The sequence below is a fragment of the Bubalus kerabau genome, chromosome 2 (assembly GCF_029407905.1).
Source record: "Bubalus kerabau isolate K-KA32 ecotype Philippines breed swamp buffalo chromosome 2, PCC_UOA_SB_1v2, whole genome shotgun sequence".
NCBI lineage: Eukaryota > Metazoa > Chordata > Mammalia > Artiodactyla > Bovidae > Bubalus > Bubalus kerabau.
The window spans coordinates 140,962,926-141,074,352 of record NC_073625.1 but is presented as its reverse complement, the minus strand read 5'-3'; the positions used below and the strand labels follow the sequence as shown (position 1 = coordinate 141,074,352).

Below are 111,427 nucleotides of genomic sequence, written 5' to 3'. Positions count from 1 at the left end.
ATGATAACAATAAAAATCCACTGACTTCTACAGCCAGATTTGCAATGGAATGTAAAGCCTATCTGATATGTGGTGAGAGAAGATAACAAATTCTTATAGCTCAAGCGAATGATAAGCCAGTAGTATAATACATCAAGCACACAAATCTGGGTTTCCAGATCTCATTCTCCAATAAAAAGAACCATGACTCTGCCATGGCTCCTTGGAGAAAAGACTGATTGTAGGGCTGAGGCAGGTAAAGAACAGGATGAACCTGATCTAGAAGATGAGGAAGTGCTAAAAAATGATGAGAACTTGGTCAAAAGGACACAGTTGGCAGCTTTAAGGGTCTTCCAATGTCAAAAACTGGGATAATTTTAGCATCAAAATAAATAATACTAATGGATTATAAACCATTAAATAAAATAAATATCTAGGAGTCTATACTAATAGAAATAAATGGGAAACACTATGTGAAAAAAATTCTTTCAGTGGGTCAGTGGTAACAGAAAAAGTATTTGAATCCAGATTTCCTATTAAAGATAGGGGGAGGGGAGTGAATATAAAATGAGAGAGAGAGAGAGAGAGAACTTCAGCAGAATTACAACCAAAGATCCAGAAGGAAAAATTTGGAAGAACTGTTTTAAGGAGGTGGTTAGAGAATAACTCCAAAGCTATTGATCAAGGCCTTAAAACATCTGGCACATATAATTTTGCAACTTAATATAGTAATTTAAATTTAACCTAACCCAAAGTAATAAAATAATCATAAATTGGGGGCTGAAAATGAGATTATTGGGAGAAAGTTGGCTTCTTATTCAAAGTTTGGAAGAAAATACTTATGTGAAGGGTACACTTCAATGATGTTTCAAGCATTCAAGTTTGAGATCATCATTTTATATCTTTTTGTAGTTACTCGTTAAACATATAACTCTGAACAGAAAGAGATATATATTTGTGGGTGTGTGTATGTACATAAAGTTAGAAGCTAGTCTCTGTGGGTGATTACAGATAATCCCAGAGCTATCAATCGAGTTGACAACTGCATTGATTAACATTTTAATTAATGTTAACATTAATGATGACATTAACTTGCTTTCAGGTAATCAAGGCTATGGTTTTTCCAGTGGTTATGTATGGATGTGAGAGTTGGACTGTGAAGAAAGCTGAGCACCGAAGAATTGATGCTTTTGAACTGTGGTGTTGGAGAAGACTCTTGAGAGTCCCTTGGACTGCAAGGAGATCCAACCAGTCCATTCTGAAGGAGATCAGCCCTGGGTGTTCTTTGGAAGGAATGATGCTAAAGCTGAAACTCCATTACTTTGGCCACCTCATGCGAAGAGCTGACTCACTGGAAAAGACTCTGATGCTGGGAGGAATTGGGGGCAGGAGGAGAAGGGGACGACAGAGGATGAGATGGCTGGATGGCATCACTGACTCGATGGACATGAGTCTGAGTGAACTTTGGGAGATGGTGATGGACAGGGAGGCCTGGCGTGCTGCGATTCATGGGGTTGCAAAGAGTCAGACATGACTGAGTGACTGAACTGAATTGAATCTGTAATATAATTCAGAGTTTTACCTTATAGACTTTAATATTTTTCTCCTGAATTTTGATTGTATTCATAAAATCATAGATCTTAGAGCTGATGACTAAACAAATAACAAACCACCCACACCTGACCCATCCTTCTATCTTCAGCCAGTAGTAATAAGCTTGATATATAGATGAGCCTTCTGAGACCCAGAGAAGCCTCAAGAAGCCTCTTCTAGTTTGTAAGTGATATGACCAATATTTATTTTTTCTGGACTTCCCTAGTGGTTCAGTGGTTAAGAATCCTCCTGCCAGGATTCTTGTGCAGGGGACATGGGGTTGACCCTGGCTCAGAAAGAGTCCACATACTGAAGGGCAACTAGAGCTCTAGAATCTGTGGTCTGCAACAAGAGCATTGAAGGCAGGTTCTTTACTGTCTGAGCTACCAGGGAAGCCCATCTGGAACAGGAGAAGCCACCACAATGAGAAGCCTGAGCACTGCAACTAGAGAAAGCCCATGCATGCAACAAAGACCTAATGCAGCCAAAAATAAATGAGGTAATAAAATTTTTAAATACTGTTGGTTGGAATTGAAAATATAAAAACAGAAACATTTTTAGAAAAATATTTATTTCTCCTGCCTCCCAATGCTGTCCAACTTCTCTTCAGCAGTACACTAAGAGATAGAAACTAAGAAGAAGAAAAAAAGAGAAACCACTATCTTAATAATCTTCAGTGCTTCTTCTGTAGATCTGAGATTCCTTTAAAAAAAGAAACCAATCTGAGATAAATTTAAACACCTTTATCTTTTTTTCTAATACTTCATTCATTCAACAAATATGATCCACACTAGGAACAACAAATAATAGTCCACACTAGGAAATAAAGGAGTTGGGGGCAAGGCAGTAAGATCTCGGCTCTTTCTGATTTTTACGTGTTTGGTGGTGATGGTGGTTGTGAAGTGAGAGTAAGGAAGGTACAGAAAGGAAAGGCAAACAACAGATAAACAATATAACTACAAACCAGGTTCTGTGGTTAACATCCTGAATGTATGAACTCATTTAGTCTTTACAACAGTTCTCATGAAGTATGTACTTTTATTATTCCAAAAACAGAGGCACTGAAAGATGAAGTGCTTGTCCCCAAGTCACCCAAGTAGTAGAGGTGTACCGGGGAGTTGAGCCCATTGAGTCTGGCCCTTGTGCTCGTGTGCTTTACCACTCAACTCTGCTGCCAAGAGGTTAGGACTGGGAAGAAAACAGAACAGTGTGGTGTGACACCTTGTGGCTGGTTGCTGCTTTAAACTGGGTGATGGAGGGGACTTCTTTAAGGAGTGTGCGTGCTTCTTTAAGTCGCTTCAGTTCTTTAAGTTGCTTCAGTACTTTAAGTTGCTTCAGTCGTGTCTGACTCTGTGACCCTTTGGACTGTAGCCCACCAGGCTCCTCTGTCCATGGGATTCTCCAGGCAAGAATACTGGAGTGAGTTGCCATGCCCTCCTCCAGGGGATCTTCCAGGCCCGCATCTCCTGGGTCTCCTGCATTGCAGGAGGATTCTTTACTGCTGAGCCATCAGGGAAGCCCTCTTTAAGGAGATGTCATTTGAACTCAGACCTGAGTGTCTAAAGAGGTAGCCATGCAGGAATCTAGAGCGTAGGGAATAAGTGCAGTGGCCTTGAAATGTCACCAGGTCAAGGAACAGACAGCTGGTGAGAGAGATTTCTCTGCAAGGGGTGTGGTGGAGCAGGTCCAGTCAAGAGGTAGCATGGGTGCAAAAGGGTGGGTTACCTAGGACATGATAATGAGGTGCCATGGAGAGCCACTGGAGACCTTGCAGCAGGGGAGCAACAGAACCTGATCTGTATTTGAGAAGAACCACTACAGCTGCACTGTAGAGAACAGTTATCCAGATCAGAGAGGGATGGTGACTCGGAGGGGCCACCGTGGTGGAACAGAGGGAAGGGGCAGATTTAGAACACATTTTAGAGATGGGAGAGATATGACATACTCATAGATTGTGAAGGGTGATAAAAAATCTAACTCAAAACTATGCTGTTCAGATTTCAGGCTGATTGGAGAAGAGTATATGTGGGAAGGATCATGGCCGGTATCAGTGGCTGTTTACTTTGCAGAAAAATGACCATGGCACTGCTCAAAGAATCTATTGTGTGCACAGGCCTGTGCATCCACACATGCGTGTGCACACACACACACACACACACACACACACCCCTACCTTCTGAAATAATACAGAAATTTTAAAATCTGAAGGTAAATCAGGTCAGTAGAAAACATGAGAGACCATTTTTTTAAACCGGCATCTGGTCAGCATTAGCTCAGGTACTATCAAAGGAGAAAGATACTCTGCAGTAAGACACAAGCTGATATCTTTGACCAAAGGTGTGTGTGCATGCTCAGTCGTGTCTGACTCTTTGAGACACCAAGGACTGTAGCCCACCAGGCTCCTCCGTCTATGGAATTTTCCAGGCAAGAATACTGGAATGAGTTGCCATTATCTCCTCCAGGGTATCTTCCCCACCCAGAGATATATCCCACATCTCTTGTCTCCTGCATAGGCAGGCAGATTCTTTACCACTAGCGCCACCTGGGAAGCCCAAAGTTATTACTCCTTTAAAGGTTAGGTACCTTTGCATTTCATGCAAAGATGGGCTCGATAAAGGACAGAAATGATATGGACCTAACAGAAGCATAAGATATTAAGAAGAGGTGGCAAGAATACAAAGAAAAACTGTACAAAAAAGCTCTTCACGATCCAGACAATCATGATGGCGTGATCACTCACATAGAGCCAGACATCCTGGAATGTGAAGTCAAGTGGGCCTTAGAAAGCATCACTATGAACAAAGCTAGTGGAGGTAATGGAATTCCAGTTGAGTTATTTCAAATCCTAAAAGATGATGCTGTGAAACTGCTGCACTCAATATGCCAGCAAATTTGGAAAACTTAGCAGTGGCCACAGGACTGGAAAAGGTCAGTTTTCATTCCAATCCCAAAGAAAGGCAATGCCAAAGAATGTTCAAACTACTGCACAATTGCACTCATCTGACACGCTAGTAAAGTAATGCTCAAAATTCTCCAAGCCAGGCTTCAGCAATACATGAACCATGAACTTCCAGATGTTCAAGCCGGATTTAGAAAAGGCAGAGGAACCAGAGATCAAATTGCCAACATTCGTTGGATCATCAAAAAAGCAAGAGAGTTCCAGAAAAACATCTACTTCTGCTTTATTGACTATGCCAAAGCCTTTGACTGTGTGGATCACAATAAACTGTGGAAAATTCTGAAAGAGATAGGAATACCAGACCACCTGACCTGCCTCTTGAGAAACCTGTATGCAGGTCAGGAAGCAACAGTTAGAACTGGACATGGAACAACAGACTGGTTCCAAATAGGAAAAGGAGTACGTCAAGGCTGTATATTGTCACCCTGCTTATTAAACTTATATGCAGAGTACATCATGAGAAACACTGGACTGGAAGAAGCACAAGCTGGAATCAAGATTGCTGGGAGAAATATCAATAACCTCAGATTTGCAGATGACACCACCCTTATGGCAGAAAGTGACGAAGAACTAAAGAGCCTCTTGATGAAAGTGAAAGAGGAGAGTAAAGAAGTTGTCTTAAAACTCAACATTCAGAAAACTAAGATCATGGCATCTGGTCCCATCACTTCATGGGAAATAGATGGGGAAACAATGGAAACAATGGCTGACTTTATTTTTGGGGGCTCCAAAATCACTGCAGATGGTGATTGCAGCCATGAAATTAAAAGACGCTTACTCCTTGGAAGGAAAGTTATGACCAACCTAGACAGCATATTAAAAAGCAGAGACATTACTTTGCCAACAAAGGTCCATCTAGTCAAGGCTATGGTTTCTCCAGTGGTCATGTATGGATGTGAGAGTTGGACTGTGAAGAAAGCTGAGCACTGAAGAATTGATGCTTTTGAACTGTGGTGTTGGAGAAGACTCTTGAGAGTCCCTTGGACTGCAAGGAGATCCAACCAGTCCATCCTAAAGGAAATCAGTTCTGAATATTCATTGGAAGGACTGATGTTGATGCTGAAGCTCCAATATTTTGGCCACCTGATGCGAAGAGCTGACTCATTTGAAAAGACCCTGATGCTGGGAAAGATTGAAGGCAGGAGGAGAAGGGGATGACAGAGGATGAGATGGTTGGACGGCATCACTGACTCAATGGACATGAGTTTGGGTAAACTCTGGGGGTTGGTGATGGACAGGGAGGCCTGCCATGCTGCCGTCCATGGGGTCGCAAAGAGTTGGACACGGCTGAGCGACTGAACTGAACTGAACTGAAACTTATCTTTGGACATAGATGTCATTTATTTTCTAAATCTGCAAACATTTACCATTGACCCGTTAAGTGTTGCACACTGTATTATGCTTGGGAATGGGACATTATCCCTGCAAGGAAAGAGTTCTCAGTCTATTAGAAAAGGAAATAAATAATACACAGGAAAAGGGACTTCCCTGGTGGTTCAATGGTTAAGAATCTGCCTGCCAATGCTGGGGACACAGGTTCGACCCCTGGTCCAGGAGGATTCCACATGGTGCAGGACAGCTGAGCCCTTGCTGCAACTACTGAGCTCACGTGCCCTGGAGCCCATGGTCTACAACAGGATGAGCCACCACAATGAGAAGCCTGAGCACTGCAACTAAAGAAAGCCTGTGAGCAGCAATGAAGACCCATCACAGCCAAAAATTAAATAAGTAAAGTTAAAATAATAATAAACAGGAAAATGAATGGAAGAAAACTTGCTAAGTTTTATAGTAGAGGTGCAGAAAGAATGTCTGCATAGAAGTACACAGACAAGGGCAGAAATGCATATGCAAGAATATCGTGTCAAAGGTTTGGTGGAAGAGCATGACACTTTCCAGTACCAATTTCTGTTGATTTGTGAATGATGTAAACAAATCTGTTCTTAACCGAACTACTGGTAGAACCAGAGTCAGCGATTTACAATCAGAATTCATTTCACTGATTTAGTTGCATTGATGTAAACCAATGACAGGATAATCAGTGTATACTTCTCAAGAATAAGTGATTTAGGGACTTCCTGGTGGTCAAGTGGTTAAGAATAAGCCTGCCAATGCAGAGGACATGCATTCAATCTCTGGTCCAGGAGCTAAGATCCTACATCCTGTAGGGCAGCTAAGCCCACGTGCCACAAATACTGAGCCTGCTGGCCTAGAGCCCGTGCTCCACAACGACAGAAGCCACAGCAAGGAGAAGCCCGCTTACTGCAACTAGAGAAAACCCATGTGACACAAGGAAGACCCAGTTCAACCATAAATAAATTTAAATAAATAAAGAATACAGAGATGGAAATGGCAACCCACTCCAGTATTCTTGCCCAGAAAATCCCATGGACAGAGGAGTCTGGCAGGCTATAGTCTATGGGGTCATAAAGAGTTGGAGACAAATTAGTGACTAACACTTCCACTCTTTTCTTCACTTGCAAAAATGTCTACTGGGCTAAGTTCTTGGGTAAAATAGTCAAGATGACATTTTAATATTAGCAACTAAATATGTTAAAAATAAATCAAGTGAGTTATGTATTCAGTTAGGTTTCTCTACTGCCTCTTAGTTTTTAAATACTCATCTTAGAAAAATAAACCATTGGTTAGTTCTATTGGCATTTACTTTTGTTAGTTCACTAGCATATTCCGAGAAAGTATTCTCTTTAAAAATTTCAACCACAAATTAAAGTTATTAGCTACTCCAGTGCTTGCTCTAAGCCCTATGAACAGGTCTCTTCTCAGTTCTAAGCACATAGCTGAAGTTCAATAGATGTTTATAGCTGGTAAAGTCTAATATTTATATCTGAGGGACTTCCCTGGCAGTCCAGCAGGGGTTCGATCTCTGGTCAGGGAACTAAGATCCCACATACAGCACAGCACAGCCCAAAATAAGTATAATAATAATAATAATGATAATAATAATAATATTTAGATCTGAAAGGCTGACAGTGTGAAAAAGAGATCATTAATAGGTAAGAACTTTTATATGCCATCTTATCAACTGTTTCCTGGTTGTTTTGTAGTTGCTATGTTCCTTTCTTCTGCTCTTGCTGCCTTCCTTTGTAAATGAATGGTTTTCTGTATTGGTATGCTTTGATTGTCTTCTTCTTATCTTTTGTGAATCCACTTTAGGTTTCTGCTGCATGGTTACCATGAAGCTTACATAAAATATAAATGTTACAGTCTATCTTATGCTGGTAACAGCTTAACTTTGATTGCATACAAAACACTATCCTTTACTCCCCTTTTATGTTTTTGATGTTACAGTTTATCTTTTTTAATATTGTGTATTTATTTAAGAATTGTCTTTTACACTTTATATAGAGTTAAGTATTTAACACTCTACCATGTTACAATATTATTCTGAATTTGACTACATATTTACTTTAGCAATCTGTTGAAAATATATGCTCATATGTTTTCATGTTACTAATTATCATCCTTTCAGCGTGAAGACCTCCTTTCAGCATTTCTTGTAAGGAAGGTCTGCTTCTGCTGCTGCTGCTAAGTCGCTTCAGTCGTGTCTGACTCTGTGTGACCCCATAGACGGCCGCCCACCAGGCTCCCCCGTCCCTGGGATTCTCCAGGCAAGAACACTGGAGTGGGTTGCCATTTCCTCCTCCAATGCATGAAAGTGAAAAGTGAAAGTGAAGTCACTCAGTCATGTCACCTCCTAGCGACCCCATGGACTACAGCCTACCAGGCTCCTCCGTCCATGGGATTTTTCAGGCAAGAGTACTGGAGTGGGGTGCCATTGCCTTCTCCGAAGGAAGATCTAGTAGTGATAAATTCCCTCAGCTTTTGTTTGTCTAGGAAAGTATTCATCTCTCCTTACTTTCTTAAGGACAGCTTTGCCAGGTAAAGTACTCTTGGCAGTAGTTTTTTTTCTTTTTTTTCTTTCCGCACTTTGAATATAGCATTTTACTCTCTTCTGGCTAGTAAGTTTTCTGCTGAAAAGTCTTCTAATAGCCTTTTGAGAGTTCCCCCTTTTCCTTTCTGCTTTTAAGATTTTTCTTTGTCTTTGATTTTTGACATTTTTATTCTAATGTGTCTTGGAGAGGGTTTCTTTTTTTTTTTTTTCAACTTTTTATTTTGCATTGGGAAAAATTCTTCAAGAGATGGGAATATCAGACCACCTGACCTGCCTTTTGAGAAACCTATATGCAGGTCAGGAAGCAACAGTTAGAACTGGACATGGAACAACAGACTGGTTCCAAATAGGAAAAGGAGTATGTCAAGGCTGTATATTGTCACCCTGCTTATTTAACTTATATGCAGAGTACATCATGAGAAAGGCTGGGCTGGAAGAAGCACAAGCTGGAATCAAGATTGCCGGGAGAAACAGCAATAACCTCAGATATGCAGATGACACCACCCTTATGGCAGAAAGTGAAGAGGAACTCAAAAGCCTCTTGATGAATGTGAAAGAGGAGAGTGAAAAAGTTGGCTTAAAGCTCAACATTCAGAAAACAAAGATCATGGCATCTGGTCCCATCACTTCATGGGAGATAGATGGGGAAACAGAAACAGTGTCAGACTTTATTTTTTGGGGCTCCAAAATCACTGCAGATGGTGATTGCAGCCATGAAATTAAAAGACGATTACTCCTTGGAAGGAAAGTTATGACCAACCTAGATAGCATATTGAAAAACAGAGACATTACTTTGCCAACAAAGATTCGTCTAGTCTAGACTATAGTTTTTCCAGTAGTCATGTATGGATGCAAGAGTTGGACTATGAAGAAAGCTGAGCACTGAAGAATTGATGCTTTTGAACTGTGGTGTTGGAGAAGACTCTTGAGAGTCCCTTGGACTGCAAGGAGATCCAACCAGTCCATTCTGAAGGAGATCAGCCCTGGGATTTCTTTGGAAGGAATGATGCTAAAGCTGAAACTCCAGTACTTTGGCCACCTCATGCAATGAGTTTACTCATTAGAAAAGACTCTGATGCTGGGAGGGATTGGGGGCAGGAGGAAAAGGGGACAACAGAGGATGAGATGGCTGGATGGCATCACCAACTCAATGGACATTAGTCTGAGTGAACTCCGGGAGATGGTGATGGACAGGGAGACCTGGTGTGCTGCGATTCATGGGGTCGCAAAGAGTTGGACATGACTAAGCGACTGAACTGAACTGAACTGATAGCCAGGTAACAATGTTGTGATATTTTCAGGTGAACAGTGAAGGTATTCAGCCATACATATACATATATCCATTCTCCCCTCCCATCCAGGCTGCCACATAACATTGAGCAGAGTTCCACATGCTATACAAGAGGTCCTTGTTAGTTACCCATTTTAAATATAGCAGTGTGTACATGTCCAGCTCAAAAGTCCCTAACTATCCCTTCCCCCAGCCTTCCCCCTGGCAACCATAAGTTCCTTCTTTAAGTCTGTGAGTCTCTTTCTGTTTTGTAAGTTCATTTGTTTCATTTCCCTTTAGATCCCACATATAAGGGATATCATATGATATTTCGAGAGGGTTTCTTTGACTTTGTGTAGCGACCTATGAGCTTCATGAACTTGGATATTCAAGAAAAAAAGGGAGTGTTAGTCTCTCAGTCATGTCTGACTTTGTGACCTGATGGATTGTAGCCTGCCAGGCTCCTCTGCCTCAGGAATTCTTCAGGCAAGAATACTGGAGTGAGTAGCCATTCCCTTCTCCAGGGGATTCTCCCGACCCAGAGATCAAACCCAGGTCTCCTGCATTGCAGGCAGTTTTTTTTTTTACCATCTGAGACACCAAGAAAGCCCCATAACATTGTTTCCATGCCTGCATCCTTAGTCATGTTTCCATGTGTGCATACTCAGTTGTGCCCTAGTTCTGGTGATCCCATGGACTATAGCCTACCAGGCTCACCACTGAGCTACCATTGGTTGGATGTCCAATTCTCTCCTCAAATTTGGGAAGTTGTCAGCCATTACTTCTCTAAATAAGTTTTCTACCCCTTTCTCCTTCTCTTCTCCTAATCACAAATCAATCCTTTTGATAGTATCCTATAACTCACATAGGCCTTCTTTCTTCTTTCTTTTATCTCTCCTGACTGGATAATTTCAGAGTTCTTGTCTTCAATATCATTGATTTTTCTGTTTGGTCAAGTCTGCTCTTATGTTCTCTATTACACATTTAATTTCATCCATTTTATTCTTCAGCTCTAGAATTTCTGTTGGTTCTTTCTTACAATTTCTTTTTGTTAAATTCATTTTGTTCATGTTTCTGGATTTTGCTGCATTGTCTCTGTGTTTTCTTGTAGCTCATTGAGTTTCCTTAAAACAGTTATTTTGCATTCTTTACACGTTAAGCCAGAGATCTCCATGTCTTTGTGTTCAGTATCAGATCATCATTGGTGGTGTCATGTCCTTAATTCATCACGTTCTTTTGAATTTTTGTGTTGCTGTCTTCACATTTGAAGTAGCAATCATTTCCTCTAGTCTTTACTAAATGCTCTCTTCAATGCATCTTTTTTTTTTTTTTTTTTTTTTTGCTCCAATGGAGTATGGGCATTTCTCCTCCACAAACATGGACTTCCACAAAGGCTCTTTGTTTTGTGAGTGATTGTCTAAGTCACTGTTCTCTAAGGACTACCAGATCTTGATCAAGAAAAACTGAAAATGGTTTATGGGTCACTGCAAGGACCACAGTTAGAATCAAGGTTTGTCTGCCTGTCACCTGACACAGGATAAGACTCCTCCTGGGTCCCTGGACATATGATGCTAGAATCCACAGCTCCCTCAAAGGCACTCCTGTCCATGAATATATGCTGACTTTTTTGTTGTTGAGGTGAGAGGGAAGACAAAAATGAGGGATGTCTATGGAACTATAATATTAACATCACTGCCTCCGCCCTTAAACAAACAAACAAACAACTCCTGAAACCAAGAATTAAAAGGTAAGGGGGAAGGTTGTTTAAAAGTGTCAGATTTTAGTTTTTGCTTGTGCGTGTGTGCATTAAAAGGGGAGTTTTACAATTAATTCAGCAAGTTATAACTTCAAGACTCCCGAAAAGTGATTCAACTATTGCAGCATTATATCATGTCATTGTGTTATAGGATTTTTTCCTTCTAGAGTTTGTAACTCAGTAATAATTTGTTACACATAGGAAAAATATGGTAGACTTCTGATGCATTTGTTTAAACACTTAAAATTTCTGTTATTTTAAAATTTTTATCAATATAAAACTCCACTGATAAAGATAAATACATTTGAACAATGTTTATACTCTTGCCTGGAAAATCCCATGGATGGAGGAGCCTGGTAAGCTGCAGTCCATGGGGTCACTGAGGGTTGTACACAACTGAGCGACTTCACTTTCACTTTTCACTTTCATGCATTGGAGAAGGAAATGGCAACCCACTCCAGTGTTATTGCCTGGAGAATCCTAGGGACAGGGGAGCCTGGTGGGCTGCCGTCTATGGGGTCGCACAGAGTCAGACACGACTGAAGTAACTTAGCAGTAGCAGCAGCAGTAGAAAAACACAGCTAGTAAAGAAACATAAGAGACATATAAAAAAATGTTAACCTTCCAAGAGTCAGGGAATGTAAAATAATCATCAGGGTCCTATTTTTCCTCCAAAAAATTATAAAGTTAGAATTGATCATACAAATGTTAAGAAAGGTAGATAAATAAACAATATCCAATTTTATTTTATAAATGATGCTACAATATGAATCTTTATGTAGAAAACATTCTTTGGTAAAGATTAGTTATTTAATTTTTTTTAAACACCTTGGAAACAATGTAAATGGTTTCTTATAGAAAAATATTTGTATATAAATAAGTTTCTTCTACATATTAAAATATGTAAATATTATATTTAAATGTAAATAGAATACCTTGTTCTTAAAGTAATTTTAAAAACAGGGCACCAGGACTTCCCAGGTAGTCCAGTGATTAAGAATCTGCCTGCAAATTCAGGGGACATGGGTTTGATCCCAGGTCCAAGAAGATCCCACATGCCATGGAGTAACTAAACCTGTGGGCCACAACTACCAAGCCTGTGCTCTAGAGCCCACAAGCCATAACAAGAGAAGTTACCGCAGTGAGAAGCCTACATATGATAACCAGATAGTATCCCCCACTCTTGACAACTAGAGAAAGCTTGCAAGCAGCAACAAACACCCAATACCACCAAAATAAATGAATAAATAAAAATAAAAACAGGGTACCACCACACAAAAAAAAAACAACTCCTGTTGTAAGTGAATGAATACATATTAATATTATGGCAACAATTATGTTTGCTGCTACTACTGCTAAGTCGTTTCAGTCGTGTCCGACTCTGTGCGACCCTATAGACGACAGCCAACTAGGCTCCTCCGTCCCTGGGATTCTCCAGGCAAGAACACTGGAGTGGGTTGCCATTTCCCTCTCCAAACAATTATGTTTAAACAACACAAATACAATAACTGGAGATAAATATACCCACACCTCAAATATGTTTGTGTTTGTATAACAGAACTTTGAATAATTTTTACTTTCTTTTTAACTTTGAAATCTTTGATTTTCTTCATTCATTACTCTATAATGTAACTTAAAAACAAGAAGTCACTAAAAATTCTAAAAAAAAATGTGCCATCTTATACCACATAAGCCTGGACTTTCATTCAAAGTTGCATCTATTTACATCTGCTTATCCAATTTTAAACTTATACTTATAAAACAATCCTTCATAATTTATTTGCTCAAATAGCCTATCCTAATAGAAAGAACGCTCGCTGGGAGTTAGTGATTTGGCTCTATCACAGGCTATCTATATGAACTAGGGAAAATGACTTATCATTCTTGAGTCTTAGCATCTTCATCCATAAAATAATAGTTTGGATCTAGTATCTCTAAGATTTCTTCTAGCTCCTAGAGCTACAAGTCATATGAGAATGCAAATACAGGCTAATTATATGCCAAAAGGTACTTTACAGTTTAAAATGTACTTTTTAAAGAAAAATACAATAATTATCACACAGAAAAAGTAATCTATGTGGGAAAAAATAAGGGATCATTAAAATATATTGTCAGTTCAATAGGTGATCATAAATTACAGAAATGTTTATTTGGCAAGAAATTCTACCATTGGAAAAAAACATGAACCATAATAAAGCTCTTCTAGACTTATTGGCCTAAAGTTATTTTTCCTTTCCTTAGGTAAAAATGAATCATTCAGCTTTTACAATACTCATAACTAACTCATTACATGTTACTTTATACAGCTTTAATGAATATAGAATTACAAGATCAAGTCTATAATCAGTAGTAGAGATCTCAGCATCCAACAAAGGAAGTTGTGTTCTTACTACTCCTAGTAAAGAAGTAAGAAGAGATTTACTTCCCTAGCTATTCTGAAAAACATACATATAATGAGCTTTTTATTGTATAATTGGCTTATTTCTAGTAAATGAAGGTCTCATTAACTTTAGAAATTCTTTGATCACCTACTTAATAACTGCATCTCTCTAGTTTTTAAATTATCTTTTATGCTAAATCTTTTACTTTTGTTGTTTTAAAATGTTATTCTTTCTACTCTTTCCAAGTCCATGTAGACTTTCTAAGTCCATCCAGCCCAGGCCTGTTCCACAGCTGACAAGTCAGGGTAGCAGGTTTTTAATTAGACACATTTATCATTAGTAGGGATAGGAAGGAGTCCGAACTCCACCTCTTTGGGATTAGAGACCAAACGTTCCTCTACTTCCTGCAGAGATGCTGGGCCCCTGAACTTGTCTAGGCTGGGCCTCAGGGAGGGGAGGAAGATGGGCATTGCAAGCACCTACCTCTATTACCACCCCTTTCACTGACACTGCAGTGGTGGACTATGGGAAATGGAAGGAGAATCTGCACAAATGGGCACCTTCCCCTTCTGAAGTAAGTGGGGCCTGTTCCCCTGTGGGAGTCCAGGAAGATGTGAATGACTCTTGTCTCTTCAACCAGAGACCAGAGGAGGCATACAAGCTCTGTCAAGCTATTCAAAGACAGTCAGATACTCTGGCATCATTTTATTCTGAAAGGAATGGAGGTACTGGGCACTAGCCTAGAGTCAGAAGACAGGAAGCTCCCTGCTAACTTGTGACCTTGACTGAATATGGTCTGTTTCAGGTTCCCCAGTTGCAAAGGTGTAAACTGCTAAAGTTCCATCTTAGCCCAGCGTTATTGTGGAGATCAAACAAGATAGCACATATGAAATTCCTTGTCAACCAGATATTCTGTGCAGATGTGAGGGCACCCAGTCAGTGACCTCATCTCTCTCAAAGCCTTTTTTACATACTCTCTTCCATGCAAAGCCTTCCTTGATAGAATTAATTTCTATTCTGAATTCTCTGACTCATTTCCACCTTTACATATGGCCCTCCACTCTTCAATGTCAGGAACCAGATCATATCTGTGACACTCAACATACAACATAACCACAGACACACTAAAGGCAGCAATAGTAGAAGATTCTGCCCATCCTTCCCTGCCCACCCTCCCATCCATCACCCATGACAATTCCCTGAGGTATGCTTTTAGCAGTCTCAATTTCACAACAGGAATTGGGCTGAGAATGAAATGGTCACTTGCCCAGGGTCACCCAGCTAATACATGACTGAGCTGGGATTTGAACCTGGTCCGACTGCACAGTCATGCTTGTTTTACACCATTGCATTGACTGCTGAATCACTAAACCAGATTATTTCAACAAATAGAGTCTGGTTGGCACCAGCTTTGGCAATGGGGAGGCTCTGACTGAGGTGGTTGCCGTGGAGCAGTTAAGAACCTGGACTCTTCCAGTGGTTCAGACTTGGCACTTTCATTGCAGAAGGTGGAAATACAATCCCTTGTTGGGGAACTAAGATCTCACAAGTCGTGTGGCACAGCCGGAAAAAAAAAAAAAAAGAACACGGACTCTTAATTTAATTCACAGCTATGTCAATAACTTGGCTGTGAGATAATCTCTCTAAGCCTCGGTCTCCACATTGAACACTGGGGAGTATAATAATGCCCACAACACAGGATGGTTGAGAGAACAATCTGAGAGAATGCAAATGCAAGTATCCTATAGGGACTTCCCTGGTGGTTATAAGACTCTGTGCTGCCAATGGAGGGAGTGCAAGTTTGATATCTGGTTGGGGAACTAAGATCCCACACGCCATGTGGTGTGGGCAAAAATTAAAAAAAAAAAAAGTATGCTGTAATTGTAAAGAGTAATATACATTAGAAGATACTAACCAAATGATAACAATTATTACGACTAAAAAAATAAACAGAAACCTTACAAAATTGAGTTGGGAAGCTAACTGTGAGTTGCTCTCACACCTTGCAATGTTAGAAGAAATGACAGAAGGAAGAATACTTTCCTGTCAAGTACTTTCCAGCCAATGAAAAGCTATAAACTCTTTGTTCACTATACCCCTCCCAACTTTCTTCACCCCTTTGTCAAAGAATTCTTCCCTTGCCCTGCAAGGACTTGCCTGTGTCTCATTGTGGTTGTAGAAACCAAATTGCAATTCTCTGCTGATCCTAAATAGACTTACTTCTTTTCTGCTGGAGAAATAAGTGAAGTGAAATGAAAGTCGCTCAGTCATGTCCGAATCTTTGCAACCCCATGGACTGACTATACAGACTATACAGAATGCACTGACTATACAGTCCATGGAATTCTCCAGGCCAGAATACTGGAGTGGGTAGCCTTTCCCTTCTCCAGGGGATCTTCCCAACCCAGGGATCAAACACAGGTCTCCCACATTGCAGGTCGATTCTTTACCAGTTGAGCCACAAGGGAAGCCCAGCTGGAGAAATAACTGGGAGTCTATTTGTTTTAGGTCAATAAGAATGACCATTTAAGCTGTTTTTTGACAGTGACCTCAGTGCTAAGGTAACTTAACCCTTCCCCAGGGAATAGCGAATACCCTGTAAACACCCATATTGAGTACTGACACAAACTCTTAGGTAAGTTTCTGCTGGAGCTTGGCTCTGAAATCGGTGTTTCTCTTGCCTGATCTGGGCCCTTTTTGCAGCCCAGCACTCAGGGGCAGAGGAAGGAGCTATCATGTATCACTTTGCCTCTGTCTTCTGCAGCAAGTTAAGCCCCTCCAAAGAGGCATTGCCTGAAACTGTGTTGCTCTTTATTTATTTTAGCATGGTTAATTTGTACTGATTATTTGAACAAAGAGTATTGTTTTAAAATAGAAATCATAACCAGAGATTGGAGGGAGGGGTTGCTGCAGAGGGCCATTTGGCTTTGAACTCACACCCACAAACAACCTCAAAAATGAACTTTGTATTATTTCCAAATGAGGTTAGTACATGAATACAGACTTGCTCCAGCAGGACTTGGCAGGGGAGGGCGGGGTGTTCTCCATAAAACATTAAGCTTGTATTCTTATCTCTTTAGTGGACCATGGTTTCTTGTGATATGATGTAATATTTTTGTATATATTAAATCCATTATTTCATTAATAAAACATTTTGTTAAAAAAATTATTTCCTACAACTGCATGCCTCTAATGCATACAACTAATGTCTAATTACTCAAAATAAGATTTTGATTTTAAATACTTCTAGAGATTTGACAACTTGCTTTCAGGATGAATCAATCTAATAAGAAAACTCTTACCTCTCTTAAGACTAACCATAATCTCTGCTTATTAAACTTAATCTCATTAGTAAAAATGTTCAATCTTGTATGGTCTCAAATACGAGACAAATATTTATTGCTCATTTTCTAAATGTAGGCCTTCACAAATCTGAGAAATGTAACTTGACATGTTTCAAAGGTATCCTTGGTCCAAAATGTGCATATATGCCTTCCTATCCTGCCCCTGGTAGACTATCCTGCCCCAGTTGGACTTGTAGGCTCCAATATACAAGTCAGGGCAAGCCCTACCCCTTGGCAAGAAAAAGGAACAGTAAATACATTGTAAAGGACTTTGATTGTCAAGGTGTAGCTTAGGCTTTATACTAACCTGAAGGATAAGGAAGTTGTTTGAAATAGCCTACGGGAAGGTAGGTTAATGGAAGGCTGCACTCAATATGCCAGCAAATTTGGAAAACTCAGCAGTGGCCACAGGACTGGAAAAGATCTGTTTTCATTCCAATCCCTAAGAAAGGCAATGCCAAGAATGCTCAAACTACTGCACAATTGCACTCATCTCACATGCTAGCAAAATAATGCTCAAAATTCTCCAAGCCAGGCTTCAACAGTACATGAACCATGAACTTCCAGATATTCAAGCTGGATTTAGAAAAGGCAGAGGAACCACAGATCAAATTGCCACCATCCATTGGCTCATCAAAAAATCAAGAAAGTTCCAGAAAAACATCTATTTTTCCTTTATTGACTATGCCAAAGCCTTTGACTGTTTGGATCACAACAAACTATGGAAAATTCTGAAAGAGATGGGAATACCAGACCACCTGACCTGCCTCCTGACAAATCTGTACGCAGGTCAGGAAGCAACAGTTAGAACTGGACATGAAACAACAGACTGGTTCCAAATCAGGAAAGGAGTATGTCAAGGATGTATATTGTCACCCTGCTTATTTAACTTATAGGCAGAGTATATCATGAGAAATGCTGGGCTGGATGAAGCACAAGCCAGAATCAAGATTGCTGGGAGAAATACCAGTAACCTCAGATATGCAGATGACATCACCCTTATGGCAGAAAGTGAAGAAGAACTAAAGAGCCTCTTGATGAAAGTGAAAGTGGAGAGTGAAAATGTCTTAAAACTCAGCATTCAGAAAACTAAGATCATGGCATCTGGTCCCAGCACTTCATGGCAAATAGATGGGGAAACAATGGAAACAGTGACAGACTTTATTTTGGGGGGCTCCAAAATCACTGCAGATGGTGACTGCAGCCATGAAATCAGAAGACACTTGCTCCTTGGAAGAAAAGTTATGACCAACCTGCTGCTGCTAAGTTGCTTCAGTCGTGTCCGACTCTGTGCGACCCCACTAGGCTCCCCCGTCCCTGGGATTCTCCAGGCAAGAACACTGGAGTGGGTTGCCATTTCCTTCTCCAATGCATGAAAGCGAAAAGTGAAAATGAAGTCGCTCAGTCCTGCCCGACTCTTAGCGACCCCATGGACTGCAGCCTGCCAGGCTCCTCCATCCATGGGATTTTCCAGGCAAGAGTACTGGAGTGGGGTGCCATTGCCTTCTCCGTATGACCAAGCTAGGAGCATATTAAAAAGCTGAGACATTCCTTTGCCAACAAAGGTCCATCTAGTCAAAGCTATGGTTTTTCCTGTGGTCATGTATGGATGTGAGAGTTGGACTGTGAAGAAAGCTGAGCGCCAAAGAATTGATGCTTTTGGACTATGGTGTTGGAGAAGACTCTTGAGATTCCCTTGGACTGCAAGGAGATCCAACTAGTCCATCCTAAAGGAAATCAGTCCTGAATATTCATTGGAAGGACTGATGCTGAAGCTGAAACTCCAATACTTTGGCCACCTGATACGAAGAACTGACTTCTTGGAAAAGACCCTGTGCTGGGAAAGATTGAAGGTGGGAGGAGAAGGGGATGACAGAGGATGAGATGGTTGGATGGCATCACTAACTCGATGGACATGAGTTTGAGTAAACTCTGGGAGTTGGTGATGGTGGACAGGGAAGCCTGGCGTAGTGCAGTCCATGGGGTCACCAAGAGTTGGACACCACTGAGCAACTGAACTGAACTGAATGGAAGGTAATTAACATTATCAGATCAACATTAAAAAAACAAGATCATTCTGATAACATATGGCTGTAGTGGGTAGGGTAAGGTGAAAAACAGGATGTTAGCCTGGAAGTATTACTTCCAAGGTCTGTGTGAAAAGAGCTGAGACCTGAAAAAGATAGTAGCAGGAGGGGTGGGAATAACTGGATGGATTTTAGAGGGGCATAATACACAGGACTGCTGGACTTTTCCAACTTCGCAAAAGGGAGGAGTGAAAGATGACTCCAGAGTTTTTTAAGTCATGGGCGATTGGGTAGGTTGCACATTCACTTAGAACACATAGCAGAAGGAGGTTTGTGTAATACTGAGTTCAGTTTGGGGATTACTAAAGATTGAGTAATTGTGAGACTTCCAAAGTGAGATTCTGGTAGGCAGTTCAATGCAGTTGTCACTTATACAGATTATTGAAAAATATTTAGAGAAATCATGTACGTGTGCATGCATGCTCAGTTGCTCAGTCATGTCCGATTCTTTGCAACCCCATAGACTGTAGCCTACCAGGCTTCTCTGTCCATGGAATTTTCCAGGCAAGAATACTGGAGCAGGTTGCCACTTCTTACTCCAGGGGATCTTCCTGATCCAGGGATTGAACCCACGTCTCCTGCATCTCCTACATTGTCAGGCAGATTCTTTACCACTGAGTCACCTAGGAAACCCCTGTAGAGAAATCATAGATTTAAAAAAAAAAAGGATAAGGGAAAAGGAGGAAGAGTAGGCTGGAAAGTAAGGGATAAAGAGGAAGTGTTGGAGGGAAAGAAAACAAAATGTTTTACTTATCTCCTTGAAAATACTCATTTTATTCCATGTTAAAGAGTGAATCATCTGACTCTTCATATACCTTATATTGAATATGTTTGGGGGCATGTGAATGAGACATTATTCCAAAGAAAACTTGCATGAGAACCATAGTGGGCACCTTGGAAGTCTGTGGCCTCTCAGAATCTTTTGAGCATTCTAAATGTTCACAATTTCCCACACTGTGAATCTCAGGTTTGCAAGCTAGAAACTATGCTTGTGACCTCTCCAATCTCTCTCTCATCTCAGACACCCAGCATATGTTCTAGGTTCTGCCGTCAGTGGCACTCATGGAATGTCTTTGACTCATAAGAGCATTATGAAGAGTCTGGCTGAGGCACAGAGCTCTCAGTGGTGTCAGAGGTGAAGGCTGGTGATAGTATCTGTGCTCATTGTTCCCAGAGGCACTGTGGACAGTTTCATGGCTTTGGTTACAGCTCCAAGAAGCTTTGGACTTCCCTGGTGGTTCAGTAGTAAAGAATCCACCTGCAATGCAGGAGGTGTAGGAGCTGTGGGTTGAATTCCTGGGTTGAGAAGATCCCCTGGAGGAGGAAATGGCAACCCACTCCAGTATTCTTGCCTGGAAAATCCCATGGCTAGAGGAGCCTGGTGGGCTACAGTCCCTGGGGTCACAAAGAGAAGACACAACTGAAGAGACTTAGCATGTATGCACCAAGAAGCTTTAACCTCTGAAAATGATTGGCCCTTCTCTGTTAAAACTAGCTAGACTGAGTTGGTTCTGTTGTTTAGAAGAGAAAGAAAGCCCAGATATAACCATTTATAGAGTAAATTCACAATGACAATGATTTTTATTATTTTCTAAACACAGCTCATTAATATATGAGAATTCCTGAAGGCAGACACTAGCCAGTGGTGGCACATACATAGGAAATAGAGGAAATACAACTTAGTTGCATTTATCCTCTTTCCTCCTTTCTATCCATCTACAGGTCTGTGCTACGTGCATGCTAAGTCGCTTCAGTCCTGTCCCACTCTTCGCAACCCTATGGATGGTAGCCCACCAGGCTCCTCTGTCCAAGGGTTTTTCCAGGCGAAAATACTGGAGTGAGTTGTCATGTCCTCCTCTAGGGGATCTTCCCCACCCAGGGATCGAATCTGTGTCTCCTGTGACTCCTGCATTGCAGGCAGATTCTTTACTGCTAAGCCACCAGGGAAGCCCATCTACAGGTCTATACCACCGCATTTCTGGAATTAATGAATGCACATGATAAAAACATATGCTGACCCTGATATACATATACATTTGCCTATTTTTTCCAAGACACAAATAAACACAATGCTGAGGCATCTCTGAGAATTTATAGAATTTCAGAATAGAGTTATAAAAGGCAGTGAGGGGTATGAGGAAGAGCACTGACATCTAGTTCTAGGTAATTATTAACCAATCATGTGATCTTGGGCTTCTTTGATCTAGGTTCCCCCCTCTGTAAATGTAGGGTTGTGTTCATAACAATAGCTATTATTTCTTGACCACATACTTTTGCTAGTCACTGCTGAAGGAGTGATAAGCAAAATTACTACCTCAGGCTAGGAGAGAAGATAAGAGAGGTTAAGTAAATTGCTTAGAGTTTCATGTATTATGGACTTTGATACATAGTTACCAAAGTTTTACTCCTTAACCTTCATTAGGTGATCTCTTATGTTCTTTCAGCTATACCCCTCTAAATAAATATGTATTCTTTTTTAAATCAAGAACTGAAAGGAAGATGTAAGTTGACTTTCACAAGCAACACTATGCATTTTTAAACAGCCTAAGGTATTTTTAGGTTCTTGTTAGGCTTAACATCCTGTTAACTCCTGTTGAAACTGACTAAGAAAAAGAGTCAAGAGACTTAGCTGCCAAGGGAAGAATCTGTGATTAGTGGTGAACATGTTTAGAACAGCATAGTGCTAAGGCAGAGACCCTGGGGTAGGGTCTGCACCAGCAGTGAGGAAACACTAAGCACATGGTGGCAGGAGCTGAGCTATGGAATAGAATTAAAATTCCTGTGGTTATAGAACAGCAGGAACAGGACTGGCAACTGCAGAGAGGTCCCAGCAGCATCAGCAGCAGCATCAGAAACAACTGTGGAGTATTTTTATGTACCAGACCATGTTCTAACTATTTTATGTACATTATTTTATTTAATCTTTTTTGGTTAATATAGTTCTACTTTTACTATGGATAAATGAATATATTTATAAAAATAGTCTCATACAATATTAAATTTTTGTCACCTGCTTTTATAATTTCACATACTTGAATACCTTCCCCTGTCTTTGAAAACAGAGTTTTTCAAATTGTCTGTGAAGGACCAGGGTCTTTCCCAATCCTTTCAGACCAATATGTTGTTAAGTGACTCTGCTCATGCTCTTGAACATCACAGCAATGTTAACCTGGTATTAAAGTTTATAAATGCTTACTCATAATTCCTGTATTTATCTCACTGTGAATTGATAACAGTTTATTGACTGGTTCTAATATACAGATCACACTTTAGGTAGCACTGTTTTGAAGCCCCTAAAATTATTGCATAGTATGAGGGAAAACCAATTTGATAACCAATCCTGTTGGGTGGGGATATAAGAAAGCACTGTTCCTCAGCAATCACTCCACTGAGTGGCTCTACTAATTTTATTGCTTTGAGAAACAAGGCCTTTGTTGTGAATATACTACACCTTTGTAATAAAATCAACTCCCTATAGCATGATACCAATTACAAAAACTTGTATTTCAACTTAATCAGTTAGCAGTTAAGTCTTCAGTTTGGTTTACCCTACCTCTGACATTTGCCTTCGTTTTTACTGCCATCATCCTGTTGGAGACCATAGAATCCTGATTCCTGGACTATTTTAAAGGCCGTCTTAATTGTCTCCTTGCCACCAGCATCTTTTCTCTTTTTCTTCATTTGAAAAATGAAGTGAGCACAGACTGATTTTAAGGTGTTCTCTAGTTTTAATAGGCCATCATTTATCCCCTGCAGTTCTTTACCAACACTGGCTTTGTTTCTGCCCAAAATAGCATATCCTAAATTTTCCATTAGAGTTTTTGCTACAAACATAATTTTGAAAGGAAGTACAACCTGGAGATCAGCAACTGAGATTTGAAACCAGGCTGAATATACTGACAATTGAGAAACTGTACCTTGGCTACTCTGCATTGATGTTTTCTGCTCTTTAATTTGGCACTACAGTACTCAAGGTAATTAATATTTCTGTAGTTCTAGGAAGGTAACCTCTAAGGGTAATGAAAAATAATAAGAATCATATAGAAATAATGAAAAACATAAACTTAAATCCAGAGTATTAGTACTTTTTAATTGCTTGAAATATAAAAGTAGTAATAAGTTTTATAATCAATATAATCTGTTTTTTAGTTTGATAAATGTATATATAATATTTAAGAAGATCTGATATTTGGAATGTGAGGTCAAGTGGGTCTTAGGAAGCATCACTATGAACAAAGCTAGTGGAGGTGATAGAATTCCAGTTGATCTATTTCAAATCCTAAAAGATGATGCTGTGAAAGTGCTGCACTCAATATGTCAGCAAATTTGGAAAACTCAGCAGTGGCTACAGGACTAGAAAAGATCAGTTTTCACTCCAATCCCAAAGAAAGGCAATGCCAAAGAATGCTCAAACTACCACACAATTGCACTCATCTCACATGCTAGTAAAGTAATGCTCAAAATTCTCCAAGCCAGGCTTCAGCAATACATGAACTATGAACTTCCAGATGTTCAAGCTGGATTTAGAAAAGGCAGAGGAACCACAGATCAAATTGCCAACATCCGCTGGATCATGGAAAAAGTAGAGAGTTCCAGAGAAACACCTACTTCTGCTTTATTGACTATGCCAAAGCCTTTGACTGTGTGGATCACAATAAACTGTGGAAAATTCTGAAGGAGATGGGAATACCAGACCACCTGACCTGCCTCTTGAGAAACCTGTATGCAGGTCAGGAAGCAACAGTTAGAACTGGACATGGAACATCAGACTGGTTCCAAATAGGAAAAGGAGTACGTCAAAGCTGTATATTGTCGCCCTGCTTACTTAACTTATATGCCGAGTACATCATGAGAAATGCTGGGCTGGATGAAGCACAAGCTGGAATCAAGAATGCCGGGAGAAATATCAGCAACCTCAGATATGCAGATGACACCACCCTTATAGCAGAAAGTGAAGAAGAACTAAAGAGCCTCTTGATGAAAGTCAAAGAGGAGAGTGAAAAAGTTGGCTTAAAGCTCAACATTCAGAAAACTAAGATCATGGCATCCAGTCCCATCACTTCATGGCAAATAGATGGGGAAACAGTGGAAACAGTGGCTAACTTTATTTTTGGGGGCTCCAAAATCACTGCAGATGGTGATTGCAGCCGTGAAATTAAAAGACGTTTACTCCTCTTAAGGAAAGTTATGACCCCCTAGATAGCATATTCAAAAGCAGAGACATTACTTTGCCAACAAAGGTCCGTCTAGTCAAGGCTATGGTTTTTCCAGTGGTCATGTATGGATGTGAGAGTTGGGCTGTGAAGAAAACTGAGTGTCAAAGAATTGATGCTTTTGAACTGTGGTGTTGGAAAAGACTCTTGAGAGTCCCTTCGACTGCAAGGAGATCCAACAAGTCCATCCTGAAGGAGATCAGTCCTGGGTGTTCATTGGAAGGACTGATGTTGAAGCTGAAACTCTAATACTTTGGCCGCCTGATGTGGAGAGCTGACTCATTGGAAAAGACCCTGATGCTGGGAGGGATTGGGGGCAGAAGGAGAAGGGGATGACAGAGGATGAGATGGTTGGATGGTATTACCGACTCAATGGATATGGGTCCGGGGGTTGGTGACGGACAGGGAGGCCTGGCGTGCTGCGGTTCATGGGGTCACCAAGAGTCGGACACAACTGAGCAACTGAATGGAACTGAACTGATATATCAGATATGATTTTTAACTAATATATATGAAAGTTCAATTATATGCTTCAATGTTTAAGTAATAATTAATGTTTAAATTTAATTTGTTTTGATTTAGTATATCATAATGATTCATGTTTAAATAATTAGTGCAGTAAGTTAGCATTGAACAAAGTACCTATAGGAGTGAGAGTTCCTTTCTATAAAAAGCTCCATAATGTTGAAGATCCCATCAGCACTCCCACCATTGCCCTTAAGGAAGTAGGCCATTTTGTGTTTCAAAAGATTGGAAGGAAGAAGGAGAAGACAGAGATCAGTTCCCTGAGGTGAAGATGTATTCAAGTCTGGCTTTGGTGGCATTTTTCCTGAAATATGATGGAGGCAGTCCTGAGAGTGAGGAAGATCTCAGACCCATGCAGCTCCCCAGGAGACTGAAGAAATGGGGCAGCTGCTGAATAGGAGCAGTTTGGAGAGGACTGGGGATTGAAACCAGGTGTCTTGATTTGTAGAATAGATGATACTCTTTTTCAAGCATGGTATTAAAAGAGTAGGTGTACTTCCCTGGTGGCTCAGTGGTAAAGAATCCGCCTGCCAATGCAGAAGACTTAAGAGATGCAAGATATATCCCTGGGTGGGGAAGAGCCCCTACAAGAAGGAAATGGCAACCCACTCCAGTATTCTTGCCTGGAAAATTCCATGGACAGGGGAGCCTGGCAGGCTAACATCCATTGCGTTGCAAAGAGTCAGACATGTTTTAGCAATTAAACAACCACATGAAAAAGGTAGAAGTGACTGCCTGTAAATAATTTATGCAGGCATCAATAATTAACATCCCAGAGGTGATCAAAGGATTTGGACTGAAGACCCAAGTCCTTTCCCCCAAATTTTCTGATGTTGTATATGATGACCCAGATTGTTTATGATCCTAGAGAGAGGTGAAGCCTGTCTGCCTTACATGAATTCTCCTATATAATCAGCTAAACTTCCCACCAATTCTGTTGAGTAGAAAGCTTAGGCAGGCGTCCCTAATTAAGAACAATAAAGAAAATGATGTTTTTTTTTGAACCCAGGATTGTGAAGCAGATTTACATCTTTTACAAATATAGTGGAGCCCAGTGTACTCTGACTCAGCCTGAACTGTTAATATTTAAGACCTACTGAAAAGGAAGACCACTGTGGGATTACTGGTTCCTGACAGAGTGTGTCCACATTTTGAGAGGAGATACAGAAAAAGACCACCAAGTGAAACAGGTAGAGGTAAAGACCAATAATGTGATGTGAGCCAAAGATGATAAACTAGAACCTAGTCCTTTATTCCTATGGTCTAGGAAACAAAGCCTATCCTTAAATCAACTTCTTTTGGTTCAAGAAAAGGAACTGTGCCACAGTAAGAGAACTTTTTTGTGTTTTGAGGTCTAAAGTACAGTCTGGAAATCAAGTCAGACCTTGCTTAAGACAGTAACAAAGTCTGTTTTACTAGAAATTCTTTTCCCTATAATAATCTTTTGATAATCAAACATAATTTGGTTTTTCTTTAGAAAACTAAGATAGTAAATATATTCATTACAGTTCTAACAAGATAATGTAGTAGACTAACAGACTGAAAACTCATCTATATTTGTTTTGAGATTTATACTATTACTTGTAAAGTTTATGGATAAATGAGTTAATATATAATTAAATATTATTAAAACTTAAGTTCATAAATATATAAATTGTGATTTCTACCTTAAGGTATTTCCAGAGTCTCCAGGAAATGGGCCTTTTAACTTATGTTCCTTATTTTTAAAGCATGAGAAGATATTTGTACTTGTTATTTGGGATAGAGTTGGTAAAAGACCCTGAATATTCATGGGAAAGGGCCAGGATGTATACTATTGGTAGCAGGAAGTCAAAGGTTTGGTAAGGAAAATGGCACAATTAGGACTGTTTTGTTTTCCCAAGTTTTAAATTATAAAAGTAATCCAGGTTTACAATTTTAAAAAATCAAACAGTACAGGAGTGCTGTCTAAAAATATTTACTATATGATAAGATATCGGCTTTTAATTTCACATTGGTGTTCCCAAGAGCAGTGATTTAATATACACCAATTCTGTGGTCAGTCACATTCATGCAAAAAAAGAAAAGAAAATAGAGAAAGGATTCTAATTAGGAAAATGAAACAATGTAATTTGAAAATACTGATAAACATTTCAAGTCTATGATATTATACATAATAGCTCCATTTAATCTTCAAAAAGAGAAACATGCAAAATGTTAATAAAAAATTAAAGGAAATTATGCTTAATGAAGGAGAAAATAGCCTAATATTTTAATAGGCTCTATAAAATAAGTTCAACCGTGTGTGAAAGAGTAGGCAAAAATAATGAGAGACAAAACATTAGTGTTTGATTTTTTTTTCATGTCTGTGACTGTATCAAGCATCATAACTTTCATGCTAGTATGCATTAGGAAAACATTTTTTATTTATATATATTAATGTAAAATTACCTATTATGGATGGTGAGCATGCAATTTTGCCTTGTGAACTCCAGCTGTAAGTAAAGGAAAGCACTGTGATCAAATGGAGGTTGTCAAAACAGAGCTCACTAAACTCTGAGCTCAGTGGTAGCAAAGGCCACACCACCAAGTTGTTTGACAGTTTTATCCTCAGTGCCTAGCACAGTGTCCAGTGTATAATAAGTACCTAAAAAAATTGTCAAATACATAGTAATAGTAATGTCTAACATTGATTGCTTTCTATGTGTTATTACTCTAAGCACTGACATCATTTTATACAAATCTTGAAAAAAAAAACTCACAGACTACTTCATGAATTAGTTTATTCACTATAGGGCAAAGGTTAAGAACTTCCGGAATTACCCAAATGCCTGAATTTTAGGTTTCCTGTGATTTACCTTTGTTGTCCAAAATATGGAATTTCTTTTCCTGTGAGTGGCTCTCTGGTCTTTAGCATCTTGAAAGTGAAAGTGAAGTCGGTCAGTTGTGTCCAACTCTTTTCGACCCATGGACTGTAGCCCGCCAAGCTCCTCTGTCCATGGGATTCTCTAGGCAAGAATACTGGAGTGGGTTGCCATTTCCTTCTCCCGGGGATCTTCCTGACCCAGGGATTGAACCCAGGTCTCCCACATTGCAGGCAGACGCTTTAACCTCTGCGCCACCAGGGAAGCCCTTAAATACAAGAATACAGTCTCTCAGAAAACCTCCTATAGAGACACAGAACTTCAGATCCAAGTATTAACATCAAAGATTTCAAAGGGAGGAAAGGAAGCCAGGTTGAAAGAAGAAGGGGGAGGAGGCGGGAAAGTGGGGGAAAGGGGTGGCCTTACAGACATCTCCTGCCACCTACAGATACCTAGGTGTTATGGGACTTTTCCCTGGGCCTCCAGAGAAGGGAGGACTGGAACTTGGCCCTACCAGAAATCAGAGCAGACCAGAACCAGAATTCGAGTTCCCTGCCAAGAGGAGGTGATCAGTCTCCAATTCTCAGCTCAGGCTGAGGGTCCTTCGACCAGATTCCTGCGTCCAGGACCGGGGGACTAGAAAAATGGGGAAGGATAGGAAGGGTTAAGGAGAGGAAAGAGAGAGGGAAGGGGAGAGAGGTCAATAAAGTCTCTTGTTCCTTACCTGTCAGGGCACTCTGGCCAGTTGTCTGCGTCAGGAGGAGACCAGGGACAAAAGGGTCCCAGTTGCGGCCACTGGGTCTGTCCATTGGCAGGCAAGCTGGCCCCTGAGTACCCCAAATGGTCAGGATGTCAGTCTCAGTGAAGAAGAGTCCCCACCACAGTCACCATTTGTTGCAGGAAGGAGGACCCCTTCCAGGGCCCGAAACTGGGCTCTTGTCTAACACTCGGAAATGAATTGTCCAAGGAGACACATGTGCTGACAAAGCAAGAGATTTTATTGGGAAAGGGCACCTGAGTGGAGAGCAGTAGGGTAAGGGTAATGCTTGCTAGAATTTCAGGAGCAAAGTCATTGTCTGTTTAAAACTTCTTGAGTCCCAGTGCCTTTGAGTTCATATCCCATAAATTGTGAATTCCTGCACTGGGTGATTCTTTTGTTCTGTTTCTGCTCCAGAACTTATATATCACAACCATAGGAAAAAAGAGAACTGGCAAATTCATAAGGGCAATTTACATGGATAAAAAAAATATAAATTTGAGGAACAAACAAAGAAAAACTTGCAAGGATCTAAAAAATCTGATTTTCTTATTTTGGAATGCCTCTTTAAAAGATAAGATATTTTAAAAGACTATAACCATAATACCATTATCACACACATGAAAATAATTCCCTAATATTATCAAATATCTAATCTGCATTCATATTTCATTGCTATCCCTTTATTTTAAATACATTTTTATTGAATCTTTTCCTCAAAATTTTATTGTGAACATTTTCATACAGCCAAGTCGAAATAATTTTACAGTGAACACCTATTTTCAGACCATCTAGATGATACCATTAATGCTTTACTATTTCTGGTTTTATCATATATCTATATATATACATTAGTTCATCTGTTTTTTTTTTTTTGTTTACACATTTTAACGTAAACTACAGGACTATTCTGGTGGTGCAGAGGTTAAGATACCTTCCAATGCAGGGGACATGTGTTTGATCCCTGGTCATGGAACTAGGATCCCACATGCCTTTGGGCAACTGGGCCCTCACAGCCACTTGAGAGCCCAAGCTACAATAAAGATCCCATGTGCCACAACTAAAACATGCTGCGGTCAAATAAATAAGTTCAGTTCAGTTGCTCAGTTGTGTCCGACTCTTTGTGACCCCATGAACTGCAGCACACCAGGCCTCCCTGTCCATCAATTCCCGGAGTCTACCTAAACCCATGTCCATCGAGTCAGTGATGCCATCCAACCATCTCATCCTCTGTCATCCCCTTCTCCCCCTGCCCTCAATCTTTCCCAGCATCAGGGTCTTTTCCAATGAGTCAGCTCTTCGCATCAGGTGGCCAAAGTATTGGAGTTTCAGCTTCAACATCAGTCCTTCCAATGAACACGCAGGACTGATCTCCTTTAGCATGGACTAGTTGGATCTCCTTGCAGTCCATGGGACTCTCAAGAGTCTTCTCCAACACCACAGTTCAAAAGCATCAATTCTTTAGTGCTCAGCTTTCTTTATAGTCCAACTCGCACATCCATACATGACCACTGGAAAAACCGTAGCCTTGACTAGACAGACCTTTGTTGGGAAAGTAATGTCTCTGCTTTTGAATATGCTATCTAGGTTGGTCATAACTTTCCTTCCAAGGAGTAAGCATATTTTAATTTCATGGCTGCAGTGACCATTTGCAGTGATTTTGGAGCCCAGAAAAACAAAGTCAGCCACTGTTTCCACTGTTTTCCCATCTATTTGCCATGAAGTGATGGGACCAGATGCCATGATCTTAGTTTTCTGAATGTTAAGCTTTAAGCCAACTTTTTCACTATAAATAAGTACATTAAAAAAAAAAGTGAATTATTGACATCAGTACAAATGAACAAATCTCAAGTATATATTGAGTTTAACAAACATATCTGAAACTCAAACTGCTATCAAGATACAGAATATTGTCACTGCCATCATGCCCCTCCCCAATTATTCCCTATCTCCATACCCTAATGGAGAAGGCAATGGCATCCCACTCCAGTACTCTTGCCTGGAAAATCCCATGGATGGAGGAGCCTGGTGGGCTGCAGTCCATGGGGTTGTGAAGAGTCGGACACGACTGAGTGACTTCACTTTCATTTTTCACTTTCATGCATTGGAGTAGGAAATGGCAACCCATTCCAGTGTTCTTGCCTGGAGAACCCCAGGGACTGGGGAGTCTGGTGGGGTGCTGTCTATGGGGTCACATGGAGTCGGACATGACTGAAGTGACTTAGCAGCAGCAGCAGCAGCCATTCCCTAAGAGATAACCACTGTTCTGATTTTTTTTCCCAGAACATATTAGATTTTACTGTTCTTAAACCTTATATAAAGAGCCTTCTTCTGTGTGAGGCTTTTTTACACTCATCATAATGATTTTGAGTGTCAGATATCCATATTGTTGTGGGATTCAGCAAGTCATTCCTTTTTACCTACTGAATAATATTACCTTGTATGAATATACCACAGTTTGTTTATACAGTCTCTGATGGACACCTGGGTTGTTTCCAGTTTGGGGACATTATGAATAAAGCTATGAAAAATCTTATACAAATCTTTTATTGTGTTCAGATGTACTGATTTTTCCTAAGTATTAATGTCATAGGGTAGGCACATACTTAATTTGGTAGAAAACTGTCAGATCTTTTTCCAAAGAGCTTGGAGCTTTTTATATCCACCAATAATGGTTGGTGTGATTTTCTCACATCATCACCAAAATTTGGTATTATCAGTCTTTTTTATTTCAGTTCAGTTCAGTCACTCAGTCATGTCCAACTCTTTGCGACCACATGTACTGCAGCACGCCAGGCTTCCCTGGCCACCACCAACTCCTGGAGCTTGCTCAAACTCATGTCCATTGAGTTGGTGATGCCATCCAACAATCCATCTCTCAGATCTAATCCCTTAAATCTATTTCTTTCTTCCACTGTATAATCGTAAGGGATTTGATTTAGTTTAAACCTGAATGGTCTAGTGGTTTTCTCTACTTTCTTCAATTTAAGTCTGAATTTAGCAATAAGGAGTTCATCATCTGAGCCACAGTCAGCTCCTGGTCTTGATTTTGCTAACTGTATAGAGCTTCTTCATCTTTGTCTACGAAGAATATAATCAACCTGATTTTAGTACTGACCATCTGGTGATGTCCATGTCTAGAATCTTGTGTTGTTGGAAGATGTTTGCTATGACTAATGTGTTCCCTTGGCAAAATTCTGTTAGCCTTTGCCCTGCTTCATTTTGTACTCCAAGGCCAAACTTGCTTGTTACTCCAGGTAACTTTTGACTTCCTACTTTTGCATCCCAGTCCCCTATGATGAAAAGGACATCTTTTTTTGGTGTTAGTTCTAGAAGGTCTTGTAGGTCATCACAGAACCATTCAACTTCAGCTTCTTCGGCATTAGTGGTTGTGGCATAGTCTTGGATTACTGTTATACTGAATGGTCTGCTTTGTAAATGAACAGAGATCATTCTGTTGTTTTTGAGATTGCACCCAAGTACTGTATTTTGGACTCTTGTTGACTATGAGGGCTACTCCATTTTTCTAAGGGATTCTTGACCACAGTAGTAGATATAATAATGGTCATCTGAATTAAATTTGCCCATTCTGATCCATTTTAGTTCACTGATCCCTAAAATGTCGATGTTCACTTTCACCATCTCCTGTTTGACCACTTCTAATTTACCTTGATTCATGGACCTAACATTCCAGGTTTCTATGCAAATATTGTTCTTTACAGCATTGGACTTTACTTCCATAACTAGTCACATCTACAACTGGGTATTGTTTTTGCTTTGGCTCCATCTCTTTATTCTTTCTGGAGTTATTTCTCCACTCTTCTCCAGTAGCATATTGGGCACCTACCGACCTGGGGAGTTCATCTTTCAGTGTCATATCTTTTTGCCTATTTTAATACTTTCCATGGGGTTCTCAAGGCAAGAATACTAAGTGGTTTGCCATTCCCTTCTCCAGTGGACCATGTTTTGTCAGAACTCTCCACCATGACCTGTCTGTCTTGGGTGGCTCTACACAGTGTGGCTCATAATTTCATTGAGTTAGCCAAGGCTGTGATCCTTGGTTAGTATGGTTAGTTTTCTGTGACTGTGGTTTTCATTCTGTCTGACCTCTGATGGATAAGGATAAGAGGCTTGTGGAAGTTTCCTGATGGGAGAGAGAGACTGTGGGGGAATCTGGGTCTTTTTTATTTATCAGTCTTTTTACATTCTAATAAGTGTATAGTGTTATTTCATTTTGATGTTTATTTGCATATCTCTGATGACTAATGACATGGAGCACTTTTTTTTTATGTGCATCTTGGTCATTACCATTAGTTTGCATCCTTTTGTGAAGTGTCTGTTTAAGTCTTCCAGATTTAGATCTATCATTTATTACTTTTTTTTTTTGATTGTCAGTTTTTTGTTCTTTCTTTCCCCTTTTCCTGCCTCCTTCTGGTTTAAATGTTTTTGAATTTTGTTGTTTTAGTTGCTCAGTCGTGTCTGACTTACTGTGCAACCCCATGGACTGTAGCCCACGAGGCTGCTCTGTCCATGGGATTTCCCAATTTTTCTTTACCTCTTTGCATTTATGCCTCTTTGAATTCTTAATTTAGTGTTTTTTCTAGGGATTACATTATATAGTCAACTTTCATACTCTACTTCACATAACATGTGCTATGGTCTCAATGTTTGCATCCTTGCAAAATTCATATGTAAAAATCTCAATGCCCAATGTAATAGTGTTAGAATGTAGGGCCTCTGGAAGGTGCTTATGTCATGGGGGTGAAGCCCTCATGAATGGGATTGTTTTTCTTAAAAAAGAGACTGCAGAGAGATCTCTTACCCCTTCTACCATGTGAGGATACAGTCAGAAATCAGAGGTCTGCAACCTGGAAGAAGGTCTTCACCAGAACCTCACCATGCTGTAACCCAGATTTTGGACTTTCAGCCTACAGAGCTGTGAGCAATAAATTACTGCCATTTATATACCACCCAGTCTCTGTTATTTTTGTTCTAACAGCCTAAACAGATTAAAACAACATGTGCAAACTTTGCAACCATATGAGTTCATTTACCATCTCCTGTCTTTCTTTTTTAAAATATAATTTATTTTTAGTTGTACTGGGTCTTCATTGCTGTGTGTATTTTTGTTGTTTGGTGTCTCAGTCGTGTCCAACACTTTGTGACCCCATGGACTGCAGCACACAAGGCCTCCCTGTCCATCACCATCTCCCAGAGCTTGCTCAAACTCATGTCCATTGAGTTGGTGATACCATCCAACCATCTCACTCTCTGTCATCCCCTTCTCCTCCTGACTTCTATCTTTCCCAGCATCATGGTCTTTTCAAATGAGTCAGCTCTTAGCATCAGTTAGCCAAAGTATTGGAGTTTCAGCTTCGGCATCAGTTCTTCCAAAGAATATTCAGGACTGATTTCCTTTAGGATGGACTGGTTTATCTCTTTGCAGTCCAAGGAACTCTCAAGAGTCTTCTCCACCACCACAGTTCAAAAGCATCAATTCTTTGGCATTCAGCCTTCTTTATGGTCCAAATCTCACATATATACATACATGATTACTGGTAAAACCATAGCTTTGACTAAACACACCTTGTCGGCAGAGTAATCATCTCTGCTTTTTAATACGCCGTGCGTGAGCTTTCTCTAGTTGTGGACAGTGGGGGCTACCCTTTATTGTGGTGTGCAGGCTTCTCATTGGTCTTCTCTTGTTGAGGAGCATAAGCTCTAGGTGCATCAGCTTCAGCAGTTGTGGTGCGCAGGCTTAGTTGTTCTGTGCCATGTGGAATCTTCCCAGACCATGAATCAAATCTGAGTCCTCTGCTTTGGCAGGAAGATCATTATCTACCCTACCACCAAGAAAGTCCACTATCTCCTGCCTTAACTTATGCTGTAGTTGTTATATGTATATTTCATTTCTATTTCACCCCCATAGAAAAGGCTATAATTTTTGTTTTATGCAGTTATATGTGTTTTAAAGAAATCAATAGATTTCAATTACATTTACTCAATTATCTACCATTTCTTAAAGTTCTTCATTTCCTCCTGAGGATTAAAGTTTCCAGGTAGAATCATCAGCCTGAAAAACTTTCTTTAGCATTTCTTGTAATGTCAGTGTGCTAGCAATTAATTCTTAGTTTTCCTTTATTTGAAAATGTCTTTATTTTGCCTTCATTCTGGGAGGATATTTTCACTGGATATAGAATTTGGGTACTAACTAAAAAAACTAAAACTAAAAACTACTAAGTCTTTTCTTTCAGTATTTGTTTAATGTTGTACCACTGGTCTCCTGGTCTCCACAGTTTCTAATGAGAAGTCAGTATTATTTGCAAATTGTTGTCCTCTTATTTGTAATGTGTCTTTTTTCCCCCATGGCTGCTTTTAAGATGTTGCCTTTTCTTTGGATTTCAACAATTTGACCATGATTTGCAAGCATTCTTTGTATTTATCTTAATTCGTCTTGAAATAGAAACTTTTTCTTCTGGCAAAAGCTATGTCTTTTGCCAAATTTGAGAACATTTTGGTCATTGTTTCTTAAAATTATTTTCCCCCTTTTTCTCTATTCTTCTGGGATTTCAATTATATATTATACTTTCCCACAGGTTCCAAAAGCTCTCATTGTTTATCCAAAAATTTTCTCTTTGTTCTTACAACTGGATACTTTTTATTGATTTATTTTCAAGTTGACTGACTCCATTATATTATTAAGCTCATCCTTCTCCTTAGTGCAGTAGGGGTAATCTACTATTTAGCCCATTATTATTATTATTAATCATAATCTACTATTTAGCCCACCCCATTAATTTTTTAGTTTAGGTATTTTATTTTCCTTGCCAAAATTTTCATTTGGTTCTTTTTAAAAGTCATGTTTATTAAAATATTACTCAGTACAGTAAAATTCATGACTTTTGGCAAAGATGTACATTTGTGTAACTACTACCAAATCAAGACATGAGTACTTCCATCCATCATCCCAGAGTTCTCATGTGCCGTTTTGCAGTAGACCAACTCCTACCCCTTCGCCCTGTCAACCATTGATATATTTTTTGTCCCTTTATCGTTGTCTTTTTCAGAATGCCACATCAATGGAGTCATACAACATATTTTTTTGTTTCTGTTTGTTTTTTTTTTCCACTTAATATCATGCTTGTAAAAGTCATCCATTTTGTTGCATATAAACTGCTGATTATTTTCCCAGGTTTTGTATTTCCTTTTTATGCATTCACTAATGATATACACTTGGGTTTTTTCCAGTTTTTAGCGATTTTGAATAAAATTTCCTCAAAGTCTCCTCCCATGCACATCTTTTGGATTACTTCAGGTTGAGTTTTTCCATATGTGTGTGTATATGTAGCATTCTGCCTGCAATTCAGACAGAAGTCACCAAAAGGTCTTTAACTCACCAAAGGTAAATATCTGTATCTGTTAGGATATTTTATATATAGCGCTCAGTTGAGATATATATTTAGCAAAATTATTTTTAAGTTGAAACAACACAGTAAATAATATAAGGTTGCTTGGATGTTGCCTCCTATATAAATCTATTGTATTCTTACACTTGTTATAATTTTAACTATTAAATCATAAAGGTCTAATTGTTTCACAGCCAGTTTGGGATGAGGTTCATTTATTCCAGTTATGCTGTATATGAAAGTGAAAGTCACTCACTTGTGTCTGATTCTTTGTGACCCCATGGACTGTAGTCTGCCAGGCTCCTCTTCCCATGGAATTCTCTGGGCAAGAATGCTAGAATGGGTAGCCGTTCCCTTCTCCAGGGGATCTTCCCAACCCAGGGATCAAACCCAGGCCTCCCACATTGCAAGTGAATTCTTTACCGTCTGAGCCACCAGGAAGCCCTATGGTGTATATAGTTTGAATGATATATAAATTGTTCCTCCTCTTGACCACTCCTTCCCATCTCAGTATTTTGCAAGATTTAATTAGTTGCACATCTGGTGCCACTTACTTGCTACAGTTGTTATAATTTGATGGCAAACCCACTCCTTATCATTGAAGGAGAGAGAAAAGATGTGTGTCTGATTAGTCCCAAGATTTTTTTGAGCTGTGCCATGCATGATTCTCTCTGCTTAGGCAACTCCATCTTGGGATTTTTTTGGTCTTACAATTTTTATCACTCTATAGAGAAGAGGCTAGTGATGAGTACTAGTCTTTTTTTAAGATTATTTAAAAAATCTATTATTATTTGACTGGGCTGGGTCTTAGTTGTGATATGCGGGACCTTTAATTTCAGCATTTGGGCTCTTAGTTGTGCCAGCATGCAGGATCTAGTTCCCTGACCAGGGATTGAAACTGGGTCCCCTGCATTGTGAGTGCAGAGTTTTATATGCTGGACCACCAGGAAAGTCCCCAATACTAATCTTAAATACAGTTTTATTTTTTTCTGTCCACAAGTAAATTAATGTCTGCTCTTAAATATCTACTCACACTTTCTTGGGGGAAAAAATCAAGTATCAGTACTAACAGATGTTGCATGCAAATTGTTAGCAAGTCATGACTACAACTCAGATGATTAAGAATTTTGTAACAGAAAGTTCTGTTATGTTTTAATTTTTACATGCAATTATGATAATTAGCACATTGTAAGAATATAAATCTTTGCTTTTTAAAGTTTATTTTTTACTATTTCTTTATCACCATTGGCTTCATTATGTAAATACTAAATATTGAATAAATTAAATGTCAATTTTTTAATTACCATAGTTCATGTTTCTAGTGGGACCTTCAGGTGTTTAGAGATTTTTTGGGGGGTTAACATTCAATGCAAAAGTACTAGACAGTGTATAACTCCAGAGTTGAATTTTAAGATTCCCTAATATGCATACTATCTTTTTATCTGAAGTAATAAATAAGCTATAATCTTGAGAGTGGGAAGAAAAAAAAAAGACTCTCAAGACTCTCATACATAAGAATGGTATTACTGGGTCTTTTGGCAATTGTGTTCAACTTTGTAAGAAACATCCATACCAGCAATGTATAAGAGGTCGTATTACTGCACATCCTCACTGGAACTTGGTACCAAATCTATCTTTAAGTAAAAAAGGATTTAATTTACTTTGCAAATTCACAGAATCAGAATAATGGTTAGCCTTGAGAAATGGGCAGAAGCTAGAGAGCTCCAGAGATATAGGCAGTGGAAACATAAGCCAAGATTACTGTACCCAAAGAATCTGCTCTGCACACTGTTGAAGCTATTAGAATATATGATCCTTAACCCTTTCCACATGTTTGTATGTGTGTGTTAGTCTCTCAGTTGTGTCCAACTCTTTGCGACCCCACAGACTGTAGCTCACCCATTTCTCTGTTCATGGAATTCTCTAGGCAAGAATACTGGAGTGGGTAGCCATTTCCTTCTCCAGCAGATCTTCCCGATTCAGGGATCTAACCCAAGTCTTCTGCATTGCAGGCAGATTCTTTACCATCTGAGCCACAAGGGAAGCCCTTCCATATCTTTAGCACATGCTAAAAATTCAAAGTCCTCTGAGAAAGCATAAGATTGACTGAGCTCTAATCATGGGAAGAGGATGGCTCCATTCAACTTTATGGTAACAGACAAACATTACCTCCCATTAAAACCATATTCCATGAGGAATTCCTTGAAAGAGAAATCACTGTTTTTAGGAAGGAAGGGTTTAACAGCCAGGAAAACAACTGTCCACTAAAACACTCATGATAGAAAAATTGAAAAGTACAAAAAAAAAAAAAAAAAAAGGAAAGGAGAGAAATAAATAATCTCCCTAAATGCAACAGTCAAGATACAAATACTAACAACATTTTGTATATTTCATTTATGTTAATTTTTTTCTAGGCATGGGATTTATATATAGTTGCATTATGCACTTGAATATCACAACACTATCTCATCTTTAAAATATTTTCCAATGCATTTCTATTATTTCTTACATGTAATTTTCCCTCTATTATTAAGCCCACAGGGCTGCTTATGCTAAATGTTTATGCCAACTGAGGCCAAATATCCACAATTTTTTGATGGCATAGGTTCCATTTTTATTTCAACTGAATTGCAATTACATTTTTTACATTCATTTAAATATCAGCAACAAAAGATTTCTAAGTATAATCAAAGTATTCAAATTGTTGTCGTAGTAAATACTACCCTACAGAGATGGAGTTACTGTCAAAACTAAAATGAAGACAGAATCACTTTGGGATAACTTGGATGTTTACAAGTCAGTTGATAGTATGGAAGAGGCAATTTATAAGTATTAGTGTATAATGTATGAAAGTGTAGATTGCAGGAAAATTGAATTTTTGACATGGATAATTGCCTATGTTAATAAACAATGGCACATTTTATCTGATCAGTTTCATACAATTAATATTAACTCTCATCCATTCATAGCTGGACTAAATATGGTATAAAAATTATTCTATTCTTTGGTAATTTACTCAACTGTCAATTAAAAAAATAAATTATTTTATCCTTTTGTAAATTTATTAATTGTGGAAATATGCTGCTTAATTTTTCCTGAAAAATTGTCACAAATATGAATTAAAGTAAAAATAATATAAACCTCTTTTAGGGGAGTGGTCACTCACCTATGATCATTCACCTAGAGCCAGATGTCCTGGAATGTGAAGTCAAGTGGGCCTTAGGAAGCATCACTATGAACGAAGCTAGTGGAGGTGATGAAATTCCAGTTGAGCTATTTCAAGATGATGTTGTGAAAGTGCTAAACTCAATATGCCAGCAAATTTGGAAAACTCAGCAGTGGCCACAGGACTGGAAAAGATCAGTTTTCACTCCAATCCCAAAGAAAGGCAATGCCAAAGAATGCTCAAACTACCACACAATTGCACTCAATGGCAACCCACTCCAGTACTCTTGCTTGGAAAATCCCATGGACTGAGGAGCCTGGTAGGCTGCAGTCCATGGGGTCGCTAAGAGTCAGACACGACTGAGAGATTTCACTTTCACTTTTCACTGTCATGCATTGCAGAAGGAAATGGCAACCCACTCCAGTGTTCTTGCCTGGAGAATCCCAGGGACGGGGGAGCCTGGTGGGCTGCCATCTATGGGGTTGCACAGAGTCGGATACGACTGAAGCGACTTAGCAGCAGCAGCAGCACATGCTAGTAAAGTAATGCTCAAAATTCTTTAAGCCAGGCTTCAACAGTACATGAACCATGAACTTCCAGATGTTCAAGCTGGATTTAGAAAAGGCAGAGAAACCAGAGATCAAATTGCCAATATCTGTTGGATCGCTGAAAAAGCAAGAGAGTTCCAGAAAAACATCTGCTTTATTGACTGTGCCAAAGCCTTTGACTGTGTGGATCACAATAAACTCTGGAAAATTCTGAAAGAGATGGGAATACCAGACCACCTGACCTGCCTCTTGAGAAACCTGTATGCAGGTCAGGAAGCAACAGTTAGAACTGGACATGGAACAACAGACTGGCTCCAAAAAGGAAAAGGAGTACGTCAAGGCTGTATATTGTCACCCTGCTTATTTAACTTACATGCAGAGTACATCATGAGAAATGCTGGGCTGGATGAAGCACAAGCTGGAATCAAGATTGCCTGGAGAAATATCAGTAACCTCAGATATGCAGATGACACCACCCTTATGGCAGAAAGTGAAGAACTAAAGAGCCTCTTGATGAAAGTGAAAGAGGAGAGTGAAAAAGTTGGCTTAAAACTCAACATTCAGAAAACTAAGATCATGGCATCCAGTCCCATCACTTCATGGCAAACAGGTGGGGAAACAGTGGAAATAGGGACAGACTTTATTTTTTGGGCTCCAAAATCACTGCAGATGGTGATTGCAGCCATGAAATTAAGACTCTTGCTCCTTAGAAGAAAAGCTATGACCAACCTAGACAGCATATTAAAAAGCAGAGACATTACTTAGCCAACAAAGGTTCGTCTAGTCAAAGCTATGGTTTTTCCAGTAGTCGTGTGGATGTGAGAGTTGGAATATAAAGAAAGCTGAGCGCAGAAGAATTGCTGCTTTTGAACTGTGGTGTTGGAGGAGACTCTTGAGAGTCCCTTGGACTGAAAGATCCAACCAGTCTATCCTAAAGGAAATCAGTCCTGAATATTCATTGGAAGGATTGATGCTGAAGCTGAAACTCCAATACTTTGGCCACCTGATGCGAGAACTGACTCATTTGAAAAGACCCTGATGCTGGGAAAGATTGAAGGTGGGAGGAGAAGGGGATGACAGAGGATGAGATTGTTGGATGGCATCACTGACTTAATGGTCATGAGTTTGAGTAAACTCTGGGAGTTGGTCAGAAAGGCCTGGTGTGCTGTAGTTCATGGGGTTGCAAAGAACTGGACACGACTGAGTGACTGAACTGAACTGAACTGGAATAAAATTAATAGAAAGCTTTTTTAGGGGAGTGGTCTAGTGGTTAGGATTTTGAGCTTTCACTGCTGTGGCTTGGGTTCAATCCCTCATCAGGGAACTGAGATCCTTCAAGTTGCATGGCCAAAATAAAGAAAAGAAACCCTTTTTGTTAGTTTTAGAAAAGGTATCACTGATCTTATAATAAAAATAATTCAATCATTAATTCATTTACTTGTTATTTCAACAAATATTTAATTGAGTGTCTTCTATGTGCTAAGCACATGGATAAAATGTTGAACAAAAAGACATTTTCCCTTTGGAGTAGGTTAGATCCTAGAGGAGACAGACATAAATCCAATAATCACATCTTTGGTAAGTATCACAAAAGAGACAGTCATGGTGCTGGGTGCTGTATAATGGGGCTTCTGATGGTGTGGGTAGTGAGAAAAGACCTTCCAGGGAATAGTAAGTGAACAAATGCTAAAAGGGTGAGTAGAAGTCACCTACTCTAAATTAAAAGAATGAGGATTAAAGGAATTGGTAGAGAGTAGAGTAGATGCAAAAATCCTTGAGAAGAAAGGTGGGAATAGAACTCAAGAGGAAGAAAGTGATCATGGAAATAAGTAGAGGTCAGGTCAGTAGTAGTAGTAGCCCTAGTAGGATTGAAGGGTTTTAAGGAGATAGTGATCTGATAAGTTTAGATTTGCATAATGTCACTCTGAATGCAGACTGGATAATTAATTAGAGGAAGGCAGTATGGATTCTTGGAGATCAATTACAATGCTATTCATGCAATAACTTTTGAGAACATCCTATGTGCCAGGAACCGTTGCTAGGTGCTACAGATCAATACATTGGTGAACATGACTAACAAGGCTCTTATGGGACTGAAAGCATCTTAATGTATTCAAAAATAAAATATATAAGCAGTATGAATAAAGATATTGGTACTTTTAAGTTTGGGCTAGCCAGGTGGCTCAGTGGTAAAGAATCCACCTGCCAGTGCTGGAGACGCAGATTTGATCCATGGGTGGGGAAGATCCCCTGGAGTAGGAAATGGCAACCCACTCCAGTACTCTTGCTTGGGAAATCCCATGGACAGAGGAGTGTGGTGAGCTATAATCCATAGGGTCACAAAAGAGTTAGACACAACTTAGCGACTAAACAACAACTTTTAAGTTTAATGTGAAATATAAATTAGTATTATTAGTATCTTTAATTTAATAAAAGACAAAATAGCTTAATAGAAATAAAATTTCTGATATTGGTTTTGGCATTAACTAGTTACCTGACCTTGGTAAAGGAATATAAGCTTTATGTTGTGGGCCTTTGTAATATTCATTTGTAAAAGAAAGAATGAGACTAGTGAACTGAGATTTCTTTTTCCACTAAAATTTTACTAATCAAATTACATAATTGAAAAAATTGCCTCATCATATTTAGAAACCTCTTGCTTCATCAAGGAAAGCTAATTCTATTTGTTCAAGTGAAATTTTAAGTGGTAAATTTGTAAAGTCTTGCAAATTTATTCAAGTGATTTATAGCCTAATGATTCATAAAAATAAAGCAATGATTCATATCCTAATTACTGACTATTGAAGTATATAAAATAACTTCTTCTGTATCACAGTGATTATAATTTCTAAAGCTTGTTTCACAGGCAGAGATGACAGGTTAGAAGATGCTATATTAAAACCAACTTGGAAATATGACATTTTAATTGGAAAATGTTAATGACTGTACTTCAGGAAAGTACAGAATTCCATGGCTACTCATTAAAGATTTTGAAACAAAAATCTTAAATGATAAATTCTTAGAGAAAATGAATCTTTGTATCTGTACCTGGTGTGTCTTTATATATAGCTTATTCAGCAATATGTGAACCGTGAACTTCCTGATGTTCAAGCTGGTTTTAAAAAAGGCAGAGGAACCAGAGATCAAATTGCCAACATCTGCTGGATCATGGAAAAAGCAAGCGAGTTCCAGAAAAACATCTATTTCTGCTTTATTGACTATGCCAAAGCCTTTGACTGTGTGGATCACAATAAACTCTGGAAAATTCTGAAAGAGATGGGAATACCAGACCACCTGACCTGCCTCTTGAGAAACCTGTATGCAGGTCAGGAAACAACAGTTAGAACTGGACATGGAACAACAGACTGGTTCCAAATAGGAAAAGGAGTATGTCAAGGCTGTATATTGTCACCCTGCTTATTTAACTTATATGCAGAGTACATCATGAGAAACGCTGGGCTGGATAAAGCACAAGCTGGAATCAAGATTGCCGGGAGAAATAGCAATAACCTCAGATATGCAGATGACACCACCCTTATGGCAGAAAGTGAAGAGGAACTCAAAAGCCTCTTGATGAAAGTGAAAGAGGAGAGTGAAAAAGTTGGCTTAAAGCTCAACATTCAGAAAATGAAGATCATGGCATCTGGTCCCATCACTTCATGGGAAATAGATGGGGAAACAGTGGAAACAGTGTCAGACTCAATTTTTGGGGGCTCCAAAATCACTACAGATGGTGACTGCAGCCATGAAATTAAAAGACGATTACTCCTTGGAAGGAAAGTTATGTCCAACCTAGATAGCATATTCAAAAGCAGAGACATTACTTTGCCAACAAAGGTCCATCTAGTCAAGGCTATGGTTTTTCCTGTGGTCATGTATGGATGTGAGAGTTGGACTGTGAAGAAGGCTGAGCACCAAAGAATTGATGCTTTTGAACTGTGGTGTTGGAGGAGAGTCTTGAGAGTCCCTTGGACTGTAAGGAGATCCAACCAGTCCATTCTGAAGGAGATCAGCCCTGGGATTTCTTTGGAAGGAACGATGCTAAAGCTGAAACTCTAGTACATTGGCCACCTCATGTGAAGAGTTGACTCATTGGAAAAGACTCTGATGCTGGGAGGGATTGGGGGCAGGAGGAGAAGGGGATGACAGAGGGTGAGATGGCTGGATGGCATCACTGACTCGATGGACGTGAGTCTGAGTGAATTCTGGGAGTTGGTGATGGACAGGGAGGCCTGGCATGCTGTGATTCATGGGGTCTCAAAGAGTCGGACATGACTGAACAACTGAACTGAACTGAACTGAACTGATGTATGTCATAAATGCTTTGAGTGGAAAAGTATGACAATACGGGAGAAAAACAATTACGTGAGTTCTGTGTGTCATTACAATATCTAGTTATGGTAAAACATTTAATTGTATAATGAAATATTGAAATTTACTATAAAATAGTATTATTGGTTGATGACATTTCATACTTAAAAATAAAACCTAGAAATTGTAACATATTTCATCACACCTTTAGGTAATAGAAACAAAGTCCATCACAACCAATATTGCCCATTTATTGCAACAAATTTAATAATTCTTTTAGATATACTAGTTCTTATTAGCAGATCAGAGCAAACCACAAAGCTATGAGAAATCTTGTTTATTCTGATTTGAAGAGTGATGGCATGGGCAATGTGCGTATTTGTGATGTGTGTGTTGGGGGGTAGAGGGTGGAGAAAGACATTCCATAATTCTAAACTAATTTTTCTAACTCCCCATTCTCTGCTGCCCTGAAGGAGTACTGATGAAAAAAGAAGATGGAGATGGGCAGGGGAGGGAGTAAGGAAAGAAAGAAACTATACACAAAGAGGAGGGGATAAACTGAAGTAAAAACGTATAAGATTAGAGTCAGGAAAGATGGTCCAGTGTGTCACTCAATTCAGAGATGGAGGTAGGGAAGTTGATCCTCCAAAGGAAGAATTTCAGTAGTTCTATCTTCTACATTTCATTTCCCTACCTCAGAAATTATCTTATTGCTTGATGAAAATGTCACACATTTTAATATACTAAGTACTTGAATTTAATTCAATTTCTGCAGTATTTTTTGTTTGAAACGTGTTCATTAAGCATCTTAGGAGTTGTAATTTTTTAAATGGTCTATTCTTTCAAGGAAGTTCTCATTTTGATCTATCTATCCTGTACTGTAAACAGTTTTGTCCCTTTGATATATGCATTCAATAACTACATTTCCAGTGAAGGTACCTGAAGGAAGAGACTCACATTTCACATAAAAAATCTTGGCTGGGACCTGCCTTGGAAGGGGACAGAAGCCTGGCCAAGGCCAGCAGCAAGATGGCCTTATCTTCCAGACAAGAGGAGATATCATGAGCATTGCAAGCTTTCCCTTAGAAGAGAGATCAGGTTTGGTGTGGAAGAAGGACTGTCCTCTTTCTGGTAGGAAAAGAACATGATGAAGGTCTTTGCTACAACAAGCTTGGTCTGGTAGGTGGCAGGATTTGTGGCTGGGGAAACGATGGGGCAAAGGGAACAGAAACATAGGAGCCTTGCTCCAGTGGTCAGAGTTGAGAAGGTAGTGTAGGAAACATCAGTCCCATCAGGTAATTATAGGGCCGCAGCTGAGTTAACTGTAGTGGTAATAGCAGCAGCAGCAGCAGCAGTCAGAGTAGCAGTAAAAATAACAGTAACAGTTAACACCTATTGAATGTTTATTATATGCTTTGTTGTTGTTGTTTAGTTCCTAAGACTATGTTTTAATTATACATATCAAATTTTAATCCTCACAACAACAGTAATGAGGTTAAGTGCCCTTTAATAAAAACTCAAACTGAGGCATAGAAAGTTTAGTTATTTGCCTGCAGTTATGTGCCTAGGAGATGAAAAGGATGTCACAAGGTTAGGAAATATTAGAACATCATAGTGCCTGTATATTTGCTAGTCAAACTGCCATATATCCCTTAAAAGGAATCAAATAATAGGGATTTCTCTGGCAGTCTAGTGGTTAAGACACTGTACTTCCAATACAAGGGGTATGGGTTCAGTCCCTGGCTGGGGAACTAAGATCCCACATGTTGTGCAGCCAAAAAAATCAAGTATAACTTTTCATAGGCTATCATACAATTTGTGTGGTGATACATTGTAGGAAATCAGTAAATTTGTGTACAAAGCCTAACAGGAAGCAATACACAGAGGAAACAGGTTGCTTTCTTCACTGTGTCTATGCTCAGTTGTGTTTGACTCTTTCCTCACTAGGTTAATATCTTTTCAGTCTGAAGGCTTTCTGGAATGCTGGGCACACCCTAGTTTAAACACAAAAGTACATTCCACAGTGAAATAGCTGTGTGCCTGTGTGTGTGAAAGATGATGCTGTGAAAGTGCTGTACTCAGTATGTCAGCAAATTTGGAAAACTCAGCAGTGGCCACAGGACTGGAAAAGGTCAGTTTTCATTCCAATCCCAAAGAAAGGCAATGCCAAAGAATGCTCAAACTACCACACAATTGCACTCATCTCACACGCTAGTAAAGTAATGCTCAAAATTCTCCAAGCCAGGCTTCAGCAATACGTGAACTGTGAACTTCCTGATCTTCAAGCTGGTTTTAGAAAAGGCAGAGGAACCAGAGATCAAATTGCCATCTGCTGGATCATGGAAAAAGCAAGAGAGCTCCAGAAAAACATCTATTTCTGCTTTATTGACTATGCCAAAGCCTTTGACTGTGTGGATCACAATAAACTCTGGAAAATTCTGAAAGAGATGGGAATACCAGACCACCTGATCTGCCTCTTGAGAAATCTGTATGCAGGTCAGGAAGCAACAGTTAGAACTGGACATGAAACAATAGACTGGTTCCAAATAGGAAAAGGAGTACATCAAGGCTGTATATTGTCACCCTGTTTATTTAACCTATATGCAGAGTACATCATGAGAAACGCTAGACTGGAAGAAGCACAAGCTGGAATCAAGATTGCTGGGAGAAATAGCAATAACCTCAGATATGCAGATGACACCACCCTTATGGCAGAAAGTGAAGAAGATCTAAAGAGCCTCTTGATGAAAGTGAAAGAGGAGAGTGAAAAAGTTGGCTTAAAGCTCAACATTCAGAAAACGAAGATCATGGCATCTGGTCCCATCACTTCATGGCAAATAGATGGGGAAACAGTGGAAACAGTGTCAGACTTTATTTTTCTGGGCTCCAAAATGACTGCAGATGGTGACTGCAGCCATGAAATTAAAAGATGCTTACTCCTTGGAAGGAAAGTTATGACCAACCTAGATAGCATATTCAAAAGCAGAGACATTACTTTGCCAACAAAGGTCCATCTAGTCAAGGCTATGGTTTTTCCTGTGGTCATGTATGGATGTGAGAGTTGGACTGTGAAGAAGGCTGAGCGCTGAAGAATTGATGCTTTTGAACTGTGGTGTTGGAGAAGACTCTGACAGTCCCTTGGACTGCAAGGATATCCAACCAGTCCATTCTGAAGGAGATCAGCCCTGGGATTTCTTTGGAAGGAATGATGCTAAAGCTGAAACTGCAGTACTTTGGCCACCTCATGTGAAGAGTTGACTCGTTGGAAAAGACTCTGATGCTGGGAGGGATTGGGGGCAGGAGGAGAAGGGGACGACAGAGGATGAGATGGCTAGATGGCATCACTGACTCGATGGACCTGAGTCTGGGTGAACTCCGGGAGTTGGTGATGGACAGGGAGGCCTGGCGTACTTCGATTCATGGAGTGGCAAAGAGTCGGACATGACTGAGCGACTGATCTGATCTGATCTGTTTTTCCACACCTGTGTAAACACAGAAGCACATTCCACAGTGAAATAATTGTGTGTGTGTGTATGTGAAATTTCAGTGACTGTTTTTCTTTGCTTTTGCCGTAACCTTCACGGGCATGCTCAAATGGAGCCCAACTCCGCGACCCCAAGGACTATAGCCCCCCAAGTTCCTCTGTCTATGGGATTCTCTAGGGTTGCCATTTCCTTCTCCAGGGAATCTTCTGGACTGCAGATTGGACATGTGTCTCCTGTGTCTCCTACACTGCAGGCGGAGGCTTTACCACTGAGCCCCCAAGTAAGTCCTTGCTGTAATGGTTATTATGGCATTAAGTGGAGGGCTGAAGGTAAATATTCTTCAGTTATGAAGAAGGAAACCAGTAATTACCACACTGTTTCACTCATTTTGTGGAATGCATTCCATGCTTTTCAGGCATTCTAAAGTGGCCTGACAAAATTAGGAAAAATTCTAAATACTGAGGATCTGTTTGAGATGTTAGGAAGTGTTCCATTACAAAGTATATTTTCCTTCTCTTGTCCAAATTTAATATTCTAGCAACGGATTCTCCTTTCTGCCTTTATTTAACCAGCAAATAGGTTGAAACTATGTGAAACTCACCTTTGGGAGGTGTGTTTTTTTAAGGGACTGTGGCACAGAGCATTGTATTTATTAACAGAAAACAAAGAAAATAAGATGTTCATTATAGCAATAGGAATTATAGGAAAAATGATAAACTTGGCTAGACGTCAGAGGAAAGCAGCAAAAGACCTCGAGGAAGAGAGGGTGCAGCAAGAAACAATTTACTTTGGCTTCAGAAAATTCTAGAATCTCGTGCCATAGTTTTACATTTGTTCAAATTCAAGTTTATTTATTTTAAAAAGTGCTAGAAACACTAAGAATTTATTCTAATCATGCGTGAAATTCCCTAGACCAGAGCACAGTGCTTTACATACGTCAGGATATAAATAAAAGGCTTCTGAAAGTCCAGCTGGAGAGACCCCAAGTTCCCATGTCCTGGACACCAAGACAACTACCAAACTCTAAACCCCTTAACCCACGTTTAAATTCCTGAAGCCGGAAGCATACAGGCAGAAAAATCTTACAACTCACAGGAACCACTGAGGAAAAATTCATCTGTCAAGGCACAGATTACATTTAAGGGATCTGGCAGAGAGTAATCCATTAAAAAAAAAAAAAAAAGCTAAGGGGACAGAAAATCCACTCAACCTCTCCCTAGGAAACGGGATGTTTACTGAGTAAACAAGCGGTAGCCTCAGACACACCTGCTAATCACTCCCACAGAAACCCAGGAGCCTCTATCGCCACCTACCGGTCTCATCCCAGCGCTTCTCTACAAATTCGTGACGTTCTGACGTCGGAGCCGTTGGGTTTATTTGAAACACACGCTCGACCAATCCGTCAGCGTCTGCAGGGAGGTGCGCAGCGGCCAAGCACCGCCCCTCTGGAGACTCCAGCAAATGGGAAGGAGGTTGACATCACGCGCCAATCGGCATGACTTTTAGAGAGAGCGACTCACTTTTTGAATTGGCTGTGGCCGCGGCCGGCGAGGAATGGCGGTAACGGTGAGAAGGACCTGTGCTTGAAAAGGTGGAACTTCCAGGGCGTCCTTTGAGAGTGGTGAGGGCTCTGTGGGTGCGCGTGGCGGAGGTGGGAGTGGGCCGGCGTCCCCAGAGCAGTGGGCCGCTGTGCTTGTGTCCCACGGCCCCGCCCCGGTGACCGCGAATTCCGGAGCGCCCAGCCCTGGCTTCCCGGCTCTGGAAACCACCCCGCCGTCTTCCCAACAGCGGGGCCTGGTTGCGGAGTGGGAACTGGAGGTCATCCTGGCTGCTATGCTTCGTCATCGCTTGCCGGGTTGGATATTTTTTCCGAAAGAGTTTCTGGGCAAAGGGGGGAGTTGTCGGAAAGGGGGTCTTGGCAAGCCACAATGGGCTCTGCGGATTTGAGGGCCGGCAACTGTGGCCTTTGGGGGCTTATCTCAGATTACTTAGTGGTTTCATTCTTGGATTCTTCCTGGCATCTTTAGTTTTTAGTATTTAATGTAAAATGCCAGCCCTTTCCGGCGCTCCACCCCGCGTACAGTTGGTTATGGCGTGCTGCGATTCATGGGGTCGCAAAGAGTCGGACGCGACTGAACGACTGAACTGAACTGAAAGGGTTAAAAGCTCAGCCTCTGAAGTCGGCTCGGAATTGAGTGTTTTGCCACCAACAGTATGCCCTGGGGGAAGTTTATCTCTCTGCTCTAGGTTTCTTTATCTGTAAAATGAGTATAATAGTAGTACCTGCCCTTTAGGGATTGTTGCAAAGATTAAATGAATGCAAGTAAAAGGTTTAGAACAGTGCCACAAATTGGTTAAATAAAAGTTATTTGTTAATGACAGTATTACGTAACGTGAACAATGTTATTGTCAATAACACCACCAACATGTCCAGTATGGCATTTAGCTCCTCCACCCTGAAAGATGATTGCCTAAAAAAATAAAAGGATACTTGTTTAAATGACAAATTTTATCCTTGTTATGGAAAGAGGCATATGTTGTATTTAGTTAGAAACTCCTTGAGTATGTTCTCATATGAAAAGTAATCTGTATGGGTTTATGAACACTGATTTTTTGTGTGTGTTTATCTTAAAAGCTTACAGAATACATGAATATGAAAAAATTATTAGTGCTTTTCAGTTTGTAATCAGACTGTTGATACATGGTAACTTTAGCATGCATCTTTTTTCTAAATGTTAAAGCTGTTTTCCACTGTTTCCCCATCCTCCCATGAAGTGATGGGACTAGATGCCATGATCTTAGTTTCCTAAATGTTGAACTTTAAGCCAACTTTTTCACTCTCTTTCACTTGCATCAAGAGGCCTTTTAGTTCTTCTTCACCTTCTGCCATAAGGGTGGTGTCATCTGCATATCTGAGGTTATTGATATTTCTCCTGGCAATCTTGATTCCAGCCTGTGCTTCATCCAGCCCAGTGTTTCTCATTATGTACTCTGCATAGAAATTAAATAAGCAGGGTGACAATATACAGCCTTGACATACTCCTTTCCCAGTTTGGAACCAGTCTGTTGTTCGTGCCTAGTTCTAACTGTGGCTTCCTGACCTGCATACAGGTTTCTCAAGAGGCAGGTCAGGTGGTCTGGTATTCCCATCTCTTTCAGAATTTTCCACAGGTTATTGTGATCCACACAGTCAAAAAGTTTTGGCATAGTCCCTTCATGGCAAATAGATGGGGAAACAGTGGAAACAGGACTCAGTGGACATGGGTTTGGGTGGACTCTGGGAGTTGGTGATGGACAGGGAGGCCTGGCGTGCCGTGGTTCATGGGATTGTAAAGAGCTGGACACAACTGAGTGACTAAACTGACTGAAAGCCAGTTGGCTGACTTTATTTTTCTGGGTTCCAAAATCACTGCAGATGATGATTGCAACCATGAAATTAAAAGACATTTACTCCTCTCAAGGAAAGTTATGACCAACCTAGACAGAATATTAAAAACCAGAGACATCACTTTGTCAACAAAGGTCCATCTGGTCAAGGCTATGGTTTTTCCAGTGGTCATGTATGAATGTGAGAGTTGGACTATAAAGAAAGCTGAGCGCCGAAGAATTGATGCTTTTGAACTGTGGTGTTGGAGAAGACTCTTGAGAGTCCCTTGGACTGCAAGGAGATCCAACCAGTCTATCCTAAAGGAGATCAGTCCTGGGTGTTCATTGGAAGGACTGATGCTGAAGCTGAAACTCCAATATTTTGGCCACCTGATGCAAAGAGCTGACTCATTGGAAAAGACCCTGATGCTGGGAAAGATTGAGGGCAGGAGGAGAAGGGAACAACAGAGGATGAGATGGTTGGATGGCATCACCGACTCAATGGACATGGGTTTGGGTGGACTCCGGGAGTTGGTAATGGACAGGGAGACCTGGCGTGCTGTGGTTCATGGGGTCGCAAAGAGTCGCACATGACTGAACGACTGAACTGACTGAAAGCTGTTTTGGCAATAAACTGATCATATATAGTATCATCAGAGACAGTTTTACTTTGTAGTTACTTCCCTGTTAAAAGAGTCGGACACGACTGAGTGACTGAACTGAACTGAAACAGAGAGGCATAAGTGAAAAAATGTGAACTCATGGTATTTTTGATTTATTAAAGACTCGCTCTTACGTTCCTTAAAGCAGCAATCATCTCTTGATTTTTCTTTCTTTTTAAAAAATTTTATTTTTGGTTGCACTGGGTCTTTCTTGCTGCATGTGGTCTTTCTCTAGTTGTGGTGAGCGATCTGGGGCTACTCGCTTCATTCTTGTGGTGCACTGGCTTCTCATTGTGGTGGCTTCTGTTGCCAAGCATAGAAATTCAGTAGTTGGGCCCTGGCTTCAGTAGTTGCAGCATATAGGTTAGTAGTTTTGGTGGATTTTTCTTTTTAACATCCTTTTAAGGGGACTTGAAATGAAAGCCTGTTTAGAGCCTTTCTTTTTCACTAGAAACATTTAAATGTGAGAGACTTAACAGAAAAATAAGGGCTGGATAGAGTTTATTATTGATTCTAAGACTCTCACTAACAACTATTGGAGCTCTCCTTTGGGGAGCCTTTAAATAATGATTGATGTGGATGTATGGTAAAACAATGAGAAATGTTCACATTGTGAATATTATCAGTTCAGTTCAGTCACGCAGTCATGTCTGACTCTTTGCAACACCATGGACTGTAGCTTGCCAGGCCTCCCTGTCCATCACCAACTCCTGGCGTTTACTCAAACTCATGTCCATTGAGTCAGTGATGCCATCCAACCATCTCATCCTCTGTTGTCCCCTTCTCCTCCTGCTTTCAATGTTACCCTGCATCATGAGAATGAAAAATTGTCACTCATGTAAAGACATCATCTATTAATTTTATCACAATTGGATTTGAGTTGTACTGTTAAATCTTTTCCTGGTGTGGAAACTGAGGCATAACCTACTAAGTGCAGAGTTGAGACTGGAAGCTGAGTTGCTTGACTCTGAAGCAACTAATATAAGTTAGTGTGCTTAATAATCAGGCTTAAGTCTATTATTAGTGTGTACCTTGTCACACTATTTGATATCACTTTGCAGAAATGAGGCTAATAATACTTTAAACATTACTTTGTTAAAAAATCTAGTGAAAGTTATTTGTATATTTTATTATTCTGAAAATGTAGGAAAGGGTAAATCAGATCAGGTATGCACCTTTAGGTAAGATGGGGCCTCTTTTTTGTATTTGCCCCGTATTCTGGAAATTTACCTCAAGATAATAAACTTACATTAAAAACTCCAGTTTGAATGGATAAAAGTCTATTCAGCTTTTTCTTTATTCCCTGTTTGCTTAACGTTTCAACTCTTAAGTCCTGGAAATTTAAAAAAGATTTTCTTTCATAGTCCAGGATCATAATGACACTTGTTAATTGTCTTGTGAAATCTTTTAGAGGATAAACTTTTGTAAAGTAGTATGAAAATACAGATAAGGGAGCAGTCCAGTTATACATGAGAAGTTTGGAGAAATCTACAGAGGATAAGTCAAGTGATGTGATGTGTTGAAAGACATGCTAGATGGAGAATTGAGCCCTGTTAAATGCAAGTAGGTGTGGAGTAAGTTGTTTGCAAAAATCTGGGAAATCCTTTGTGGCTGGAGCAGTACAGCCCATGTGGACTTGGGGAAATAGAAGAGGTGAGGTTAAATAGGTGGACTAGGATGAAAGTGTAAACTGGACAGTGAATTTGAACTTGAGTGTCTAAGGAGCCCTTCTCATGCAAGTTTGAAGCAAGGAAGTAACATGGTCACATTTATTTTTAGAACCATACCCTGAAAACCATGTGGATCGTGACCTTTGAAGAAACTGGTGATAGAGACAGTTGTCTGGAACTGTTGTTTTTCACCAAGTGAGCGCTGTGGCATTGGCCACAAAAAGACTGCTGGATCCCAGAGATACACAGATGCTTGAGGGGCTGATAGCAATTTAGGGGAGGGCAAATGAGGTAGATGAAAGAGTAAGGATGGATCAGGTTTTTGACTGGGATTATTTAGGGGATGATGGTGACATGATAAAATAGGAAAAAAAAGAGTTTGGATGAGGGCGCAAGTATGGAGGGGGAGGTAGCATAGTATTTATGGGTACATTTTGAGTACTTTTTGACTGTCTGGTAATATCCTGTACTTTTGTACTTTATACAGATAATGTACTTTTGGTACATTGTTATTTTACTGTATCTCTATGAGTCAGGGAAGAGTATCTTTATTTTACAGATAAAGAGCAAACTGAGCTTCACAGAAGTTGAGTGACTTCCTTTGGTTCAGTATTTTTAAAAATTGGGTAATGATATTTCTTGTAAGTTGTAGGTATTAATGCTTGTTTTTGCCTAACAATTATGTTCGTTTTTTGTAATTTTATTTAAATTTTTTTTTCAGCCATCATAGAAGAGAACAAACAATGGCTGATGATAGTGCATTAGCATCCACTACTGGCAGTGCAAGCTTGGCAGACTCTTCCATTTTTGATTCTAAAGTTGCTGAAACTTCTAAGGAAAACTTATTTATTAGATCTACTTCATGTGTTGAAGGTAAACATGTTATCTGCTTTAAAATGACAAATCACTCTTTTAATCCTAAACTTAGTGACTAGTGATTTTCTTATGATTTGACTGTAATATTGTTAAGTTAGGGTACAGGCATTCAGTAAAAATTTGTTAACAAAAACCCATTTTACTAGATTTTTTTTTATTATTGTTTGGCATTTCCCAACTTTGAAGGAGAAGGCGTCTTGTTGTTGGATGTTGCTTTTGCTGTAGGTGAGGGCAATCTAGCTGCAATATTGTTAGCTAGAATATATTCAGTTAGGACTGGTCAGGTGAAGAGCCACTTCTTCCCTTTCCACTGTGTAAATGTATCTTTCCTAAAGTTGTATGCACTATTTAAGAGGATGACTCTGCAAATTGGTGAATGCTTTCTTTGGTTATGAAGAGTGCTAATGTTTGAATACTTTGTTTATAATACAGTATGTTTCTCTTCTGAAATGATACCTGATCAGATTTTTTTAAAAAGCTAGGAATTAAGTCATTTTAATTTCAGGGAATGTTATTATCTCAAAGATGGAAAACATTACAGATATAGCCAAAAAAGGGATTGGAGACTACACATTTCGATGTTAGTGAATAATAAAAGTGTTTTACTTAAAAAATTTTAATTTTAATAGAAGAAATGCCTCAGATTGAAACAAGAGTCATACTGGTTCAAGAATCTGGAAAACAAGAAGAACTTATAAAAGCCTTAAAGGTATGGAGATTTAGCTTTTTATTTTTTTTAAAAGAGACTATTTGCCTTCCATCGGTGCATAAATAAATCTATAGTTTTCTTAATCTCATAATTAAGTCTCTTTTCCACAGACTATTAACATAATGGAAGTCCCTGTTATAAAGATAAAAGAAAGTTGTCCTGGAAAATCGGATGAAAAATTAATAAAAAGTATTGTTAATATGGTAGGTCAAGCATTTCCTTGCATGTGGCATGCTGCACTTACTTTGATTGTATTCTATAGTCCACTTACTGGTGATTGGGCCTAAAGTAGACGCAAGGTATACTTTGAACATTCTGAAGCTAGATTAATGAAAACTGTGACATTTATTTTAAAATTTGGATGTTTCTGAAACCTCAAACTATAATGTTTTATAAATAATGAAATCCTTATAGAGTAATTTGGTATTGTTACATTTGAATGACATTTCACTTATGTATTTGCGAAGATCTAATACTTTAAACTCTACTTTTTTCTCAGTAATTTTATTTTATTCTGAATTCTTGCATTACTTCCACATTTCAAGTCAATTTGACAGTTATCAGGGAATTTACCTCACTGTATGAAATATATCTAATTCCCTATTCCAGCTAATACTAGATTGTGAGGGTTTCCATAATAACATATGCTGGGCGGCTCAAACAATAGAAATATGTTTTCTCACTTCCCTGGAGGCTAAAGTCCAAGATTAAGGTGTTAGCAGGTTTAATTTCTGTTGAGGCCTTTTTCCTTGGCTTGTCGATGACTGCCACCATCTTGCTTTATCTTCACATGGCTTATCTTCTGTGCATGCATATCTCTTTTGTGTGTCCAGATTTCCTGCTTTTATAAGGACACCTATCCACCACTAATCCAGTCTGACTAGAATCCACCCATGTGACTTCATTTAACCTTTATTACATCTTGAAAGGCCATATCTTGAAATAGTTACCTTCTGAGGTACAGGGGATTAGGACTTCAACGTGAGTTTTGGGGTACACAATTCATCCCTTCACATCAGCCTGGGAAGTAAAGCCCAAATATTGACTCACCCATTTGAATTTTCTTTTAAATGGTTCTGTTTTTTTTAACACAAGTCATGTAGATACTTAATTATCTTCATTCTTTTTCATGGATGTACATTACAAAGTTGCCTTTTTATATCCTGTGTATAATGTTGTAGTCGCCTCCATATTTTCTTATCTTTCTCTTATTTCCCTCATATATACTGAACTTTCTGTAGATGTCATAGTATTTTTATACATATCATAGTATTTTTTTCTTTTTTTCTGACTATAATGTGTGCAGGAAGAACTATGGGTATGGCATCATTTTCTCAGAATAAAAAGCAACTGTGGATATCTTTCTAAGGCATTCTACTATCAAAATACATGTACTTAAAAAATTCATCATCCCTATTTTTATATCCATACTAGATGCTTTATAGTGACTATCAAGTCATGTCAGAAACTTACACCTTTATAATAATTTTCAAAATTTAAAATCTTAATGTAGAAATATGTTTATGTAAATAAATAAGTAAAGAAATATGACTGTTCACTATTAAGTATAATGCTCATTGTATGATTTAAAACTTAAGTTTCTACATTTCTACAAATACACAAATAAAAATGTTGATACTGAGTTGATTTGGGGGTCTTATTTAGAGAGATTTATAATTGATTTTATAATATATAAATTTTATTTCTTAATAATGCCATGGAAAAAATCAAGGAAATTAAACTGCCGTTTGTAAAGATGGAATCAGTTGAAGAATTTAAAAGTTTGGATTCTCCAGAATTTGAAAATGTATTCATAGTCATGGACTTCCAGGATTCTGTCTTTAATGAGTTATACAAGGCTGATTGTAGAGTTATTGGACCACCAGTTGTATTAAACTGTGCAGAAAAAGGAGAGGTAAGAAAGAATATATGCTTATTATAACTTTTCAAGGTTAATAAAATTTTATTAATGAATTTTTTGCAGAAAAATCTCATTAATTGTTGAGAATATGAAATATTTAGAATAGGAATAGTAGTGGCTACTCTGTAGTACTCCCTTCTATAGAACTCAGAAGTCCTTTAATCATAAATAATATGTGTGTGCATGTGTGTTAAGTCGCTTCAGTTGTGTCTGACCGTTTGCAACCCTATGGACTTTGGCCCGCCAGGCCATGGGATTCTCCAGGCGGGAACACTGGAGTGGGTTGCCATGCCTTCCCTCCTTCAGGGGGATCTTCCCAACCCAGGGAATGAACCTGACCCAGGGATCAAACTCCTGTCTCTTACATCTCCTGCATTGGCAGGCAGGTTCTTTACCACTAGCGCCACTGGGAAGCCTGAAGAATATCATGTGTATATACAAAATATTAATACCTGCAGTATCTTGGGAAGAAATAATTTGCTTTAAACCTGAGTACCAAAGATGTGTATATATAAATACATAAATTTTAATTTTCCTCCACATAGAACAGCTACCACAATTGCATTTTTATCAGTTTCTACTGATAAATTAGGGAAATTACTTTAGCTTTTTATTTTTGAATAGCATTTTAGTTAAGTTGTAGTAGAGTTGATACTTATTTTATTGCTCTGTTTTGACATTCTTAAGCTTGCCTTATTAACTTTAAACTGCTTGGGTCTTTGTGCTTCTTTTATTATAGATACTAATAATGAGCACATGATAATCTTTTAATTTTCTGTTTTGATTCGGAAGTCTTATTTTCAAAACACACATAAACATTTTAAAGGCCAAGGTTATGGAAAAGTATATTTCTGCCCAATAGTGGGAATTAAATTTATATCTGCTTTTAAGCATTCTCTTTCATATATAGATAGATAAAATCATTTGTTAAATTATTTACTATCTCCATATTTTAGCTGAAAAGTTGGAATCATATTGGGTCAAGTATGTGTATGATCAGTATTTATTAGAAAAATATTTTTGACCTCTTTTAACTTTAATTTGAAGCATTTACAGTAGTATATGGAAATCTTTTATTATAGACAATACCTCATGTATCAAAGTACATTTTGGAAATAAAGGTTTGGGTATGGATATTTATGTTTTATTTGGCAGTAGTAAAGTGTGTTTCGATTATGTGTATCAAATATGATATGGGAAATCATGGGAACTTTTTATTGTGAAATTGATCCTTGCAATTTCTTACATATTGAAAAATGCAAGTATATTTTTGGGTTGGGAATGTTAAATGGCAAGAGAGGGAAATATGTTTAGTTTAGAAAGATGTGTTCTATTTTTGCTCTAGAGAATCTCACAGATTTAAAATTGTATCCTTCAGCCTTTGCCATTTTCATGTCGCCCACTCTATTGTACCAGCATGATGAATCTAGTACTATGTTTTACTGGATTCAGGAAGAAAGAAGAACTAGTAAGTATTTTAAAACATTCTAGTCAAAGAATATTTTCTCTAGAAAAATAAATTTAAATTTGCCTTTTTTTGGTAGTTGTATCATGATTTTATTTTTAAAATATTGAAGGAGAAATTACTGTGAATGTGAAATGAAGTGAAGTCGCTCAGTTATGTCCGACTCTTTGCGACTCCGTGGACTGTAGCCCACCAGGCTCCTCCATCCATGGAATTTTCCAGACAACAGTACTGGAGTGTGGTGCCATTTCCTTCTCCAGGGGATCTTCCTGACCCAGGGATCGAACCTGGGTCTCCCGCATTACAGACAGACACTTTATTGTCTGAGCCACCCAGGAAGCTAACTATGAATGAGTATGAAAGGGGTCTTAAACTTTGTGAAGAGACTCTGAAGAGCCTTGTAAACAAACAAATGTTTTGTCTAGGATGGCTGGTCTGTGAATTAGAAAAACTTTGTAACTGTCTGTTTAAATTGTCTTTTTAAGTATTTTATTAGCATATTATTTGAAGTTTTTGTTTCTGCATTGCAATTTTTTATTATGTATATCTAGTCTTAAAGTATTCTCATCGCTCTAGAGAATTCATAGAAACTTCTTTCTTTGATCTGTAAAATTATTTATGTTGGCGCTAATGCCTGGCATGCTGTGATTCATGGGGTCGCAAAGAGTTGGACACACTGAGCGACTAAACTGAACTGACTGAATGGGGTATTAATATAATTCAGTGAAAAGAATCTTGATGTGATGGCAACCTGGCTTTTAAAAAGGAATAAATTGAGGACATACATTTTTTGGGGACACAAGCTTATTGTGTCCCCCTTTGCCTGGCAAAGCAACAAGCTTTTTTACTTCACCACCCACCTCTGAGAAGTAATATATTTACTTTTTCACTTGTGTGAAAGCCAGTCTTTAATTAACTTAGTTTTGTGTGTTCATCTTAACTAGCTTCCCTCTCTGTATGATTTTGCCTATGCCAGTAAGGCAAATGAATCTTTAATTTTTTTAACATAAACATTATAAAAATTCTTTTATGTACCTGATAAATAGAAATCAGTATATGCTAAATGAACTATAAACATCGTTTAAAATTTTGTTCATATTAATAAAAAAAAAACAATGTTTACTTTTTCTTTTGAGGCCAGATTGGTGACATTGGTTCATCACATGGGTGGAGTTATTCGAAAAGACTTTAATTCAAAAGTTACACATTTGGTGGCAAATTGTACACAAGGAGAAAAATTCAGGGTATGTAAATTTTAGTATTTTTGTGTATTTCAATATAGCACTGTTTGGTAATGGATTTAATGAAAGTGTTCTCATTTTGTCTATTTCTCTCACAATTTATTGAGGATCAGAAATTCAGTTTTTGCTGTATGTGTGTTTAGTAAAAAAATTGAAATCATAGGAGTGTGGCCCCTGAGGTTTGAAGGAGGCTGTGGAGCTTGAGTTAGGTCTTGAAAGATGATTAGGATAGTGGAGGTTGGTAAGTGAATAACATTTTAGGAGGCAGATGAGTAATATTAGGAAAGAATTACTATGAGCGTTGGTGAGTAAGGGGGTCAGAAGGTGATGAGGGTAGGTATTTTTCTCTTATCTAAGAGCAGAACTTTGTTCTTATAAAATGGTTCCAAGATTTAACTTGTGAAAATTATAGAACAGGAGAAAATACTTTTATTGGGATTAAAGTCTTAGTTCAAGATTGCACTTGAAGAGTTTATCACTTTGTTCTCACCCTCCATCAGTGTATATATGTAGCAACATTAGGGTAATGTTGAATTCCTGGGAGGTATACTTAGAATTCATATCTAAGATTTTGTGACCTAATCAGATATTTTCTCTTAAACTCTTAGTGCTATCATGGGGGTTAATACTTCTAAGAAAGTAAACACAGAAATAGAAATGTAATAAAGATGAACTGAATCAACTTGGGAGATGTATTTATTTAAAATAAAATGAAACAGCTTGGACCTTGTGGAACTTGTTTTGGAAGTTATTTTAACCTAGATTGTATGATGGAAAGATAGTTTTTTCTTTAATTTTTCTTTATATTTTGTTACAAAGCGGATGGGCAGTGATCTAAGAATGTAATTATAATTGTTCATATCTTATAGAATGCAGTTATTTAAGATAAAAATGCATCATAATTAATGTTTATGTTTTTAGGTAGCTGTGAGCCTGGGTACTCCAATTATGAAACCAGAATGGATTCATAAAGCTTGGGAAAGGCGGAATGAACAGTAAGTATTTAGAAATTCAGTTGTTAATTATGTGAATCAGTCACATGTCATAAGGAAACCCATGTACCCAAAATTCATAAATTAATATATGAAAAGTTAATTCAGTCTTTGTGAAGCTTAGGGAATAAAGTATAGGAGGAACAAAGTTTTTATTATTATTATTATAATTATTGAAAATGGAAAGACATCTATGATATCTTTGAGCTTTATTTTATAAAATAATTTAATAACCAATAAAAGCATTCTAAAATTATCAGGTAATAGCTTACTGCATCTGGATGTTTGGGTTGTGCTATATTTTTTCTTAAGTTTGTCTGGTTACATTTTAAGTGGTAACTGCATTTCATAACCTTGTTAAGCTTTCCAGTCTCACAATTCCTTGCTCTTGTACTTGATTATTAGATTTTATGAAACTATAGAACCCCTGTAATACATATAAAATTTCATGTACAGAGCAGATATTTGCATCTTTAACTATTACCTGTGATTAAACTGTGTGGGAAGTTACTTCTGGGATGACTGAGGACACATCAGTTTTTTTTTTAGCTATAGTTTTTATGAACATTTCAGGACCTAATGTAAAATATTTTCACTAAATGGATTATGCTAAAACCTTGAAAGTTACTGTAGATTTATAAATTGATCTGCTTCACTTATATTGATAATTTCAGTTAAGCTGGTTTTAGAAGAGTGTACTTTTGTTTTTAGGGACTTCTGTGCATCAGTTGATGACTTTAGAAATGAATTTAAAGTTCCTCCATTTCAAGATTGCATTTTAAGTTTCCTGGGTTTTTCGGATGAAGAGAAAACTAATATGGAAGAAATGACTAAAATGCAAGGTAGAATTCAGCATAATTTAAAAGCTAACATATTTTATTCCCTACTCCTGCTAATCACTTCCTCAAGAATATGTCTCTTTAAAAAATTTGGGCCTGGGGATAAACAGTTGGTCTTATGTATGCTTGTATGCTTACCTCTTTAGGAGGAAACTGTTTACCAGTTGGAGATGAAAGATGCACTCACCTTATAGTTGAAGAGAATATAGTAAAAGAACTTCCATTTGAACCTTCCAAGAAGCTTTATGTTGTGAAACAAGAGGCAAGTAATTGTAAAATAAGAGTGGTTTTTATTTCTTTTTTTAAAAAATAAATTTATTTATTTTAATTGGAGGCGAATTACTTTACAATATTGTATTGGTTTTGCCATACATCAACATGAATCCGCCACGGGTGTATTCGTGTTCCCCATCCTGAACCCCCCTCCCACCTCCCTCCCCATACCATCCCTCTGGGTCATCCCAGTGCACCAGCCCCAAGCATCCTGTATCATGCATCAAACCTGGACTGGTAAAAAAACATTAGTAATATCTTTTCTGATGAGATAAATTCGTAATTAAAGTCTTCTTTCCACTAGTGGTTCTGGGGAAGCATTCAAATGGATGCCCGAGCTGGAGAGACTATGTATTTATATGAAAAGGTATGCTGTTTGTCCCTTTTTTCATTTGTTCTGTGAACTTGATTGCATGAAGATGACACTTTTTTATTCCAAAAGAACCTAGGATAATTAGCACATAGATCATGTTTTTTGTCATGTTTAGGAATGTCAGAATAATTAAACAGTTGGATATTGAGGGATAGTCTATGTAGATTTAATGTATTGGATCTTATTTTAATCTATGTCATTCTGTGCTAGTTCTTGGTGATACCATTATAAACAATAACATCCCTATCTTCAAAAACTTAGAACCTTAAAGGAAAGAGAGATGTGGATACAATTACAGTACACAATGAAATGTGCCATAATTGAGCAATGTATGTATTCTAACTACTAACTAACTCAGATTCAGGCAGGATTGAAAAGAGCAAATAAATGCTGAGCCATCTTCCTTGGCTAACTTAGTAAGGAAATTCATGTTAGACAGCAGGTGGGAGAGGCTATGAAAGCTTAAAAGTACATTAAAAGTATGGCTTCAGAAAAGAGTATGGGAAAGAAGGCCAACAGATAAAGCTGACTAAATAGGCAGAATCAAGTTTTTAATACGTTAAAGCATTTTGATTTGTCCTGTAAGTATTGGAGCAACTGAAGAATGGGGAGAGATGTCATTAAAAAAATGACTGTAGTAGAAGGAATTATAGGCAAGGAAAATCCAGCGTTCATTGCTCAATCTTGGTGAAAACGGTGTCGTTCACCAGAATGTGACAGAAAGATATAGAATCAGGCTTCAAGAGAAAATTTACTTCAGTTTGGGATTTAATAATTTTGAATGGAAAGTTGAAGGTGAAGTGTGCATTTATTATGTTTCTGTAAAATCTAAATATGTACTCTGTTGTGTTCTCTTTGAGCCCTTATTCTCAATGTAAGTTTCTGAGCGTAAAGTTTAAAAAATATGCTTCAGATTGCAAGAGAGAACTCTGAAAAAAATCTAGTGGTAGGACTTCCCTGGCGGTCCAGTGCTTAAGAACCCGCCTGCCAATGCAGGGAACATGGATTTAATCTCTGGTCCGGAAGGGTTCCACATGCTGTGGGGGAGCTGAGCTCATGTGCTACAACTACTGCATCCCACAAGCCTAGAGCCCACGCTCTGCAACAAGACAAGCCACTGCAGTGAGAGGCCCCTGCGCTGTAGCTCAGAGTAGCCCCTGCTCACCTCAGTTAGTGAAAGCCCTCGTGCAGCATCATCGGTGCATTTTTAAAGACAGTACAGTTAAAAAATCAAGTGGTATTTGAGAAATATTGAAGAGCACTGTATCCAGGCATTGCACTAAATGCCAGACATACAGTGAACAAAATATGAATGAATGGTCCCTGCCTCCCCGGAATTTATGGTCTAATGGAGAGTAGATTGTAAACAAGCTTATAGGCAAATATGTAATGGTAATACTACTGTGGAGAAAAAGAATTAGGTGTTAGTGGTTAGACAATTACAATAGTCCTTTGATTATTATGTTTTATGCAGCAGCCAAATTATGTGGAAAAAATGTGTAGTTGTAAAATTATTGTGCAAAACCCAGATTTTGTCAGATTCTTAAGTGTGTTTTCCTTTTGTTCTTGTCTCAGTAAGTAAAGAACCACAGAAGTAAAATTGAGCTTTTGTACTTTTGATTGCAGGCCAATACACCTGAGCTCAAGAAATCAGTGTCACTGCTTTCTCTAAATACCCCAAACAGCAATCGCAAAAGACGTCGTTTAAAAGAGACACTTGCTCAGCTTTCAAGAGAGGCAGACTTGTCACCTTTCCCTCCCCGTAAGCGCCCTTCAGCTGAACATTCCCTTTCTATAGGGTCACTCCTAGATATCTCCAACACACCAGAATCTAGCATTAACTATGGAGGTAATTCACATTTTTAAATCTTTAAATTTAGTGGAATAGAATAATTATTAGAATGTAGATAAATCCGTACGACAGTGGCCTTTGTTCTAGCTGAGGAGAAAAGGCACATGAAAATGCTTAGATTTAACAGTTGCTTGCTATATACTAAGTGTTTGTATGTTTTGTGTTTCTAAGATAAGTTTTATTGCCCCTGTTTTACAGATGACCATACTGAGATTAGAGAAGTAAAACTTGTCTAGAGTCACACAGCTAGAAAGTGATAGAGCTGTTCAGAGAGCAGATTGTTAACACAAAGAATCATAGGAGATGTCACATGAATAATGGAAAAAATAGGTACAGTGAAGTCAGAAAAAAGGTGAATTTACTTTATCAGCTGATACAGGAAGCCACATATAATTAGTTCTTTTATCTTGATCTTCAGTTTTTTCCCCTCTTTTTTTTTTTTCAGTCTGCATACAAATATGTTGTTTTCTAATTTATAAAATAATCAAAACCTTCCCTTGACTTCATAATACTCTCCACTGACTATCCTATTTCTCTCTTCCCTTTCATATAACTACTCTTGAAGGATTTATCTTTATCCATTGTCTCATTTCCTTTCTTTTTACCATCTTTTCAGTTCATTCCAATTGAATTTCAGTGCTCTTGCTGGGGAGCCTGACAGTTTTTGTATAGTCAACAGCATTCAGCACATGAGCAGCTACTCCTTCCTGGACACATTTTTTAATTTTGGCTTTTGTATATCACTCATTTGTCTTTCTCCTTTCCAACTCTAAATGTGGAATGTTATTCCTGAGTCATTTCTTTTCCATTGAATTCTTCCTAAATGATTTCATTTAATTCTATGGCTTTTCTTTCTATAGCTGATGATGCCCAAATTTGAGTTTTTTCCTGTTCAACTGTATTCTTCACACCTCCTTGTTCTAATACACAAGCTGTTTTTCACATAATCACATTAGAAATCTTGATTCAGTCTCTATTCCTTTGTTACCCTTCCTTTATCAACCTTTTCTATATAAATGGTCTCTCTTAGATAATTACAATCGTCCTTTAGATGGCCTCCCCATACTCATGTTTGCCTTTCTACATTCAGCACTTAGAAAGGTCTCTAAAAACATGTAAAGTAGCTCATGCTGTTTTCTGCACAGACGGTAGCTCTGTATTGCCACAGCTTTCAGGCTCCTGGGTAATCCTTCCTCAGTTGCTTCTCCTGTCGTGTGCTGTTGTCCTCCACTAATACTCTCGGGGTATCAGTCACAGTGTCTGTTATTCTTCAGATTTTTCTACTGTTAAAACCATACCTCAGGAACTTTATACTCGCTCTCCCTATTTTAAAGAAATTTTACTGGTTCTCTGTAAAGGTAAGGCCCTGTCCCACTACTCCTTCCTACCAACCTGATCACGGGTTGTCATCTTCAGTGGTAGTTATCACAATTAGAAATTGTTTGTTTACTCCTTTATTGTTTTATTCTCTTCACCAAAATGTATACTTGAAGAGAATAAGTACCTTGTCTATCTTCTCTGCTTTATTCTCAGTGCCTGGAATAGAGTTGTTTAGTCCCAAAGTCATGTCTGACTCTTTTGGGACCCAATGTACTATAGTCCACCAGGCTCCTCTGTCCATGGGACCTCCTAGGCAAGAATACTGGAGTGGGTTGCCATTTCCCTCCCCAGGGGATCTTCTCAACCCAGGGATCGAACCCGAATCTCCTGCTCTGGCAGCTGGGTTCTTTACTACCACTGAGCCACCAGGCAAGCCCTTAGTATAGAATAGGTAGTCACTAAATATTCATGGAAGGAATTAAAAGTCAGTTTAAAATAGGTGTAGAAAACTGAGTTGGATTTGAGATTTATTACAAGAGGAGCAATAATACTTGTAACACAGCATACAGAATGAGTTTTTAGGGAATAGTAAGTCAGTCAGTTTGCTTTGAATATGGAGGAGTGAGTCTAATTAGGTTAATTGTAATTAGGAAATTAACATTTAACACTGATCTACTCTGGACCTTCAGATTTTACTAGTTGTTCCGCTAATGTCCTACTATGCTATTTGGCAAAAGCAAAAAGGTTTTTCTGAATTAGGATTCAATCCAGGATTATAAATTGTGTTATCATTCTTTAGTCTCTTCTTATCTGGAACAGTTCTTCTTTTCCGTATTTCTTTGTTTTTTAATGATCTTGACGTTTTTGAAGAGTACATGACAATTATTTTTTTCTGGCCTTATTCTAGGATGAAACTCTACTTTAATGAAAATATATATGGTGGTATATTTATAAGATTAGATACCCTCTTTTTTTTTTTTTGTCACATCTGTACAGTGTTTGGTACTTAATATCTGGCTTCCATTTTAAATCTTTCCTCCTCTTTCCTTTTAGAAACACCAAAGTCTTGTACTAAGCCTTCTAAGAATTCTACTCCAGTTCCTTCAAAGCAGTCAGCCAGGTGGCAAGTTGCAAAAGAGCTCTATCAGACTGAAAGTAATTATGTAAATATATTGGCCACAATTATTCAGGTAAGAATTTGGAAAAATGATCTCGGTTCCACCGTTAATAAGTAAAAACAAAGAAATGTGTTACTTTTTGTAAGAGAATTGTATAAGCATAGAATTTAAACATAGATATTGAAAATCTATGACAGAAACTGCTGTTAGGGAAATGGCATTTAAGAGTAGCTTTTTTTTTTTCATGCAGAAATAGCTTTTTATAGTGCATTAAAAAGAGAAGGATCCTCAATAGACAGTCTTAGACTGAATTTAATTCAAAATTTTGCAGCTTCCATGTCAGGATACTGCATTTACATTTGGAAGTGGTAGCTTTTTATGATAGTGTGTATTCAAGAGTCATTGCTTTGTTTAGTACTGTTTATATATGACTCATTGGAAAAGACCCTGATCCTGGGAGGGATTGTGGGCAGGAGGAGAAGGGGACAACAGAGGATGAGATGGCTGGAAGGCATCACCGACTCGATGGATATGAGTTTGGGTAGACTCCGGGAGTTGGTGATGGACAGGGAGGCCTGGCGTGCTGCGATTCATGGGGTCGCAAAGAATCAGGCACGACTGAGCAACTGAATTGAACTGAACTGATACATGGAAAAACAATTAGCAATGAAGCATAGCAATATGTTTGTCAGTAAATTTTATTTTTTAAGTTTATTTTTAATTGGAGGTTAATTGCTTTGCTATATTGTGTTGGTTTCTGCCATAGTAATTTTTTTAAAGTTATCCTTTATTGTGTCGTTTTCTAAAATTTTGCAGTAGTCAAAATGTTGACTCATTGCTTACTACTATTAAAATGTACTATGAAGTTATTCCTGAAGAAAAACAATTCTAAGGAATCCGTGTAGGATGAGATCAAGGAAGATATTAAGGAATAAATCAAAATTCAAGGTTCTGAAAAGCATAATAATAGGACATTATTTTGGAATCTGTAGAAAGAAGGAATAAATTTGTTTGTGGTAATGAAGGAGATAGTTTGTCAGGAAAATAAAGTTGATACCACCTAGCTTAACTTTGAATAGAAAATGATAGGGTGTTTCTTATTTGGGTTTAATTTTTAATTCTAATTCTTAATATTGTTCATTAAGGTCCAATATAATGGCCTTTAGTAGCTTGTACCATTGATAAGATGCATGAATAAGAAATGAAAAACTTTTTTCTTGGTATTCACGGAAAGGTTATTCTTCATAGTTGATTTGTTTAGCAATAGTCAGGATTTTATGAGGCCCTCTGCTATATTAAACTAAACTTGTTTTAAGTCAGTTCTGCTCTTCCTCAAGGAAAGCCATCCTAGATGAGTTTCTTGTTGAAGTTTTTATAATCAGCCGAAATGTGGTTAAGTAGCAGAAAATCCCTTTGGCATATACTGTTCATGTACTTTGGTAGCATTTATAACCTAGAAATGTAAATCCTTTCAGGCCATGGTAAATGTCCTGGAGTTTCAAATTTTAACTTGCATATCAATTACATTCACTAAAACTTCTTTTTAAAAAGTACTTGTAATTATTACACTGTAGACAAACTCCCACACTACTGTGCTTAGTATAAGTTCACCTGTTTACTTACAACTTTGTGGGCTCCGTTCATTATAGTGTTGTCTTTAAGCTTCGTTGTAGGACTGATGTGTCCTACAATGTGTCCTACTAATGTGTGCTACAAACTTTTTTTAAAATTTGAATTTGGAATAGCTTAATTTTTACTTAGCCCCCCAAATTAAGTGTAGCTTCTTGATTTTTTCCATGTAATACTTAGGTGCCTATTAATATAAGCTGTTGTGACAGGTGTTAAAGAGGATTCCTGTTTTAAAGGAATTCCCCTCCAATACTCTTGCCTGGAAAATCCCATGGACGGAGGGCCCTGGTGGGCTGCAGTCCATGGGGTCGCTAGGAGTCGGACACGACTGAGCGACTTCACTTTCACTTTTCACTTTAATGCATTAGAGAAGGAAATGGCAACCCACTCCAGTGTTCTTGCCTGGAGAATCCCAGGGACGGGGGAGCCTAGTGGGCTGCCATCTATGGGGTCGCACAGAGTCGGACACGACTGAAGCGACTTAGCAGCAGCAGACTGGAATAGGAGTTAAAACATACACATATAATTATAACCAAATGGAAAGTTCTGAACCTCATGAGAGAGGTTTAGTTAAGGTATTTGGAGATATGTGTGGTGAGAATTTTGCTCCTCTTCGAGTTTAGGGAAGGTGTTGGGCTGAAATTTTCAATGGTTGAACACTGAAAAAGTATACAGAAGAAGCAAATTGAAATGAGTTTTAAAGCATGATTATTATTAGGGCATGCAAAGAATATGGGTGGGAAGTGTATTTGAGATTATTCCAACAGTACAAAAGACTAATCCCTAACGGTATTACAGAATAGTCCAGGGGAATTTGAGTTGAGGGTGGTTAAGGGTAGGAGCTGAAACACCAATATTTTGGCCACCCAAAATGAAGAGCTGACTCATTAAGAAAGACCCTGATGCTGGGAAAGATTGAAGGCAGGAGGAGAGGGGACAACAGAGGACAAGATGGTTGGATGGCATCACAGACTCAATGGACATGAATTTGAGCAAGCTCTGGGTGTTGGTGATGGACAGGGAAGCCTGCCATGCTGCAGTCCATGGGGTTGCAAAGAGTTGGACATGAATGAGTGACTGAACTGAACTGAACTAAGGGTAGAGTTTAGGGTGTGAATATAGTAACAGCCACCTCATGCGAAGAGTGGACTCATTGGAAAAGACTCTGATGCTGGGAGGGATTGGGGGCAGGAGGAAAAGGGGACGACAGAGGATGAGATGGCTGGATGGCATCACCGACTCAATGGATGTGAGTTTGAGTGAACTCCCAGAGATGGTGATGGACAGGGAGGCCTGGTGTGCTGTGATTCACGGGGTCGCCAAGAGTCGGACACACCTGAGCACAGGACTGAGCGACTGAACTGAACTGATAGTAACAGATGAGATAAGATTGCTTACTCCAGACTGGGGTAGGCCTTTGTACAGTGTGCTAGGTCATTTGTTGTTAAAGAATTTTTGATAGGAAGGGAAAGATAGTAACATTTGACTTGTATTTTAGAAAGTCATTTGGTTCACTTTGAAGGAGGTATTGAAGAAGGGGAAACAAATCGTGGAGGCAAGATCAATTTGAAGATTATTTCAGCACTCTTGGTTAGAGTTTTTAATAAACTAAACTTCTTAGGATAGTATCAGTGAGAATGAAAAAAGGATAGATTTGAGATATATTGGAAAGGTACAATCAGTTTTTAGCTAACTAATTTTATATGCGGGATTAAAACACAGTAAAAATATTTTAAGATATTGTGTCTTAAGAGTACGGAGAAGTTTTAATCTAGATGTATTTTGATGGTCTGAATATTTTTGTTTAGGATTTTTACTGAAATGTTGACTACATAAAGGAATGCTTATAAATGGTTTTAGATATCTTTGCATCTTCTCTTACGATTTTCCCCAATCCCGTTTCTTTTCCCTCTCTCATAGATAACCATTACCTGGAGTTTTGTGCTTACCATTTTCCTTATAGATCTATCATATATATGTAGAAAATCAAACTGTCTAAATGTAACAGTATATATTTTTTAGTGAATTGCTTTGTTCACTTCATAGAAATGTTCTTAAGATACATCTGTGTCATTGCATGTGGCAGTAATTCATTTTCCTGTGTGATTATATCCACCTAATTAACTTTTATTTTTAGTAGACATTGGAATTTGTTTTGATGTTTTCATTGCTGTTTGTTTTTACTGTTACTAGTAGTGCTTCTGTGAGTATTCTTACTCATGGCTGCTTGAGAACATATTCTGGGCAGAAATCTGGAATTTCTGGGTCATTGGTTAAACATACTTCTGACTTTACTGGAAATTGTTAATATGTTGGAATCTAGGTTTTGTATGGGTCTTCTGTTCTCACTGAGGCTTTTATAGGTGAAGCTTAACTTTCATCAATTTAGGCAAATGTCTTTGGGAAAAAGGTTGGTTTAGTACTCAGCTTTCTACTTTCACTTAGATTTTGGCCTCTGAAGGTACCTCACTTTCTTGTCAGCTTGTTGATGTATTCAGACAGAGGTTTTTCTTACTTCATTATTTTGTTTTCAGCAAGTAGGTGCTCACCATACTTGTAAAAATGGAAGGCCTGAATATACATAGGTATTTTTTGGAAAGAGGTGGTAAACTGTTGTAAGAACAATTCATAATCTTTATGAAGTTTCTTACTATTTACAATGTTCTTTCTTTTCTTCCTCTCTCTCCCCCTCCCTCCTTCCTTTCATTAATCCCATCCTGGCCTTTGTGCTCTTGTCATTTTACTTCTACATATGTTAACCCAATAATACATTATTATTTTTACTAGAATTTTAACTATACAATGAAATTGACTCTTTGATACATTTAACATTTCTATCTCCCCCCAAAACTCCTGTTACTATGCCTTTATGTCACACCTTTTTCTCATTCCAACTCCTGGTAATCACTAATCTCTTCTTTGTTACTATAATTTTTTTTTTAATGTCATAAAATAGAGTCATAGTATACAACCTGTTCCTATGGGTTTTATCTAACTTGTGTGTACAAATAATTTGATCCTTTTGCTGAGTAGTATACCACTGTATGGATGTACCACAGTTTATCTGTTGACTTATTAAAAGGACATTTGAGTTGTTTCCAGTTTTGAGTGGTTATCAATAGAGCTGTTACAGATATTTGTGTACAAGTTTTATATGGACATAAATTTTCATTTCTCTTGGGTAAACACCTAGGAGTGATACTGCTGGATCATATGGTAAGTAATGCTTGATTTCAAAAGAAACCATCAAGCCTTTTTGCAGAGGGGCTGTACAGTTTTGCTCTCCAACCAGCAACATGTAAAAGTTCCAGTTGCTCACGTCCTCACCATTGCTTTATGTTATCAGTGTTTTTTATTTTAGCCATTCAAACACATGTGTAGTATTATCTCATCCTGGCTTTAATTTACATTTCAAAAAGACTAGTGATACTGAACATCTTTGTCCTTATTTGATATCTGTATATCTTGTTTTAATTGAAATAACTGAAGATTTTACTTGTTTTTAATTGGATTGTTTTCTTTCCAGAGTTTTGAGAATTCTTTATATATTTTGAATATAGTCCTTTGTTAGATAATGTGATTTGCAGACATTTTTTTCCTATTCTATAACGTGTTTTCTTGTTGTAAGTTTTTTTGCTGAGTTGTTTTTAGTTTTGATAAAGTCCAATTTATCAGTTTTTTTTTTTCTTTTATACATCATGGGTTTGATTTCGTATTTAAACACTCTTTACATAAGCCTAAGTCACAAGGTTTTCTCCTAGGTTTTCTTCTAAATATTTCATAGTTGTTTTTTCTTTAGGTCTATGATAATTTTGAGTTAATTTTTGTATAAATATTATATTTGGGCTGAGGTTCATCTTGCCTGGAGAATCCCATGGACAGAGGAGCATGGTGGGCTACAGTCCACTGGATCGCAAAGAGTTGGACACGACTGAGCGACTTCACTTTTCACTTTCACTTTCATTTGTTTTGCCTATGGCAAATGGTGTTTTAGTACCATGTGTTGGACAACTAGCCTTCCTGCACTAAATTGCTTTTGCACCTTTGTCAAAAAATTTGCATGGATTCATTTCTAGAGTCTGTATTCTGTTGTGTTGATAGTGAATGTTTCTGTCTTCACCAGTGTTGCACAATACTGGAGCTTGATAGTAAGAAGCTCTTTGCCCTTCCATATGAATCTTTAGAATCAGATTTTATCTGTGAGAAATCCTGGCATTTTTGATAGGCATTAGGGTAAATCTTTATATAAATTCGGGAGTGGGAGACAGTTGACATTTTTACGGTGTTGAATCTTTCAATCCATGACTGTATGTCTTCATTTATTTAGGTCTTCTTTGATTTCTTTCATCAACATTCTGTAGTTTTCAGCATCATGTACGTGATTTATTCTATTTATACTTAAGCATTTTAGTTTTTTATTGTAAATGATACTGTTTTTTAACCTTCGGTTTCAGTTTGTACAATACTGGTTTACAGAAATATGATTTTTTTTTTCAGTGTGCCTGCATGCATGTGTGTGCATGCATGCATGTGCATGCTGACCTTGTATCCTAAGACCTTGCTGAATTCACTTACTAGTTGTAGGAGTATTTTTTTAAGATTGATAGAAGCAGCAGCATGGATACAGACAGGTCTTCTAGCTTCAGATTCAGTCTTTTTCCCCTAAACCAAGTTTTTGTTGCTATCAGTTCAAAACATTTAGTACCTATATTAAGAGTATGATTCCTTATTGCTTTCTTCCTTAGTAACTTGAATTAAAAAAGTAGAAATTACTCTGTATCACACTAACAATTTTAATAATTTGTAGGACTGTGATAAACTTTTACTAGATTCTAATTAATATTTTGTTACAAGATTATATATATATATATACACACAGATGTGTAAATAAACAGGATAAAATAGACTAGAAAATGTTATGAGAAAAGGTCTCAAATTTAGGTTAGGAAGAAGTATTTTTCTTTTCCATTAATATCTTATCTCTCCTTTATCACTATTAAATAATTCTTTTCTTCTTCCAGTTTACCTAATCTAGTTTTGTTTTGCCTTTTAGTTATTTCAAGTACCATTGGAAGAGGAAGGACAACGAGGTGGGCCTATCCTTGCACCAGAAGAAATTAAGACGATTTTTGGTAGCATTCCAGATATCTTTGATGTGCACACTAAGATAAAGGTAAATTTGTATATGTTAGTGTGGTAGTAATTCTTTTTAGATTATGTATATTTCCTGTGATTTTTCATGTACTTCTAGTTAGCTAAATAAATTTTGTATTTAAAACTTTTTAATCCCTCATATATTCCTTTGAATCACTTGCCTCTTTGCTCTAGCACCTTATTAATGTTTCTTTCCTGCTGCCTGTGTTTTTACTTTGATTAATTTGAAAATAAAGAATTTAGACCTTATAAAGTCTTTTCTATTAAGATAATGTGTTTGCTAATACTATTTTTCTTGTTTTTCTACTGCTATTCATCTTGGGTTGTATGTTTTTGTTTGGTTTGTTTAAAAAATGGAAGTTGGAAAGGGTTAGAGGTCATTTCATTCATTCCTCTCTCTCTCTCTATGTATATAGTCAGATGAATGCCAAAACTGTGAAAGACAATGCTGTCTACTTTTATTATAATAATTTTCCTTTGTTGAAGGGTCCCTGGATTCCAGGTATCAATCTCTCATAGTAAAGTAATCTAGGGAAAGATTTAGATGAACTCTTAAAAGTAATTTAGCTTTATTTCCTCTTCATATATGATGCCTGAGCACAACTGATCAGTTTTCTTCTCAGAACAACCCATTTTGATGTTTATTACAGCTTTGTGGCAGTATCATAGCCAGTGAGGTTTATTTGAGGCACAATATTAATGCTAATTTATCTTTCCCCTAATGTTTACTCCATGTTACAATAAAATGATCAGTCTGAGTTACAGAATGTTTTCAAACAAATACATTAACTTTTGATTTTAGTGCATGTTGTAGACAAAAATATGAAAGATATGTAAGTTAATAAAAATACAGTTTATTGAATGCTTATATTTTGTATTTTTTCAAAATCCTTGACCATATTTCACCTATGTCTAGATTTACAAGTAAGTTTGAAGGAGTCTTTCTTTTCTTAAAAGGTTAAAAAGCTATGGAATCTCAGGCTAGTTTATCCCTATTTCCAAGTAGGATTCTGAATATTTGAAGAGTAAAGTCTTCTTGGAATGGTCTTTTTTTTTTTTCCTCATGAGAAACATTGAGAGGTATAAAGATAGAGTAGAATGGCAAGCAGATTTTCATCTTGGTGTTTTGCTGCTAATTTGTAGATCACTTGGTGTCAGTCACTTAGCCATTCTGGGCATGCAAATTTCCATCTAATATAAAATGTTATAAACTTTTTATGTGTACAGATCATAATCTCAGTTTGGCAAATTTTGTTCTCTGATTCACTGGACCTTCTTTTGTTGTTAATTTTTTTTACTGAATAAATGGTTATTTAAATTCTATATTGCTTTACAATTTTGAAAAGTTTTGTATCATGATTTCATATAATCCCGTAATAACCCTGTTTGCCCTCACTATCGCTATATTGCCCTTCTCACTTCTGTCTCCCCAAGGGTAACCATTAGTTTGTACTCTATATCTGTGTCTGCTTTTATGTTTCCTTCACTAGTGAGTCACTGGAGCTTTGAAAACGATTGTTACCCTTTAGTTTTCTAATGTGTAACCCAATTTTTTAAGCTTCTTCTACAAACTTGGATTACCAATATTTCAAGTAGTAGTTGTTTATTAGCTAATTTCAGGTTTGTCATGCATTTATTTATTTATTTTTTTCATGCATTTAAAATATTAAAGCCTATGGTTTTTTCCCTACCACGAAACCAATATGTGCTGTCAAACATTTATTTATAAAATAAAGGAGAAAAGGAAAAAGTAGAAAATACCTATAATTCTGTAACCCAAATACTCCCAAAATTATGCTATATTTTCTTTGTCTTTTTTTTGCATAGTATTTTTTTCTTTTTTTTCCTTTTAAATGTAGCCTGCCCTTTATCAGGTACTGCCACATCCACTGAACATTACCAAGAAGTTGATACTATAATTGTCTACATTTTACAGATGTGAAACTGCTATGTACAGAGATTGAATAATTTTTCTAAAGTCAATCATCTAATAAATGCTGGGCATTGACTGACTTTGAACCCTTTTTTGTCTAACGTCAAAGTCTGTTCTCCTAAACCCTATAAAGTTTTCTTGCTCCCAACCCCCTTTTTTTATGAGATAAACTTAACATGTTACATTGTGTTAGTTTTAGGTATACAACAATAATGGATTCATATGAGTATGTATTGCAAAATGATCACCACAATAAGTTTAGTTAAGATCTACCACCACACATAGTTTGTTTTCTTCTTTATGTTGAGAACTTTTTAGCTCCACTTTCTTGGCAACTTTCAGATACACAAATAGCATTGTTAACTATAGTCACCATACTCTACATTACATCTTCAGGCTGGAGTAAGTAAAATAACTGGAAATTTGCCTTTTGACCACCTTTACCCATTTTACCCACCCTCCTTCCCCGTCTCTGGCAACTGCCAGTCTGTATCTATGAGATTTTTGTGTTTGTTTTTTTGTGGGATTTTTTTAGATTCCACATGTAAGTAAGGTCATATAGTACTTATCTTTCTCTGACTTATCTCATTTATCATAATACCCTCAAGGACTATACATGTTATTACAGAAGGCATAATGGCTTTTTCATGGCTAAATAGTATTTCATTATATATACCACATTTTCTTTATCCATTCATTAATTCATGGACATTTAGGTTCTTTCCACGTCCTGATTTACTAATGCTATATTGCTTCTTGATTATCATGCTGTAGATATATTCTTTTAGTATGTAAATGAGTAAATCATGTAAATATGGCTTAAACTTGTACAGTTCTTCATATCATAATGGTATGGTATTCGTAAGAAGCACTGGTATTTGTATTTTATAACATTGCATAGTGGTTACAAATTTGGACTGTGGAATAAAGTAGATTTGGGTTCAAAGTAAGTTAACTTTAACTGCTTCAGTTTTCTTCTCTGTAAAATGGGGATAGTAGTGTCTGAATCATGAGTGGTTGTTTTGTGAAGGATTAAAATCATTTTTTACCCACTGTGTTAACAAGCACTCTGGCAGTTAGATTTGTTTCAGTAGATATTTGCTGAATATTGGCCATGCTACTTTTTAAATGTCCAAATCAGGACTGGAAGTTAAATTTATTTTGTCATCTTAGATATCATGTGTACACCTTTAGCCTCATTCTTCATTTGTCTGCAACTTATAGCATGCTAATAGTTAGCTTAAGATGAGAATGTCTGAGATTATTATCAGCATCTTTTTCTGTGTGTGAATTTTTCCTTTTCAGTGCTAATCAGCGTTGGTTCTTGATGTGCAAAACCTGCTTTTGTATGGAACTATGAAGAAACAAAACAGAAAGAGGAGTTGAGGGAGGACCTTTTCTTTTTATGTTTATGCTTTGTTATTTGTTAATTTAGTGTTAAGTCTCAGGGTACCTTGAACTTGTTTCAGGAACAGGTTTGTATTGGGGAATCTGCTGATTTGGCGTCTTGTGCAGTGAGCTAAGTAAAAGAGAAACCCATTTTGTGTAAATGTAGATGATAATGGTATAGAAGAAATCTTAGCAAGGAAGAAAAGAAAGAAAGAGCTTAACTTTCTTAGTCCAATCTGTTTACAACTTCCTCTACTTTTTAAATAGGCTTTGGGAGCTCTATGCTCAGTGTCTTAGAACTATAGAGTTTTCCTTTCTTACTGCCAGGAGGTAATGTTGGGAGCATCCTATGGAGAATTGTGTATGGACAAGGAGGAGACATGTCCCAGGGTCTGTACTAAACCAAGTCAAGCATATTCCCACAGAAACATTGTAAGAAATGATGGCACTATGACTAATACTCTTGGGGGCTCACCTGCCCACCTGAGTCCCCATTTCTAATGGCGATAGCTGTGCTATAGGTCTAGTAGATGACATGGAATCTGTAGTCAGACCAGCATGAGTGTGAATACTGGTTCACAACTGTGTGATTTGGGGCAAGTTGGAAATGGCAACCCACTCCAGTACTCTTGCCTGGAAAATCCCACGGACTGCGGAGCCTGGTAGGCTACAGTCCATGGGGTCGCAAAGAGTTGGACACGACTGAGTGACTTCACTTCACTTCAATCTCTCTAAGCCTTAGTTTCTTTATTACTTAGTCTCTGAAGAGGTGGCAAGAATACACAGAAGAACTGTACAAAAAAGATCTTCATGACCCAGATAATCACGATGGTGTGATCAGTCATCTAGAGCCAGACATCCTGGAATGTGAAGTCAAGTGGGCCTTAGAAAGCGTCACTACGAACAAAGCTAGTGGAGGTGATGGAATTCCAGATGAGCTGTTTCAAATCCTGAAAGATGATGCCGTGAAAGTACTGCACTCAATATGCCAGCAAATTTGGAAAACTCAGCAGTGGCCACAGGACTGGAAATGGTCAGTTTTCATTCCAATCCCAGAGAAAGGCAATGCCAAAGAATGCTCAAACTACCGCACAGTTGCACTCGCTCACATCCTAGTAAAGTAATGCTCAAAATTCTCCAAGCCAGGCTTCAGCAATATATGAACGGTGAACTTCCTGATGTTCAAGCTGGTTTTAGAAAAGGCAGAGAAACAAGAGATCAAATTGCCAACATCTGCTGGGTCATGGGAAAAGCAAGAGAGTTCCAGAAAAACATCTATTTCTGCTTTATTGACTATGCTAAAGCCTTTGACTCTGTGGATCACAATAAACTGTGGAAAATTGTGAAAGAGATGGGAATACCAGACCACTTGACCTGCCTCTTGAGAAACATGTGTGCAGGTCAGGAAGCAACGGTTAGAACTGGACATGGAACAACAGACTGGTTCCAAATAGGAAAAGGAGTACATCAAGGCTGTATATTGTCACCCTGCTTATTTAACTTATATGCAGAGTACATCATGAGAAACGCTGGACTGGAAGAAACACAAGCAGGAATCAAGATTGCCGGGAGAAATATCAATAACCTCAGATATGCAGATGACACCACCCTTATGGCAGAAAGTGAAGAGAAACTCAAAAGCCTCTTGATGAAAGTGAAAGTGGAGAGTGGAAAAGTTGGCTTAAAGCTCAACATTCAGAAAACGAAGATCATGGCATCCGGTCCCACCACTTCATGGGAAATAGATGGGGAAACAGTGGACACAGTGTCAGACATTATTTTTTTGGGCTCCAAAATCACTGCAGATGGTGACTGCAGCCATGAAATTAAAAGACGCTTACTCCTTGGAAGGAAAGTTATGTCCAACCTAGATAGCATATTCAAAAGCAGAGACATTACTTAGCCAACAAAGGTCTGTCTAATCAAGGCTTGGTTTTTCCAATGATCATGTATGGATGTGAGAGTTGGACTGTGAAGAAGGCTTAGCGCCAAAGAATTGATGCTTTTGAACTGTGGTGTTGGAGAAGACTCTGAGAGTCCCTTGGACTGCAAGGAGATCCAACCAGTCCATTCTGAAGGAGATCAGCCCTGGGTGTTCTTTGGAAGGAATGATGCTAAAGCTGAAACTCCAGCATTTTGGCCACCTCATGCTTAGAGTTGACTCATTGGAAAAGACTCTGATGCTGGGAGGGATTGGGGGCAAGAGGAGAAGGGGACGCCAGAGGATGAGATGGCTGGATGGCATCACTGACTCGATGGACGTGAGTCTGAGTGAACTCTGGGAGTTGGTGATGGACAGGGAGGCCTGGCGTGCTGCGATTCATGGGGTCGCAAAGAGTCAGACATGACTGAGCGACTGAACTGAACTGAACTGAGCCGGCCAAGTGATTAGGACAGAGATCTTTATTTAATCAACAGGCTTAAGGATTTAAAGGTTAACCAGAAACAGACTTTTTCAGGTGGCCTAGAGATTATTTTGCTTTCTGATTGCAATGGTCTCATATAACTATATACCACCATCCTGTAATTGTTTACACTTTAAAAATGTACCACTAGATTTTATTTGCGGAGCTATAAGTTTTTTCTCTTTTACAGCACAGTTTTCCAAATATCTCCCATATTTATATTAAACACATAGGAAAAGATAGTTAATAGTAACTTACTGAGCACTACTGTCTGTTAGTGTTTCTTCTAAGTGCTATACAAATATTAGCTAATTTAATCCTTTATGAGATAGGAGTCATTTATATACTTATTTTCAGAATAAAAAATTGAGGCACTTATAGGTTAAGTAGTTTGCCCAAGGGCACAACACTTAACAGGCTCTAGAGCCAGTATTTAAAACAGACTAGTCAGTGCTAGAATTCACTGCATTATATTGTTTCAAGATTATTCTTATGTATAATCCTTTTATTCTTTTGTTTCTTTCAAGTGCAGTTTTAAATAATTAAATCTTAATTCTTGAATCTGTAGGCTGTTTAATTATTCTTGGTTTGAGTTTACCTTGTGCTACTGAAAGTAAATTTTTTCCCTTTTGACTTTTCTGAATCTGCAGAGTATAGGATGTGAAGTGAAGTGAAGTGAAAGTCACTCAGTTGTGTCTGACTCTTTGCGACCCCATGGGCTCGACAGTCCATGGAATTCTCCAGGCCAGAATACTGGAGTGGGTAGCCTTTCCCTTCTCCAGGGGATCTTCCCAACCCAGGTATCTAACCCAGGTTTCCCGCACCGCAGGCAGATTTTTTACCAGTTGAGCCACAAGGGAAGCCCAGAGTATAGGATAGTTCTGAAATTATTTGGTTTCAGGATCCCTTTTCATTCTTAAAAAATGATTGAGGAACTTGTGTTTGCTGCTGCTGCTAAGTCGCTTCAGTCGTGTCCGACTCTGTGCGACCCCGTAGATGGCAGCCCACCAGGCTCCCCCGTCCCTGGGATTCTCCAGGCAAGAACACTAGAGTGGGTTGCCATTTCCTTCTCCAATGCATGAAATTGAAAAGTGAAAGTGAAGTTGCTCAGTCGTGTCTGACTCCTAGCGACCCCATGGACAGCAGCCTACCAGGCTCCTCCATCCATGGGATTTTCCAGGCAAGAGTACTGGAGTGGGTTGCCATTGTTTATGTAGGTTTTATTTATTCATATTAATTGTTTTTGAAATTGAAACAGAAAGTTTAAAAATACATTTAAAGATGCCTCAGTTTTTTAACAGTTTCATTGAAGTACATTTTACATCTTTAAACTCAATCTTTTTTAAAATATATGATTCAGTGATTTTGGTAAGTCACCAAATCATGCAGCCATCACCATATACATTTTAGAACATCTTCATCTTACCCACTAAGATCCTTCATGCCCATTCCTAGCCCTGGTCCAGGAAACCACTAATCTACTTTATGTCTTACAAATTTGCCTTTTCTAGACATTGCATATAAACATAAATATATAATAGGTAGTGTCTTATGTCTGGCTTCTTTAACTTAGTATATTTTTGAATTTCATCTATGATTTAGCACGTTAGTAGTTTGTTTCTTTGTGTGGCCAGGTAATAGTCCATTATAAGGATATGCTGTATTTCTTTATCCATTCACCAGTTGATAGAAATTTAGGTTGTTTCCAGTTTTTGGCAGTTATGGATCATGCTGATATGAACATTGCAGATCTTTGTTTGGGTGTGTTTTCATTCTCTTCCATAGATACTTACGAGTAGATTGCTGGGTTATATTGGCAGTCTTCATTTAAAAATTTTGAGAAACTATCAGGTTTTTACATCATTTTATATTCTGAATAGTAATGTATCAGCATTCAAATTTCTATCCATTCTTGCCGGTACTTATACGTTTTCTTTTATAACCATTCTAGGATATAAAATTATTTTATTTGCATTTCCCTAATAATTAATGATGTTGAGCATCTTTTCATCTGCTTCTTTTTCTTTTGTATATTATTCTTGTGAAATGTGTGCTTAGATCTGGCACCCATTTTTTGGTTGTGTTGTGTGTTGTCTTACCAAGTTGTAAAGGTTCTCTGTAAATTCTTGGTACAAGTCCTTTATCAGCTATGTGTTTTGCAGATATTTCCTCCAAGCCTGTTGTTGCTTATTTCATTTTTTTAATGGTGACTTTTGAAGTACCAAAATTTTTAATTTTGATGAAGTCCGGTTTATCCATTTTTTAAAATGTAATGTGCTTTTGCTGTTATATCTTAAGAAATTTTTGCCTAACCCAAGATTTTGAAGATTTTCTCCTGTGTTTTCTTCTAGAAGGTGTATTGTTTTAGCTCTTACAGTTAGATCTATAACTTGAGTTCATTTTTGGTTAAGGTGAAGGTTTAAAGATCATCTTTTTGTATGTGGATATACAATATTAAGAAGAGGTGGCAAGAATACATAGAAGAACTATACAAAAGAGATCTTCATGATCCAGATAACCATGATGCTGTGATCACTCACCTAGAGCCAGACATCCTGGAATGCAAAGTCAGGTAGGCCTTAGGAAGCATCACTATGAACCAAAGCTAGTGGAGGTGATAGAATTTTAGTTGAGATATTTCAAATCCTAAAAGATGATGCTGTGAAAGTGCTGCACTCAATATGCCAGCAAATTTGGAAAACTCAGCAGTGGCCACAGGACCAGTTTTCATTCCAGTCCCAAAGAAAGGCAGTGCCAAAGAGTGTTGAAACTACACACAATTGTACTCATCTCACATGCTAGCAAAGTAATGCTCAAAATTCTCCAAGCAAGGCTTCAGTGGTATGGGAACAGAGAACTTCCAGATGTTCAAGCTGGATTTAAAAAAGGCAGAGGAAGCAGAAATCAAATTGCCAACATCTGTTGGATCATCAAAAAAGCAGGAGAGTTCCAGAAAAACATCTACTTCTGCTTCATTGACTACGCTAAAGCCTTTGACTATGAGGATCACAATAACCTGTGGACAATTCTGAAAGAGATGGGAATACCAGACCACCTGACCTGCCTCCTGAGAAATCTGTATGCAGGTCAAGAAGCAACAGTTAGAACCAGACATGGAACAGTGGACTGGTTCCAAATTGGGAAGAAGTATGTCAAGGCTATATTGTCACCCTGCTTATTTAACTTATATGCAGAGTACATCTTGAGAAATTCTGGGCTGGATGAAGCACAAGCTGGAATTAAGATTGCCAGGAGAAATATCAATAACCTCAGGTATGCAGATGACACTATCCTAATGGCAGAAAGCAAAGAGGAATGAAAGAGCTTCTTGATGAAAGTGAAATAGGAGAATGAAAAAGCTGGCTTAAAACTCAGCATTCAGAAAACTAAAATCATGGTATCCCGCCCCACCACTTATGGCAACTAGATGGGAAACAATGGAAACAGTGACAGACTTTATTTTCTTGGGCTCCAAAATCACTGCAGATGGTGATTGCAGCTATGAAATTAAAAGATACTTGCTCTTTAGAAGAAAAGCTATGACCAACCTAGACAGCATATTAAAAAGCAGAGACATTCCTTAGCCAACAAAGGTCCATCTAGTCAAAGCTATGTTTTTTCCATTAGTCATGTATGGATATAAGAGTTGGACTGTAAAGAAAGCTGAGCACCAAAGAATTGATGCTTTTGAACTGTGGTGTTGGAGAAGACTCTTAAGAGTCCCTTGGACTGAAAGGAGATCCAACCAGTCCATCCTAAAGGATACCAGTCCTGGGTGTTCATTGGAAGGACCGATGCTGAAGCTGAAACTCCAATACTTTGGCCACCTGATGTAAAGAACGAACTCATTTGAAAAGACCCTGATGCTGGGAAAGATTGAAGGCGGGAAAGGTAGAGGATGACAGAAGATGAGATGGTTTGGATGGCATCACCAACTCGATCGACATGAGTTTGAGCAAGCTTCAGGAATTGGTGGTGGACAGGGAGGCCTGGTATGCTACAGTCCGTGGGGTCACAAAGAGTTGGACATGACTGAGTGACTCAGCTGAACTGAACTGAACTCATGCAATTTTAAAAATATATGTTAATAATAATGACTCCTTATGTGGTAGTATAAATAACATGTTCTTTTTTAAAATAACTAATTTCCAAAACAGAAACAGGGATGTTGATTTGTTTTGCTTTTTTTTTTGTCTGGCTTAATAGAAAACTTGTTTCTCCTGTCTATTGCTTAATTCATTCTATTGCGGTATCACACATCTGTCACCTCCATATGACTCTGTTGTATCCTTATGAGAGAATCAAGGAGTCAAATAATGCCTTCATTACAAATAATATTGTAATGAAAATAGTTTAATCTTATGGATCCCACTAAAAATGTCTGTTGGGAGAGTGTCTGCATGTAACAGTTTCAGAACCTCTTGTATAAGTTTATTAATTTCTACTTTAAAGTCACTTTTAGAATTTCAGTTAGGGCATGTCATTTCTTACCATTTCATTTTATCATCTGGTTTTATTATCTTAGAAAGCTTTTAAATATCTTCTAAATTTTTACAAATAAGTAATATTTTAGGATGATGATTGAGAAATAAGCCCAGGAATTAGCAGATCATGGTCAATGGTCAATCCAGCCAGTTTAGCATTTTGGTAAAGTTTTACTTACTTTCATAAATAGAGTTTTATTGATACACAGCCACTCACAATTATTTATATATTGTTTATGGTTTTGTTCTACAAAGACAGAATTGAGGACTTGTGACAGAAACCATATGGCCTGTAAGCCTTAAAATATTTTACCATTTGGCCCTTTAAGTAACGTTTGCTGACCTCTATTATAGATTACAGTTTCTAATGGCTGATGCTTCAGCAGCCAAGATCAAAGGTGCTTTTCTATAATTAATTAATTCTTTAATTAATTAACCAATCAGCTGTATAGTTAAATTAATTATACTTCCACGTCATACTGGGAAATTAGACTTAGTCTTATTGATTTGGCATTTTTATGTTTTCTTAATTATTTTTCAAAGGATATTTTTCTTGTAGTCAAGAAGTTAATTTCTTATTGAGAAAGAATGTTATTGTTATATATGCCAAATTAAGGTACTCTGTAAAGTATGTCTTTCAAATGAATATTCAAATTTAAGAGATGCTAAAGTGATTGTCAGAATCACTTATTGTCTCATTTTGTGTTTTTCCAGGATGATCTTGAAGACCTTATTGTTAATTGGGATGAGAGCAAAAGCATTGGTGATATCTTTCTTAAATATGTAAGTATTTTATTTATTTTTTTAAGTATTAAGATTAAAGTATCATCTCATCAAGAAATGGCAGGGAATGAAAGTTACCTGTTTAAATGTGAGAACTTTTTAAAAAACTTAGGCATCGTTGTGTTTGTAAAATATTTTTAAAGTGTTGTCTTCTGAAACATGCCTTCCATATACAATCCAACACTTTCTTGATAGCTCATCTTTAATATTAACTGTTGTGTTACAGTCATTTTACCATATATCATATTATTTGCCTATCATAAACAGCCGTAGATTAATGAGTTTTTAAAGTTTTCTATAATTGAGTTCTATTTTTTTCTTTCCTTAGTTGATAGCACTTTGTACTGTCTTTGTGTCTGCATAAAACCTTCCAATGAACTATTTCTCCTCTAAGAACATAGGTTAAGTTTATTAAATAAATATATTAGTTTTGAATGAGGTGCCACAAATAGAATTTATAAATTTCCTTCAGTCTCTTTGGATATGATTCAGTCCAACCAGGTAAGTTTCAGTGCCTTGGATTATTGCCCATTTAGTTTTGATTTCTAAGGTCTCCTAACTGTAATCCTGTTGGATGTTCTTTCTGGTTGACTGAGAATTTCAAATATGCAAATTATTGTCCCAGATCTTTTTGGTACCTGTTGGTCTCAATTTGTCAGGACATTTTCCTTGTACTTCAAAATTGCACAGTACAGTTGATCTTTTAATGGTTGTTTGGATCCTTCAAAAGATAATAGCGTGTTCTTGGGTTCTTCATAGATCAGCTGTAATTGCTACTATAGTCTAAATTAATAGAAGTTTTAAAACTTTGTCATGTTTATCAATACAGTAAGCTTATATTGAAGTTCAACACAAGTATATCAACTTTTGTTTGTTTCTGAGTATTTTTTTGCTTTTCAGATTTTAGGCTCTGTTTAACAATTGATGCATTTTCTTTAGCAATGAACTCACTAGTTAGTGAGAAGTTTATGAAATAAACTTCCTGTATTTACCTTGAGAAGAAATGTATTTTGAACTTTTCTTTTGCATCTGGTATGTCAGATTTTGACTACTGGTTATTCAACTTTAAGTTTCATTGACTAAGTGTAACAGCCACAAATTAATGGGTTTTGGGTTTTTTTGTTTGTTTGTTCCTAGTCCAAAGATTTGGTAAAAATCTATCCTCCCTTTGTGAACTTCTTTGAAATGAGCAAGGAAACTATTATTAAATGTGAAAAACAGAAACCAAGATTTCATGCTTTTCTGAAGGTAATATATATTTCTTTCAAATAAAAGAGAATTATTTTCTGAAGGAATTTATTAAAATTAAATTTTAATAGTAAAGATGTATCTTTTAGTAAAGATACATCCACGTCAGAATACCTAAATGTTACGTGTTTAGCTTTACTTGAAAGTGCAGTGATGTTTAGCATCACAAGGTTTGATATGCCACAAGCAGGATCCAAGAGGCATCTGAGTGAATATGAATGTTGTGTGTGTGTGTTTTTTAAGTTAGGCATATTCTCAAACACTTCTAAAGATTTTCCAATGAGATTTTGCTTGCTTTTAATGATTTTCTTATTGGTGGCTTACTTTGTTTATCCAAATGGTATCAGCATAATTAATATTTTTAATTTTTTTTTTCTTTTTGAATGATATAGATTTACGAAAAACTGAAATGAAATGTATAAGACTGCTTAGAGGAACTCACTCTCTGTTTAAGGTGTTAATCCTTGGCTTGCCAGGAGGCTATTTCAGGCCTTGGGGGATTACTGAACCATAATGATCTGCTAGAGAACAACTACCACCCTACTTCTCCCATTCTTATCAGGGCACAAATGATAAGGTGTAATCTAATAAATGTAATGTATAATAATCTTTGCAGAAAACATTCAAAATAAATTTTGAATAAATTAATTCTTTTCAGATAAACCAAGCTAAGCCAGAATGTGGACGGCAAAGCCTTGTTGAACTTCTCATCCGACCAGTGCAGAGGTTACCCAGCGTTGCATTACTTTTAAATGGTACTTGTCTGATCTCTTTCCAGACAATTTTGGATGTTTTTATGTAATTGTTTTGTTCTAAAAAATTGGCAAAATTTCTCATTTTCAAAGTGCTCTTAGGTTTCAGTTTTAAAGTTTTTATCTTTTATGTAGAAAATATCTTTATGGATAATCTGAATAATCACTGGTGCTACAAAAATTCACTCTGGCCTAGAAATGCTTTATTTGTTGTGAAATCAGTTTTACTGGCTAGTATTGAACTTTCTGCCTCTCTCCTAAAAGTCTTCTTATATTTCATGGTATATCACTAATTCTCAAACAGTTTACCTTGTGGACTGTGGCCCACCAGGCTCCTTTGTCCATGGGGTTCTCCCAGCAAGAGTACTGGAGTGGGGTGCCATTTCCTCCTCCAGGGAATCTTACCGACCCAGGGATTGAACCCATATCTCTTAATGTTTCTTGTATTGGCAAGTGGGTTGTTTACCACTAGCACCACCTTGGAAACTCGTTCTTAAGGGAACATTGTATAAAAACTTTTTTTTAAAAGGAAAAGTTAGATACTATTTTTTTTAATTAACGTGTGTGTCACAGTGAACAGCATTTTTAAGTCATAGTCGGAAGACCATTGAATTTCTTTTAATCATAGAGAAAATATTTGATAAAATATTACAGATCTTAAGAAGCACACATTTGAAGAAAATCCTGACAAAAGCACTCTAGAAAAAGCTATTGAATCACTAAAGGAAGTAATGACGTAAGTACATAATTTCAATTTTTTTGTTATTCCTTAGATTTACAGTGGAATTGGAACAATTAGAATCGTAAATAGAAAAAGATCAATAACAAAATTCTGTAAAATAGTATCTAAATTATTTTTAGTAGTGTAGTCACATATTAAAATGTTAGAAATATTGTTAAAATATGATTAATCAAAAACATACTTGTGAACATATACATGTAAAGGGTAACAGTGGTTTAGAAATTTGAAAAGTTATAAATGCACCAATAGACATTTTCTTCATATATTTCCAGTCTTAGCTTGTTTTTGTTTTCATATTCTTATTAACCACCCAAATGGAATTTGGGAATTTGACCATGATGAAATGAAAAGGTTAATACGTTTTTCACATTAGCTTTGACTTTTTTTTCTTACTTTGAATTCTGTGGACTTAAATTGGTAGGGTTTGTTGGAGATGTGGTCAAAGTACAAACTCAATGAAATTTACTAGGGGAAATTGATTATTAAACTTAAGCTGCTTACTGTAAGTCTAACTTGGAGACAGCATTGATCAGAAGTGATTTTTTTTTACTAATATGATCAGAATTAAAAGCTCTATTGCTGTTAATTGTTTTGCTTCCTGAAGGATGAGGATATAGCACCTTTTTGAACTTTACATATAAGCATATTCAGTTGATTTAATTAAATAGCTTCTTTAATTAAATAGCTTCATACAGAAGCACTTCATGGAGTGCTTCTGTATGATATAGAATTTCTTTTTTTTTTTTTTTTATCTTCTAAAACCTAGCACCTGGATTCTTTCTTTGGCTGCACTAGGTCTTAGTTGCTGCGTGCAAGCTGTATCTAGTTGCAGAGAGCAGGGGCTACTCTTCGTTGCAGTGTGCAGGCTCCTTATTGCAGTGGCTTCTCTTGCTGGCTCTAGGCATGTAGGCTTCAGTAGTTTCAGTGTGTGGGCTCAGCAGTTGTGGCACTCAGGCTTAGTTATGCCTTGGCATGTGAAATCTTCCCAGAACAGGGATCAAACCTGTGGTCCCTGCTTTGGCAGGCAGATCCTCAACCACTGCCTCCTTGGAAGTCCTGAAATAGAGTTTCTTAAAATACTTGTAAGGAGCTCTTATATAGAAACTACCAGCTCTAGTGAAAGGATCTAGCAGTAGAATAGTGCTCAAATTAATGGGTATGAGCTTCTGTTGCTACTGAAAACATGCATATTTTGGTTTTTGCTTATACTTGTATTTTATATGTTGATCAGCCAATCGTCATGCTTTTGGTTTGTTATTTTGGGATCAGGATAGTAGTGTTTTTCACTACTTAGTGGTTTAACATACACATTCTTTACCTTGATCTTTTCTACAAACTGAATTATGCAGTCAGCGTTAACATACTTTCATAAAAGAAAGATGCTTTTAATTTTGTTGATTTTTTTTCTATTATTTTTATAGTCACTAGTTCATAACTTTTGATTTCCTTTTTCCTGCATGCTTTAGATTTAGCTTGCTCTTCCCGCCTCCCCCCGTCATGTGTCTTAAAGTAGAAGATTAGGATATTGATTTGAGCTTATTTGTTCACTTTTATAGCTGTAAATTTCCCTTTAAACACTACTTTAGTCATGTTCTTGGTTTTTGTTTTTACCTGAAACTGTTTTCTGATTTCCCTTGTGATTATGTCTTGACTTATAGGTTGTTCAGGAGTTTGTTGTTTAATTACCACATATTTGTGAATTTTTGAAGTTTCCTTGTGATACTAATTTTCTAATTTTACTTCACCATTTATAGAAAATATACTTTGTATTATTTCAATCCTTTTAAACTTCCTGAGGCTTATTTTATGGCCTAACCTGGTGAAGGTACCATGTACACTTGAGAAGAATATATTGTGCTCTTACTGGATATTTTCATTATTTTACTTTTAGACTATTCATGTCTTTGATATAAAGTGTATGTTTTGTAGATAGGATATAATTAGGCTTGCATTGTTTGAGACATTGACTTTAAAAAACCTCTTTCTTTATACTTTGCTGGGATTTTTTTTTTTAAGTTGTTTCAGGCAAAGTATATATTTTTCCTCTTATTCCATCTTGTCTGGAAGCAATAGTCTTAATTTTTATTTCAGTGAAATGATTAGTATATAATTTGGGAATGATTTGCATTAAACTTACCTGAACTTAACACTTCTGAACCTGCAGTTTATACCAATATAATGTATTTTAGGAAGTGTATAATGAATATAGTTTAAAGTGAGAGAGAGAGAATATAGTAAGGAGTAAAGCAAAACTTTCTGAAGGATTCTATGAGAAATTTTTTAATGTAGTGGGATACTTTTAGGGAATATATTAACTGATACGGTTATCAAAATTAAGACATATTCACATGGAGGGATTTTTTGTGTGTGTGTGACACAAGATGTGTATATATATAGTTTTTATGGTCTGTTGTTTTAAAAATAACTTTATTAATTTTCAGCCATATTAATGAGGATAAGAGAAAAACAGAAGCTCAAAGGCAAATTTTCGATGTTGTTTATGAGGTAGATGGATGTCCAGTAAGTGTTCATTTTTGATGATTGTCGACTTATTCTTTTTGTTCTTTTTGTTTTTGTTATAGTAGACCCTTGAACTACTGGGAATTAAGGGCACCAACCCCCTGCCCAGAGCAGTAGAAAATCTGTATATAACTTTATAGTTGGCACTCTGTTTCTGTGCTTCTGTATTCATAGATTCAACCAATCATGGGTCATGTAATATTGTAGTACTTATTTACTAAAAAAGAAAACCTGTATGAGTGGACTAGTGCAGCTCAAACCTGTGTTGTTCAAGGTCAGCTGTATTTAGATTCTGCCAGTTATAATATAAACAGAATCTTGGCACAACTTTCTTTTTAATTATAATTTTAAAAAAGTATTTACCATGAAGTAATCTCTTTTATTAATGTTTTCAATCTATTCAGGCTAATCTTTTATCTTCTCACCGAAGTTTAGTTCAGCGAGTTGAAACAATTTCTCTAGGTGAACACCCCTGTGACAGAGGAGAACAAGTAACTCTCTTCCTCTTCAATGACTGCCTGGAGGTAAAGTTGTCCTTAATACAGTGTAATAACACTGCTGTTTTGTATGACTTCATTGAATCTTTAAAACTAAGCTTTGATCAAAACAATAAGTTTTAATTAATTGATTAAAGAAGTTTAAAGTAAAGTGAACTTGAATCACTTTTTTGATGAGACCAATTGTTGATTTAATGCTATTTAATTGAATGCTTTTAGGAGAAGACCTAATATTAAGAAGTATGGTATTTTTTCATAACTTCAAATCCATGTCAAAATGAAAATTTAGTTTATTTTCATGCAAATAAATGCCTAGATCAAGAATTTTAGGAACTTCTTGTACCTATGTATATTTCTTCAAGATTTACAAAATAATTATGACTTCTTTTTAAAATTAAGTACATTTTCCCAGCAGAGAAATCCGTATTTTATTGAAGATGGACATAACTTGATTATTTAATATAATGAATTATAATCCCCTGCCGATGAAACTATAGCCCACCAGGCTCCCCATCCATAGAATTCTCCAGGCAAGAATACTGGAGTGGGTAGCCATTCCGTTTTCCAGGGGATCTTCCCAACCCAGGGATTGAACCCAGGTCTTTATCCTCTAATCCTTGGAGAGTTGTGGCTTGCTTTAAATTTTTTAATTTTACTTCCCATTCAGTTTTTTGATGTCTTCTACAACTGGCTCATAGACTTACCTTGCACTTTAATTCATGTCATTGGTCATTCCTTGTAGCCTCCACGTCTGTTATAGCTTGGCCTCTTACTTCCTTCATCTTTCCTGAATTCACTGACGTTTTTTTCTACCCTCTCTTAGTCTCCATGTCAAAATCACATTAACTGTAACAGTTCTATTTCTAACATTAAATTTGGAGCCCAAATTTTGGACCTTTAGATTTATAAGCTCTTATTCTTTAGCTTGTTTTGTTTTGTTTCTTTTTAACACCAAAACTTAGAGCAAATTTGGAATGAAGAGAATGGTAAATGTTAGAAACATCTAAAATGAGTAAGATCTGAACTGACTTCACTTAGACATGACAGGTGATGTATCTGTATTTTGAGTTCTTACCTTGATGGACTAGCATTTGTATCATCTGTATTAATACTTGTCATTGTTTTTCCTTTTTAAAAATGAGCCTTAAAATTATTTATTTTACTTAGCTAAATTAAAAGTACATTTAGATATTACAGTGGAAGTTAAAGAATTACTTTTTTTCACCATATTAATATAAATGGGCTTTTAATATTTGGTATGTATCATAGATCATGTGTCATATTTCTGCATCAATGTGAATGTGATACTGACTGCCGTTTGATCTTTTCTCATTAACCAACACAGATTTCAGCCTTACTTTGTCATATTTATCTGATGAATATGACCGATCAATCTCAATTCATTAAGCAACTTAATCTAAATTATTTTGTGTTAGTGTCTTTTAGTTAATTGATCATAAGCCCAAATGGTAAAGAATCCTCATGCAATTGCAGGAGGCCTGGGTTTGATCCCTGGGTTGGGAAGATTCCCTGGAGAAGGGAAAGGCTACCCACAACAGTATTCTGGCCTGGAGCATTCCATGGACTTTTTATATATAGTCCAAGGGGTCACAGAGTCAGACATGACTGAGCGACTTTCACTTTCCTAAGCCCAAAAGAGATATTCTTTTAAAAAGACAAAATAATATACAATGATTTCATAGAAATAAAAAATTAAAGACCTTATAAAATTCTCAGAACTTACATACATCATGAGTCACAGGATCCTTTCTGATTTTGTTCCTGTCTTCTCCAGCAATACTTTACCTGTCTCTTCCTTTGGTGAGTTCCCAGTTTAATTAAAGTTATATCAGCACATTGACTTTATAATTTGCATCGATTTGTAATGTATTGTTACTTTGATTTTCATATTTCTCAATAGTATGTAAGTGTCATGAGAACCAGAACCATTTCTGTATTATTCGCTCCTTTATCCTCAGTTCCTTGCATGGGATCTGAGATAATTGTGAATTCTGTTCTTAAACTGAAGTCAGTTATTTTTTTGAACCCAAGGCAGTCATCCCAAAGCAACTATTCCTCTTTCCGAATTCAAGGTCTTTTATTGAAGATTCCTTCATCCTTTGATCCCATTATTTCTCACAACTCTTCCAAGTTCTTTCACACCTCTGGGATCTTTTCCATAGATCCTGTTTTCCTGACTTCTGAGCTCTTTTCATATGAATGTGAACAATTCTGTTACATAGTTACATGTATGAATTTGTTACATAGTAATTACTTACAGATAATTTTGGAATGACTGATACTTAATGAGCTGCATATAGATTTATGTGACTAGTGCCATTTTATTTTTAAGCATTTGGTCTTTGTTTTTGTTACTGACATCAACTTTTTTTTTCTCCCCCCCAATAATCAGATAGCAAGAAAACGACACAAGGTTATTGGTACTTTTAGGAGTCCTCATGGCCAGACCCGACCCCCAGCTTCTCTTAAGCATATTCATCTAATGCCTCTTTCTCAGATTAAGAAGGTGCTAGACATAAGAGAGACAGAAGGTATGATCATTGGATAAACTGTTGGCTAAATAAAAATAGTTTATATTCATTGAAGGTTTAATTCCCTTATATGTTTATTTTTAAACTGGTAAATTATTTTTCAATATTGTTGATTAGTTCTGGCAAAGTAGTTGTTCTTTACTTTTATCCCACTACATTTCTAGGAACTGATTTGATTTTTAATTTTTTTCAAATGAAAGTATTATTTCATTCTGTAGAATATCTTCATCTCTTAAGATACAAAGAGCTTTTAAATGGTTACATGGTTAAAGTAGTGCCCATCCTCCCCATTCCCACACCAAAATTATTCCTTCAGAATCCAAAAGCAGTTGTAGTCTATTACCTGTGCTTCCACATCTTACAACATTTCCTGTTGCCAGTGGCTGCATTGTGAGGGATACATTTAGGATATCACCAGAAATAGATATACATGAGTAAATATACCCAAAGTAACTATGGTAGACTCAATGTGGGCTCATATGTGTATTAAGGAAAGCTTTTACTCTAAACTTTGGGAATGTTAAGAGAGGGTTCTTTGAAGGCTTGAAATTGGCAAAAGTTTATACCTACCATAAGCAATATCATTTTTTAAAATAGTAACTAATGATATGTATGCTTGGCAATATTTTTCTTGTTTAGGCATATATTTTTACGATGTAAGCTGGTTTTATCACTGATCCTATCCTCTAATGAAGGAAAGCTTTCAATTTATGAGAAACAAAGAAAACTTGAATAGCAACTTATATTGCTCTCTTTACTCAGTTGTCAAATTCTGGATTTATTAAGGGCTACATAGAGCATTTACTTAAATCGTCTATATTTTTTGGATTATAATTCTGGAAGACTTCATTGTTCAAAATAGGTTCTGTTTTAGCATCTTGGTCATAAAACCTTTTGTAACAGTTTTAATATTTGAGTATTTTATTTCTTTCAGTTTGATTTAAGTAGGTTGAATTATTATTCTTACAGTGTCACTTTAAAAACTTAAATTCTAGAATTCTAAGAAATGATCTAATTTTTTAAAGCTTCATTAAAGAAAATATTAAATGTTATGGAAAGTACTGCTTACCTAACAACATTAAATTATTATTGTTAGTTCCTCACATGGTATGTACTATTCTTTCCAATGTTTCAACATAATATGATGCTGCTCTTTGTCCAATTAATAACTAAGGGAATAGGAAAGATAGAAATAGAGCTAATTTACTGGATAGAGAAGAGAGAATTCAGTGGAGTTTTCTTACTCTGAGGGAACTAAACTTGTGTTAAATCTGTCATTTTCCAAGGAGTAACATGTAGTGTTTGTGGTTATTCTGGAACCCTAGATTGCCATAATGCTTTTGCATTGCTTGTGAGGCCACCAACAGAGCAAGCAAATGTGCTGCTCAGTTTCCAGATGACATCAGAGGAACTTCCAAAAGAAAACTGGCTAAAGATGCTATGTCGACATGTAGCCAACACCATTTGTAAAGCAGATGCTGTAAGTTCTTAAACTACTATTGTAATGAAAGTTTAAACTCCATGGTAATGTACATACTAAACCTGTATATTTCTAATGACTTGTTAATTATGAATACAGGAGAGTTTTAGTTTTGTGTTTATTGAGGAAAACTGATTTAAAAGTTGTTTTGGAAAAGATGTTTAAAAGTATAGACACATGCAACATTTTTTTGAATCCCTAGCTTACAGATAGGCCCTCATAGCCTTAGAACTCCTTTGGCTTTGCTTTAGTGAAGCTTTTGGAACTTGCATTTTCATTTATGCTCTTTGACTTTACTATTTGTGAGAGAATATTTTGTTCTGTTGTTCTTTTATCTTATTGAGAGCAGTATGGTGAGTTGTAGCAAGTTGCTTTTCCTGTCAGGCAGGTTGCCAATTTATCAGTGCAGTCTCTTAAAATCAAAAGCCATTATAAATGTATAATCCCTTTTATCCTGTACAGATTAAAGTGAAGATACATGAGAAAATCAAAATCAGGTAGCTTGTGATAGATCTTGGATGAAGTCTAGGTCCATTAAAAGATAATTTGATTTCTTCATCATATATGGGAGGGATATGTGATAGATATTGATCCCTTCATATTTGCACAAATGATATATTAGATGGAGGAGAATGTATAAATAGATGACCCTTTTCAGTATAGTAGATTGCCTTGGACATTTCCTGTGGGAATAAAATGTTTATTATAGTTAAATCTGATCTTCAAAGACATTGAGGTATGATTATTATTGTTTATAAATACTTGATTAAGGATATTTACATAACTTTAGAAAAATTAAGAGACTTAAAAAATTTTTTTTTAATTGAAGTCTAGTTTATTTACAGTGTTGTGTTAGTTGCTGGTATATAGCAAAGTGATTCAGTTATACATATATATTCATATTCTTTTCCATTATGGTTTATTATAGGATACTGAATATAGTTCCCTGTGCTGTACAGTAGGACCTTGTTGTTTATCCATTTTATATATAGTAGTTTGTATCTGCTAATCCTACTTTATTCCTCCTCCACGCCTTTTCCCCTTTGGTAATGATAAGTTCTTATCTTTTCTATGTCTGTGAGTTTGTTTCTGTTTTGTAAATAATTTAATTTGTGTCATATTTTAGATTCCACATATAAGTGATATTATATAGTGTTTGTGATTTACTTCACTTAATATGATATAATCTTTGTGTGTGTGTGCACGTGTGTGCTCAGTCATGTCCAACTGTTAGTGGTCTCATGGACTGTAGCCCATCAGGGGGTTTCCCAGGCCAGAATACTGGAGTGGGGTGCCATTTCCTACCCCAGGGGCTCTTCCCAACCCAGGGATCAAACTTGCATCTGCTGCATTGGTAGGTGGATTCTTTACCATTAGTTCCACCTGGGAAGCCCATGATAATCTCAGGTCCATCCATGTTACTGCATGGCATTCTTAAACTCTTTTTTATGGCTGAGTAGTATTCCATTGTGTATCTATTCCACATCTTTATTCATTCATATATCCATGTTGCTTCCATGATTTGGAAATTGTAACTTGTACTGCTGTAAAATTTATTATAATTTGTAAATTGTGCTGCTGTAAACATTGGGGTACATGTATGTTTGTGAATTAGTTTTCTCTGGATATATGCCTGGGAGTGGGATTGTTGGGTCATATGCCATCTCTATTTTAAGGTTTTTTTGGTTTTGTTTGTTTTTATTGCTTTTTTATTTTCAGGGTTTTAAGGAACCTCGGTACTGTTACCCTCTCTGCCTTTGTTATTTGTAGACTTTTTTTTTTTGTAGACTTTTTAATGATGGCCATTCCTTCTGGTGTGAGGCAGTACCTTTTTGTAGTTTTTATTTTCATTTTTCTAATAATTAGTGTTGAGCATCTTTTCGTGTTCCGCTATCCATCTGTATGTTTTTGGAGAAGTGTTTATTTAGGTGTTTGTCTAGTTATTGAGTTGTTGTTTGTTGTCTTGTTATTAAGTTGTATGAGCTACTAGTATATTTTGGAAATTAATCCCTTGTTGGGCACATTGTTTGCAAATGTTTCTCCTATTCTGTGGATTGTCTTGTCTTTTTATGGTTTCCTTTACTGTGGAAAAGCTTTTAAGTTTATTAGGTCCCATTTGCTTGTTTTACTCTTATTTCTGTAGCCTTGGGAGACTGATCTAAGGAAACAATTGGACTTTTATGTCAGAAAATGTTTTGCCTATGTTCTCTTCTAGGAGTTTTATGGTGTCATGTCATGTATTTGGGGCTTCCCTGGTGGCTCAGATGGTAAAGAATCTGCAATGCAGGAGACCCAGATTCAATCTCTGGGTCTGGACGATCTCCTGGAGAAGAGAATGGTGTTTATTGAGTTTTATGTATGGTGTGAGAGACTGTTCTGACTTCCTTGATTTATATGCATCTGTCCAGCTTTTCCAATACCACACTGAAGAGACTTTTTTTCCCCCTCAATTCTGTACTCATGCCTCCTTTGTCAAGAGTATATAGTAGTTGCAAGGTGTCTTCTGATTTCCTCTTTGATTCCATCATTGACTCGATATTTTTTTTTTTAAGTAGCATGCTTTTTAGTTTCCATATAATCTTTTTTTTTCTCTTTCTAAGGTTGACTCTAGTTTCATGCTATTGTGATCAGAAAAGATGCTTGAAATTATTTCTGTCCTCTTAAATTTGTTCAGTCTTGTTTTGTGTCCTAGTATGTGGTCAATCCTAGAGCTTGATCTATGTGCACTTATAAAGAATGTGTTCTGGTTTTTTGGATGTAGTGTCCTGAAAATATCAATTAAGCCTAACCTTTTCATTATATCATTTAGGATCTCTGTTGCCTTTCTCATTTTGTCTGGAAGATGTATCTACTGATGTGAGTGAGATGTTAAAGTCTTTCACTGTTGTATTCCTGTCAGTTTCTTCCTTTATGTCTGTTAATACTTGCTTTTTGTATTTAGGCACTCGTCTGTTGCATATGTTAACAAGTATTAAATGCGTGTAATATCTTCATCTTGTATTGACCCTTTTATCATTATAGAATGTCCTTTTTTATCTTTATGACTTTTGTTTTACAGTCTGTTTTGTCTGGAATGAGCGTTGCTAGATCTGCTTTGTTGTCATTTCCATTTGCATGAAATATCTTTTTCAGTCTCATCGCTTTCAATCTGTATGTCATTGGCCCTGGCCCTAAGGTGGGTTTCTTATAGGCCGCAGGTTGTAGGCTCTTTTTTTTTTTAATCCAGTCTGCCAATGTCTTTTCATTACAGTGTTTAGTCCATTGACATTTAAGGTAATTATTGATAGATAAGTATTTATTTCCATTTTTAAAACCTTACTTTCCAGTTGAGTTTATATTTCATCTTTGTTCCTTTCTGTTTTCCCTGTTTTGGTTTGATGGTTTTCTTTTGTATTATGCTGTTTTCTTTTCTTTTACTTTTTTATGAACCTGTTACATGGTTTTGATTTGTGGTTACCCTGGCTGTCAAGTGTGTTAACCGACAACTATATTGACCTCCTCTAGACTGATAGTCATATAGGCTCAAACACATTCTTTAAAAGAAAAAAACTACATTTTTATACTCTTTCCCCACATTTTATGATTTTTGACGTCCTCTTTTATATCTTTGTATTTACTCTTTTGGTGTTAGTTGGAGTTATCATTACTTTCAGAAAAATTATTTTATTTTTTAAATTTGTGTACTAGCTTATGTAAGTGATTTTCTTTCCAATTGTGATTTTCTCTTTCGTGTAGATTTTTTTTTCTTTATTCTACTTAGAGAAACCTTTGAATATTTCTTTTAGGATAAGTTTAATATTGCTGTATTCTTTTTAGTTTTTGCTTGTCTGAGAAGTTCTTTATCTCTCCCTATTCCAAGTGATAATCTTGCTGTATAGAGTGTCCTGGGTTGCAGCCTTTTCCCTTTTAAGACTTTGAGTGAATATATCCTGCCACCCCCTTCTGGCCTTCAGTATTTCTGTAGGTAGAGATATAAGTTGACAGCCTTATGGGGAGAGGGGTCCTTTGTAATTAACTCTGTTTTTCTCTTGCTGCCTTTGGAATCCTCTTTATATCTTTAACTTTTGCCATTTTAGTTATAGTATATCTTGGTGCAGGTCTGTTTGGGTTCATCTTGTTTGGGACCCTGTAGAGAAATCAGCTGATAGCCTTAATGGGGGCAGGATTCCTTTGTAATTAACTCTTTGTTTTTCTTTCGCTGCCTTTAGAATCCTCTTTATATCTTTAAATTTTATTGTTTTAGTTATAGTATATCTTGGTGTAGGTCTGTTTGGGTTCATCTTATTTGGGACCCTCTGTCCTTCTTATATATGGGTTTCCATTTCCTCCCTTAGATTTGGGACATTTTCAACCGTAATTTCTTCAAATACATTTTTAAATTCCCATTCTGTTTGTTTTCCTTCTGGGATTCCTGTTATGCATAGATCTGGATACTTTATATTATTCCATAGATCTTCTATATATATATTTTTTTAATTTGTATTTCTGTCTGCTGTTCTAGTCTGGTAATTTCCATTATTCTATCTTCCAGATCACTTATTAGTTTTCATTATCCAGTTTGCTGTTGATTGCCTTTAGTTCAGCTTTTGTCTCATTTTACTTTTAATTGACTCCTCTTTTTATATATATATATATATATATATATATATATATTTTTTTTTTTTACAGTAATCTCTGTTTCTATCCATATCATTTCTTAACTCCTTCAATATTTTCATTATCCCCTTTTTGGACTCAGGATCTGGTAGACTGGAGATGTCTGTTTCATTGTTCCTTCAGGGAATTCTCTTGGTCTTTTAATTGTGTGGTTCCTCTTCTTTATTTTACTTCTATTTCTCTGACTCTGAATTAAGGAGAAACATTTTTCTACCATGGTCTGGAAGGGCAGTTTTTATGAGGGAGTGTCCCTGTGTAGCCTTTGTGAGTGTAATATTTTTGAGCAAAGACTGTTTTCGTTATGTATGCCTGCCACATTTTTCCTCTCTGTGTGTTATCTATTATCCCCTTGATAAGGGCATGATTGTTATCATGATGACCAGAGCCTGCACTGGATGTTGAGTGTGGCTTCCTCTTTGCTCTGTGGTTGTTACAACTCTGTCTGGGGCAGGGTCTGCCCGCCTTTTGGATAGATGCCCCAGGTCTGTTTCTGAACTCCAGTGTGAGGTAGATAGGACTGGAATACTCCCACTGGGCGAGACGCCACCCAGTAAATATTGGGGAAAGACTTGTCTAGTGGAAAGTGCACTCTGATTTTGCCTGTCACTATTGTGACAGGCTGGTTCTGCTGGTTCACAGAGTACAGTTTTTGGCACACCCCTTGGTCCCACCTCAGCTGTGGAGATTTAGATAGTTAGCTCTGGTAACCCTCAGGTCTTCTACTCAAAAAGCTACTAGCACAGATCTGTTGACACAGAACTACTGAGGTCAGGCACTAGGACCACCATGGCTGGGTTGAGCACCTGGACCCGCCATAGCTGTAGGAGCTACTGAGTCAGCCTAGACCCTCAGCCTACCTCTGTGTGTGAGTGCCAGCAGAGCCTACTATCTCTAGACCTGCCCCAGCCACAGGAGCACAGTAATCTACACCAGTGTCCTACAGGCACTGAGTTTACCAAGCCATCTCAGGCACATAAATTCATGAGCCATGGGGACATTAAGATTTCAGCCCTGCTTTCTAAGTTGTAAGGCCACTGGCAGTTGGCTAGGATTGCAGCCTTGCCTCTGTGAATGAGCAGCTGAGCCTGTTATGAGCACACTGAGAATGAGGCTGCTATTCTGTGCCCCACCCTTCCTTTGAGCTTGCAAGTTAACAGTGGGGCTTCAGTGGCGGATCCAGTCTCCTTTTTGCACATGCACCAGATTGCAGCTTGGATCGTACTCCAAGCCCCTTCAGGCAGTCTTCATGCAGACAACTCCAGTCTTCGCCCCAGGTCTGTCCTTTGAAGCCCAGGTTTTAGCACCCAACCTTCTCAGATGGCTCAGGAGGTAAAGGACCCACCTGCAGTGCAGGGGACACAAGAGACCTGGGTTCGATCCCTGGTTCAGGAAAATCTGCTCAAGAAGGAAATGACAACTCACTCCAGTATTCTTGCCTGGAAAATCCCATGGACAAAGGAGCCTGGCAAGCTATAGTCCAAAGGGTTGCAAAGAGTTGGACACAGCTGAGCACCTGTGTGTACCAGCAGACATGCCTCTCAGGCTGAGGATTGCAGTGAGATAGCCTGGACCTTCTTTGCGGGTCTCCCTCTGTTCTACTTGTTGCAGACCAGTTGCTCTGTTCTCTCTCAAGCCTCTGAAGCTCTCTTTCTTTCCACACTGATCTCTCCTGCTGGTGAAGCGTTTTTCTGTGTCAAGGAACATTTCCTCTTTCATAGCTCCCTCCCAGGGGTACAGATCCTGTCCCAATTCCCCTTTTCTTTGTTTTCTCCTTCTCTGTTAAATGGTGATCTTTCTTGCATTTTGGTTTTTTGAGCTCTTCTGCCAGCATTTAGCAGGTATTCTGTGAGCTTTATTCTACATACAGGTATGTCTGTGGGAGGAGGTGAGTTCCACGTCCTTCTATTGCACCATCTTGCTCTGGTCCTTGATTTGTTTTTTGTTTGTTTTTTCTGTGGGCCAACAATATATTGTTATAAATAAAGGATTGCTCCACACAAAGGTTCATTGAAAGAAATACAGTACTAGTGTATACAACAGAATGCTGGCTAGGAAAATAATGGAGACAGCTTTTTGTAAAGCCAAAAAGCTGTTCATTATAAGGAAGAATTTTTTTCTCATATTTCTAGGTATCCATATATAAAATGGATCTCTGCAGTATAATGATTTCCTACTACAGAGATTATTCCTAAATTTATCACAATGTCCAACTATATGGCTTTTGCAGTCTTTTATAAATTTATAACTATGATTCTGGAGTGTAAACAGTAATGGAAAAATGCTGAAAATAAAATCTATTGAATTACTAGCCACAGGATGGCTAATAATTCTAGAACTGGAATATAAACAATTAATGAAAGTATTTCATAACCACAAGGTGGCAGCAAACATTTAACCTATATCCTAATTTATACTGTTTTAAGCCGCAAAATTCTTCCCAGTTGTGAAATTTTGTTACTAAAAAATGTTTATAAATGTTTATAAATTCAGATATTCAGGGACTTCAGTTGAACTCTCTCTTACATTTCAAATAGTACATTTTAAAATGCCCTGATTTGGTGTCTTTTCTTTTGAGAAATTTTGCCATGTTGAAGAGAAAATATTTGTATACTCACACATACATTGTAAAAAACAGCAAAAATCTTGAGTAGTTTGATTTATTCCTAAAATCAAACCTGTAAGAACTTACATGCACACACCTGTGTGTGCATGTAAGTTCTTACAGGTTTGATTTTAGGAACAGCTGTGTATTTTGATTTTATTATTTTAAAAATTAATATTAATTTTCAACAGGAGAATCTTATTTACACTGCTGATCCAGAATCCTTTGAAGTAAATACAAAAGATATGGACAGTACATTGAGTAGAGCATCTAGAGCAATAAAAAAGACTTCAAAAAAGGTAAATCTCAGTGACATTATTATTCACCGTATCTCCAAAATGTATTTTTCAGAGTATATTAAAATAATATAGCCATAGATGTCAGTGTGAAGGTAGTATATAAAACAAAGTTGTTTTTCGGTTTTAGGAAATGGCCTGCAGAGATAATAGTTAGTGAATTCTTTGGCACAGTAATTGTAACAGCTTTTATCCTTCCCATTCTAGTTACTGTGATATTTCTGATGGTGTTTTAAGTATGTGTGCATTCATGTTAGAAATTGCCTTAGATATTTTTCAGCAAAGGGCACACAAAAGAGTTAGGAAACCTGGGATCTGTTCCTTACCATCGTAAGTTTCAGACTTCTAATGATGAAGATAACTTTCCTACTTACCTTACCTCACCTAATCGAGGTTGTTCAGGACTATACAAGAATGTAGGTAATATGTTTTTAAAAAGTAGAACTAGAGTTTTAATTTTATAGGTAAATTTACAGCCAGAGTCTATTGTTCAGTTCATAAGTTTTTGATTGTTGTTTTCTTTGCCTTTGAGGGGAGGCTGCATACTTTAATCATCATTGTATCTCTGCATTTAACATGAATAATATATAGTAGATAAACATTAACAATGGTGATTCAAATAAAGTCCTACCCTTTTTCAGTTAAATTGAGGTTTAAGTGGCTTTGGATCAACAATCTCACAACTGAATTATAGCAAAATTAGACAAGACCAAGGTTTCTTCTCATGCCATATTTTCCCTCCTACTTTCTCCTGCTGGACTAGTGTTCTATGAATGCAAGATAGAATAATCCACAATCCCTAACCGTAACCCTAACCCCTAACCCTAACCCTAACATTTTCTCACTGCTTTGTCCAGAGATTCTCATTCTGCCATATACTTTTTATAGAAAAAGTATATGGCAGAATTCCTCCATATTTTTTATAGAAAAACTTTTAATGTAAATTTGGCTTTGTTTTACATATAATTGTTCTAATCAACTATATTAGATTTATCTAGGTTTTTATATTAATTGTATCTTGTTTTAATTCTAGGTTACAAGAGCATTCTCTTTCTCCAAAACTCCAAAAAGAGCTCTCCGAAGGGCTCTTATGGCATCCCAAAGTTCAGCAGAGGGAAGAAGTCCTTCTAGTAATGAGAAGCATGTAATGAGTCGTCTGGCTAGCACATCATCATTAGCAGTAAGTGATTTTGATTTAACAGGCTAAATGACTTCAAATTTATCAAGTTGGTATAAAATTTGTTGACTTTTTAAAGGTAGAAATCTTAATATTTCCATCAATTTTTTTGATATATCTAACCTCATTGTTGGGTTAAGATAATTTAGAAAACCTCATTTAATGAATTAGAGACTTACTTAAGGTGTAGTTTATTTGATATGAAATTTTATTGGGATTGAGATGTTAATCTCTGAGAAAGAAACATTTTTCGGTCTAGCCTATCACTTTACTGACGTACAGAACGATAGTTCTATGTATAGATTGGCTCCAGTAATATAGCAGAGACTGAGTTTTATTTCCTTTATTAGTTCTGTGAATAGATAATCACTGAAGTGAGTATCAAAAGGTTTAATGGGTTCTAAATTCATGTGTTTATTTTTAAATGTTTCCTGAGCAATCCAAATTTCCCAATGGTGTCAGAATTATTAGACATTTAATTAATATTAAGGGCATTTCTAACATATATTACTGTCACTAAATAGTGATGTATCTGTCCTTTGTAAAAATTATTAATATAACTTACTAAGGTTAAGAAAGGCAAGTGACTGTCATTTCTTAGCTATATGTTCTTCAGCAAGTTTCCTATTTTCTCTTATCCCCAATTTGCAGATGAAAGAAAGGAGTACTTACCCCATGTTGTTATTGTAAAGGGTAATTACACACACTCTATCACATCTATCACATATATGATGTGATTATTTTCTCAGAGCCAGTTTGAGTAGTGGTTAAGAGCAGGATCTCTGAAACTCCTAAGTTCAGATCCCAGTTCTGCTGTTGACTAGCTGTATGACTTTTGTCAACTTATTAAAGATGTTTCTGTTTCAATTTCACTGTTTATAAAATGAATATAAAGTAGTAGTTGTAAGGATTAAGTAAATTAGTGCACTTAGGGTAACACCTTCATGTTTTATAAACGGTTACCTTTAATTATATAAAATGCATACAAAAAAGGTACATAATGCTTAATAGCTTATTTTTTATAAAGCTAGTTAAGTCTTTAGTTAATATACATCAAAGGTTATAGCTTATTATGAGTATGTTTATATAGATTTGTAATCAAGATTAACCTTCCAATGGAAGGGAAATCATACTTGGTTGATAATATAAATTTTTGCAAAGATGTTAGTTAATGAAAAATGTATTGAAATTGACAAAATATAGTAAGCATTCATTTACTAAAATTAGATTGTAAGCTTTCTGAAACCCAGTGCACTATCCCTTTTTTATTTCCTGCATCTGTTGTAACTATTATAAATATTACTGCTTTTCAAATGAAGATAATAGGATTTTATAGAAAACTTTCGGAAAATTAATATATATTACTTACGGCTTTACCAGTTTTATGTACATAATATAAATAAGTACCTAAAGTATCTTTAAGACATTCCTGTCCTCTTCTGAATTGCCTATTTCTGTTCTAACAGATTACTCATTCTGTTTCCACAAGCAATGTAATTGGATTTACTAAGCATGGCTTTGTTCAGCTCTCAAACTCTACTGGTGGGCGCTCTCAAAACTCCTGGTTTCGATCTGTACTTCATTCTGCCTCATGAGCTAGTTTTTCAGACATGCTAGAAGGAAATTGAGTTTTCAAATTTCAAAAAAGTTCTATCCAAGCCATCTTTGATATTTGTGAAGAATTAGGAGATACGTCAACCAGTAATGGAAACAAGCCTTGTGAAGTTTAATGTGAGCTTATTAGCTATTTGAAATTTGTATTTACTATGAAAAAAAGAAAATATTTTTCTCCACTGAATCACTTATTAGGTGAATGGGGACTTCTGAATTCACAACTTTATAACTGCTTTGAAATCACAACAACTTAGGCTTAATGGAGTATCTTTGTTTATTGGCACATAAAACTATTTTGCAAGATAATTTAGTCATAAGGCCTGAAAAAATCAGTCCCATTAGAGATGTTCTTATTTATGGAAGTAATTACTTAAAAGTAGTAGTAATTGCCCTATGAAGTGGATTTATATTCCAAATATGATTCTTAATCTTAGAATTATGACATTTTATGGCAAATCATCAAGGTTTTACCTGAGGAAAATGTAAACTTTTATACTATCTACTTAAATCATCACTTTGCTGTCACTTGAATGGTAATACTTTACCAACCCAGCTCTTTAAAACTCTTCAAACCTTGTTGATGAGAACTTATAGCTAGCTAGCTGCCTTGCTGGCTCTAAGTTTGTGTGTATTAGTAGCTTAGTCGTGTCCTGCTCTTTGTGACGCCATGGACTGTAGCCCACCAGGCTCCTCTCTGTCCATGGAATTCTCCAGGCAAGAATACTAGAGTGGGTTGCCATTCCCTTCTCCAGGGAATAGTTAACTATTCATGTCTGTTAACAGAGAAGGCAATGGCACCCCACTCCAGTACTCTTGCCTGGAAAATCCCATGGACGGAGGAGCCTGGTAGGCTGCAGTGCAGTCCACGAGGTCGCTAAGAGTCAGACACGACTGAATGGCTTCACTTTCACTTTCATGCATTGGAGAAGGAAATGGCAACCCACTCCAGTGGTATTGCCTGGAGGCTCCCAGGGATACCGGAGCTTGGTGGGTTGCTGTCTATGGGGTCGCACAGAGTTGGACACGACTGAAGCGACTTAGCAGCAGCAGCAGCAGCAGCATAGTACCTTTCATAATAATTTGTTTTGATTTATATCCCCTCTTAACTTTTTGTACTGTTTCTTTGTTATTAAAAATTCTGATGATATTTAACTTTGACACTCTGAAATAATAAAGTCTAGACAGCTTAATATATTAGTAATCTCTTTTATCAGAAGTACTGCTGTTTTGCTTAGTTTTATTTGAAGCAAAATCATACATACACACATATAAATATGGGTTGAACACATAATATAAAAACTTTTTCAGAGTGTATGGCTTTTACTTTAGAAAATTATTTCCCATGAAGTAATTTTACTCTTCTTAATTCTGCTTATGATTAAGAAGAAACCACTGTGGTTTGTCTTTTTAACCTCGAAAATTTGTCTTCTAATTTATAATTTTAAAAATACACCTGAAACACTAAATCATTTATATCTCACAGAAGTACACTACTAGCAGTAAGCATATATCTCTTTCATTTGAGTTAATATGTAGTAAACTAGTCTATCCATTTTTCTTGTTTTCAGAATGCTAAAATAGTTCTATGTGTTCTCCCAACCCTTCCCTCCTAATTTTAAGTTTCTCTTTCTTTAAAGAGTTTAGATTTTCAGATGTCTTACTTGTTATGATAATTTGTAAAATGCAAAAATAGTATGTATGATACTAAGCTATAGCTTACTTAAGAGAAAAATATTTAAATATAAAATGTTTGTCTTTACAGGGCATCCCGTCTCCCTCCCTTGTCAGTCTTCCTGCCTTCTTTGAAAGGAGAAGCCATACTTTAAGTAGATCTACAACTCATTTGATATGAGGCTTAAAAAAAAATCTTAATTTGTACAAAGTTATAAACACATCATTCTCAAATAAGAAACTGACTTAAATGGTACTTACTGTTAGCACTTAGTGAAAGCTGGAAAGAAGGTAACACTAAACTATGCCATTTAAATTTTTTCTTTAAAGAGTAAGGTTAACCTCTGACATTTTTTGAGTTAATTCATGTAAAAAGTTATATTGATTTTGGTGTAATTTTTCTCTTTGTTGAATCCAGTTGAAGACCAGTCATTTAAGTTATTCATGATATTAATAACTTTGCCACATGATACAGTAAATAAATTTTATTGGTTGATGCCAAATACTGCTGTAAATCTCTTTGTACAGTATCCATGAATGAATTTTTGGAAATAAATGTGTATCTCAATTTGTTCAGAAATTAAGTGATATCACAAATGAAAACATGGATAGATCTCTGAATAGTGGGTTCTTGGTTCACATACTCTTTTGCAGTTTGTTTTATAAATAAAGATATCGCATGTGTATTTTGAAAGATTTGCCACTATTGACAAGAGTAACAGTTAAAGGAGGTGGTTTCAGAATATACTTGCAAATTGAGATAAGGGCAAAAGGATTAAAAAATCATGTATATTTTGCACAAACATGATACTGATGTATACTTGTTTAAGGGCCAGTATACTTATAGTGATTTTAGCCACAGATCACTTAATTTAGTTTGATAGTGTGTAGAATTTTATTTGGAAAGATAAGACCGTGGGGAGATTGTGGTAAAGTGGTTTATACTCTTTATGAAATAATTCCTAAGTTGGCTAATCTGCTGTAAAATGCATTGATATGTGTATGGTTAAATTTTTATTGTGGCCTCATAATTAAATGTAAAATTGAAATACACTTGTTGTAAAATATTTTTCAAACTCTGATTTTATCTTTCATAATAGGGTGTTTTTTTAATGGTAGTACAAAATAATCAAATTCCTATGAATAAATGCATTGTTATTTCCTACTTGTTTAGGGAGTACTGCATATGTTTGTCATTTAACAATTTTCAATTATCTGTTATAATACTTTAACTTACTATATAGATTTTTTTCTATGCCACATATGTACCACTTTCATAGTGAATCATCCTTTATTGCTATATTTTAAAAGCAGTTGTATTAGGAAGAACTTTGTAAATAAATTTCTAAAACTCAAGTATATTTTATGTTTCATATTTTAAACAATTCTTGTATACAAATTTTCATAGGCCAGGATGAATGTTTTATCAACCCTTGCTCTGTTATGTATTTGTTTTCCATATTTATTTGCTTATTCCTCCCTCTGTTAATATTGGGCAGTGTGTAAGTTAGGAGTCTTTAATCTGGAATCTACTTTGCAGAATGTAAGTAGTGAATGCTATGATAGTTTATATAAAATTTTGTGTTTATAAACATCTATGCATTTTTCCTGGGCTTTCCTGGGGTGACTCAGTGTAAGGAATATGCCTGCCAATGCAAGAGACACGGGTTCAGTCCCTGGGTCAGGAAGATCCCCTGGAGAAGGAAATGGCAACCCACTCCAGTATTTTTGCCTGGAGAATTCCATGGACAGAGGAGCCTGGCAGGCTACAGTCCATGGGGTTGCATAGAGTCAGACACAACTTAGTGACTAAACAACAACTTGATTACCTCCAAATATGTGGGTTTTCCAGGGAGAGGAAATGACGTGAGATAAGGCATGAAGTTGGAAATGTACTGGATGTTCATTGGCAAAATATAGCAGGTAGGCAGTTTTAACTTTAAAGGGAGCTTTAGAGTCAGTGTGAAAAGGTACTATTATCCAGGAGTATGGATGCAGGGAGATGTGAGCAAACTGAAACTCATTACCACAGCAGAATACCATAATTCTCATACACATATTTCTAGAAAAATAAAACTTATTAATACTGATATAGGAAGAAGTAGAACACATATAAATGTTCCTATAAACACTAAAGAAATGAATTCACATTTAAAGTTATTCCTAGAAAGGAATCACCAGGCCCAGATGGCTTCACTGGATAATGCTATTTAATATTTAATGAAGAACTAATACCAAACACAAATTCTTAAAGAGAATAGAGGAAGGAAACTTCCCAACTTATTTTCTGAGTTCTGGATAACCATGGATATTTTAAGAAACATTAATCTTATTTGGGGCTTCCCTGGTGGGAATCTGTAAACAGTGAAGAATCTGGCTGCAATGTAGGAGAACCGGGTTTGATCCCTGGGTCAGGAAGATCCCTAGGAGAAGGAAATGGTAGCCCACTCCAGTATTCTTGCCTGGGAAATAAATCCCATATACAGAGGAACCTGGCGGCTACAGTCCATGGAGTGGTAAAGAGTCTTATTTGTGAAAATACTTGTAGTATTTCAAATTTTTAACAAATGACATATTGTAATATATTAAAAGAATAACTAAGTTGGGTTTATGCAAGGCACACAAGGTTATTTTAATTTTAGATAATTTATCAGTATATTTTCCTAATAGGCTAAGGGAGAAAAATTATATTACCTCTGTAGTTGCAGAAAAACATCTGATAAATTTGTCTGCTGTCATCAAACTTCTTGCAGATTACGAGTAGAATGGAACATCCTTAAACTGATAAAGGTTATCTACTAAAATACTATAATGAATGTCATACTTAATGATGAAGCCTTGGCAACATCTTTGTGATCAGAAAGGAGAAGAGTGCCTACTGAAGTACCTAAGTGTAAATCTAATAAAAGATGTAAAAGATCTTCAGTCAGTTCAGTCGCTGAGTCATGTCCAACTCTTTGTGACCCCATGGAATGCATGCAGCGCGCCAGGCTTCCCTGTTCATCAGCTCCCAAAGCTTGCTCAAATTCCTGTCCATTGAGTCGGTGATGCCATCCAACCATCTTATCCTCTGTCATCCCCTTCTCCTCCTGCCTGCCAGCATCAGAGTCTTTTCAAATGAGTCAGTTTTTCGCATCAGGTGGCCAAAGTATTGGAGTTTCAGCTTCAGCATCAGTCTTTCCAAAGAACACCCAGGACTGATCTCCTTTAGAATGGACTGGTTGGATCTCCTTGCAGTCCGAGGAACTCTCAAGAGCCTTCTCTAACACCACAGCTCAAAAGCATCAATAAGTCTGTCACTGTTTCCATTGTTTCCCCATCTATTTGCCGTGAAGTGATGGGACCAGATGCCATGATGTTAGTTTTCTGAATGTTGAGTTTTAACCCAGCTTTTTCACTCTCCTCTTTCACTTTCATCAAGAGACTCTTCAGTTCTTCTTCGCTTTCTGTTGTAACGGTAGTGTTATCTGCGTATCTGAGGTTTTTGATATTTCTCCTAGCAATCTTGATTCCAGCTTGTGCTTCATCCAGCCCAGCATTTCTTATGATGTACTCTGCATATAAGTTAAATAAGCAGGGTGACATTATACAGTCTTGACGTACTTCTTTCTCTATTTGGAACCAGTCTGTTGTCCGATGTCCAGTTCTAACTGTTGCTCCTTGACCTGCATACAGATTTCTCAGGAGGCAGGTATGGGAATTTATTTAATTAAAGACCTTAATGGAGATACTGTATCATAGTCATGGATTAGTTCCTTTGCTTTTGAACAATGTTTCCTTCAAATTGAATTGTAGATTCAAACAAAGCCAAAGGACAAAGTATGTGTTTGATTGTGTATACCATGACAGATTGTTTTCCAATTGTATATGGAAATACATTAGTTATGAATAACCACTCGGTTGAGGAAGTGAGAGGACTGGCTTTATTAGAAACAAGGTTCTTATAAAGTTGTAGGCATCAGGACATTGAGGTGTTAGAAGTATTGATATGAAAATAATGGATCGTAATTGAAAATCTATAAACAGACAAAACGGCACTTTAAAACTTTGGAGAAAAGATAGTCTGTTCATTAGATAGTGCAGAGAAAAATGGGTATCTTTATTTTAAAACCAGAAGAGAAGGAAATTAATTTCTTCACATACTATATAAAAATGAATTTCAAGGGAATTTTAGACTTAAATATGAAAGGTAAAACTATAAAGATTTTACTAGGCAATATAGGAGAGTATCTTTAATCTGAGGGTTGGAAAAGATTGCTTAAACATGTTACCTTGTTTAAGCTAATTATAGTGGGAGAGGTTGATAAATCTACATTAAAATTAAGAACTTCTAGTCATGAAAAGACATCATTAAGAGAGTACAAGTCACAGAGTAGAGGTTTGCAATTTATACAACTGATAAATGACTCATATCCAGAATATATAAAATCTGAAAAATCAGACATCTCTATAGAAAAAAATGGCATTTTACAAGTGAAGAAATCCAAATGGCCAATAACCTTATTAAGAAATGTTCCTCATCCATAATGCAGAAAACGCTAATAAGCACCATTGCACAGGTACCATATTTGCTTAGCACAAATAGGAAGCAGAGAAGTCCCTTCACTGCTCTTTGGAGTGTAAATTGTATAATCACTTTACAAAATGCTTGGGCATTAAACGATAAGGTTTAAAATATGCATAGCTTGATACCAAACAACTGCAATCCCAGATATTTATTTTTTAAAAAATAGGTACATGAATATCAGAATCCATGTACAAAAGAATGTTCTTAGCTGCATTACATAATAGGTTGAAAATGAAAAGTTAGAAATTTTTATCAATATTGTAATGAATGAATATACTATGTTGTAGTCATGCATTGAATGAGCTGAACATGCAATGGCCTGGATAAGTTTGAAAGTATTAAGTGAAAGAAAATAGATATAAAAATAACTTTTTATTCTATTTATATAAAGTTTAAAAATTGACAAAGCATTACTTTATTGTGTAAGGTTGCAGAATTATCTGATAAAAGTTTAGGCAAGCAAGAAAATTACTACTATAAAAGCAAAAATAGTCTCACCTCCATGGGGTAAAATGAGGAAGGGGCACATGAGAGCTTATATGTACTGCTGGCAGCATTCTATTGATACTTCTTAACCTGTATGTTCAGAGAAGGCAATGGCACCCCACTCCAGTACCCTTGCCTGGAAAATCCCATGGATGGAGGAGCCTGGTAGGCTGCAGTACATGGGGTCGTGAAGAGTTGGACGTTATATGGTTGTTCACTTCATAGTAGTTTATCGCTTTATTTAGTTTTTTGAGAAGACCAGTGACATTGACAAACATCTGTCAAGGTTGAAAGAGCAAATATAAAACATTAGATATGATATATTGACACATGCATATGATATTATGAACAACTTTCTCCCAGTCAAATTGAAAACAGTTGAAATTGATAAAATTTGAAGAAAATACAAATAAAACTGACCAAATAAGGGAAAATAAAAATCTGGTTGGTTCTATTAGTTATTAAAGAATAGACTCCAAAGTTAAAATTCTTTCTTACAAGGAAAATACTTGGTCTTAATAGTTTTAGGGTAAGTATACCCCAAATTCGAGAAACAGAATGAAGAGAGAATATTTTCCAT

General features: G+C 37.2%; 1 protein-coding gene across 9 annotated transcripts; it reads left to right on the top strand.

Annotated features, from left to right (window-relative positions):
- The first annotated feature begins 26,071 nt into the window (after nt 1-26,071).
- On the top strand, nt 26,072-107,150 carry ECT2 (epithelial cell transforming 2). 9 transcript variants are annotated; one of them, XM_055569033.1, is made up of 25 exons: nt 26,072-26,207; nt 53,953-54,104; nt 54,737-54,816; nt 54,927-55,019; nt 56,549-56,731; nt 58,116-58,205; nt 59,339-59,446; nt 60,365-60,438; nt 61,147-61,277; nt 61,421-61,536; nt 61,852-61,914; nt 63,547-63,769; nt 66,146-66,282; nt 72,893-73,012; nt 83,919-83,987; nt 85,125-85,235; nt 85,894-85,990; nt 86,642-86,723; nt 89,171-89,249; nt 89,654-89,773; nt 92,160-92,298; nt 93,624-93,778; nt 101,228-101,335; nt 102,366-102,512; nt 105,886-107,150. In XM_055569033.1, the coding sequence occupies exons 2-25, from the start codon at nt 53,975-53,977 to the stop codon at nt 105,973-105,975; spliced, it is 2,745 nt and encodes a 914-aa protein (XP_055425008.1). In that variant the 5' UTR covers nt 26,072-26,207; nt 53,953-53,974; the 3' UTR covers nt 105,976-107,150. The 9 variants fall into 9 exon arrangements, with proteins under 9 accessions (XP_055425008.1, XP_055425009.1, XP_055425007.1 ...); XM_055569034.1 differs by having other exon boundaries at nt 26,102-26,213; XM_055569032.1 differs by lacking the exon at nt 26,072-26,207 and adding an exon at nt 48,932-49,099.
- Nucleotides 107,151-111,427: the final 4,277 nt, after the last annotated feature.

Bases quoted from the DNA above. Each gene is read 5' to 3' on its own strand.
- ECT2 (XM_055569033.1), top strand. From the start codon at position 53,975: ATGGCTGATGATAGTGCATTAGCATCCACTACTGGCAGTGCAAGCTTG. The intron at 58,206-59,338 runs GTAAGTATTTTA...TTTTCTTTTGAG, and splicing joins TCAGGAAGAAAGAAGAACTA to GCCAGATTGGTGACATTGGT. The intron at 92,299-93,623 runs GTATGATCATTG...CTGGAACCCTAG, and splicing joins AGACATAAGAGAGACAGAAG to ATTGCCATAATGCTTTTGCA.